The sequence below is a fragment of the Ailuropoda melanoleuca genome, chromosome 5 (assembly GCF_002007445.2).
Source record: "Ailuropoda melanoleuca isolate Jingjing chromosome 5, ASM200744v2, whole genome shotgun sequence".
In the NCBI taxonomy this organism is placed as follows: domain Eukaryota; kingdom Metazoa; phylum Chordata; class Mammalia; order Carnivora; family Ursidae; genus Ailuropoda; species Ailuropoda melanoleuca.
In genome coordinates this window covers 82154464-82298642 of record NC_048222.1, presented here as the reverse complement: position 1 = coordinate 82298642, position 144179 = coordinate 82154464, and the positions used below count along the sequence as shown (strand labels likewise).

At 46.6% G+C, this 144179-nt stretch overlaps 2 protein-coding genes and 1 long non-coding RNA gene across 6 annotated transcripts in view; 2 read left to right on the top strand and 1 right to left on the bottom strand.

The window, feature by feature from the left end:
• Nucleotides 1-43352, bottom strand: part of BLK (BLK proto-oncogene, Src family tyrosine kinase) — a 71416-nt gene extending 28064 nt beyond the window's left edge. The window contains exon 1 of one of the 2 annotated variants that reach the window (XM_034661363.1): nucleotides 42987-43352. The gene's annotated coding sequence lies outside the window, so the exon portion shown is untranslated. Of the gene's footprint in view, nucleotides 1-18114; nucleotides 18281-42986 lie in introns of those variants that run through there. The other variant, XM_034661365.1, reaches the window with a different exon arrangement.
• A 31968-nt stretch (nucleotides 43353-75320) lies between these two features.
• Nucleotides 75321-116017, top strand: FAM167A (family with sequence similarity 167 member A). Of its 3 annotated transcripts, XR_858348.3 has the most exons (5): nucleotides 75321-75769; nucleotides 81995-82080; nucleotides 92510-93307; nucleotides 112775-113736; nucleotides 115749-116017. XR_858348.3 is itself a non-coding variant. In XM_011230366.3 (4 exons), exons 3-4 carry the CDS (start codon nucleotides 92939-92941, stop codon nucleotides 113036-113038), a joined length of 633 nt encoding a protein of 210 aa, XP_011228668.2. In that variant the 5' UTR covers nucleotides 75321-75769; nucleotides 81995-82080; nucleotides 92510-92938; the 3' UTR covers nucleotides 113039-116017. The 3 variants fall into 3 exon arrangements, 2 of the variants coding, with proteins under 2 accessions (XP_011228668.2, XP_019659792.2); XM_011230366.3 differs by having other exon boundaries at nucleotides 112775-116017; XM_019804233.2 differs by lacking the exons at nucleotides 75321-75769; nucleotides 81995-82080 and adding an exon at nucleotides 92070-92182 and having other exon boundaries at nucleotides 112775-116017.
• Nucleotides 116018-118347: 2330 nt separating this feature from the next.
• On the top strand, nucleotides 118348-120969 carry LOC117802399. The gene is made up of 3 exons (XR_004625774.1): nucleotides 118348-118503; nucleotides 118916-119043; nucleotides 119390-120969. It is a non-coding gene; the product is annotated as an uncharacterized LOC117802399 (long non-coding RNA).
• The last annotated feature ends 23210 nt before the right edge of the window (nucleotides 120970-144179 follow it).

Below are 144179 nucleotides of genomic sequence, written 5' to 3'. Positions count from 1 at the left end.
GAAGGAGTCTGCCTCGTGGTAGGATGAAGAGGTGAGACATATACCCAAGTCACAACAATCCAAGGTAGGCAGAATTACATGCTGAAAAGAGGTTTTGTGAGCTCAGCAAGAAGAAATCACTTCCACTTGGAAGAAAACACTAGCTAGACCTTAAAGAACAATTCAGATGTAATTTTTTAAGATCAAAACAATTTTTAATGAAAAATTTCGAAGTATAAAAAATAAGGATTAGAATGAACACCCACATACTCATGACCCACATTCAATAATTGTACATTACTTTCTCGATAGTAAGACAAACCATTTTATAAATAAAGGATTGAAACTTCCTGAAATGAAATAAAACAAATGGCTTGAAACATGCCCTGTTACTTCCATATACTTTGCATGCGTCACTAAACTGTGGAGACATACCTCACATAACCACAATGTCGTTATCACACCTAACAAAGCTAGCAATAATTCCATGGATGTTCTAACATCTGTACTCAGATTTCCCCAACTGTCATAAAAATGGCTTCTTGCTGTTGGTTTGTCCTATTGGGGATTCAAACAAGCTTCATACATCACGTATGATGGTTCTATCTCTCCCTCTACTGGGATAGCCCACACCCCCCACTTTGGTTAGTTTCATGCCATCATTTGTAAAAACCAGGTTGGTGGTCCTATAGAATGTTCTGCGTTTTGGATTTTGCTTCCTTATGATGCTTTGTTTCTCTGTCCCCCTATTCCTGGTACATAGCGTTAACTCTCTGGGCTCCATTAGATCCAGGTTCATCTTTTTCTCGCAGGGATGCCTTATGGAAGGACCATGTGCTCCACATCACACACTATCAGGAGGCTTACACTGTCTGGCTGTACCATTTCAGTGATGCTAACATAGACCTGGGTTCAAGGGATGCTGGTCTGATCTCTCCATTGACAAGTTCCCCATCAACACTTCAACTAATGTTTCCATTAGGGGTTACTAAGTATTACTAAATACTGACACTCTAATTTCATCATTCCTTCCACACTTGTTAGTGGGGAGTTGAGAAAGTAAAGGATCGGGGGAAAAAAACAACAACAACGCCTTGTGTAATTCTACCAGGGTTGGGTAGTATTTAGGTATAAAGAAATAGTGCTTTTCTTTGCTCAGGAAACAGAGTTTTTTCCATTGGCTGGATTGTAGAGCATATAACAGAATTATTCAAGAAACCTCTGTTACCACCTTGGGCAATACTTTTAAATACTAGTAGTGTATTTGTCCAGTACTGATATAGGAATATATACATATATACGAGTTATAATTCTTGGCTGAGCACGTGGAGCCCCCGGGGCACGTACGAACCCCTGCCAGGGGGCAAGCTGGAAGTGATGACTTGCGACACGGTTGTGCTTCTTGGTCAAAGTGGCTGCCAATTTAGGGACAGTGAAGAGGAGACACACATGTGGCTATTTCAATCTTGTAGAGTGAAAATATTTCCACAGTGGAAATTACTCCCCACCATGGTAGAGTTAATAGAAAAGATTTTTGAGTGGTAAAATGTTTGAGGGTGCTGAGCAAGCTTCAGGAAGGAAGACAGCATTCTTGTGAATCTGTGTTAAGTAAAACATAGACACATGTTGACTGAGTCACCCACATGTGATTCTGCTGACATAGAGAAGCTTGAAATTTGGTAGGCATTTATAAGAAAAATGGCACTGTGTTGATATCAAAGTTCTTGTCATAATTACTAGCCTGTGGATAAAATTCATTTATTTGGAGACAGCACACAAATTTATATTTTCAAAAAACCCACAGTAGTGATAATTAAAGCATGCCACTGATACGTCAAAACATAAATACAACTACAATTATACTTCGTATTGAAGGGACTATGGACCTTAATCTACTTTTTAATTTCTAAAATTTTTGGCATTGTTTTCATTTTAAAAAATGGAACAAAAGATAAAATCATGAGTTCACTACTGCCTGATGGAGTCAATCATGCTTCCTTATCACAGTTGTTCTCAAACCTCAGTTTGCAACACAACAACCGGGAGTTTGCAAATTCCTGAGCCCCAGCCCCAGCAGTTCTGATATCTGGGCCAGGGTGGGGCTCCAGGGTCTCCATTTTTAACAAGTGTCCCCAACGATACTGATGCAGACAGGTTCACCAACCCCACTTCACAAAGGCTCTTTCATAATTTGGCTGCGCTTTTGAAGTATTGCTTGTAGAAAAGATTAAAAAGACAAGCCTGCAGACCTTGGGTATTTCTTCATATGAGCTCCTCATAAATCATGCTTGTAGTTTTCCTACTGGTGATCCTTTCGTTTTTAAATGAAATGAATTTTTTCTATCTTCCCTACATATATTCCTTATGTATTAAACTATTTTTGCAAGTTTTTAGCGTGAGGGAAATAACTTCCCTTTCTGTAATACCAGCTAGCATCCCTATGATATTGCCAGTTCGCAAAGCATTTCCACACACTGTTTCTTAGAAACCTCAAAATGACCCTATGAGCTAAACATAATCGCCATCCTCCTCTTCATCCTCTGACAGGACACTGAAGGCAGAGGGGTAAAGAAATTGAGGTACAATTCTGAGGTACAGGATTGAGGTACAGGGATTTAAGTGTCATCTCTGTCTTCAAGCCTTGTTCTCTCCTGCTGAGCTCACAGCTATCTTCCTAGGTCGGTCTGTTCACGACTTGGACTTCTTTAAAAAGACACTATCTGGGGCCTCCTGGGTGGCTTGGTCAGTTAAGTGTCTGACTTTTGATTTTGGCTCAGGTCATGAGCTCAGGGTTGTGACATCGAGCCCTGTTTTGGGCTCTGTGCTCAGCGCAGAGTCTGCTTAAGATTCTCTCCCTCTCCCTCTGCCCTGCCCACTCTCCCTCCCTATTCACAAGCATGCGTGCATACACACACACTCTCTCCCCCTAAAAAAAAAGACACTATCCATCATTCAGTCTTTTCGAACCACCTCTCCAACGTTTATTAAACACAGCCCAGAGATGGAGTTTGTAAACAGAAGGGAGGCTTGTACAGAGAAGCACTTCTATCCACCAGGTTTCAAGAGGCAGGGGGCACACACTTGAACTGGAAAAATTGGCTCTATTTTATACTTTCAGAGATGAAGCTGGAAAAGATTAAAGATAGAAAAAGAAATGAAAAAAAAAGTCTTAGGCCCCTGATATTTTTGAGTTAATTGTAATTATTGAATGGATCTAGAGACACAGATGTCCAGAGACACTGAGATTTAAAATTAATGTATAAAACTCTTTGTTGTAGGATTTGCCTATTACATGAAAATATGAATGCTAATGATTACTAGCGCAGTGCCGAGAACTCCTTCTTCCTCAAGGCAGACACTATGCTGTGTGCTTTATACATAGTATATCTAGGCCTGACAGCAGACATAGTCCCTCCCATTTTACATACAAAGAAACTGAGGTTCAATGAGGTTTAAGGACTTACTCAAGACCATACAGGGAACCATATATTTAAAAACCAATTCTACCTGGCTTTGAAGTCTGACTGATCCTACTCTGTTCTAAAGCATGGGAAGTAATGAAAATAAGACACTTGTGATGACATCTGTGAAGAATGTGAAACTGATTCGATTATGTGAGAGTGATAGACAAGTAAAGGTGGATTTTGGTAGAATTTTAGAGTAGGATGAACATCTTGGAGATTTTCAAGTTATTCATTTATTTGTAATTACTGTTGTAAGTTTCATTCTGGATGAGTTTTGTTATTCCAGGGCCAGAAAATTTGTCTGAGTGAGCCACCTTACTGAGTGGTGCTAAATAATAGATTAATCTCACATTAAGGAAGGACTATAGTGGCATGCTTCAGGGTTCTATCTTCAACCTTTTAAAGTCAATCTTTTGTCAGTAATTTGTATGCAGACTCAAAAATTTTGTTCATTAGATTATCAGAAGATACAAAATGAGAGGAAAAACTAATAGAGCCAGATTTTTAAAAATCCTCAGAAATGAGAGCCTGAAACTAACAAGTTGAATTAAAATAAGAGTAAAAGTATGCAGTTAAGGCCCCAAAAATCAACCAGTGATGCACCATAGCAGAGAGGCCTGACTCAGTAATAGCGTGTGAGGGACAACATAGCAGGTGTGATGGAGAGAACACTTCCTGACTTTGGGAGCTCATAGAAATGTGTGGAATCCTTTCTTTGCTGCTTAATAGCTGTTTGATAAGCTAGGTGATTATTTACTCTAAACCTCTGTTTTCTCATCTGCATAATGGAAATAGTATGCTTACCTTGCATAATTACTATAAGGAATAAAGAGAGTATATATAAGAGGTTGGCATGTAGATAGTGCTTCGTAAAAGCAGCAATTTTTGCCTGGAAAAGACTTGGATGTGCCAGTAGGTATTAAGTTCACAAATCTGGACACAACCACCATCATGGCCACCATGGCCAATAATAGCAACTAACATGATTATTGGTGTCAGGCACTACAGTTAGCTTTACAAACCTTGTATTGCTTTTTTAGGAAGCCAATCTCACTTCCTTCTTACTTATTTTTCACACCTTTGAAAGAGCCCACACAACTTACTCAAAATGCACAATCTGTCGTCCTATTCGGGGAAGTGGCCAATGGAGAAACAGTCTCGCACAGCTGTAGAGGAAATCTATATCAACTATCAATAACAGAAAAATGTCCTTTATGCATAAACATAAACCGTCAACCAAGTGTCAAAAGAATCGGAAGAAAATGAGCAATATTAAAGAGAGGATTAAAAATAAATGAATAGAATAATTCAGGAGAAAGCAGAGATAGAGAACAGGAAATAACTTTTTTTTTAAAGATTTTTATTTGTTTATTCAACAGAGATAGAGACAGCCAGCGAGAGAGGGAACACAAGCAGGGGGAGTGGGAGAGGAAGAAGCAGGCTCATAGCGGAGGAGCCTGATGTGGGGCTCGATCCCATAACGCCGGGATCATACCCTGAGCCGAAGGCAGACACGTAACCGCTGTGCCACCCAGGCGCCCAGGAAATAACTTTTAAGAAAACCTCTAATTAGTGTCCTCAGAGAAATTATACAGGATATTGTATAAATTTAAAAGGAATATGTTGATGTGAAAAAAGAAAAATCAGAAAAAAGGAGTNAGGAAATAACTTTTAAGAAAACCTCTAATTAGTGTCCTCAGAGAGATTATACAGGATATTGTATAAATTTAAAAGGAATATGTTGATGTGAAAAAAGAAAAATCAGAAAAAAGGAGTTCTTGTAAACTAAAAATGTGATTGGAAAATATTAAGATGGATAGAGTGGGAATTCCAGGTTAATGATCTAGAGTATAAAGTCATGCAATATCCTAGAAAATAGCATTAAAAGACTAATATGTAATATCAGGAACAGTCAAGAATGTTCACTGCCACCATTCCTATTCAATACCATACTGTAAGTCTGAGCTAAGGCAATAAGACAGAAAAGGAAATAAAAGGTTTATAGATTGGGAAGGAAGAAAGAAAAATCTTCACAGATGACATGACTGTCTATGTAGAAAATCCCAGGGAATCAACAACAAAAAACCCTCCTGAAACTAAAAAGTGATTATAGCAAAGTTGCAGGATAACGGTTAATATACAAAAGTCAATTGCTTTCTTATTTAACAGCAATAAAGCATTGAAATTTGAAATTAAAATCATAATACCATTTACCCCAAACAAATGAAAGACTAAAGTATAAATTGAGCAAGATATGAACAAGATTTATATGAGGAAAATGACAAAACTCTGATAAAAAATATCAAAGAAGACCTAAATAAATAAAGGTATGTTCCATGTACGATGACAGGAAGACACAATATTATTATCATGGCAGTTCTTTCCAATTTGACCTACAGATTTTAAGCAATCCCAATTAAAATCCCAGCAAGTTATTTTGTGAATATTTAGAAACTGATTCTGAAGTTTATAGAGAGGCATGATGTAATGAGCACTGGATATTATATAGGACTAATGAACCACTGACCTCTACCTCTGAAATGAATAATATACCATATGTTAATTAATTGAATTTAAATTTAAAAAATTTTAAAATAAAGATAAAAAAAAGTTTATTTAGAGAGGCAAAAGACCCAGGATAACAAATACAAAATTGAAGGAGAAGAAGAGTCAGAGGACTGACACTACTCAATTTTGAGACTTTCTGTAAAGATAGAGTGATCAAGATACTGTGGTATTGGTGAAAAATAGATACATAGATCAACGGAACAGAACAGAGGGCCAAAAAATAAACTGCACAAATACAGCTAACTAGTCGTTGACAAAGGAACACAGGCAATTCAATGAACAAAGTACATTCTCTTCAACAAACAGTGTTGGAACAAATGGACATCCACACGCCAGAAAAAATTATACACAAACCTTAAACCTTTCACTAAAATTAACAAAAAACGGATCATGACCTAAATATAAAACATGAAATTATAAACTCAAAGAAGATAATATAGAAGAAAATCTAGTTGACCCTGGGTTTGAGGATGACTCTTTTTTTTAGGTTCAAATTAATGATTTTATTTCTATCTTTAATGCTAGCAGAGGAGTCCAAAACAGACTGATGTACATGGATATGATTTCCAAGAATTAAAAAAAAAGCAAACCTTGAAATGATCACATCGATCCACAAGAGACTTAGTAGTGTGCCACAATGAAGCCTAACACTCTTTAAAGAAACAACAATATTCAACATTCACTAAAAAAAATCAGTGTCTGGTGTCCAATAAAAATTAGTAGGCATGCCATTTGCAACAACTTGGTTGAACCTAGAGGGTATAATGCTATGTGAAATAAGTCAGTCAGGAAAAGACAAATACCCTATGATTTCACTCATACGTGGAACTTAAGAAACAAAACAAATGAACCAAGGGAAAAAGAGGCAAAAAAAAAACCCCAAAAAACAAAAAAACAGACTTTTAAAAACAAACTGGTGGTTACGAAAGGGGAGGTGGGTGGGGGATGGGTGAAATAGGTAATGGGGATTAAGAGTACACTTCCTTCATGAGCACTAAGTAATGTATAGAATTATTGAATCATTATAGTGTACACTTGAAACTAATACAACATTATATTTAATCATACTATTAAAAAAAAGGAAAAAATTACTAGGCGTACAAAGAAACAGAAAAACATGACTTGTAATCAGGAGAAATGTGAATCAACAGCAACAGAACCAGAAATTACAGCCTGTATAATTAGTCAACAAGAACCTTAAGACAGTCAATACAAATTATATAAATAATTGAAAATCATGAAATAGAATAGGACGAGGAAAAAAAAGATGAAAAAGACCTGAATCAACCTTCTACAGATGAAAAATGTGTTCTGTAAAACAGACAAAAAAGTGCCTCTAGAAGGGAATAATAGCACATTGGACCCTGTAGAAGAAAGATCAGTGAGCTTGTGGACATAACAATAGAAACTATCCACGGTGAAGCACAGAGAGATACAAAACTGGGAAAAAGGAACAGGGCTCTAGTGAGCAATGAGATGGTATTAAGTGGTCAAAAGTAATTGGACTATCAGAAAGGGGCTGGATGAGAAAAAGAAATATTTGAAGATATGAAAGGTGGAAATTCCAAATGTGTTGAAAACCATAAACCCAAAGATTCAAGAAAGTCAATCAACCTTACATATGGAGAAAACATCAAGTTATATCATAATCAAATTGCTGAAACCCAGTCATAAAGAAAAAATCATAAAAGCTGCTAAAAAATAGATATATTATATTGCCAGAAAAAGATCATAGCAGAAAATCTTTGTGATTTTGGCTTAGGTAAAAAATCTTTTAGAATATAAAACCATACACTATAGGGATGCCTGGGTGGCTCAGTCAGTTAAGCGTCTGCCTTCGGCTCAGGTCATGATCCCAGAGTCCTGGAATAGAGTCCTGCATGGGGCTTCTTGCTCAGTGGGGAGTCTGTTTCTCCATCTGCCTACTGCTCCCCCTGCCTGTGCTCACTTTCTCACTCTCTGACAAGTAAATAAATACAATAAAACACACACACACACACAACAATACACTATAAAAGAAAAACTGATAGACTTTTCCAAAATTAAAAACTTCTGCACTTTAAAAGACACTATAATGGGGGCACCTGGGTGACTCAGTTAGTAAAACATCTGACTCTTGATTTTGGCTCAGGTCATGATCTCTGTATGGTGAGATGGAGCCCCATGTTGGGCTCTGCATTGTTTGTGGAATTTGCTTAAGATTCTCTCCCTCTCCCTGTGCCCCCCCACCCCACACCCCACTTGTGCACATGCTTTCTTTCTGAAAAAAAAATTATATATTATATGTACATATATATATATATATATATATATATAAAGAGAGAGACACTGTTATGGAAATGAATAGGTAAACCACAGACCAGGAAAAATATTTGAAAAATATATATCTGACATAAGAATATACAATTAAATTTTATAACTTCATAAAAGAAGACAAAAAACTTCATAAAAGAAGACAAAAATTCAACTGAACAAGTTCTTTTTTTTTTAAGATTTTATTTATTTACTTGACAGAGATAGAGACAGCCAGTGACAGAGGGACACAAGCAGGGGGAGTAGGAGAGGAAGAAGCAGGCTCATAGCTGAAGAGCCTGATGTGGGGCTCGATCCCATAACGCCGGGATCACGCCCTGAGCCGAAGGCAGATGCTTAACCGCTGTGCCACCCAGGCGCCCCCAATTGAACAAATTCTTGAACAGAGAAGATAGATGAGCAGCAAACAAGCACACAAAAAGGTGATCAATGTACCAAATTTTAGGGAAATGCGTTTGAAGTCACAATGAGATATCCCCCACACACCCACCAGAATGGCTAATATCAAAAGACTGACCGCATCAAGTGTTGGCAAGGCTGTGGAGACACTGCCATTTTCTTACAATGTTGATGGTAAGGTGAAACGGAATGGAAACTTTGGAAAACAGTCAGGGAGCTTCTTATCCTGTGACCCAGGATTTCATTTCTAGTTATTCTTCAAAGAGAAATGCAAGCATATGGCCTCAGAGAGACTTGGACGCATCTGGTCACAGGAGCTTTACTCATATTAGCTGCCAACTGAAAACAACTGAAACATGCATAACTGATGAATGGATTTAAACAATTATGGTTTTAACAAACAACTGATACCTATAAGAACATGGGTGAATCTCAAGAGCATTGTGCTAAGAGGAAGAAGCCAAACACACACCAAAAGGCTTTATGTTTCCATGTATGTGAAACTCTGTGTGAGACTAAACTACAGTAACAGAAAGCATATCGGTGGTTCTCAGGGGCAAGGGGATGGTGTCAGGAGATTGAACAAAAAGGGGCCTAAGGAAACTTTTGGGGGTGATGGAAATATTCCCCATTTTGATTGTGGTCTTTACCCAAGGGCATATATTTGTAAAACTTGTAATTGTACACTTAAAATGGGTGAATTTTATAAAATGTCATTTATACCTCATTAAATCTGATTTTTTAAAAAAGAGCATTTGGAAGCCATTGAAGGGTGTTGAGTTGCATATTCCGTGGCGTGTTGAGTTCTTAGCATGGTGGAAAAGATTTATTCTTGTCCCAGCATCTTAAATTAAGCCTTAATAGCAATGAAACCTCCTCTCGCATACACGCACAAGGCACACACATCCACAGGGAAAAACTAATGATGCTTTGTTATGAAATAAATGACTCCAGAAAAATTGGAGGAAAAAAAGTATTCAATAAAGAGGATGGCATGTGAGATAAAAGAAATAGTGGCAGAGGGTCGCCTGGCCGGCTCAGTTGGTAGAGCATGTGACTCTTGATCTCAGGGTCATGAGTTTGAGTCCCACATTGAGTGTAGAGATTACTAAAAAAAATTAAAAAAACATAAAAAAAAATAGAGAAATAGTGGCAACTGAGTGAGACTCCAAATGCATAAGGGAAAATAAAAGAGGCTTCATTAAACCCTGATATTTGGAAAATTCCACCTCAAATGACAAATTTTAGAAACAGGGTGTCATAGGTCCTTCCCTGTGTATCCAATTATTCTGCTTGATTTTACAGAAAATATTTATGTGACCAAATCATTATACAGCCTGTTTTTCAGTTTTAAGAATTTTGAGTATGAACCTGTCAATGAGACACAGTAAAGTTAATAAAGGCACAGAAAAGAATATAAATGTTGGGAGCCTATGTAAAAACAGTAATAGAACAAAAAGTAGGATATGAAGTTGAAAGGAGAATGCATAGGGGTAGGGGGAGGTCAGTAGATACAGTCTAAAGTTGATAAATTGAGATATAAAGATTTAAATATATTATTTTAAATCATAAAGTCAATCACAAGAAGGATGAAAAATAACTGATAAAAATGGAGGGGTGAGAGAGGAGAGGGTAGAGGTGGAAGGATGGTAAGGAGGTGCGCTTTGCATATTTCGGGGTGGAAATCAATATAATTAGCCCAGAGACGTATTTAAAAGTGTTAGTATTCTTTAAAGTTGAAAAGGAAATGAGAAAGAGATTCAGCCACAAAATCTATTCTTTTCTTTAATTACTTTTTAAAGGTTCTTTAATTATTTTTTTAAAGATTTATTCATTTATTTATTTGAGAGAGAGAGCGCGCGCGCGCACAATGGGCAGGGGCAGAGGGGGAGAGAGTCTGAAGCAGACTCCATGCTGAGCTCAGAGACCAATGTGGGGGCTCGAGCTCACGACCCTGAGATCACGACCTGAGCCAAAACCAATTCAGATGCTCAACTGACTGTGCCACCCAGGTGCCCACTGCAAAACCTGCTCTTATTGCTTATTCCTGTGGTGATGGCAGGGGAGGCAAACTTTCATTTTTCAGTTTAGACCTTTTGAGGCTCTCTCCGCATTTTGAAACACAATACTCATGGATAACTTCTATAATAATAAAACTGAATTCAGTAAATGAATGGGTAGATTAATTAGTAAAAGAATAAAAGAGATCTGACAAAGGAAAACGTCCAGAATACATTAATGTGAAGTGAAAGAGTAAATTGCCAGAGCTTTGTATAATATGATCCTTGTTGGGGTTGGGGGGGAGCGGGCAATGTAGAAATATATTTGCAAATGAAAAGAAAATGTCTGGAAGCCCTTCATGTAAATGAAACTGCTAACAGAGCCACTTCTTGAGAATGAAATTCACAAGCCAAAGGATTGAAGGACTTTACTTTTTTCTTTTCTTTTTTTTTTAAGGTTTTTTTTTAATCTATTCTAGAGAGAGAGAGAGAGAGCTCGAGCGGGAGGGGCACAGGGAGAGAAAATCTCAAGTAGACACCGCTAAGGATGGAGCCCAATGCAGGACTCAGAGGGGGCTCACTCGTAGGACCCAAAACCAAGAGTCCCGGGTTTAACCGATGGCACCACCCAGGAGCCCCAGACTTTACATTTTTGCTTTACATACCTCAGTGCAGTTTGGATTAAACACAAAGCAATATGCTTAAAAACACATTACCATCAAATATCACTTTAAAATGTAAAGTAAAAAAAAAAAAAGAAACTAGCCAATTACCTAAAAATACCTAGGGACGTGTGCCCTTGAGCAACATTGGAAAGAATGAATGAGGAGTCGGAATTCTATCCTTTCTGTGCTCCATCCAAGCTTGGAGGACTCAGCCTCCTCTTATGAATCACATCAAATATGCTTTCCTCTTTACACAAGTAATCTGCTTCTGTTACAGGAAATCCAGAAAGTAGAGAGGAAAACAAAAATTACCTACAACACCATGATCCAGAGAGATAACCACTGTTAACATTCTGGTACGCAAATTTCCATTGCCATTTTTTTTAAAAAAAGCAAAGCTGGGATCATTATCTACATCCTGTTTGGTGACCTGCTTTTAAAAGAGTGTATCATGGCCATCTGTTTCTGGCTTTACCCATTTTGCCTGTAGCATATATTGCAAGGCTGCAAAGCATCTTATCAGTATGTTGAACCATACTTTTTACCCATTCCTTTTGTACATACCCAAGCTGTTTCCATCTTTTAGTATCGGAAGGAATGCTGCAATGATGCCCTTTGCTCATGTACTTATCCTTTTTCGTGTCCCCATTAATCTTGATTGAGGTTAAAAGTCCTAGAAGTGAAATTGCTAGACGAAGACCATTACACTTTGAAGTCTTCTGATCTATTTTGCCAAATCAGCCTTCAGGCATTTCATACCACATTATATGAGTATGTATTTCCCTGTACTTTCTCTGATAAAGGTTATTATTCTGTTTATACTAAGTTAATTTATTTTTTAAAAGTTGTCTTTTATTTTTTAACCTAGTTTTCATAAGTGGGTAATACATGTTGAAAGTCAGAAAAATTCCATGCAAAGAACAAAATAAAAATCACCTGTAAATCCACCACATACAGAGAATCACTACGAACGCTTTTGTGATGAATTTCCAGAGTTTTTATAGATGTATATACACTTTGTAAAAACTGGGGCCAGGGGCACCTGGGTGGCTCTGTCAGTTAAGCATACGACTCTTGGTTTCCGCTCAGGTCATGATTTTGTGGGGTCGTGAGATGGAGCCCCCTGTGGGGCTCTGCACTCAGTGGGAAGTCTGCTTGAAGATTCCCTCTCTCTGCTCCTCCCCCTGCTTGCATGCTCTCATGCTCTCTCTTTCTTGCTCTCTCTTTAAAATAAACAAGTAGGGGCGCCTGGGTGGCACAGAGGTTAAGCGTCTGCCTTCGGCTCAGGGCGTGATCCGCCATTGTGGGATCGAGCCCCACATCAGGCTCCTCTGCTGTGAGCCTGCTTCTTCCTCTCCCACTACCCCTGCTTGTGTTCCCTCTCTCGCTGGCTGTCTCTATCTCTGTCAAATAAATAAATAAAATCTTTAAAAAAAAAATAAATAAAATAAAATAAACAAGTAAATCTTTTTAAAAAATGGGGCCAAACTGTGTATACAGTATTGTAGTTATTTCAGTAAATAATACAGTAAACTACATACAAGTAAATACAATTTTGGAGCGAAATTATTACCTGCATGCTGTTGTACAGACTCAACATTAATTTATTTAACCACTATTGGTCAAATAAGTTATTTAAAACCTTTGACCATTACAAATAAACCTGTAATAAATGTCTTTGTAAAATATATGTTTAGTTGTTGGTCCAATATTTTTGAAGCTGTTTTTCTATAAGTGGAATTACTAAGTCAAAGAAGACGCGCAGATGTAAGGATCTTTATCTCTGATGCTGGATTGATCTCTACAAAGGTAATGCGCATATACATTCTCACAGCAATGAAGGAAGCCCGTTTGTCTAGCCCTTTGTCAGTCGCTTTCATCAACATTTAAAGAAATCTTTGTCAAGCTGCTCAACTCACGGTGATAACATAGTTTTAATTTCATTTTCTAATAATATTTATCCTGTATTTATCAACCAGTTGTATTTTTCATGGGATGAATGGTGGTCCATATCCTCTCCTTATTTTTACATTGAGGTGTTTATCATATTCTTAATGATACACAGGACCCCTTTTGATGTTATATATTTATTTCATACATTAATTTGTCATATATATTGTAAATATTTTTCTCGACTTATCTTTTGCTTTTTTATTTATGGTATTTATTGTACATAAAAGGGTATTATCTTTATCTAGTCCATTTATTAATATTTCTTACCAATTTTGGCCTTTGGTATTCACACTTAGAAATGTCTTCTGAACACCAAGATGATAGAAATACACAACTACTTTAAAATTTTTTCACTATTAATTATGAATATTTTATATATATATGAAAAGCACAGACACTAATGTAATAGCACTAATATCAAACAGATACTTATGTACATTTACTTCGGTTCCCTTTTCTTCCTCCCTTCTCTTTTTATGTCACAGATAAAACTAAAACTTGATCATTATTTTTCCCTTCCTTTGTCTCCAAAAATAATTATTATTTTGAAGTTAGTGAGTGCTCTTACCATGTACAAGTTTATATGTTTGTGACATATGGATAAACAGCCACAAATAATATATACTCTTGCTTGGTATGTTTTGCAAAAATGACTTCATAATGCATGTCACCTTTTTGCAACTTGCTTTTTTTTACCCAAAATTGTGATTTTAAGATTTGTTCATTTTGCTACATAGATCTCTAGTTCTTCTATTTTTTTATCTTATTGCATTAAGTGAATAAACCTCATTTTATTTATACATTTATTCATTTTTTACTAAAGAGCTGTTGTCGCCTCTTTTTCATAATGACAAATCGCACTGTGATGAGCGTGTTCCCTTGTGCCCATCTGTGAGAACTTCTCTCAACAACGTAGTTTTAATTGACTTTGTGGATGGACTTACAGGGCAGTAAGGTGAGCTCCTTCAGCTCTACTATGAATTCCCAAAATGGTCTCCAGAGTACCAATTTGTATTCCCATCAGTAATACCTAAGAGTTCCCATTTCCTCCATATTCTCGCCAAACTTGTCATCAGGCATTACTTTTTATAATTGGATGGGTGATAAATGCAATCTTTTTGTTTTAATTTTTTTTTCCCTGATTACTTTTGAGATATTTTTTGTTCATGGGTTTTCCCTTTGTGTATGGCCTTTATATCCTTTGACCATTTAGAAAAAGCCAGATTTTTTTTCTTTGAAAGAACTCATTTCTAATAACAACTAAAAATCTGCCTAGAAATACATCTAACAAAAATGGGCAAATTTGTATGATGATATAAACTTTTTTTTTTAAAGATTTTATTTATTTATTTGACAGAGATAGAGACAGCCAGTGAGAGAGGGAACACAAGCAGGGGGAGTAGGAGAGGAAGGAAGCAGGCTCATAGCGGAGGAGCCTGATGTGGGGCTCGATCCCACAACGCCAGGATCACGCCCTGAGCTGAAGGCAGACGCTCAACCACTGTGCCACCCAGGCGCCCCTGATGATATAAACTTTATTGGAAGACATTGAAGAAGTATCCTAAAGATCAGGAGAGCTACACATTGATCATGATGAGGAAGACGCATATCTTGAAGATGTCCAGTCTTCCTGAATCATTTGAAAATTGAATGTGCTTTCAGTCAATATTCCAACTGTTGTTTTTGAGGAACTTTATAAGCTGGTTCTAAAATGTTACCCATGATCAGGGTGCCTGGGTGGCTCTGCCTTTGGCTCGGTTCATGATCCCTGCGTACTGAAGTCAATCCCCACATTGGGCTCCCTGCTCAGTGGGGAGCCTGCTTTTCCTTCCCCCCCCACTGCTCCCCCTACTTGTGTTCTCTCTCTCTCTCTCAAATAAATAAATAGAATCTTAAAATAAACAAATAAATAAAATTTTACCCATGAGCAAATGCCCAAGAACAGAAAATATATCCCTAAAGAAAAAGAATAAGATAGGAGACCCCTATGAGATAGCAATGCTTATTAAAAGCTGTAGCAATTAAGAGTGGAAGTGCACCAATAGAACAGGGAAATGGGATAGAGGGATCCAACTGAACCCTCACCCACATGGAAAATAGTCCATTCCAGAAGAGACACAGAAGATCACCAAGAAAATGATGAGCAATTCAATGCATGATGCTAGGGCAACTGGTTTTCCATATAGAAAAAACATGAAACTGTATATCCTCACCTTACAATTGCTCTCAACTGTCCAATTCAAATTGATGGAAGAATTAAATGTCAAGGGCAAAAATTAAAAATTTTTGAAAAATATATGGACTATTTCAAGAATTAAGAGAAATATTTTTGTTGACAAATGAAATATTATATGATATATTTTTTTAATACATCTTTCTCAGGGCATCTGGGTGCTCAGTATGTTAAGTGCCTGTCTCTTGGTTTTGGCTCAGGTCATGATCTCAGGGTCGTGGGATCAAGCCCCACATCAGGTTCAGTAGGCGCAGAGTCTGCTTGGGATTCTCTCTCGACCTCTCCCTCTGCACCCACCACCCTCCCTGCTCCTGCATTCTCATTCCCTCTCTCTCCAAATAAACAAACAAAATATTTTTAAAAATCCATCTTTCTCAGTGATTTGAAATGCTTGCTTGTCACATATTCAATTTCCACATATTCATGCGCCTATTTCTGAACTCTATTTCTTCCTGCAGAGAACCACACGTATTAATTATTCCAGTTTAATAATACAATTCAATTTCTTCTTTTAAGACTTTATTATTCTTTCTTGCTCACTTTTCTAATATAATTTAAGAATAATTTTGATAAGTTAAAAATGACTGTGCTAATTTTTGTTTGGTGTTACATTTAAATCCACACATTATTTTTGGAAAATGGGCTTGCTAATGTTATTATTGGAAAAAGAAAGCTTTGGTGTTTGTATATTTGAGTTATTTTATTAGTTCGGAGTTTTTCAATTACTTGTCTTAGATTTCTTAGGAAGACAAATATATCATCCTTTATGTCTTTTCCTTAAATATGTAGTTTTACTGCTCTGTCCTGTTATATTACACAGGCTAAAATTTCCAAAACAAAGTTAAATAATACCAACATTAGGCGTGTCTCATTTATCTTGAATTTGACTGTTGGCTTTCAATAGATATCTGGAAAGTTTTCCTTTCCCCTAGGTTATAAGAAGCTTTCACAGGAAAGTCACTGAATTCTGTTTAATGTCTTTCAAAATATCTCTCAGGACAATTATCAACAATTACATTTCTATTTTGACTTGCTGATGTGACAGATTAATATTTTTCTTAATGTTGAATTTTCCTTTCACGATGACATGAACTCTACTTAGTCACACTGTATTACGTATCATATTTGACTCAAATCACTTTTCTAAAAATATTTTTGCTTCTATATTGATAAGCCAAATTTATCTATAGTTTTGTGTGTGACAACCTATTTTTTAATAAAACTGAAAACTTTGTATGAAAATAATATGTACTCATTATAGCAACAAATTGAAATATAAATAAGTTCCAAAGAAGAAAATCTTCTATAATCCCAACACCCTGAGGCAACCTCTGTTAATATTTTGGTGTATTTCGTCTTAGTCTTTTTTGGGCGTGGGGGAGGGAGCTTTTCCAAAGATGAAATCAGTGTGGAGCATTGTTGAAAATGGAATCTTTGGAACGGATTTGAATCCTGACTTTATGATTTATAAACTACACCATTATCATCAATATCCTTGATCTTTTGAAATCTCATTTTCCCAGGCAGTAAAATAATAATAACAGCCTCACGGGGAGAGAGGAAAGAAGCAGGAGATAAAAAGTCAGTCCTCGGTGCCTGGCTCAAATAGCATTTAAATACATATTAGCTATGACCGGGCTGTACATATGCTTTTATATTCCTCTTATCACTGAATGCTACACCGTAGGCTTTTTTTTTTATCACTCAGACTTACAATAAACACAATTTTAAAATTTCCCCCTACTGCATGTGTGCGCACACACATACGTATACAGCTTTATCTAATATTTGTGCGTAAATTGCGGCCTACGTTTCAGATTTTTTCCCCCTTGGTTTAGGTTCTCAGAAGGAAAACTATTTTGGGTCAGTACTGTGTGGAACTGTTTCAGGATTCCTGATCCAAACTGTCAAACTGCTTTCCAGAAAGACGATGACAATGTGGGCTTCCAGCAGCTGCACGGAAGAACGAGCCCCACCTGACTGCCGCAGGGGCCTCTGGCAGCCCAGAACCATCTCATTCCTCCCTGTGAGGGCCTCATTCTGCCCCCAGCAAATACCTTTGAGCACAGACCCTGAGCCATGCTGTGGGGTGAGCGCCAGATGCGGAATGGGAACAAGACAGCCCAGGTTCCCCCTCCAGAGTTGGCTTTCTAGTCGACAGGTGGCCGGGGAAGGGGAAGCTGGAGAGCAAATAAGTAAATGGCCAATCATTTCCAAAAGAGGTAAGCGCGGGGCAGAAAGTAGAGGACAATATGACAGAATTACCGCTAGGTTATTCAGACGACGAGGAAAGACCTCTGCCAGGGCGTGACATTTTTAAATTGAAGCGGCAGCTCTGCAAAGGTCGGGAAGGGCAGTGGGAACAGCAGTGGGGAAGGCTCTGAGGAGGGCATGCCAAGGGGTGGTGGGGTCTGTGTGCTTGGAACAGGGCGAGCAGGAAGGCCAGGGAGGTGAAGGCAAAGAAGGGGGCGCAGAGGAAGAAGGAGTTGGGCTTTCTTTCAAAATGCCACATTAAAATATTTTAAGCAAAGCTGACTTACCTTTTAAGATCACTGTGGCTGCTGTGTGGAGGAGATTGTGAAGTGAGAGCCCGAAAGCAGAGTCGCTAGGTAGGAGGCCACCCAGGAGGCACGGTGACAAGCAGTGGGACAGGGGTGTTGTCAGTGGAAGTGGGGGAAGTGCATAGAAACGGTGAGGTGCTGATGAGAAGGTGAGGATGACTTTCAGATGTGGTGGGGAGGGGAGAGGAAAGAGATACCCTTCCAACCTCGTGAAGAACTAGAACCTTTTGCTGCACCCCCTGCCCCCTGCTGTGGGGCATCTGCATTCAGACGTAGAACCCAGTAACCAGCAGGGATTGGACAGGTCCATTTGTAAACACTGAATGCGCTGAATAAACACACGGGAAAGTGGTACTTGATTATGTGAAGCCGATCTAAAGCCTTAGCTGGAGCCTGAACTGGAAAGTTGGTCTACGCCTTGTGGATGAAGGGCCCCTGGTGCCTTTGCGAAGCCCTAGGGCTGCTCAGTTGGGGGCTGCCAGCTCTTCGGCAACTAGAATCAGGCTCTAGACCTGATGCAGCCTTCAAAGGGCGGTGGACCCTGCACATTCCCTTGCCCTCTCCCGGCCTCTGTTTCCTCTTCTGGGAAGTGAGCTCTGGGAGCCTGGAACCATGGCACTCACTGACCGTCAGCCATCCAAGGATGCGTGGCTCCCACATTTTTCTGATGACTCTTCCTGGGGCTCCCCCCACAACCCCCCAACCTCCACTGTGGGCACAGGGCTGGGCTGCTCTAGCTGCGGCTGCTATGGAGAAGTGGCTTTCCAAGAGTCACTCTCAGCTCTGAGAGGGGGGCCCTGACTCAGGGTCCAATTCTTGGGCCCTTGGGGAACAGAACCCCACCATCTCACAGGGCTAAGAGAGCTCTGACTGCAGAACCGGGCTGCACTGGTGACAGGCAGGGTCTCCTGGGTGGCTGGTGCGGCCAGGCAAGGAGCATGGTCTTCAGGAGCCGGGTGGCGAGCTTCCGCCCTTACAAGGTGCCACTCATTCCCACAAGCCCAAGGAAAACTCTCTTTCAAATATGCTCTGGAAGCAAGTGAGGCACAGAGGAGCAAGGTATAAGCGTGACAACAGGTTGGGCTGCAGAGGTGTCTGCAAGGTCCGGGTGTGCTTGGAGGCTGGGAGGTGCATGATTGTCATGGGTCACACAGCAATGGGAATGTACTTAGTGTCACTGAACTGCGCCCTTAAGATGATCAATTTTATATGATGTATATTTCACCGTGCGTGCGTGCACACGTGCACACACACACACACACACACAAACACCAAAGTCCTTATTACCATGTCAGACAAAGCCCGCGATCCACACCATTCCCTTCTCCCTCCTGGTCTCCTCCCGCTCTCCCTGTGCCCACACTGCTCCCAGCACACTGGCTTCCCTCCTGGGCGTTCAACAAGCCCACACACTCCCACCTTGGGGCATTTACACTCGTTCTTCCTCTGCCTGTGGCATCCTTCCCCACACATTGCTGGCTCCTTCACCTCCTTCTGATTCCGCTCAAATGTGCCCTGAGTAACAGCAGGACCGTCTCTGCTGTCTGAAGATAACACAAGCCGCATCCACTCCCACCCCAGGCACTTCATTTGGGTTTATTTTACTCCGTAGCCCCGATCGCCCCTTGACACTGTGTATTTACTAATTTGTTCAGTATCCTCTCCCCCCACCGGAAGAGGAGCCCCATGAGAGTAGGCCTTTGTTTTTGCCCATGGATGTAGCTCCATGGCCTGCATGTAGTAGCCGTGCACAGATGTTTTTGAGTCAATGAATGGACGGCCCCTCTTCTAACATGGCGCCTGTCCTAACATCTATGTTGGCAATCGCACGTGTCATCGAATGTGGTCTTTGCAGCAGCCTTGTGAGATTTTGGAGGGGAGGGTGCTGAGCTTGGAGTGACACAATGATGCATCAGGAATCCCACCCCCTCACTCTAGTCCTTGCCTTTTCTCTTCACCTCATGGCCCAGACCACTGCTGTCACTTTCCCCACCATAGCAGGAAGAGTAGGGATTATAAATCACAGTGAATACATTTCAGCCACAGCTCTGAGTCTTCTTTGCAGGTCTGCACTCTGCTCATCTGGGAGCCACTCGGAGAACTTCTGGCATCTTCTGTGTGCTACACTCTACAGACGTTATAAACCACATGCTGATGGTAGCTGCTTTGTTAAACACACACTCCACGCTTTCACTTTCAATAGGCTCCCCTCCATAATTGCTAGAGAGAGAGAATGTCTCCCTCTGGGCATGCTGGTAGGGCAGTTTTTAGCCTTTTTTCCTTCCCCAAGAGGAGACCTAGTGTCTTGAAGGCCCAGAAGCATGGAGTGCTTCTCCCTGTCTCTTTTGCAGACCACACCTGAGATTTCCGGACCTCTGTTCCCTCTTCCCCTCAGGAAGGCTTCCAATGAGTCTCTTAGCTTCCTGAGGGTACAGAGGGTTTACATAAAATCTGCAAGCCTGGGAAATCTAGACCAATCTTATCTTTATCCCCACCTGTTTCCTTCCTTCTGTGATTCCTTCTTCCTACCCTTTCTCTCTCCCTCCTCTCCTTCCCTACCTCCCTCCTTCCACAATTACTGACTGTGCTAAATACTTGTCATTTCTTTTCCCTTGCACACCCATTGAGTGTTCTGATTTTAGATCTTGGGATAAATGGAAGAAGATGAAGAATGGATAAGACCTACTAGATTATCCTTTTCTCAAAAGACATCAATAAGTGTTTCTTGAGCAGATCAGGAAGACCCTGGGAAATGACAAAAGATCACCAGCAGCCCCACTTCTGCTCTCTGCTCTCTGCTGCCCCACACAGGGAGGGGAGAGCGCCCCACACAGATGGCCAGCACCCTCCCCGCGCTCTGTGGTCTGAGGTTGTCCGCAGCAGTGCTTGTCAAAATTCTTCTCCTTTTTCACTGTGACCATCAGTGAGAAATACTGTCCATCTGTGAGCTAGGACGTACCCAGGCGCACAAAGGCACACAAACGCCCGCCACCATGAAACAAAGGTTCATGAAACCTTTCCACCCTTACTTCAAGCAATGCATTAGGATATTCTATAGTCTAGCCTACTTCCTTTTCTTTTCAAGTTTTAATTGTGGTAAAGTACACATAACATAAAATTTACCATCGTAATTTTTAAGTGTGGAGTGCAGCGATGTTAAGTAGATTCACATTGTTGTGGGACCAATTCCAGAGCTTTTTCATCTTGCAGTATCGAAACCCTATGTCCATTAAAGCACAACTCCCCATTCCCCCTCCACCAGCCCCCAGCAACCACCTCTCTACTTTGTGTCTTTATGAATTTGATTACCGTAGATACTTCATGTAAGTGGCATCATTCAGAATCTGTCCTTTCCTAACTGGCTCATTTCGTTTAGCGTAAGGTTCTCAAGGTTAATCCAGGTTGTGGCATGTATTTGAATTTCCTTCCTTTTAAGGCTGAATACTATTCCAGTGTATGAATATGCAACAATTTGCTTACCCGTTGTTTATCCCTTCAAACATGGCTACTATGAACAATGCCACTATGAAAATGAATATGTAAACATTTCTTCGAGACCCCATGTTCAATTTTTGTGGGAATATTACCTACATGTGCAATTGCTGCATCAGAGGGTCTTTCTATTTTTAATTTTTGAGGAGCTGCCGTTCTGTTCTCCAGAGTGGCTGCACCACTTTGCATTCCCACCAACAGTGCACAAGTGTTCCCCTTCTCCTCATCCTCTCCTACACGTGTTTTCTATTTTTTTTGTTAGTAGCCATCCTAAAGGGTGGGAGGTGATATCTCATTGTGCTGCTGATTTTCATTTCCCCCAATGATTAGTAATGTTGAGCATCTTTAAATGTGGTTGGACATTTGTATATCTTCTTTGGGAAAATGTCTATTTAAATCCTTTGCCCATTTTTAAATCAGGTTTTTTTTTAGTTGTTGAGTTGTAGGAGTTCGTCATATACTCTAGATATTAATCCCTTATCAGAAAGATGATTTGCAAATATTTTCTCCTATTCTCTGTTTATTTCATGTTTTAAAGGCTTGTGACAATCCACTGAATCGATTCTATGAAAAACTAAAGGGCGATGATTCCTCATTTGAAACCACTGCTCTGAAGAAAAGAGAGGTGAAGGAAGTGGCTCAGGTTGTTGATGTCCACTAGCACCCTGCCTCTTACAACACAGCTGTGTAGAGTACAAGGTAGAAAGGAGTGTCAGGGCTAAAATTGTCCTTCTAAGGAAAAATTATATTTTAAATGCATACACTACTATTAGAAAAGACAAGGATCTGCAAATGAACGAGGTAAGAAGAAAAAGAATGAAGTCAAAGAAAATGGAAGGAAGGAGAAAACAAAATGCACAGATTAGGGCAACAGGAAACAAAGAAGCAACAGAGAGGAAAGTCATGTCATGAGAAATATGCCAAGGTAAAAGGAGCGAGGGGAGAGCGCATGGGTGCCGGGGACCTACTTGTTCTGGGCACTCTGTCAGGCCCTGGGGACGTGGTGTTAAGCCACTGACAAGCTCCCTGGGTTCACATTATGTTCCAGCTTCCATTTAATCCTCACACCACACCACCCACCCCCGCCACCCCCCATAGGCAGCCACTTTACATATTAAAAAAAATGGGGATGACCCAAGGAAATTTGCCTGTGACCCCTCAGCCAGCTGTGGGGTCAGGCCGGGCTGCAGACTGGGGCTTATCCACCTTCATTCCTCTGCTCTGGCCACCTCCACTGCCAGCCCACGGATGGATCTCTTCCTTGTGGTGCCTACTGGCAAGACAGCAAAACCCTGAAGACATACGCATGAGGCCTGTGGGCGTTCGTGGGGACTGCCGGACCCATAGGCGGCAAACAGGGGAAGGAGTCCCAGAAAAGACACTTGATCCGGGAGTGGTGGGAGGATTCCAAAGGAGGCTGAGGCCATGTGTGACTGACCCTGGAATGGGAGGTGGCCAAAAACATGTGGGGCAGAGGTGAGGTCACTGGGTCCCGATCCCCGTGCAGGCAGAGCGTCCTGGCTGTTGTGTTAGGTGCCATCTGGGGCCATAACAGATTCCTGGGCTCCCCACATGATTCAGAAAGTCTGAAGTGGGGCCAAGAATCTGTATTTTTAAAGCCCTCCCACCCAGTACCCCAGCCCTGTTGTGCACACACCAGAAAAGCTGCTGGGAGACAGTGGCCTAGGGGCTACTCGAGCCCAGAAGTGGGCAGATGGGAAGGTTGTAGGGGTTAGGACGGGGGGTGGCTGAGAAGGTCCACTGGGCAGGCAGCCAGGAGTGTCTCTGCTCAGGCTTGCTCCCCCCCCCCGCACCTCCCCTCCACTCAGAGCTCAGAATTCAGGAAGGTCCCTCACTCTGCTCTTCAGACCTGCTTTTCAACTTGCAAGAACTGGGGACACCCTGAGGGAGGCCACTGCAGGTCTCTTACCTGTGGCACCTGGACACCTTTGTCCCGATATTTAGTTCTGCTTACAACTATGGCTTCAGAGTGAGACTGAGACATGAATACATCCTTCACAGAAGGACAACTGGCTTTCCTTTCTTTTTTCTTTTCTTTTCTTTTCTTTTTTTTCTTTTCTTTCTTTTCTCTTTTCTTTCTCTTCTCTTCTCCTCTTCTCTTCTCTTCTCTTCCCTTTTCTTTCTTTCTTTTTCTTTCGACAACTGGCTTTTCTCAAAGTGAACTGAGCAGTGATGGGAGAACCCCGTGGACAGACTGTGGCCCTATTATTTAATTGTGTTTTTCAGCTGACCTGGAATGACCCCTTGAGTCAGCAATTAGCAGCACACAGGGAAGGTGATAGGGACAGAGAACGTGTCCAGACCCTATTCATGGAAAGAGAGGATTTTCCTTAAAATCCCTGAGCTGCTGAAACAAAATGGTCCCTTGTACCAGATGGGAAAAGTCTAGATAGCTCAACAGACCAGCTATCGTTATAGGTTTCATCAGGTTCAATATAATAAAATGTCATAGTCATTATGACCAATAAAAAAAAAAAATCTTAAGGGCGCCTGGGTGGTGAAGTCGGTTAAGTGTCCAATTCTTGATTTTGGCTTGGGTCATGATCTCAGGGTTGTGAGATCAAGCCCCACATCCAGCTCTGTGCTCAGCAGGGAGTTTGCTTGAGATTCTCTCTCTCCCTCTGCCCCTCCCCCCACTTGCACTCTCTATGTAAATAAATACATATGTAAATACACGATTAAATTTTTTAAAAAATCCTAACTATTTCCCTCACAAAACACCAGTAGGTTAAACACCCTCGAAGGCATAGGCTTCTCTGAGACCCGGCTTGGCTGGCTGGTGGGTTGCGCTGGTTACCCAAAGTCTTGCTCTCACACGGCCTCCACATACAACATAAGATATGTGGTCTGCCAACTGACCAAGTTTAAATAACGTGGAATTTAATAAATGCTCCCAACCTGTTCCAAGCATGTCCTACCTCTTTCTGAGTATTCAGAAGCCACTTTAACACCTTATAATGCCTACAGGGCGTCCCTGGGTCATTCAGTATCCATTTAGTAGCCCATGGCGCGGTCTCCGGCCCATCACCTCCCCTCTCTGCTTCCCCCTCCTCATCCATATGATGAGGACTTTAGAAGGATGATCACCACTCAGCCCTCAGCCCTAGCGTGTGGTGGGCCCGCAATCCCACTGCAGATTTCTGGAGGTACAGAGGAACAGGGGGTTCTGGGGGGACCCCGGGCTCTGCTGAGGGCTCCTGAGAACGAGAACGAAATAAAGAGATGGCCCAGCCCCTGAATTCTCATTGCCCAAAAGAGCCCAGGGCAGTGACTCAGAGATCCCACTGGAAATGGTTCTCCTGGTTTCTCTTCCCCGCTCAACTCCCACTGCCCTCATCACAGTGTCTTCATTTCTGCCGCCCTCCAGCTTGCTACCCTGCTTTGGGCAGCTCCACTGCCCAACCTGTTGTCACTCATTCTAAGATTTGGAGTCCTGGTTCCTAAACCAGCCACACAGTGTCATCAGCAGCCTCAGCCAGGTCCAGGGTGCGGACGTCAGGGCTAGTCCAGGAGGTGGGTGTGGAGGCAAAAGATGAGGTAGGTTGTGATAAAACACGGAAAGAAATATTCTCCCGAGGGCCAAAAAATGTTGAGAGAAACTCACTTCAGCCTTCCTTGAGTAAATAAGTTTTTAGAAAGGCAATCATGTTATGTTGCCCAGAAAAACCTTGAAAGTGAATAATCTGGATTCATTTGTAAGATAAGGCAAAGGCAAAGAAAGCCAAAAATGCTTTTATGAAGGGAAGTTCCTGAATGGCTGTATATTAAATAAGATGAAATATGTAAAGTACTTAGAATAGTACTTTACCACATAGTGAGCACTAAATAAATGTCAGTTACTATTATTATTATTATAGCATGGCACAATAATAGTAGTGACTCTAAGCCAGCAAGAAATCATCATATTTATTTGTTTAGAAGTCTGTGTGATTTGGGACAAGATTTTTTTTTTTTTAAGAGAGCATGAGCAGGGGCAGGGGAGGGGCAAAGAGAGAGAGAGAGAGAATCTTTTTTTTTTAATGATTTTTTATTATATTATGTTAGTCACCATACAGTACATCCCCGGTTTCCGATGTAAAGTTCGACGATTCATTAGTTGTGTATAACACCCAGTGTACCATGCAATACGTGCCCTCCTTACTACCCATCACCGGTCTATCCCAATCCCCCACCCCCCTCTCCTCTGAGGCCCTCAGTTTGTTTCTCATAGTCCATAGTCAGAGAGAGAGAATCTTAAGCAGGCTCCATGCCCAGCACAAGCCCCATGTGGGGCAATCTCACGACCCTGAGATCATGAAATCAAGAGTCAGATGCTTAACCAAGCCAACCATGCACCCCCAGGAAGATTTTTAAATCTCTCTGAGCCTTAAAGATTGCTTTATCTATACAATGGGGCCATCTATACAATGGGGTTTCCCACTTGCCTTAAAGGATCAAATTAAATCATTAATTAATTTGTAAACCTTAAAGTACCATAGAAAAACCTCTGTTGAGACCACAGTTTCAAAGCCCAAAAGTTCAGAACCATTAGTCTTCAGACTATCCATATCGCTGTTGGATAACTGACGTGTTGGCTGGCTGACTTCAGTGCAGTGTTTAGAATGAGGATTTCGTGCGAATGATCTTGATTAGACCATGTTAAGAAACGACAATAGGTTCTGGAAAAGAGCTAAAGAACACCCAACATGATTTTCTTGGGTGTCGTTCCTTGGATCTGACAGAAGAACGAGTCTTCATTTAAGACTTAGTCCAGGCATGGCCAGCTCTGGGGAGCCTTTCTTGGCACTCTGTCCTGTCATCCCTCCCCTGTGCCCACAGCATTCCTTACAACACCCACCACAGTATATTTGGCCCTTAGTTTAATGCCCGTCTTCTAAATCAGACTCCTTGTGAGTGCCTCAAGGGAAGGGAATTTTTTTTTTCAATCTTTGTATCTTCAGGGCCATTCTTAGTATTTGAACATACAAGATATGCACTAAATGTTTCTCTTGTTTTGAATGAATAGATGAATTAATTAATTAATCAGAGAAACCCAGACATCAGAAAATGCCTTTTTATTAATCCCCCACCCAGTACTTCATTGCCATGAAGAGCAAACAGTTTAATTTACCAGGACAATGACAGAACGGTGTCATTTATTACCAAAGCCAGTGTTACTTTTAAATATCGATTATTGATCATTAACCAACACTTTGGGATCAAGAAGGCACACTGATCTAATGTTTAATGTTGTATTACATCTAAGACGCCCAAAATTAAATTATAATTTCCTTTCTTTTATTGCATAATTTTTTCCTATATTTCAGGAAGTCTCCCCGTCACTTCTTTTTTTTTAAATTGAAGTCTAGTTGACACAACAATGTTACATTAGTTTCAGGTGTACAATGTACTGATTCGACACTATGTGTTCTGTGCTCACGACAAGTGTAGCTACCGTCTGTCACCACGCAACACTTACAACATCACTGAGGAAGTCTTTCCCCTTTACGGGCTGCCAGTTTTCAGTAATAATAAGTGGCTAATCTAGCAGAGATTCCCAGAGGAAGCAAGGAGAGTGAAATGGAATTATGCCCCACCTTCTTAGCCTCCAGGTATGTACTGGAGTTTAAGGAGATTTAGCACAGGAATACTAAAAGAAAGGAAATCAAACACATTTAGGAAACCAGAGTCACTTACTGGTGCCAGATATTTTGTTGTTAATAAAAACATCTGTTTGAAAAGGGCCCAGTGATATTCAGGGAATCATGAGCCTTCTCCCACCCGTTGGGTTGAACTGTCAGATTTGGTCTCTTGAATTTCAAAGTTTCTTCGGCTCCTTAAGCCTTGAGCGGCAACATTTCAGTTTGATAAACACACCACCTCCTATGGTTAATGTTTGTAGCGGGAAAGAACAATTAACCAACCACAAATATTTCTGTATCAGCCTGACTCCCTGGAGAAAAATGCAAGGCTTTAAAAAATGCCAAAATATTTCCTTTAGTTAAGCACTGGGGATGGCCACAATCACAGCAGAATCTCTCTCTTTAATACATAGCAATTCACTTTGGTTAAAGAACTAAAAATAGAAACAATTCTCTTAACCATAAGGCACTTTAGCATAATGGGTATGCATATACAGACTTGCTTGGTGAAACAGACATGGGTTCAAATCCAAGGCTCCCCACATGCTAGCTGTATGCCCTTAGAAGTATTTCTGAGCCTCAGTTTTCTCATCCTTAAAATGGGGATAATATGTTCTCCACCACATGACTGGACCTCTGTATATAAACATAGATCTTTAGGATTCTTTCATTTTAATCCCAGCCTCCCAAAAGGAGCTGTGGGGAGCGTGTGGGGTGAGAGTGCGTGTGTGTGTGTGTGTGTGTGTGAGAGAGAGATCAGATGTCTTTTAAAACAATTTTGGGGTCACAGCCTTCTTTGAGAATCTGGTGAATACAGATTTTCCTCAGAAAATACACTTTTGTACACACATGTGCCCAGTTTCGGCACCCTTCCCTCTAAAAGCCCCCACAGCAATTCGCAGACCTCTGATTAAGAACCTTGGGACAGATGAGACCAAAGACTTGGGTTTTATTTCTTAACTTTTTAAAAGACTTATTTATTTGAGAGAGAGAGAGAGTTGGGGGGGCACAGGAAGAGGGAAAGAAGCAGACTCCCTGCTGAGCACAGAGCCCCTGAGAGGAGGCTCGATCTCACGACCTTGAGATATGACCTGATCCGAAATCAAGAGTCCAACGCTTAAGCGACTGAGCCAGCCAGGCACCCCGGTTTTGTTTCTTCATGAGTCACTTCATTTCACAGAGAGGAAACCTGTTCTCTGGCCAAAGACCACATCAGTCTCCGTGGCTGACAAATATGGTTGCCAACCACAAGGAGCTGGACGGGAGAGGACGAAGCACTCCGGCCACCATCACCAGGACATAGAATGCAGTTCAAAGTCCACCCAACTCCACCCTCAAAATGAGCGTTTCGGCTCCCTGGATAATTGGTGTTCCTTGGAGGGATTAGGAAAGAATAGCCTTCAGCTGCATCATGGGGCTCAGCATGGCTTTGCAAACTACACGTTATTTTGTATTTAATCATAGCCCTCTATAATGTGGAAGAACAAGAAGAGGCAGCAGCAGCAAACCAAATGTCCAGTTGAAATGGTGAAGCAGAGTTAACACAATGAAATGTTACGCAGCCACAAAAATGATCATCTTAAAGACAGGTTGCCACGGAAAAGATGCTTATGTTAGGATGCAAAGAAGGAAGGAAGGAAGAAAAGCAGAATCCAACCTGTTATGCTCCTTATGTTTCCAGCCATTAAAAACTGTATCACATGAACAAGATAAGTAGCTCTTGGAGAAAAATGTGAGGTTAGTAGAATTATTGAGGGTTTGTATCTATTTTCAAATATTGGGGGTATTATCTAATGTTTACAGTTGTCAAGTAAGGAGAGAAACGATAAATCTGTACAAAATCAGCCTGTTCTTCCAAATGACCGTGGCCTTGTCCTGCCTCCCAGCAGTGGCTCGTTCTGGGGCTTCCCTCCTGAGCAGGCTGAGACGGTGGGCAGGGAGGGCAGACCAGGTCAGAGCTCCCCCAGGCTCCCCCCCCCAAACACAAAACCAAGCCTGCCACTGAAAGAGCAGTGAGAGCACATTCATTGCTACCACCCTCCATCACCACCCTCCACGGTTTAGGTCCTCGGCATCTGAGCTAGCCAATGGGGAGACAGGCTCATTCAAACAGCCTGAGGACATTCGTGTCTAAACCCACGCGAGCCTCTGGTGTTCTGATTCATGCCATGCACAGGTGGGCTGACCCACAGAGTCCGAGGTAAATGACTTGTCTGATGCCTGCTCGTGCTGGAAACAGACATGGGGACCCCATGGGTGCTGGGAGGTTGGCTGCTATCACAACAGACCCGAAAAGACAATTCCGGAAAAGCTTCCTGGGGACACCTGGATGGCTCAGTGGGTTAAGCATCTGCCTTCAGCTCAGGTCATGATCCCAGGATCCTGGGATCAAGTCTTGCATCAGGTTCCCTGCTCATCATGGAGTCTTCTTCTCCCTCTGCCTCTATCCCTTCACTGCAACTCCCCTCCCCAGCTTGTGCTCTTGTTCTCTCTCTCCAATAAATAAAGAAAAGCTTTTAAAAAAGAAAAGAAAGAAAACAAAAGGAAAGAAAGAAAAGCTTCCCAAAGTGCAGCTTGCTGAAGGGGCAGCAGCTCCAGCCATCAGGAGGCCATTCGACCTTCTTAAAGGTCACGGTCAGCACACTACTCATTAATACCAAGCCTCCCAAGTAAAGGGAGCACGTGCTTTGGCTCACTGCTCCCAGGACAAGCGCCAGCTGCCTCCCTGTCCTGTAGGTGCCCGCAGCTGGGGGACGTGAGCAGTGGGAGCACTGCCCTTGCGCTGCACACCCAGCATTTCCTTCTCAAAGCCCTCAGCTGGTCTCTTGGGCCCTGAGAAACCCATCCTAAACTCCTCTATCATGGCTCTCCTGGACCATGGATCAGTGAGTGGCTCCCTCATCAGATGGCCCCAAGGCGTGTGGCAGGACCTCAGGGACAGCCTGGTCACAGACAGATTGGGGTGAGGAGGATGGTTGTACATGTCTGACTTTAGCCACTCTCACGTGTGTCCTCAGGGCCTATCCCCAAGGGCAGACGGATGTGGGGAGCAACAGAGAAAAGAATGGAGATGTCAAGGAGGTTTGAGCTGCTGGGTAGACGCAGGTGATGCTGACCCAGAGAGGGAAAAGCCAAGTTGGCAGGTGCTGACCCGGCCTACAGGATAAGACAGGCGTTCTCTGGAGGGCCATTTCTTCAGGCAAGCTGGTGCTAGATGCCTCCTCAGCCAGAGGTTTCCCGGATGCTAAGCGAGCGCCACCCTTTGCTCCTCCTTCCTTGGCTGTCCATTTCTGCTCTGTTGCTGCATGTGGTGCTGCAAGCTGCGATTTCACAGCATGTGTTTGCCTTGACACGGGGGCTAAGCCTCTCCTGTCCTTACTGTAGGCCTGGGTCAGGACTCTGCTCACAGTGGGCAGCTGAGAGACCGAATAATGAAGAGCTAAGAGCCCTGGTTTTGGAGTCACACAGACCTGAGTCTGCATCTGGGCTCTGACCTTCCAACCCCCCAGGCCTTTGGTGAGTTCCTGATGATATCACAGGGCTTTTTGCAGGAATTAAGTGAGATTGTGGTGCAAAGCATGTGACATACTTCTTATCACTCAAGTACCGGCAGCTCTTCCACGTTCAACCCATATGCATGATGTGCCAAATAGACCAGCAAAAGGTTGACTGGAAGGAATGCTCAGAGCCCACCTAGCCTACCGCCTCATTTGGCAGAGTCAGAACCTGAAGCCCAGAGAGAGGAAGTCCCCCAGCCAAGATAGCGAGACCAGTGTCTGTTGTAGAAACACAGTCTCAGGGACAGAGCTAGCTTGGTACAGGCTGGCACTCTTGGCCATGATCTTCTCATCTCTCCTGGTTTCTTCCCCTTCTTGGTCTCACGCTCTTCCTCCAGTCATAATTTGAGGTCACCCTACAGTCTTACTTAAGTCATCTGTGCCCCCCAATGCCTGGTTGAGCCCCTTGCAGCTTTATCTTCCCTTGAACCCTTGTACTCCCAAGTCTGCCCACTGGAATTCCCTGATTGGATACTTCTAGATCCCAAGTCTGCCCACTGGAATTCCCTGATTGGATACTTCTAGATCCCAAGTCCTGGCTGGCCCCCTGAACTGGATCCTTTATTTTCACTGGAGTCACCAGGCTTCTGTCCCTTTAAAGTTTCTTTAGAGTATTGATTTCCCTTCCTCCGATGGCTCCCAGTAGCCGAAACGTGGGTACTGTCTTCCCCTCCAATCAGGGCAACTTGCCCTCCTCAGAGGCAGTTACAGGCCCCACCTTAGCAGGACCCATCAGCGCTCACCTGCGTGTCAACATCCTCCTGGTGGTCTAGGCCACACTCAACAGATCTCGGATCATTCCTGGGGGCAGGGTTGTCTGCTTTCTTCTCTCTAAGTTCCTGTGTCCATTCCTCCCACAGCTGGAACTGGTTGGCTAGACATCTTTCCTCCCTCCACCGGCCTCAATTCCCTTCCCCTTGTTCTTCCCAATCCATGGGCGCTCTCACAGCTCCCAAGTTTGTAGACACAGTTTGGAAACATGGTGTCCATCTGTACTCTGTGTTGGGAAAAAAAAAATCAAAGCCACAAGTCCACCGTTCTTGCTTAGCCAAGGTTTTTGTCAGCAGGTAGAGCAGACATGTGTTTTTTGAGATGTGAATGGATTTTTTTCTTCTTCTGTTCGCTTATTTTGTTCCTCACCCATGTTGAAGCCATTGCCACAGGGAAATAAAGGAGAAACAAGAGAAGTCTCTTGGCTCAGATTGAGAGAAATGCGAGGAGTCAGTCTGGGCAGACAGGAGCCAAGGGGGTCTCAGTGAGAGTCCCTCAGGGCAGAGTGGCACGGGAGTGGTGTCATGACCCCCCGCCCCATGATGTGGCACAAAAGTCCTGGGGGAAGGCTTGACCTGGGTCAGAGGCTGGCACGAGACAACCCAGCAGCAGCCTGTGTGGATTGCTGATGAAGACCAGATGGGCTGCCCCAAAGTCCTAAACCCCATGAGCCCCACCCCAGAATTGGGACCCAACCCTGGAGAAAGGGGGAGAGCGCTGAGCTCACTGAGGTTGTTACCCAATACCCAGCATGAATCAAGATGCTCAGGCTAGACATTCTATTTTTGCACACCAAGTGTGGACCGAGATTCATATTCACCCCTCATGGATCTACTCTGTCATGACTTCCCTGAGGCTTCCAGATGTTCTTCCAGAGGCTAAGACCACCTTCATAATAAACTCCCTCAACCCACTCTTCTACCTTCTACGAAGCTGGTGTCCTTGTCAACAGTGTCAAAGATTTCCCCTTAGCCTCTTTGTTCTCACAAACAGCACATTCCTTTTTTTTTTTAATGAATGATAAATGAGCCAAATATATATTTCTTTTTTTTTTTTTAAAGATTTTATTTATTTATTTGACAGAGATAGAGACAGCCAGTGAGAGAGGGAACACAAGCAGGGGGACTGGGAGAGGAAGAAGCGGCTCATAGCGGAAGAGCCTGACGTGGGGCTCGATCCCATAACGCCAGGATCACGCCCGGAGCCGAAGGCAGACGCTTAACCGCTGTGCCACCCAGGCGCCCCCAAATATATATTTCTGAGTGTGACCTTGGGAAGGTAAAAGAAAACAAAGCCAAGGGACAAATTCAACAGTTCATTGTTTACCCTTTAGGTTTGCAAAGGGGTCATGGGGAGCTTCAAGGTGGCTTCGCAGCTGTCTTAGAGAGACACCCTATGGGTGGCCAAGTAGAGTGAGGAGCTAGATGTCTGGCCTGAGGGTCAGGTGGGTCCTGCTTATCTGTGTGACCACAGAAAAGGGAACTGGAGATACAACCGGGTGGTGCACCTGGGGAATGAGGGCAGAGAGCTGTGTTCACCTGGCACGAAGCTTGAGGCCGTTGCTATGCTAGCCCCCTGCTGGTCTCAGTGACAGAAGCAGTCAGCCATGCTTGCTGGCCCAGCCACAGGAAGGCTCCCGGAGGCTAAGACCTTGAGATTGGAACTTCAAGGATGCCCAGGAACTCTCTTTGGGGAGATGGGCATTTCAAACAGAGAAGAAGGCTCAGCACAAGCTCTGAGGTGTGATGGGCAATAGGGAGTTGTTGGGGACAAGACTACTGGGCCCCACACACCTGAAGAAGGATGACAGGAGGGGAACTGGGAGGGGAGACCAGCTGTCTGGTCCCTCGAGGCCTGGGCTTTGTTCTCAGGCACTGAGGAGTCAATGGAGATTTTTACCCTGGGGGTGATAGGGCCATATCTGAGCTTCAGACACACCTTGCCAGCCACACAGAGGACGGACTGCAGTGTGGGTCAGGGCAGGCAGAGACAGGAGCTCTAAGGATGTGGCAGTTGTCCAGTCTACAGGCAGGAAGGGCCTGAACTAAAGCGGTGGAGATCCGGGGACAAATCTGAGAAAGGAGGGGACAGATGTTACCACAGTGTTGACTTCACTCAGGGAAACTGGTAAGTGTTCTAGCTCACCCTTTGGCTTTTGCTAAGACTCCCACTTTCCCCACACTTTAGGTTTCTTCCGTGGGGAACAAAGCCTCCTCCTTGAGATGCCAGGGGACTTAGTCACCCCAGCAGGGCAGTGAAAGACCAGGCAGGGATCCTGAGGCTTTCAGATCCTGCATCCTCAGTGTGGAGTCAGGCAAGGAAGGCCACCCCCAGGGAAAGAGCCAGACCTGGAGCCTTCTTCATCTCCTTCCTCTACTGCTCTGTGGCCCGTCCTGTAACACCAACCCCCCACGACCCTGTGGCTCTGTGGAACTGCCGGCCACCGATACACCAGTCTGGGCTCTGAGGTGAGGGGAGTAGGAAGGGGATGCTCCTTCCCTTCTCAGGATCTGCTCAGACATTTCTTGCGATTTGGCAGGAGAAAACTTTGTATGATGAAAAGAATGAGCGAGAACTTAAGGGAAGATGGTACTTGAGCAACTGAATTTCTACTAAATGGATGAAACTTGGGAATCTCTTTATGGGGCAGACTTTATTCCTTCACTTTGTTGCAATGGCATTTGTGATGGTACTTTTGTGGTGTTTTGTTGTTGGTGGTAGGTATGTGCACGTTGCCTCTGTGTGTGTATGCCTGCACGTGTCTGTGCATGTGTGCGAGTCTGTGTGTGTCTGTGTTCACATGTGTGCATGGGCCTGGGTATCTGTGTGTGTCTCTGTGTGTGAGAGACAGAGAACATATCCTGCGTCAATAACCTCCTTCCCTGAAGAGATTTTCTTTTTGCCTTTCTATTTATAAAATCCTTAAAACAGGGTCCAAAATGGACAGTTCCCCCAAACACCATATACCAGAAAGCTCCAGGATATCTGCTAAAACCACAAGCACTCCCTTCTCAGGCTGAATCTCACAGGAGTGGGAAATGCAGGACACCCTCAGTCACTCAGGCTGACCTCCAGTGGCAAACCACCGCATTGGAGACATTTCCGCAGCAAGGAGCTGAAAGTATGTAACCATGAAGATTCAAAGAAAATCTTAAATATCAAACGAATGACATCATTATATATGGACAAAACCAGCTCCCAAGGGCCCATAGTTCTTCCCTACTCTGTTCATGCCTTTTCTTCATTCAGTTGTCAAGGGGCTTCCTGATCAACAGGAAAAGAAGGACCTAACACGGAGGCGTCAATTTGCTTACGTGCGGGCTGTCTCCCTGTGGCAGGTTGGACAACACACAAATGAGTCAGAGGAGGGGAATGAATGGGGAGGAGGGTGGAGTGCACACCCTAAGAAGGACTTTCTGTGCAGGCAGCAATTAGAGGAACCTGATTTGAAAGCAGAAGGCTCCAAGCCCACCGGGATGAATGTCAAGTGTCATTTGGCAGGAATGGAGTGAATGTGGCATTGCACTCACTGCATGCCACGTTCGCCCTCACCCTCACCCTCACCGAGGGGCCTCCTGAGGAAGCTTTTCAACCCTTTTCCTATGCCACAAAGGAGTGTGACCTTTCTGTGAGGAAACTATCATTCGAGCCAATAAGATCTTTCTAAAGGCCAGGGTCTTGGCAAGACATCAGTACAGGGCCTGTCCCCTGTGATGTCTGAGGCAGAAGCCCCTCTGGGGTGTTATTTTCCCTTCCCATTTGCTGGTTCTCAGAGGGCCACTTGTCTTGGTTGACAGGGTGGAGCTAAGGAACCTGGGAAGCTTTATTTGACCAGGAAGACAGGATGAGAGCTGGCTCTTTCCTCTGACAGCCCAGGAGGCAAGCAGCTTCAGCTGAGATAAGGCTCTGGCAGAAACATGGGTACAAGGGGCACCCCACTTTACCTCCTCACACCTGGGACAGAGCCACCAGGCCTGGTTGTCAAGACAGATGGGAGCAGGAGTCACCCTGTCCATCTCAGCCTCGACGGTTGCCAACAACGAACACTCCGTACTTCACTGAGACCTGGTTCCCTTGAGGAAACATCTCAGCTTTGTACATCTAGCTGACACTGGTGGCAAAGGCCTCCCAGGAGTGATTCTTAGAGCAGGAAGAGAATCCCATGGTGATCCATGTTCCCATGACATGGGAAAGCCATGTTCACCCCTTGGCAGTTAATCCTTTCCGTGCCAGCAGTCCCAACCCCTCCTGAATGTTGAAATCTGATGAAAGCCAGAAACGATCTTTGCAGCTGGTTGTCCATGTCCTCCACAAAAGCTTGCATGCAAGATTTTTTTTTTAAAGATTTTATTTATTTACTTGAGAGTACAAGTGAGCACAAGCAGGGAGAGTGGCAGAGGGAGAAGCAAATTCCCTGCTAAGATGGGAGCCCTATGTGGGGCTCAATCCTAGGACCTTGGGATCATGACCTGAGCCGAAGGAAGATGCTTAACCGACTGAGCCACTCAGGTGCCCTGCTCGCGTGCAAGTTTAAGAAGGTCATAAACTCCAGGAAACTCATCAGGGGTCTGTGGTCTCCAAAAGTTAGGTCACCCGCAGCAGGAAATGGTGCAGTGGCATGACCCTTGTAGGGAGAGGGTCTCTACCGAGGACCACGCACACCCCTCCTGCCACCAAGCACACAGCAGGATCCCCTGGGTGCCTAGGGCTCCTTTGCAAGGCTCAGGACTGAGGAAATCCCAGAAGGCAGGCTGTTCTCCACTTGACCCTGCTTTGCAAAGCCAGATGCAGACAGGATGCTGATCTGTGGTTTGAAACTGAGATATTCTGCTTCTCATCAGCAGTGTGCCGGGGCCAGCTTGTACAGGCTTGTAGGGGTCCACTGTTAAATTTGGGAGAATTTTGGGAGCCATTTGTTAAGCACATCACTATTCAAAATTAATCCATACAAAATTAAAATTTTATAAAATCAAAATTAAATTATATAAAATACAATTAAGTGAATTCTATTAAAAATGAAGGTAATAAGCACTCAAATGCCATCATTCCCTAGTTACTTCACTACATTTCACTGTTATCTCTGCTCTTGAGGTTGTTTGCATCAGTCGTATCTGGCGGTGGAAATGCTATCTCATGGTGCGTTACTGCGTGTCTCTTCCCAGCCCCGTGTGCAGCCAGGCCACGTGGACAGCGTGAAGTTGGCTACTAGGAGTGTTTACACCACAGGAATAGGCAAGGGCTTCAAACCTGGGGCCAATTTGCCTTGTTGTTCGTTTTTGGGACTTAATACAGTGATGGAGAAAATGTTAATAATGTAAGTTCAACTTTAAAATGTGTCCTATTTATAGCTGTGAATAGCTCAAAAAAATGAAAAAAGTTTTTTTGAGTAATTAAAAACTATTAGCCAATTTAGCAAAGAAGCCAGTGACATCACTGCCTACAGAGCATAGTGTGATACGTCTTTGTCACTCTGGTCTTCTTAACATAAATGAAGATATCAACGATGTCCATGTCACCCCTATACTTGTGTGTCAATTGCAACTATAGCTTGACCATGGACACAAGAATCTGGCAGAAGTCAACAAAAGCACTCTGTGGAGAATCTATGCCTCCATGGTATGTATCTATAATAAAGAATATTGCATATTTTGTTATTATTTGTAAATTATGTGTTACATATTCTTTATACCAGTACAATTTGTAATAAACTTAAATGTTTATATATGTGACATTTGTTTTCTGGAAAGCTGGTTATTAAACATTTACCAACATTACCAGAATACCACTGCTTTCAGTCTAGAAGGTACCTATCTTAACTTAACCTCCCCCCCACCCCCACTTCACTGACAACTGCCAGGGAGTCCATCAGACAGACAGACGGATACCACAACATGGAAATTATTCCTTTCCACATAAATGCATAGGGGAAAGAAATGTGAGCCTTTCCCATAAAGCCACCCAAACAAAATCATGAAATGGATTATTACTTTTGATCCCATCTCCAAACACAATACTTAAAGAAAAATAATAAATTTCCTTGGGGGCACCTGGGTGGCTCAGTTGGTTAAGCAACCGACTCTTGACTTCGACTCAGGTCATGATCTCGGGGTTGTGAGATCAAGCCCTGCGTCAGCCCCACATTGCACACGGAGGCTCCTTAAGATTCTCTCTCCCTCCTCTTCTGCCCCTTCCCCACCCCAACCCTCCCCAACTCGTGAGCACGCTCTCTAAATAAATAAATAAGTTTCTTTTAAAAAATCCGATTCTACTATAGAAATGGCAAGAATAAAGGGAAACTTAACATGAAATAGCTACACATAATCTTTGTAACAACGCAAGGTGGAATATCTAAAAAGAAGCAGTGAACAAGCTGTTTACGTGCCTATAATAGACTCACAGCTGAGCATTTCACCATAGGCTGGCCCCCTTGGTAAAACTAACAAACAAGGAATTAGTCTATGTTTTGTACACAGAAAGGGAATGAATTCTTACCAAGCCCCCACACCACGCACCGAGCTCTTTCAAAAATGCTGTTCTGTTTTTGTTTATTTATTTGTTTATTTATTCATTTTCTGGGACTTCCAAAAAGATTTGAAGCCACTTACAAAAGCAAACATGAAACAAATAGGAGAGAATGAAGACGTGAAGAAAAGATGAAGAAATCAAGACCAAAGGGTAAATTAGGGCAGAGAAACCAATTTGAGGGTAAAAGCCGGTTACACAGAAATACAGACCAGGGGATGGGGCTACCCAATTGCTAGTGGTTAGATGCAAATTAGACTAAGTGTCCTGGCATCCAAAGCACAGAGTGGGAAATTATCGGTTTGAAGAGTCAGTGTCTTTAGGACATCCGTTGCTCCAGAACAGCACAGATATCTCAGGTCTGGAGCCTGACAGGAATTCTCCTGCCACTTAGGGTGGTCCTGAGTGGAACGGCGGACAGCGGTCCAGTGGCATCATAGTAACGATGACACAGTGAGTTTCCTATGTTATTTCTTACAGCAGCCTTCAGCTCAAGCCTAGGATGACATGCCTTCACCAGGAAAGGGTGCCCGAGCCTGATTCTGGAATGCAATCCTTTGAACACCCCAAGCATCGAGATCCAGGCACACAGCGAGCAGACCAACTAGCTGGATGGTGGGGAGGGACAGGGAGGGTGGCACACCCAAAATATCTGGACTCATTTTTTCCAGTCCTATTAAAAGCATTTCCTCTTTGAGAAACATAACAAAACCATGGTCTCCCTTTTGAGACCTCAAAATAAATACTGTACATAAAAACAAATTTAAAAAGTTACAATGTGAAATGTGCCTTTTGCAAATTACAGGGACTCCTCTGATGATTCTCAGGTGGAGAACTGAATAGAATCTAGGTGGAAGTGTTGTATACTTTTCAGTTTCAACTCACCTAAGAATTAGGGCTTTGGGGTTTAATTCTTATAACCCTGTGATGTGCTGTTACCAAGAAATAAAGAAGTAAGACTCCGGGGTAAAAGTAACCTACCTGAGTCATGTCAGAATAGAGTGAGGTCAAACTACTGTTATTTCACAAGGACATTTGGTGAGTTGCTCAAGGTCACCCAGTCAGGAAGCAGCAGGGCTACACCTTGAACTCAAGCCTTCTGGTCCAAAGGCCAGCTATCCAACCTCTATGCTAGAGAACTTCTAAGCCACAGTTGCTTTGTAGTACTCCTATGCCCACGTTCTTTCTAATTCCTGGGATCCACAACACACTGAGAGATAAAGTTAAATTATCATTACTGAATATTGGACTTGGTGATTCCAGACATTTAGGTTTGTGGATCCTTTTGGGAATGTGATAGAAGCATGCATGTGCACATAAGCTTGCAGACAAGTTCAGAGAGCTCCTAGACCCATGAAACTCGTCAAAGGTCTGCGGTTTCGGAGGTCAGAACTCCCAACTTCATACATTAAGCGCAGACCACCTCATATCCTTGTAGACACTACAGAAACATGTGCAAACATTTCCTGTCCCGGAGCAACCCTGAGAGTGAGGGCCTCCCTAAACTCTGCACCCCAGGAGACTTGCTCACCTCACCCTGGTCCTAGCCCAGTAGCTCAGGTATCAAGGTATTCGAAGAAACCAGCAGAAGGGGGTAAAGGACAAGGCACCCAAGAGAACCTCCTTCTACAACAGGGTTTTGGAAATATCAGCCCTCTGGTGAGAAAGCACACAGTGGCCTGTGGTGAGTGGGGGTCCTACAGGGTCAGCAGGGACCATGACAGAGCCTCTTCCGAGCCTCAGGCTCCGGCTCCAAAATTCCTGCTCAATCTAGTTCTCCTGTCTGGCTTGAAGCTGGGTGCATCTGCTCCCCTCATACAGAGCTCTAGGTCCTTTGCTCACACTCGCCCAGCTGGAAGTGGCAGAAACAGGTCCTAGAGCAGAACTGGCTGGCCCCAAGGCCCAGCATCTTCCCCTGGGTGATACCACACCTTGCAGCAAGCAGAACACACCAGAGACCTAGTGAAAGCCACCTTCTTCCACAAGGGCCCCCATTAAAACCCAGGGCGTGGCGATGGCCCTGAAGCTCGCTGGGGCTAAGGGTGGTCATTAAATCTTACGTGCATTTCTGCCTTCAAGCTTTCTTCCTACCATCTTAATCTTTACTGGCATTCCAGAACCTGCCCTTGTTCCTTTCCCTCAAGAACCATTTCACAGGGCACCCACCCCAATCCAGACACTGTCCTGAGTGCTGGGACCCAGAGGAGGATGAAAGGGGGGGGGGCAGCTCCCTGTCCCAGGGGAGCTCAGGTCCCAAACTTCTGCCAATAAGGAGCCCTCAGCATTTGTTGGAGGCTCACGGGGACACAGGGATGGATTTGGGCACTGGCGACCAAAGAGAAGGCAGTGGCACTGGTCCCAGGAGCTAGAACAGGTGGGACTTGCCCAGATGAGAAGGTGGGGAGGGGGTCCCAAGCTGAGGGAGCAGCAGCAGCAGGAGCACAGCCTGGAGCGCTCCGCAGCAGTGCAGAGCTGGCTTAGTCAAAGCAGAGGGGCTGGCAGTGGAGGGAGCAGGAGCTGTGACAGGAAAAGGACTCGAGGCCCAGCAGTAATCGTTGCTCTCGCTTCTGATCTTCATCTAACTGTTGTGATTTTCATCTAAGTGCTGTCTTCCTACAGCTTCATGATTCTTTCTTCTTTCTCTAATCTGGCTGGGACATCACCCTCCAACCAGGGCACACCTGCTCTGCTGGGCCTGGGGAGGGGGTGAGGCATGTGGGGGTTGGGGGGGTCAGGTCTCTCCGGCTCCCCTGCTACCTCCCCACACACCTGACCCTTACAAGCAAGGACACTGGCCCCTGGTGGCTCTGTCTGGCTGCTGCAGACTCAAAGGCTGCATAGTGGGCTCTCAGGCCAGGTTGTCACTCAAGCAGGAGCTGGCTCCCACATTCCTCAGGCCACACTGGGGCTCCCAGGTAATTGTTTCCCAGCACAGTTCACAGCTGCTTGGCTGGCCACAGATTCTGTGGGGATGGTTGGGCCCACAGAGAATGGCAGATTCCATCCTGGCATTTCACGCAGGGTCAGGGCCCACACTAGCCTCCATTCTGGACTTCTGCTTCCGCACCAGGAGAGGGTCAGGTTTGGGACTCGAGGCATGCTCTTGGAGGCCTGGGAGCCTGAAGCAGCACAGTGAGCATTGCTGGGCAGACAGAGGGTGGGGTACTTAGCCCTAAAGCCCCTGACACAGAGCTCAAAAAATGTGCGCTGAAAAAAGAATAAATGAATGATGAGAAATGCCACAAAGAGAGAGAAACATCGGGGCACCTGGGTGGCTCAGTCAGCTAAGCCTCTGCCTTCAACTCAGGTCATGATCCTGGGGTCCTGAGATTGAACGCCACGATGGGCTCTCTGCTCAGTGGGGAGTCTGCTTCTCCCTCTCCCTCTGTGTTCTCTCTCTCTCTCTCTCACAAATAAATAAATAAAATATTAAATAGAGAGAGAGAGAGAGAAATACAGAACTTTTCAGAACTGAGGTGCAGGTTGGGGGAGACAATGATAAAAAATGCAAAAGGCCTGTTACATTCCAGAAAGTTCAAAGAGAGGGCAGGGACCACTGTGCCATGGATTCCAGTTTTCCCAAGCAGGCTCACCTTTTGACCATGTCTGCTTTAAGGTAGGATGAATATAATCTTTTTTGGCTTTTTATTTTGGAATAATTTTAGGTTTACAGAAAAGTTACAAAGATAGTCTAGAGACTTCACGTATACCGGGCACTCAGCTCCCCCTAATATTACCATCTTACCTAACCATGGTACATTTGCCAGAACAAAGAAATCTGCATTGGCACAATGTTATTAAATAAACTCCAGACAGATTTCACCTATTTTTCATTAATGACTTTTTCCCCCTAGGACCCACTTCAATCCTGGATGTGAGTTCCGAGTTTAGTTGTCTTGTCACCTTACTCTCCTCTGATGTGTAACAGTTTTCCCATCTTTCCTTGTTTTCCATGACCTTGACAATTGCAAAGGTCAAGTATTCTGCAGATTGTCCCTCACTTTGGGTTTGTCTGATGTTTTCTCATGATGAGACTGGGGTTAAGAGTTTGGGGGAAGAACAGTACAGAGGGGAAGTACTTTTCTCTTTATACCGTAACCGAAGTTATATAATACAACATGACTTACCCCTTGAGACATTAACCTTGATTCACCTGCTTAAGGTGGTGTCTGGCAGCATTCTCCACTGTGGAGTTACTGTTCTTCCCTTTCCATACTTCATTCCAAATCCCTTCTGCACTGAAGGTGAGGGGAACCAAGCTCCATCCAGGATGGAGAAGTATCTACATATGTCATGCACAATTTTTCTCTCTAACTATGGCAGCACGATGATAACAATTCTTTAGTTCCTTGGTAATGCAGATGGTTGAGAGTGAAAGCAGTGGCCAATTAGCAAATGACTGGGACAGTTGTCAAAACCCTAGAATTTTAAAACTCCTCTCAAAATATGTTATCAACAGTTCATTCCTTTTCAGAAACCGATCGCTTAGCCCAAAAAGTCATCATTAAACCTATTCCATCACCCTACCCCCCCAATGTCTGAAAAATGGAAAAGCTTATTTAAAAACAAACAGAATTTCAAAAGGGCAACAACCAATCATTTGCTTTGAGCGAGACACTCCCCATACATCACGTTGGCCTTTGCCATGTCTGCCTCGTAGGGTCCATGACCCTTGTTCATAGAGAGGCTGAGCAACTTGCCTGGAGCCCCACAGCCAGCATATGTGTGCCCACCCCTATTCCCACCCCACTGTTTTCTCCTGTCTTTCCTCTGCGGCATGTTCACTGGCTTTTACAGCTTAGAAAGCCCTTGATGGATGAGCTTTTATAAATCAAAAACAAAGCAAAACAAAAATGCAGAGTCTTACCTTGATAATGATCAGTAGCTTGTCACCATAGCTTTTTCAACCCCAGAGCCCTTGTGATGCAGCTGCCTTCTAGCGATAACCAGCAACACCAGATACAATCCCAAAGAAAAAGCCCATCCTGGTTGTCTCAATCGGTTCTGTAGCTCGTAGCTTCCTGCTGACGGCAAGCACCACGCAGAGGTGGCAGGCTCCCCCGTCTGTGGTCAGAACTTCAGCAGCTTCCCCCAAGGAACCCCGCCCCTCCCACAGAGCACTTTGAAGGCTTCTGTGGGTTCACTGGGTCCAGTGGGCACAGCTGACCCAGAAAAGCCTGAGTGGAAGGACCACAAGCAGCTGGTCTTTCTCAGGCCCCGGGCCACATTGGTTCCAATGACTCTCTGCCACCAGAAAGTTTCCTCATGGGGTTTTGGTTTAATAACATGGGTGGTGTTTTCCTGTACAAAACTTGGCAGAGTTAGTAAACCTCCAAGCTAACTCTACAAGGTATTCGCTTTGCTTTGCAGCATTTATCTGCAAGACAAGAAGGAGCTTGGTCTCTGATGCCTTGTGCCATCTGTGTGAGCCTGGGAAACTCTTCTCTCAGCCTTGTTGGTTTTGTCTGGTCTTCCAAATAGTGCCGATAATACCTGGCCCAGAGATAGTATGGGCACAAATGATAGAATAGGTGTGAGCGACAGGCACAGAATTGGCTCTCAATAAATGCTAATTCTCATTAAAAACAAAACAAAACAGGGGCGCCTGGGTGGCACAGCGGTTACGCGACTGCCTTCGGCTCAGGGCGTGATCCCGGCGTTCCGGGATCGAGTCCCACATCGGGCTCCTCGGCTGGGAGCCTGCTTCTTCCTCTCCCTCTCCCCTGCTGTGTTCCCTCTCTCGCTGGCTGTCTCTCTGTCACATAAATAAATAGAAATCTTTAAAAAAATATATTAAAAAAAAAATAAACTCACTCTAGCCAGTCATTGATTCTGATCGCAGGGCCTCTCCCATTGTCCTACTGCACGTGGCTCTGAAAACTCAGGGGCACAGAGAATGATAGAAGTGATGGGGAAAGGACCCTATCATCTGGAGTGGTGAGGTGCTGTCCTGGACTACACCAGCTGAGGGACCAACGGACCAAGAAGATTGCTGAGACAAGCTCAGGAGACTGCTGGTGCAGACAGACATGGTAAGCCATTGGTCACCTGCTTTCTGATCCAGGGACCAAAGGGAGCCCATGGGCACGCTCCTCTCCTGCCTTTATATCTGTGAACCTTGACAGGGATGGAGTTCAGACAGGCTTGCTTCTACTCCTGGCCTGGAGCCACAGTCCAGAATCTCAGTTTCCTCATGGATTTTAGGACTAAGACAATAATTTGCTGTGAGTGTTTCATAAGAAAGAGGCTTCACAGATATTCATAGCAATAGCAGCAGCAACATGGAATTTTTCGGTTCTAAGACTACTTGAAAACAATCTGCCTGATTTCCCCAAAAGGTTTTTGTGACAGTAAATGGATTAATGCATAAAAATATGTATGACCACGTTTAGTACGTAATAAACTCCAAATAACAGGTAGCTGGCACGAATGTGCCTAATCTAAGTCCCAAACCTAATCCCTAGCACTGCTTTGTTTTCTTTTATCCTTGGTAGTGAAGAGCCCAGAACAGTGTCCCAGACCAGTTGTGCTCAGTGAATCATAGCTCTTATTAATTTGTTATTATATTCATCTCCTGACACCTGAGAGTTGGATCTAAGCATTAAATACAGGTTGAAAGAATCCCAAATCCTTAAACTTATGATTTAAAGACTTGTTGACTTGAGATGAGATTATTTAGCCTTGTTATTTCAATTCAATTAACACAACAAACTTTTGTGAATGTTTGCTCTGTGGTAAGCACACGCCAGAGGCTCGGGGTAGAGGTATAAATAAGCATTTATTTGAGGGAGTCAGCCTAGGGAGCCTGGGAAAGGTGTCTGGTAGACAGCCAGGGGTGTGGGAAATGTGGCCATAGAAGCCCAACAATACACAGTATTAGAACAGAAGCAGGAGCAATAGGAATATCAGGGATTATTGGAGGAAGTTACCAAGCAGATGGCTTTGAACATGATTTGTGACTAAGAATCCTTCAAATTCTCAGAGGCAGATACCTAGGTTGAATCTTCTACTTAACAAGCATCCAAATGATGCTGCCTGAGTTATGTCCCATTGTGTCTAATTAAATAAATGACTAAATAAGTGACTTTTGGACAAATTTTATATACTTGCACCTGAGGATATTGGGAGTGTAATACCTTCCTAAGGAGAAAATCTATTTTCCTCTGACTCTGGCTCATCTGTTCAAAATTGGAGCTCAAGGGGAGGTGAATGTTTGCAGGAAGGAGAGGGTAAGCTGGCCTTTATGTGGTCTGGAAAAAAAAGTCACCTTTCTATCCGCCTCCAATAGACAGGGGTCGGAAAAAAACAAAAATGGATTCTAGCAGCCTCTCAGAAAAGAACAAGGAAATGACCTTGCTCTTGGGTTTCACTTGTCGGAGCAGAAGTGAAAGTTAATTTCAGCCATTTTCACCCTCACAGAGTCATGGAATCCATGAGAAAGGCAGAGGGGAGTTGGGGGCAGGACCCAGGGGAGAAGATAAGAAGCAGTGAAATGTGTTAGTGAAGCTAGGATTACCCTTTTTAGACATATTTGTTAGAGAATCTCAGAGAGAGCTCTTATGGCTGCACTGAGACTGGACTCTGAAACCGCCAGTTTAGTGTTCAGCCTCATTGGCTCCCCCATTTATTTTTGCACTTTTGAGGTGACTTATGCAAAATTTGGAGCTCTCCTTCCATGTATCTACACCAACCTTCTGACACCAGTACATTTCTGATCAAAATCAAAACCTGTGGGCAATAAAATATTTGAGTAGAAGAAACATTAAAATAATCCAGTCAAAGGGTGCCTGAGTGGCTTTGTCAGTCGGGCGTCTGCCTTTGGCTTGGGTCGTGATCCTGGGGTCCTGGGATCGAGCCCCACGTCGGGGTCCCTGCTTGGCGGGGAGCCTGCTCCTCCCTCTCTTCCCAGCTGTGCTTTCTTTCTCTATCTCTGTCTCTCTCTCTCAAATAAATAAAAATATTTAAAAATAAATTAATAAATAAAATAAAATAAAATAATCTAGTCAAAAATTTACTGCAGGAATGGTGGTGTGAGGAGCTTGGCAATCTCCCTTTGAAGAAAACAAGCAAAAAACTAGACAAAGATGTCAAAACCAACCATTTCGGGCACTAGAAAATGACCAAAGGCGAACAACAAACTAAGAAGTGTTTAATCTTGAAAAACTGCTACTGCATTAGAATGGCCATGAGTTTGTGGTCTTCTTGCTTACAAGTTCTGCCTCCCCGCCCCCCATCCCTTAGCTTGAGTGGTGAGAATCACAGCTTTTCAAAGGGCTTGTTTTGAGAGCTGTTAATTAGTGAAAACCAGTAGATTTACCAGCTAGTGGTGACAGATATGGTCTGTGATGGGGAGATGAAAATCTGCAGTTTTATGGGTTAAAGATCATGGAATCAGTTCTAGATAGGAAGTGAAAATCTGCAGCTTTACTTGCTTGAGGCTATAGCCTCTCTTCAGGGTGGGCAGAAAATCACCCAGAAAAGTAATGGGGGAAATCCTGGAAGTAAGAGGCTGAGCTAATAAACACCCATGCCTCTTTGACTGCTATAATAGGCATGAGTTGGGGAGAACTGAGAGAGCGAAGAACAAAGTGAATAGCAAGGGAAACCTAAGGGCTTACTGTAGATTTGAATTTGTTCCTCCAACCACACAAAGCTGGGGCAGGAGAAGGTGGAGGGTTTACTTATTCAAGGTGTCTGAGCATAACTTCTGCCCAAATAATTGCCTGATCATTAAACAGTGCAGAAACAGAGGTTACCTTAGAAAGCCAGACTAAAATAAAAAAGTGAATACTAAAAGATAAAAACTGCACAGTGATATCAGTGTCTGTACACCATGGAGGAAAACAACTTCTCAATCTAGGTGCAGATAAATTAGTAAAACAAAAAAATCAACAACTTTCAGAAAAATAAAAACAGAATCCAGATTCACTACAATGTGAATTTTTCAACTAAAAATTATCATACATGCAAAGAAACAAGAAACTGTGACCAGAAAAAAAGAGTCACTAGATTCTGATTCCAAATGGGCCAACATGTTGGATTTAGAGGACAGACTTCAAAGCAAACATTACAGTTATGTTCAAGGAGTTAAAGGACAATATGTTCAAAGAATGAAAGGAATTTACATTAATGAGCTAACAAGAACAGAATCTCAACAGAGAAATGGAGATTCTAAAAAAGAATGGATTTTCTAGAGCTGAAAACAAAACTAACATTGAATATTCACTAAATAGGTTCAACACCAGATCTGAGATGGCAGAAGAAAGAAGCTATGAATTTGAAGATAGAGCAATAAATAGTAAACCAATCCAAAGGATAACAACAACAACAACAAAAGTTAAGAAAAATGAACAGAGCTTTAGAGATCTGCCAGACAATGTAAAGTGTTCAAATATAAATGTAATAGGAGCCCCAAAGGAGAGGAAAAAGAAAAGCACAGAAAAATAATTTGAAGAAAACATAGTTGAAAATTCTCCACTGGTAGTAAATAATATTAGCTTGAAGAGTCAATGCTATCATCTGAGTGTTTGTATCTCCCCAAAATTCATATGATGAAACCTAATGCCCAGAGTGATAGTATTAAGAGGTGGGGCCTTTGGAAGGTGATTAGGACATGAGAGTGGAGCCCATGGAAGTTGGATAGAATCAAATTCTCTCAGTAGTATTTACCTGGAAAAGAATGAAAATTAGTGCCCAAGAATAAAACAGGCCCAAGAAAGCCCCCTTCTTCCTTCCACCACGTGAGGTTACAGTGAAAACATAACCACCTATGAAATGGGCCCTCACTAGACACTAAATCGCTGGCACCTTGATCTTGGACTTCGTAGTCCCTAGAACAGTGGGAAATAAATTTATGTTGTTATAAGCCACCTAGTCTATGGTAACATAAATACAAAGAGAACCACACCTACACATCATGGTCGAAATACAGAAAACCAAAGAAAAGAGATAATCTTGCATGCAGCAAGAAGAAAAATAATGCATCTCATATGTGGCAACAAAAATAAAACTCAAGATTGACTTCTTATTGGGAACAATGGAGGCTGGAGGGCAGTGGAATGCATATTTAAGCTTCTAAAAGAAAAAAAATCTGAAGAATTGTCACCTAAGAATTTACTATCCAATAAAACTATCTTTAAAAATGGAGGTGAGGGGCGCCTGGGTGGCACAGCGGTTAAGCGTCTGCCTTCGGCTCAGGGCGTGATCCCGGCGTTATGGGATCGAGCCCCACATCAGGCTCCTCCGCTATGAGCCTGCTTCTTCCTTTCCCACTCCCCCTGCTTGTGTTCCCTCTCTCGCTGGCTGTCTCTGTCTCTGTCCAATAAATAAATAAAATCTTTAAAAAAAAAATGGAGGTGAAATGAATCCTTTTCCAGATAAGGAAACTGAGAGAATTTGGTTTTATCTGACTTAAACTACAAAAAAAGAAAGAAAGAAAGAAAGAAAGAAAGAAAGAAAGAAAGAAAAGAAAAGAAAAACAAACAAACAAATTAATTCTTCTAGCTGAAAGAAAATGGCACCATATTGTAACCGGTTCACAAAAGGGAATGAAAATCACTGGGAATGGCAACCATGAAGGTAAATAAAAAAATACATATACAATAATATAAATATATATTATCTTTTCTTCTCTTAACTTTTTAAAAACACATAGGATTGTTCAAAGCAAGAATTATAACATCACACTGGGGGTTTATAACACATATAAATGTATGACAATAATAAAACAGGGGGGATGAGAAATGGAGCTATACTAGTGCAAAGTTTCTTTTTTCACCAAAAAAAAATCAGTTTTAATTTGATTGAAATTGAAAATGCACAATTGATAAATTGAAAATGCACAATTGTAATCCCCAAGGCAGCAACTAAAGAAAAAAAATCAGAGGAATGTAGGTTTTTAAAATTTATGTATTTATTTATTTAAGACAGAGAGAGAGAGAGAGAGAGAGAGAGAGAGAGAGCAAGCACATGCACATGGCGCGGAGGGGCAGGCAGAGGCAGAGGGAGAAGCAGGCTCCTCACTGAGCAGGGAGTCTTATGTGGGGCTTCATCCCAGGACCCTGGGATCATGATCTGAGCTGAAGGCAGATGCTTAACTGACTGAGCCAACCAGGCATCCCTCAAAGGAACTTAGTTAAAAAATAAATATAAGAAGTGATCATAGCAAGTTAGCAGACTCGGAGGTACTAGTGCTTGTCCCTCCCATTAAAAAAAAGGTAATGAATAAAGAACTATGAACAAATGAAAATAACACTGAGAGAGCTCTGGAATATAATGAAGAACTTGCAGCAACTCAATAGAGCACAAAACCAAGAATGGCTGCATAGAAAAGCATAGAAAGTATCTTATCTAAATCAGCCTATGCTCCAGTCTGATATAACTTGGTACCAAGAGAAAGTCTTTCAGCATGACCTCCCCACCTGGAGAAAAGGGAGATCAAGAGCATTCCAGCAGCCCTTACCACTCCTGCAGACACCCAAAAGCTTTCACCACCAAAGAGCACCACAGTATTTACTGGTGCTGACTTTAGATGATGAAGCTTCCTGGAGTTGATGCTGCTGTGCCCCTACCCAAAGAAGAAGCCACTGCTATGCCCTCCTCCTGCCCCAAGACCACTGCCATGCTCCCTGCCCTGAGAAAGAGCTTCTCCAACAACCCCCAGAGCTGGAGCAGCCCTGACCCCCCACTCCCCCTGCCCAACAACTGCACACATGTCTCATACCCTAGCTCAGCAGCTGTTCTGTGTAAGTCATGCCTCAGACAATGGCATGACCACCAAAACAAGTGCACCTGTGTTGTTGATTACAGAGCCATGGTCACTTGACATTTGCCTACATCTTTGATGCCAGTGCTCCTGCTGCACCAAGCATGTCTGCACCCCAGACTCTGGAGCTGCAGTTACCCTACACATGCTCCTGCACGAGACCTGGCACTACAACCACTTCACTGTGCTCAGACACTTGTGCTACCACTATAGTGAGCATGAATGCATGCCAAACCCAGCACCAAGAAAGAACTTCTTGACCACAACATTCCCCTATGGGGAATAAAGAGAATAGGAAGATCCCAACAACCTCTGTCAACAGGGACCCCAATACATAAGGACCCACCAAAATCACTGGGGACACCTGCAGCCTTGGCTGCTAAGAATCTCCACAGTCTTTGCTGATGCTGACCTCAGCTGCTGGAGCTGCACAGAGAATATACTACTGTGCTTTGCCCAGATCTAGAGATAAAGCTATGTCCCCCAAAGCTGGAGCCACAGACCCTCACTCAGCCAGTGGCCTAGAACCCCCCCACAGGTGAAGCTCTTTCCCCACCAAAGCTAGTTTGTAAAGTCTGGAAGAGGTTGCAGCTTCCTTAAATGTGCAGATATCAACACAAGGCTATAAGGAAAATGAACTATCAAGGAAACATGACATTATGAAAGGAACACAAAAATTTCTCAGTAACTGACCTCAAAGAAATGGAAATCTATGAATCTATGATAATGAAATATTGTTTTGAGGAAGCTTTGCAAGCCATAAGAGAATACAGATAGATAACTCAGTAAAATCAGGAAAACAACACATAAATAAAATGAGAAGTTTAACAAAGAGAGAGAAATCATTAAAAAGAACTGAACAGCTGAAGAATATAATTAATAAAATGAAAAATGCAATAGACAACTTCAACAGCAGACTTGACCAAGCAGAATAATTTGCAAACTCAAAGACTCAACAATTTGAAATGATCTACTTAGAGAAGAAAAGGAATGAGAAGAGGGAAGAAAGATTACAAGATTTATGGGAAACTAGCAAATGAATCAATTTAAGCATTATGGGATTTCTGGAAGGAGGAGAGACAGAACTTATTTTTAAAAATAATGGCTGAAAAATTCTCAAATCTTGGGAGGAAAAGGACATCTAGATTCATGAAGCTCAAAAGTTCCTAAATAGGGTTAGCCTAAAAAGGACTACATCAAAACATAGTATAATCAAATTGTCAAAAGTCAAGGACAAAGAGAACTTTGAAAGCATCAAGGGAAAAGAGGCTTATCACATGTAAGGAAATCCCCATAAGACTATCAGTGGATTTCTCAGCAGAAACCTTGCATTCCCATAACTCTGGAGTAGTCTCTCTCTACTCCAGAGAGGCTGGAATAATATAGTTAAAGTACTGATAGAAAAATTTGCCAACCAAGAATACTATAACCAGCAAAATTTTCCATTAAAAGTGAAGGATAGTTAAAGTTTTCCCCAGACAAACAAAAACTGAGAGTTCATCACCACTAGACATGACTTACAGGAATGCTCCAACTCTTCAGAATGACAGAAAACATGCTAAATAGGATGGCATCAAATGAAAAAAGCTTCTGCACAGCAAAGGACAAAATCAGTGAAATGAAAAGGCAACCTATGGAATGGATGAAAATATTCACAAACTGTGTCTGATAAGGGAGTAATATCCAAAGTATTTAAGGAACTCATGCAACTCAATAACAAAACAAAACAAGAAAACAAAAAACAAATGGGCAAAAGATGTGAATAGATATTTCTCTAAAGAAGACATACAAATGGCCAACAGGTACAAGAAAAGGTGCTCAACTTCACTAGTCGTCAGGAAAATGCAAATCAAAACCATAATGAAGTATTACTTCACATCTGTTAAAATCATTATTATCAGAGAGACTAAAGATACCAAGTTGGCAACAATGTGGTGAAAAAGGAATCTTTTTTTTTAAGATTTTTTTTTTAAAGAGAGAGAGAGTGACTGGGGGGCAGAGGGACAGGGAGAATGGGAATCCTCAAGCAGACTCACCAGTGAGCATAGAGCCAACTCAGTGCTCAATCCCAGGACTCTGAGATCATGACCTGAGCCAAAATCCAGAGTTGGGCACTCAACTGACTGAACCACCCAGGTGCCCCCCAAAAAGGAATCTTTGTACACTGTTGGTGAGACAGTAAATTGGTATAGGCATTATGTAAAACAGTGTGGAGGTTCCTCAAAGAATAAAAAAATGAAATTACATTATGATCCTGCTTTTGGGCATATATCTACACTATCAGTATCTCAAAGAGATCTTCTCTTCAGTGTTGACTTCAGCATTATTCACAATAGCCAGGATATGGGATTAGATAGATAGATAGATATAGATATATATAAAAATATATATCTATATCTATAAAATATATGTGCTAACGATAACTGTAACTGTAGTGTCTATGTTAATATCAGACAAAACAGACTTTAAAATGAGCTATCACTGAGAAAAGTGGATTATTTAATAGTAATGAAGGGTCAATAAAGCTAGAAGATGTAAAAAAATATAAATGTGTATGTGCTAAAACAACAACAAAACCCCTGAAGCATATGAAGTAAAAACTGACAAAATAAAAAAGGTAGTTTAGGGGCACCTGGGTAACTCAGTTGGTTAAGCAGCTGACTCTTAATTTCTGCTCAGGTCATGATCTCAGGGTCCTGGGATAGAGCCCTGTGTCAGGCTCCGTGCTCAGTGGGGAGTCTGCATGACAATTCTCTCTCTCCCTCTCCCCCTGCCCCTTCCCTCACTCATATGCCCTCTCTCTCTTGCTGTCTCTCAAATAAATAAATCTTTTAAAAAAGTGTACTTTATAGTTCAAAAATTATAGTTCAGGATTTTGGTGGTCTTCTTTCAAGAACTGATAGAAAAAGTAGAAAGAAAATCAGGAAGTTTAAAGATCTGAGAAATGCTATCAACTAACTCAATTTAAAACACTCCACCCAGCAACATCAGAATACCCATTCTTTTCAAGCCTGCATGTGACATGTACCAGGATAGACCCTATGCTAGGCCTTAAAAGAAGCCCCAATGGCTGTGAAAAGAATGAAATTATACAAGTACATTCTCTAACCACAAGGGATATTGCATTAGAAATCAATAATAGAAATAAATCTGGTAACTCTCCAAATATGTGGAAATTGAACAACGCATTTCTAAATAACCTTAGGAGGGAAATGGGGAAGTATCTTGACCTGAATCAAAATTTTAAAAAAGCAAATCAAATTTTATGGCAGCAGCAAAAGTAGTACTTAGAGTGTAATTTATAGTTTAAAATGTTAACATAAGAAAAGAACAAAAGAAATACCTAAAATCAATGAAAAAGAAGAGCAAATCAAATCTGATGTAAGTAGAAGAAAGGAAATAATAAAGATCAGAATAAGAATTGAAGAAATAGAAGGCAAACAAACTAACAAAAAGAGAAAATCAATGAAACCAAAAGATAGTTTTGATAAACCTTTAGCTAGACCAATCAATAAAGAAAAGAGAAGACCCCATTTTCAACACAGAATCTCCAGAAGATTCAGGAATTTAAAGTGAGGGTAAAAAGGATGCTAAAAACAGAATAATTGATGAAAGTTTACTTAAAAAGCAGTTAGACTCCACCCCCTTGCTTTTTGTCTCCTACTCAGCACACCTTGGCATTTGCCCCTCCTCATCCCAGCAGAAGCCTGGAGGTTTATTCTCGGTCGAGTTTACAATGGAGGGACTCTGTACTGGGAGACTCCAGGCACAACTGAAGACACAGCTGTATACTAATCTCAGAGGGAGTAAGTGAATATTCATTTAAAGATTGAGATTGAGAACTGCCAACCTCAGCTTTCTTTCCAACTCTGCATCCAAAGCACAGGCATCCAGGCCTGAACTTCCAATCTGGAGAGTAGAAAGGTCTTCTTTGGGCACTCTGACTAGCCAGAGTCTAAAGATGCTAGCATGAGAGTTTCCATGGAAACAGTTCATGTGGTATCACTCGCTAAGGAGAACAGTTGACAGTCCCCACCCAGAGGCTCAGAGTTTCCAAAAAGATTTTTAAGTACACCACTCTGAAATATGAGCAACCAGTCAAGAATAAATATTTGAGGGAAAAAAAGCCTCTACTACATCAGAGACAAAGCAAACAGCGGGGTGGGGAACAACTCAGAGGAAACAGAACCTATACAGGAAAGGACAACTTCAGAAAGACTATTACTGATATTCTTAGAGAGTCAGCCAATAATATTGAACCATGAAACAAGAAAAACAGGATGTTTTAAAAAGAAGAAACAGACTTTAAAAATAAAAAGTGTCTTAGGGATCAGCAAAGAAATGGAAGGGCTGAAAAATAAAGCTGAAGCAATCTCAAAGAAATAGAGAAAAAGAGAAAGGAGATAGAGAAAAGGATGAAAATCAACCATCAAGAAGGTCCAACCTTTAAATAACAACAAGAACAAAAACCTCACAGAGATAGAAAAATAAAACAGAAAAGAGGAAATTATCTAAGAACTAGTTAAAGAAAATGTCTGAGTTGAAAGACATAAGTTTCCAAATTGAAAAGGCCCATTGAATGGTCAGCACAATGGATAAAGATAAACCTACACCAAGGCACTGCAGCATAAAATCTCAGAACAATGAAGTTAAAGGAATATCCACACATTTCCAGAAAGAAAGGCAGTGAACGGAGGACCAATGGCCAAAATAGCTTTAGACTCCTCAAAGGAATGCTAGAAGCTAGAAAGTAATGTAATAATGTGTTCAAAATTCTAAGGGAAACTTATTTTCAACTTAGAATTCTGTCTTAAGCCAAACTATGAATTAGGGTAAGAGTAGAATTAAGATATTTTGTGGACATGCAACATCTTAAACTATTGATTCTCAGGAAAGGTGCAGCTGTGAAGCATGCTTAGGAAGCAACCCAGGTCAAAGCCTCTGGGATTCTTCAGTAAGGTGATATTACCACATTGCTTGTTGTATCCGAATGTGTTGAGAAGAGATTTACCCTACTAGGGACAACTAGATATTACCACATTGCTTGTTGTATCTGACTGTGTTGAGAAGAGATTTACCCTACTAGGGACAACTAGATTTGGGGGGGGGGTTGTTGAATTAGTGATAAACACATAGATAATTAAGTAAATGAAAAATGAAGCCAATTATAACCAGGGAAACTCAATTTGTGTTTGAAAAAATAAACACTGTAATATATCTTTCAATTGTAGTAGATTTTATAATCATAATACAAACAATGAACATTTATCTAATAAAAATTATTATATAGTTATATGGGAAAGATAAGTAGGGTGTTTCAGTGAGACTGAAAAAGAGCTAAATTTATTTTATAGTAAGAAGTAAAAAGATCTTGTCTAAAACTGAAAAATCAAGAAGTAGCAATCTAAGCGTGTTATTTGGCGAAGTGGAGGTAAATGTCACACATATCAGTTGGAAATGCTAAGGCTCCAGGAAGCAGAAAAGGGCAGGCAATTGTCAGAGGGAAAAGAAAGCCCTTTGTTTTCATAGCAAGGCTCTCTGAGTCTTTAAACCACATACACATATGACCTTGATAGACCCTAAAACTAGATCTTCTTAAAAGAAGAAGAATCGAGAGAGAGAACAGGATGACCCAGGATGTGGGGAGGAAATGTTTTCTGCCCACAGGTGGAATAGTGCCCAGATACAAAGGGAGATTCTGGGACTGCGGCTCTGAGAAAAATCTCAGAATGCTGGATGGAAGAGGTAGCAAGAAAAGGTGGTTTATTTGTTTGTTTGTTGTAAGATTTATTTATTTGAGATACTGTGCTCATGTGCTCGCATGAGTTAGAGGAGGCACAGAGGGAGAACGAGAGAAATCCTCAAGCAGACTTCCCACCCTTCTGAGCAGGGAGCCCAATGCGGGGCTTGATTCCACGACCCTGAGATCATGACCAGAGCAGAAATCAAGAGTCCGCAGCTCAATCGACTGAGCCACCCAGGCACCCCCAAAAATGTGTTTTTTAGCAGCCATCCCAAAGTTGACCAAATTGGCAGTCTTGTCCCTAATCCTTGGGAACTCCAACAGAAAATGGACTTCTTATTTCAGAAATAGCTCAGTTCAAACCTGGAAAGGGTACAGGGTATCATAAATATCATAACCCCCTGGACCCTATAGGAGGTGCCTGCAAACAATGGGTTAGGAGAGCACAGAGCAGTGGCTTCCAATTTTGTGTGTGTGTGTGTGTGTGTGTGTGTGGGTGTGTGTGACCCAGAGTTTACATTACAGCTCAGTATATAAATGTGAATAAGGAAATGCAAAGTTTCACAAAAAATACTTCTCCTTACTTCTTATATTTTCTATTCTTTTATCCTATTGTATTCTATTTTTATCTCTTCTCCTTTCTTCTGTGTGCTTTTTTCTTTTTCTGTTCTATATCAGTTTTTTATTTTTATTTTTTTTAAGATTTTTACTTATTTGACAGAGAGAGAGAGAGAGCACAAGCAGGAGGAGTGGCAGGCTCCCCTCTAAGCAAGGAGCCCGACGTGGGACTTGATCCCAGGACCCTGGGATCATGGCCTGAGCTGAAGGCAGACTCTTAACCAACTGAGCCACCCAGGTGCACCTATTTCAGTTTTTTAAATGCTGGTTTTGATAAACTAAATTGATTTTCACTACCATTCAGTCATCAAGCCCCACAGAGCCAAAAACACTGGCATAAAGCCCCTCGAAGGGACTTTTGGGAGCCTAGGAAGCAACTGGATCCAGAGTGAAGAGCACGGGCTTTACCACTGCACAGCTTGGAGATGAAATCCCAGTTTTATAAACTCACTGGCTGTGGGAATCTATTGTGTCACCTAACTGCTGCCGGCATCAACTTTGCTGTCTCTAAAACTAAAATGACAAAACCCCACACTGAGGGTTCTTGAGCAGCAGATATACAAAGTGCCTAGCCCTCAAAAATGCACTCAGAAAATGTTCATTATTTCTTCTTTTTAAATTGAAGGCACAATGCCCCAAGAATGTGGGTCCTTACAAATGAGTCTCACGGATCCCTAAAATAGCTTAGTGGTTAAGACCTTGGAGTCTGGAGCAAGACTACCTGGGTCAAACCCCCTCCATAGATACTTAACAGCCCTGAGAACTTGGGAAGTGTCTAACCTAGCTGGGGTTAGTTTCTTTACCTTAAAATGCCTTAGGGTCTCTTAGGGATTTGTGAGGATTCAATGAGCTGATAGTACAAAGCATTTAGAATGATTCCTGACATATGAATGCCGTGTAGACATTGACCATCATCGCTGTAATGACACAGGAATATTGTGTGGACACTTATCATCGCCATGGTAACAACACTTGAAGGCTGTGTAGAAGTTTACCACCATCACTGTTATTGTGTTGGCTGGACTCATGAAACAAGTGACATTGAGAGCGGATCCAAGTTTCTCCAAGGAAGGCAGGGAGCACTAAGCATTTGGCATGTCCATATTGGCACAGATGCACTGATGGTTTGCAGCCAAACTCTATATTGACTTGTCGGTGTTAAATCTTTTAAAAGCACTGTACTTTTAACTATTTGCTCAGAATGGCCTCTTAACACCCTCAGACTGCCCCTCCCTGCCACGGAAGAGAGAGCTGAACATGAAGTAGAATCCAACTTGGAGTAATATGCGCAAACAAGGCCGGGCAGAGCCTTGATGTGGTTGTTTAGGATTTTTGAAGCACTCAGAATGTCCTAGGATCTGAACTATAGTATGGATTTGGGCAGTTGGCCCAATCACACATCAGAACCAGGCAAGAAATGAGTGGCAGGTGTAGAGTAGTTATAAGACATTCATCAAAGAAGTCTGCTAGGGAGAACTTAGAAGGGCTTGGAGCACAGTTTGCCCTTGTATGTTTCTCATACCCAAAAGACAGTGGTGAGGACTTCCATCATTGCCTGACTACTGGGAGTGGGTGGCTGAGAGAGTTGGAAAATATCATAAGATCTGTGGCTGCCTAGCTAATATCCACTCCCCTTCCTCCTTTTCATAAAACTCAGATTTTTATTTAGGGATCCTCTCCTCTCCCTTTCAAGTCCAAGTGATTTGAGGAAATCTGGCCCCAAACTACCCAGGTCCTGGTCAGTATATCCCATCCCTGAGACCATAGACATTGGTCAAATGGCGGAAACTGTTCTAAGTGGTTCCAACCAAGGTGAATAAGAGAACTCTCATCTGGAATTATAAGATAGGAGAGCTTGATTTGAACTTCCTACTTTCTCTAATTACGCCTCTTTCTGCGATATGGTCTGGGAGCTTATGGGAGCTACCCGAGGATCATAGAGGAGCAGGATTAAGGCAAAGCCAACATTGCAGCTGGAAGAGCGTAAAAGTGTAAAGGAACCAGTCCTTTGCAATGTTGTTGGCTTGCTGGATTAAACAAAGCCTGAAGTCTGTCCTACTTTTAGACTTTCCAGTGTTGTGAGATTGTAAATTTCCTCCAGTTGAGTTTTCGGTTATTTGCAACAGAAAGTCTTAATTGAAAAATAAAACAAGCCTAACAGGGGTTGTTGGGGAGTCAGGGGTGGACGCAGGATAAAGATGGTTGGCAAAAGTTCAACTCTTCATGTGATATTGTGAAATATGTATTTGGTCTTCATCCCAGTTTCTGGCACTCAGGGCTCCTAAAATCCTTAGAATTTCTTAAGTGGTGCGATGACAAAGGTGTCTTTTGTTATGTTAATAATGTGGGTTTTGGAAAGTCCCTACATAGCACAAGAATGGGGGCTGGTTGCCCGGGAAACCAACCACATGATTACAGCATTGAAACTTTCAGTCCCACCACCCAAACTCTGGAGTACGGAGAGGGGCTGAAGATTGAGTTCAATCACCAATGGCCAATGATTTAATCAATCATGCCTATGTATGGATGCCTCCGTTAAAAAACAAAAGGACGTGCTTCTGAGTGCTTCTTAGTAAATGAACATGTGGAGATTTGGGGAGAGTATTGCATCAGGAGAGGCATGGAAGCTCCAACCCCTTTCACCATACTCTTCCCTATGCTTCTCTTCCATTTGGCTGTTCCTGAGCTCCTGCTGGTGATTTCTGAAAACTTCCTAAAGTCTGGGTATTCTGTATATCTCAGAATTTTGTGGATGTAGTTAGTTCTGGGCTGAATTGGGCCCCCCTCTAAATTCATATGTTGAAGCCCTAATATCCAGCATCTCAGAATGTGACTGCATTTGGAGATGAGGCCTTTAAAGAGGTGATTAAGTTAAGACGAGGCCATTGAGGGAGGCCCTAATCCAATCTGACTAGCATCCCTATAACAAATGGAAATTGAACACACAGGGGCACTGGGTGGCTCATTTGGTTGGGCGTCTGACCGTTGATTTTGGCTCAGATCATGATCTCAGGGTCCTGGGATCGAGCCCCTGTTGGGCTCCATGTTCAACCAGGAGTCTGCTGGAGATTCTCTCTCTCCCTCTCCTTCTGCCCCTCCTCCTGCTTGTGTGCATGCGTGCTCTCTCTCTCTCTCTCTCAAATTAATAAATCTTAAAAAAAAAAGAAATTTGGACACACAATAGAAACAAAAGACATGCAAATGAACAAAGGCAAGGTCATACAAAGACATGGGGTGAAGGTGGCCATCTTCAAGCCAAGGAGAGAGGCCTTGGAACCAAAACCAGCTAACACCTTAATCTTGGACTTCCAGCCTCCAGAACTGTGAGATAAATGTCTGTTGTGTAAATCATCCAGTTTGTGGTATTTTGTTATGGCAGCCGTAGCAAACCAATACAGAGTTCCATGACATTGAACTTCAGATGGACAGCCACAGGCTAAGTGCTACTGAAGTATCCATTTAAGTTGACTACTGTTCTCTAAGAGAGTAGACAAAACAGTTTGGTGCAATCTGTGGAAGATTGTAGAAGTTGTTGTTTTTAATTGTGTTTTGATATTTGTTTTGTTCTGTTGGCTTTTTCTATCTGCCTGTCAAAATTTCCCATCTCTCTATTTCTGGTCACAGAGGAGGGCAACAACTCAGGGCCTGACCAGCCATAATACCCTACTTCTCTGACAATAGGGATTGGTCTTAGACCCCAGCACGGCCAACAAGAGCCCCTTGATTGCTGTAGTGATAGTAATGACAGCTAACTTTGATTGCACCTTACTGTATCCACCTCCTTTTTTAAGCCCTTTATGGGAATCATCTCCTTTAGTTCTCAAATAACTCTATAGGATGGTTTCTTTCACTATTCCCTGAAAGGTTAAGTGACTTACCCAAAGTCACAAGATTAGCAAAAGGCTGAGCTGAATAGATACCCAGAGAATCTGGCTCTAGTATCCATGCTGTCTGTGGAGGACACCAAGCTAGAGACACTGGATGGGTGTTTTCCCCACTAGGCAGAGGACAAAAAAGCTAGGTCATTCAGTGTGATATTACCCACAGGGTGAGGCAGCAGAAGCTCTGTATTTGAAAATCACCCTCCATGAGATAACATTGGCATCCTCTACTCTCCACTGGCCTCCTTTGGCTGCACTGAAATGGGGCTGGCCCCTGAGTCCCATCTTGGTCCCTGAGCACGAACTGTTCTCTGCTGGACCCTTGGGCAGGTCAGAGCTCACCTGCCTTCTTGCAAAGATCCCAGGCCTTGTCCTGTGGATGAGGTAAAGATTCCAACTTGGCCAACAGCCCCCTGGTCTCTTTCTAATTGGCCATCCTGCCCCTCAATTGCAAATGGAGATGTCAATACCTACTGAACACAGATTGTGGGGTTTAAAGTGAACTGACAGGGAAAAGAATCTCATATTGAGCAAGGAGCAGATGCTCATTGGGGAACCCTATCCCTGTAGTACAACCTGGAGATAATGGAGCTTATTATCTGTAGAGTTGCTAAGATGTTTCTTTATCCCAGAGTTCACTGGTCTTAGCTGTATCACTGGAACCCAAACCTAAAATTTCCATGCCTAATGCAAGGATGAGAGCTGCCACATGGGGTCTTTGGGGCACCCCTTTACCAGGAGCCAACAGCCTTTATGTCTTCTAAAGTTCTCTCAGGGAAAGGGGCCTACCCCTGCCCCAGAAAGCTCCTCACATGGAGATTCTAAGGCCTCAGAGGATACTGAACTGCTCAAAGTCAGGCCTCAACCTAAAACATCCCAACAACTTCATCAATACTGTGTTTGGATTGGGACATTGTTCCTGTGACTCTTCATGAACCCTCTCCCTGCCATCCCAAAAAGAGAGGGAAAAAATACCCTACCAGAGAAAAAGATGCCCAATGTCACCGGTAGTGAAAGGTAGTCTGTGGCTGTTTTCCTACTTGTCAGCTAACTGGGCCCATGGGTCCAGGATGGAACAGGTATGGATTCTGTGCCGAGAAGTGAGAATGGCCCCAGAGCCACCTACAGAGGAAGTTTGGGGCCAGCACTGGGATGCTCGAGGCACTGGGAGAGGGGGCCAGTGAGAGGACATTTGAAAGGGGATGGAATGGGTGGGACATGTGTAAAGAGGCCTAGAAAACTGTACCCACACTTCTGCTAGCCCTTCACCATGTGCGAGCCCTTTGAATCTGCTCTGCATCTCTATACCACTCTCTAAAGTAGGGTGCCCGACTGCCTTCATCTTATCCCCACTTGGGTGTCGACTTAGGATCTCAGACTTAACATGTCCATGACCAATCTCTCAATTTTCTCTCCCAGACCCACTTCTCCCATTCAATGCATCAATACCATCATTGACTCTGTTACTCAATCTAAAATGCCTACTAGTTGTGGTGCCTGGGTGGCTGAGTCATTAAGCGTCTGCCTTCAGCTCAGGGCATGATTCTGGGATTGAGCCCCACATCAGGCTCCTCCACTGGAAGCCTGCTTCTTCCTCTCCCACTCCCCCTGCTTGTGTTCCCTCTTGCTGGCTGTCTCTATCTCTGTCAAATAAATAAATAAAATCTTAAAAAAAAAACACCTACTAGTCATTCTCTTGATCCCAACCAGCAAATCCTATGGACACTATCTCCAGTGTGATCTAGAATCTGCCCATTTATCTCCACTCCCATGGCTATCACCCCAGTACAAGCCGTTAGTGGCCTTCTCTGGCACTTTTAACTCCCCTCTCCCAAGGATTCTCTTTTGAGCCACCATTTTATTTTCTTGATCGTACTTATCAACGGCTTAATTTGCTTTGTTTATTGGTTTATTTGGTTGCTACTGCCTGTCTTCACTCACTAGAGTATATGTAAACCCCACAAGAAGGATTCATTGCTGTATCCATAGCCCTTTGAACAGTCCTTAGCACATTGAAGGTGCTTGGTCATGGTCATGGTTATTGAATAATTGAAGGAATCATCATCTGGGTCTTACCGTACCCATTTTACAAGGTTAAGAGAAGGAAAGAGACCTGCTCAAGGCTGCAAGCTGGCAAGCAGTAACACCAGGACTGGATTCCAGGTCTCCTGACCCACAGTCCAGTCTTCTTTTCTCTCCAACACTTGGCTGCTTAGAAAACTCTTCCCAGATTTCCATTCCACAATCCCACTAATGACCGGTTTGAGTTGAGAGCAGATGTTCCAGGAGCTTCAAACCCTGAAGGCTGAGCTGCCACAAATCAGACTTTCTCAGTAGTTTAAAGACAGGTCAGCAACATCTGCAGCTTGGCAACTCTAGGCCCTCCCCAAACCACCACTCCCCTCCACCAGGGGCCCCCAGGACTGCTGGGGGCCTGCTGCTGGTGAGTCATGGCTGAGTCACTGGAAGCTGTTTCAGGGATGAGTGCGTGCCCAGGAGTGTCCTGGCCTCTCACAGAGCAGTAGCAGAAGCTGAGACAGAGACGGGCAACTCAAGCCTTAGACAGACCAGCTCCGGGGCTGAGGCTGGGAAGACTCAGTGGCTGCAGGGGTTGGAATCTGGAGAATTCTGCAGAAGTGGAAGAGGTCCCCACACAACTTTGGAAACTTCTAACTCACTGGGATCAGATCTCAAACGGCTCCCACCATTATCTGAAATATTTTAACTTCTCATTTATAGGTCGCCTTACCACTTTGTTCCAGAAGGGCTTGCCATCTCACTAAAAAGATGCACTTCAACAACGCACTAAAATAAAACATTTTAAAAGTAGGTGGGGGAAGAATGAGTCAAAGGAGAGAATGAGTAGAAAAGTAAGATGGAGCCAGGACTGAGGACAATAGGCCCAAAACCCGCTATGAAGTCCTCACCACTTGCTAAGGAGGGCCACACACTTGGCTTTGAGTTTTCTAGAACCCAGAGTGAACAACACAGCACCACAGCTCAAGAAGCACAGTGTCTGAGAGAGAAAACCAAACCAGCTGCTCAAAGAAGCTCAGTTCTTCTGAGGCTGAGGTCACAAAAAAGTTCATACAATGCTCTGGAGTTGTCTGAGTTGTCTGGTGGGTCCTCTTGGGGGGGGAGGTGAGGGTGGGGAACACTGCATAATGTAGGACATAACTCCTCAGTGCTCCTCACAGAAGCTCAGGGATGGGGCTGTTTTCTGTTGTGCACCACCGTCAGTTCAGGTCACACCAAAGGGTGGCAAGGCCTGAGGAAAACAAAACAGGCAGAGGAATCACTAGAACCCCATTTGAAGCCCATGTCAGCCTTGGGTACTGGATGAGACAGACCATGGACAAATCATGTTAACTCTCTGGGCTTCAATTGCTCATCTGTACAAAGAGAAAAATAATGACCCCTAACAGAATTTCTACAAGGATTAGCAAACTAATATTGACACTGTTATGGACTGAATGTTTGTGTCTCCCACCCCCACACCCAAATTCATAATTTGAAATCCTAACCAACAATGTGACAGTATTAGGAGATGCAGCCTTTGGGAGGGGCTTAGGCATGAGGGTGGAGTCCTCATGAATGGGATCAGTTCCCTTATAAGAAGAAATATGAAAGAGATTATTTCTCTCTCTTTCATGTAAGGACACCACGAGAAAGTGGTCATCTGCAAACCTGGAAGAGGGCTCTCAATAGACCCCAGATCCACTGTTCTTTGTCCTGGGACTTCCCAGCCTCTAGAACTGTGAGAAATAAATGTTTATTGTTAAACCATCCAATCTATGGTATTCTGTTATAGCAGCCTGGAGTGACCGAGACAGATACTGATATATAACAAAGTTATACTTAAAACAGTGTGACATTGACTGAGTCGGGAATAGACAACTCGATCAGTAGAACTGACTAGAATGATCTGTATATATGAACATAAAATATATTAAAATGTTGACATTTGAAACCAGTGGGAAAAGAATAAATGATTCAATAAATGGTGTTAGAGTATTTGGGCATTCAGGTAGGGAAAAAAAATTATATGTGCAACCTCAGTGGTAAACAGAGAAAGAGAACTAATAGCAAGATCTCATTCTCTCACATCACACACAAAAATGTCAGACCATACCAGGAGCTGGCTTGGTTAACGGATAAATGGGTCCTAGAAGTTGGTCTGTAAGTGGGTACATCTCTATATGGAAGGGAATCTGTCCGTCTCTAGCAAAATGGGAAAGGCCTAGTCACCCACAATGTCACGCCCAGGGACCTACATTGGAGCAGCACGGGTAGGTAAGGATGACACTGTGCTCTTGTGACAGGGAGCAATGGAAATATTCATTAGGAAGGGAGTGGATCCAAGTGGCTCAGATCCATGTGTATTATCACCAAACCCTAATAGGGAGGCAAAAGGCAAATTGCCGAGCAATACATGTAGGATTATGCCACTGGGAAAAAAAACCAAAATGAAACTGTGTGTGTGTGTGTGTGCTTTGTATACATATGCGTATGAAAGTAAAACCATGACTAAGGAAAATGTGGTTATTTCTGAGAGGAAGGGAGAGAAATAGTTCTGGGGAGGGGCAAGTGGCAGAGGCTGGTCGAAAGGGACTTAGCCTTACCTTAATGTTCTAATTTTTTAAAAGAAATAATCGATCTACTTTCAACTAATATACTTGTTAAGATAACACATACTATGGAAAAATATAGAAGCAAATACGCTGAAATATTGATAATAATTATGAGTGGCGGAAATACATATAATTGTTCTTTTCTTCTTGAAACTTTTGATTTCCTTATTTCTAAAATTTCCCTTATCTGCAAAGAAATGGGGTCACAACTGAAGCTAAGGCCCCAAAACCTCTGTCCCCCAGGAACAGGGTTCTCTGTGGTGACCCCAGCAGGTTGGGGTCCGGCAGGGCTGGGCCAGAAGTCAGCAGCGAGAAGACTCAGGCTGCCTTGGCCTTTGGGTCTCACTTCTTCTCCCCTCAGGCTTCTCAAGAAGTGGATTGCCACTGCTTTGCCCTCATTGCACCCTCCAACCTAGCCTGTCTCTTTCCCATTGACTCTGGCCTGGCCTCAGCCCTGGCCCCCACAACCCAGCCCAAAATAGTTTCCCAAACACTAAGGAGAGTTTCCGGGCTACACAGGGCCTAAAGCCCCAAGGGGCCTAAATTCGCACTCCCTGGCTCAAGCCATCAGGAGGGACAACCATCACAGGAATAAATTTGAGGCCTGAAACACACTGGGGCCGCTTTTCCTCGCTCTGCCCCCGCTTAGCACAGGAACGTTCAGATACCCAGGTGCGAATACCTCAGCTGCCTAGGCCTGGGGGGAAGGTGGGGCAAGCCGTGGAATTTTCCCAGGAGGTGACTCCTGAATGGAAAACAATTGTGGGGCGCCTTGCTCGTGAGCTCAAGGCTGGAGGGGAAGGAAGTCCCAGACTAGCTGCAGGACTAGAGAAGGGCCAGCTTCCCTTCACTTTGGGAAGTGACCTCTCTAGCCTCAGCCTTTCCATCTACAGAAAGGACAAGGCAAAGTTTGCCTCTTGCTGATTTCCTGGAAAAGGAAATGAAGTAATCTACTACCCCCTTGTAGCTCCTTAGGAAAAGAGGGCAGCCACACAGGTCCATTAATAACAGGGAAGAGACCCCTCCCTGTCTTTCCCTAAGTCAGAGTGGGTGAGGCCGATGGTGGCCAGACCACATCTGAGGTGAGCTAAGGGAGTCCCAGCAAGCTCCTTCCTAGGGAAGAGAGGACAAATGGCCTAGCCCTCAAACCACCCACCCCATCACCAGCTGCCCAATTAGAACATTCTTGGCATCCCTGATTTCCTTCACATTCCTCCTTTAGGAGAAGAGACTAAGCACAAGACTTTGTAAGAGTGCACGCTCATGCATTTGTTCATTTACACAAGCATTACTGATTGCGTGCCCACCAAGTGCCAGCCCCGTCCCAGGCACTGGGAACAGAAGTAAGACACCATCCTTCATGTCACAAGGCCTGGGATCCATAGGAGACATGGACAGGAGACCCATGACCTCAGGGTGAAATGTTAGAGTAGCTGTCTGCCTCAGGTGACAGGGAAGCATAGATGAGGGGCACCAATTGCAGTTAGAGGAACGGATATTAGGGGAAGGGAAGAGAGAAACAGATTAATACATTTAGGGAGAGATTGGAGAATCTATATATTCTAGGATCTGCAAATAGGTACGCCCGACCAGATTTATTAAACACACATCTCTATTCCCTTTTAACACTTAAGGTAGATCACACAAGTGTAAATGGCCTAGAACCTCGTGTTTTGCAGGTACGGGATATGTTTGTGTGGGCACGTTTGTGTGTGAGCGGATTTCAAAAAGCAAATGGTTCTTCTGATGGCAAGAAGTCTTTTGTAAAGACATAGTTCAGAAGGACGATGATGTTTATAGTTTGGGTCTTATTTTAAACTTGGCCTCTGACTACTTCCTCTGGGGCTCCATCTGATTTCTTTTAGCCTCTGAGATTGCACAGGCCTGGGTCTTTTGCACAGCTGGACTTCAGGGTAAGAAGGACCAGTGGGGAAGGGAGGGGTGGGGGAGTTGAGAGGATTTTGTGTAGTCGCTCTAAGCAGCTCTTCTCTCCCTACTGCCAACAGGTCATCCCCTCATTGGTAAAATTCTAAGAGAACCCAACCTCTTCAGCACCATGAGCCCTGACTTGCAAGGATGCAGAAATGCCCATGTGGGCAATTAGCTCTTGAAATGGAGGTCAGGTTCAAGGAGAACAGAGTGGGTCCTACAGACAGAAGGCATGGTGAGGCTGTCTTGAGGTGGGGGTATACTGTGGCTAAGGCTTAGCTGCACAACTCTTAGCCCCCAGCTGACGCAGCCCTTCCTACAACAGTCGGATCACCCAGGCCTACATGGAACAAGACCTTCATCAGAGGGGCAGGGGAGAGAATCAGGAGGAAGAGTCAGGTTATTAGTTCATTCTGGCTGTGTCGTGTTCATACAGAGGCTCCTGACTCCAGGAGACCAGGCCGCTGAGGAAGAATGTATCCCACTGTCTTAGTGTTTGGGCTGCTCTAACATAATACCACAAAGTGGGTGGCTTGTAAACAACAGACATGCATTTCTCCCAGTTCTGGAGGCTGGAGTCCAAGGTCAAGGCAGCGGTAGATGGGGTGTCTGGTGGGAGACCACTTCCTGCTTCACAGCTGACTGTCTTCTCACTGTTCCCTCACAGGACAGACAAGGAGAGGGAGCTTTCTGGGGTCTCTTTATAAGGGCACTAATCCCATTCATGAGGGCTCCACTCTTATGACCTTATTACCTCCCAAGGCCCCACCTCCTAATACCATTACATTGTGGGTCAGGTTTCAACATATGAATTTTGCAGGGACACTGGCAGACCATAGAGCCATTCTAAACATCTTCCTTTTCTTCCTCTCTCCTTCTCCTTCTCCCCCTGCCCCTTTCCCTCCCTTTCTCTCTCTCCCTCTCTCCCCTCCCTCCCTCCATCCCCTCTCCCTGCTTCTTTCTCTGGGTCTCTCTCACTCTCCTTCCTTCTTAGAGGCTTATGACATCATCGCAAACAACCGTTTTCAAGGAGGGCTGATTCTGTTTGCTAAACATTTTGAGCCAATCATGAAACATTAGCCTGAAAGTGATTTATCCAGGGGCGTCCTGCAGAAGTGATTTCTCTGTGTTCATCAACTGTCATTTGTACCTTGGGTTCTCCCATCCTGGAGGGCGGTAAGGAAGCCCTTCTCTGTGTGCCTGCATCTGTTCTCTCTCTCTCTGTTTCCTCGCATCCCGCCCCCGTTCTCTCTCTGTGAACCAGGAGCAGTCCTAGTCATGAGACACTAGCCAGGAGAATGGTCGCCGACCCTGCTGAAGTGGCTTGCTACATTCCCCACCACGATGTGCTCTGGGTCTGTGCCTGAAAACTGTGGCCCAACCAGGTGCATGTTTATCTGCCTGGAGCTTCGTGCTGTTTCCTTGATGTCAGATTCCAAACAAACAGAGCTACCTCATGTTCAAAGCAGACAAACAAGGCCACTAAGATATTTGGGAGGACTGCCAGCTTGATTGTTTCACCTTTGCTCAGGCTGTGCATTAGACTAGAGAGAGCAACAGGCACGCCTCACTTCAGATGGTACACGATCGAAGCATCAGTTGGCGCACAGACAACGGAAGAGACATCATTTCTTGGATGCGTACTCCATGCCAAACACTACGTCAGGCATTTTATAGCTATGAACTCCAATCTTTGCAAAATCCCACTGTGGAAGATACTGTTACCCCCAATGTGTAGGTGAGAAACTGAGGCTCGGAAGGGCTAAATATTGGCCCCAAGCAGCCCAACAGCAAGTGACAGAGCCAGGACGTCCCTGAAGCCTGAACTGCGCAACACAATACACTTCCTTCCAACCGTGACCATCAGGATGGGGCGGGAGAGGAAGTGTGTATCCCACGGGCTTTCACACCTATGGGGGCAGTCGGTTTGAGCTGATGTTTAGAAAGCAGTTACATATAACTGGGGGTTTCTGTCCCCAGGTAGGGACTTCTGTCCTTTGGCTAGAATTCCTGGAAAAGGGCTGACTATGAAGATTCATGGGCCAGCTTCCCCTAGAATCCCACCCCAGTGCTCTGTGACCGATGACCAACACTCGCTTACCTTCTGTGAGCTGGTCTGGATCTGTCTAGGTTTTCTTTGTGACAGAATGATAAAGCCTGACTTCATGTCTGTGTGCACCATGTCTTCTCCTGACACTCACCCCTGGCCTCTGATATCATCAGACACTGGCTGGTGGAAATGAGAAGCATGAACTCATTAGCAATAGCTGTTGGCTTGGCTGCTAGGTGCACGTTCAGTTTGTGAAGCAACAGGCATCCCCGTGCTCTCTTCCTGAAGGGACAGAGTTCTATTACAGGCCCTAGGCTTCTTCATTCTGCCTGCGGCTCTGTGACCACCTCATCACCCACCCAGGCCCCCAGCCAGTTTCCAGCAGGGCAGAGAACAGGCAGGCTCTCCTCCAGGATATGGGGGCATGTCTGTTTGTGTGTGCCTCACCTTTTGGCTCTCATCCTGGCCTCTGTCTAGCTGGCTGGGACCCCTTGCTGGCGCAGACATGTGGTATCTCCCAGACCCTCCCGCTTTGCAGTCTCTGGCCCTGCCCCCTGCCACTGCCCAGCATGACAGATGGGTGGGGAGTATCATGGAATCGTGGGTCAGAAGATGCCAGAACTTGAACCCCTCATTTTGGTGAGAAGGAAACCATCCAAGGCAGGGGTGGGGGTGGGTAGTAATTTGACAAAGGTCTACCTGGTTACAGATCGAGGACTGGAGTCTGGATCTCCTGGTTCCTATCCAGAGCTCTTTCCATTATTCAAAGGAACCAGGCTCCTTGGCTGAGATAATGCTTAGAAGAATCTAGAAGGCTCTCCCCTGCCCATCAGGGCTGCTTCACTGCCATCATTAGTGGAATAATTTCTGGTTTCCTTCAAATGTTGTACATGCCCTGGAAGATCTCATTCAGGTGGTCAGTAGGATGTGCAGGTGCTGGGCCTGGAAATACTCTCGGCAACATCTTCTAGATCGTGATTCTTATGAGTGACCACAAGACAAAAGGACAAACTCCGTAGGAGATACTCTGATTCCATGATGGGGAGTACAGTGATCCAGAGAGCAGTAGCTCATGATTGCCCGCAGCAGGCAGTGTGCTTGGCATCTCAAACAAGCAAGGCCAGCCTGTAATCGCCCCCCCCACCCCAACATTAGAGAGGTCCAAGGCAAATGGGTAAATGGAGGCCTACATGCCATGTGTCTAAATATTTGAGAGTTATAAATCAGGCTAACAAACTGTCGGACAATATTTGTTCTTTCCTCTTGCCTTGACAAATATATCTTTACAATAATCTCAAAGGCGGGTTCTAATTCTGTGCCCTTGGATTCCTGGAACAAGGAGTAAGGCCTTAGCCCCACCCATGGCCCTCCCTCCTTCTTTTCCTACATGAGTTCCCTTATGCATAAGCAGGGGGATGCCCCAACCCTCCCCCACATTCCATAGACCAGGAAAGAGGACTGCACAGGCCCAAGTGTGGGCAGGAAATTCCTGGGTCCTGCATACTTACAGCCTGGAGTAGAAGGGAAGGTGTGGACCTTAAGTGGGCCTGTTCCCTGGCCCCATGGCCAACTTACCTGAAGGAGACCCAGAGCAGGGCTCTCTAAAGGGTGGGATCTGGGGTGTCTGGGTGGCTCAGTCGGTTAAGCGTCTACCTTGGGCTCAGGTCATGATCCTGGAGTCCTGGAATCAAGACCCATGTCAGGTTCCCTGCTCAGCGGGAGTCTGCTTCTCCCTCTCCCTCTGCTCCTCCCCCACTTGTTCATGCTCGCTCACTCACTCTCTCTCTCTCAAATAAATAAATAAATAAAATCCTTAAAAAAATAAAGTGTGGGATCCAAGGCAGGCCCTCTTGCCCATTATAAGGACAGTACTGTTAAAATTATTTCCATTTTACAGATGAAGTAACTGCAGCTCAGAAAACTCAAGTGACTTTTTACAGGCATACACCAGCAACCAGAAGGGCCCGGACTTGAACCTGAATCTGCCCGCCTCCAGACACCCGCTGTTTCCCTTTACCATGCTACTTCCCCCAACACGCATCCTCACCTGGGAAATGCAGTGAGCCCCTCCCTGCCATGGCTCTAGACTTTTATCGCCTTTCACCCCCAGTAAAATGGAAACAATCTCTTTATTGGTCACCTTGCTTCCTGTCTTGTCCCCACATCCACTTGGCCTCTCTGAGATACAAAAGCCATGACATGCTCCCTTCTTAACCCCTTGCTTCGGGATTGTGTCCAGAGGCCTTATCTGGGCCCATCATGCCCTCTTGTAGCCTGCTCAAGTGCATTTCTGTCCTGCACACGCTGTTCCCTCTCTAGCTGCACTCCACCTCAGGTCTCCCCAAAACCTCTCCTAGCCAGCTCCTACTCATCCTTCTCATCTGGGCTTAAAGGGCATCCGTCACCTCCTTGACTCCGGTTCTAAGGTCAATGCATTGTTAATTATCTCCCTACACTCATCAGCTGCAGGCACTGTGCCCCAATGCCTAGCACCCGGTGACACATCACTGAACTAATGAGTTCCCCACATGATGGATGTTGCCCGCCCCACCCTCCCCCCATCTCCCTTCTGTGCTTCAGCTTGAATTAACCCCTTTGGAGAGATAAGGGCAGAAAAGAGCCATTACTGTTGCTAGCGTCAATGCCAAATGACCAACACTTCCTGGATCCTCTTGACACACTGGGCCCCTGGATGGAAAAGTCTCTCCTAAAGGCAGATGGTGGAAACTAGTGGACTCTGGCCCAGGCCTGCAAGTCCTAATTGCTCTCTGGGGCAGGAGAGGGTGTCACCCTACAATCGGGTGAAACCTCAAGCAGAAACGTCTTCCTTTCTTCTTGCATTCAATGAATGGGGACCAAATCTGAATCACCGTGAGGGATACTCAGGAGCCTTAGACAATGGAGTTTGCCCTTGAGTAGCTTCAAAATGCCAGTGGGCACAGATGCCACGAATTTAGACAAAGTCTTGCCATGCAGAGGGGTCAAGGAAGCAGAGACCCAACCCAGTGGTGCATTTTGTGCATTGCCTTGGGAGGAAGGCTAGGCCTCACCACGGTCGGCCAGGTCTGCAGGATCTGCCCCAGTACCTCCACTGCGTCCCCTCCCTGGTGTCATCTACCCACAGCTCTTGTCACCCTCCCCCGTCACGGCACTCCGGCATGAAGCCCCCTCACTCTTTCCTGATTATATCAGACACATTTGCTCACGAGGCACCTTTGCCCTGGCTGTTCCCTCTGCCACTTCTCCCAGGAATCTCCTGACCAATGCCCTCGTCTCCTTCAAATCTTTGTTCTAAAGTTACCTTATTAATGAGGTCATCCCTGCCTGTCGTGCATGGATCGAGCACATGGCGGTCACTGCGGCTGCCTTGCCCGTTGCTCGCCAGGACTGTAGGATCCATGGGCAGTGACAGGCCATGCCCTAGACTCAGGGTCCAACAGTGGGCACAGGTGAGACGAATTTAGATAAATTCTAAATGGGAGCCCTGCCACTACCAGCTGTGTGACTCTGAGTAAGTCCCCTAACCTCTCCAAGTGTGGCACCCTCATAGCTAAGAGGGAGAATATTTCTTGACTCCCCTATTTCACAGGATTTCTGTAGGAACAAGAGGGACATTGTCCCACTCCTCTCGGGACTGCTAGAAAGGAGACCGCTCCGTAAGCTGTAAAGGGCTGGGCTAATGTCGGTGAGGCTGCTGCAGGCCAGCACATATGCTCAGTAAGGTGCTCCAGACACCTGGGCTGCCCGCCTCAGACATTTCATCTTGCCCCTGGAAAGTCAAATTGGATAACTGGACCAACCCAAAAGGCAGCCCTGGAACCAGTGTACTGTCCTGACTCATTCTCGTAGACTTGGCCCAGGGTTCTCTGGTCCACGCGGCCAACTGTGGGGGAAGACCCCCTAGATGGCCTTGCCGCTCTGGGCTGTGGGGATCCCCCTCCCTCTCCGGGCTCCAGCCTAGCCTCATAGCACCCCACATAAAAGGCATAAAAGGCCGTAGAAAAAAGGAGACATCAGGTACCCCAACCCCAGGGCCATTTTCAGTTTGTAGTGGTATTTCCTGATGTAGCTAATCACAAAAACTATTCATTGTAGAAAACACAGAAAATTAATGCAAGTTTGCAGAAGAAATTTTAAACCTTATTATTGTGCCACCCAGAGATAACCACAGCTCCTATATGCATATACCCTCCTAATCTTTTTTCTCCACGTATAAAAAAATTAGACATTAGATATTAGAATTAAAGCTTTCATAATGTCTTATTTACCTAGACATTTCGTATTCCTGCTTTATTTACTTAGCATGAAATCAGTAGCATTTTCCTACGTCATCAATATTTTTTGAAAATATTTGTATGGCTACATGCTACCCTATGCTAGATCTCTAAACATAACTCATTTGACCACTGAATATGGTTAGATACTAGGGTTGAGACTGTGCCAACGGACACCTGGTTCCTTCTCCTGCTCCTCCTCTCCACCCTCCTCGCTGACTCTCCCGGTCTTCATCACTGACTACCCTCCTGCCCAGGCATATGCCAGGCTGAATGGGAGGCACAGGGTAAGATCCCATCCCTGCCCCGGACAGGCTGTCTGTGTATGTGAAGACAGAAGACAGTGCACTCTTAAAAAAGCAGAAAGGGAGCCCCACACAGAATGAGGGGTTAGGAGGGTGAAGGTGGTAGAAAGCATTTCCAGATGGGGTGGGATGGCCCCACCAACAAGACACTGGAGCACTTACCACACGCTGGGGCCAGAATACAATGGACAACATGGGGCAAATGCTCAGTAGTCAGCACAGGCCAGTGTGGCCAGGTACACCCAGTCCGAGAGAAGGCTGAGCCCCTGAGTCTGGACCAAGCCCTCTGCCTGCAAACATGGCTCCTGTCCCGCTCAGCAGACAGCCTCGGAGGGAGACAGATATTCATCAAAAACTTCACAAATAAAGACAAAAATTACAACTGGTCCCTGAAGGAAAGATAGGTAGGGCTATGAGGACATATAACCTGGGGTTCCTTCAGGAGGCAGAAGTGTGGCCAGCCCCATGTGGAAGGAGCAGGTGTGGAGAAGGACCCAGAAGAATGTCTGTCTGGAAAGCAGAGCAGCAGTGCAAGATGGAATCCAAGGGGTGGGCAGAGCCAGACCATGCAGGCCTGATGGGCCATGCTGGATTTTAATCCTGGGAGGAACAGAAGCTTTTGCAAGGCTTTAAGCAGGGAGAAGCCAGAACTAGATTTCCATTTTGAAGAGTGTGCTCTGACTGTGGACAGATTACTGGCTCAGGAGTGGGGGCAAGAGTGGTGCAGAATGGCCAGTAAGAGGCTGTGCTGGAGCTGGGGCAGGCTGATGGCAACTCGGGGCAGGGCAGTGGCAAAGGGGATGGGAAGAAGTGGAAGGCTTGGTCGATATTTCTAGAATCAAGGTTGGGTCAATGATGTGACTTTTCAAAAAATCCCCGTTCAAGTACACTTGTGAGCTAGAAACATGAACTTGTTAGCATGAAGGGGTGCTCACAGTAGCAGGATGTCTCCTTAGACAAAGTCCCTTGGCAGACCTCCTAGTGAAGGCAGAAAGGAAGGAAGTGGGACAGGGCCCAGACAGGGAGTTGCGGGGAGGGAGGGGGCACCAGGGGGCAGCACAAGGGGCTCAGCCTCTGAGTTGCCACAACCAGCCCAGTCCATGGAACCTGCAGCCAGTCACTCTGCAGCCCCACACCTCGGTGTGTACGTCTGTTCCTGGGGAACACAATGCCAGGCCTGCAGCCTCCCACCCCACCCGAGTAGTTGTAAGGACGGCAGGTTAGATCATTTTGAAGGATCCTGCCAACCTCAAGCGTCTTAGGAAAGGAACTTGGCCATGTCCCAGGCCGCCCTAAGAATGAAGCCAACTTCCAGTAATCAGCCCTGGGGTCAGAGGTTCCAGGAGGACGTGGAGCCCTTAAGCTCTGGAACGGAGCCCTGGGTCTCCAGGCAGGACTGACCCTAAAGGCCAGGATGGGGCAGCCCTGGCCGTGTCCCATATGGGTTGTAGGTGCCTGAAGCTGTAGGCTCTGGTGAAGCAGGGACTGGACCTTCGAATATAACTATCGCTAGTGGTTGACACAGCACAGAGAAGTCCATGCTGTAAGGCACCCCGTGGTTTGTGGGGAAAACACGTGCTCTGGGGCAGGCCCCTCTGGGCTACTCCCAGATGGTCTGGGAGACAGATCTGTAAGAACGTCTGTTTCTACTTAACTTCTGGTTTCTACAGAGCCTCTCTGAGCCTCAGTTTCCTCATCCGTAAGCTGGAAATGCCCACACCTACCCTGCCGCGTCGCTGGGACGGTGTGGCATGTATTAGGCACTCAGTAATGGGCCATGCTGCCGGGAGTTTGAACTCAAGCCGCCTGTGGATGGGGTGTAGGCTCTGAGCTTGCTCACGTGCGCTGCAAGGTCGTTCTCTTGCCCCCTCCACGCAGGCAAACTGCTGACAGTGGCAAAGCCACGTTGCCATGCTTGGGGGGAAGACTGCCTTGGTTTCGGGTTTAATAAAAAAAAAAAAAAAAAAAAAAAAAAAGGATATTTGGGTTTGGTTTCGTCTAGGGTTTGGCAAACACGCGTGTGGTTTGCTTCTCCTTGCGGCTGGGCGGCGGCTCGGGTTCAGGTCCTGGTGGAAGGGAGCAACTAGCGGGGCTTTAGGACCCGGCTGCGCGTCTGCGGGCCCCCGCGGGTCCCGGGTCCCGGGAGCGGCGGGCGGAGAGGCTTGAATGAGAGGCTGGCGGGGAACGGACTGAAACCGATCGCGGTGGAATAGCTCCGCCGTCGCCAGGCAACCGCCCTGACGCAACGCAAAAAAAAAAAAAAAAAAAAAAAAAAAAAAGTCCCTTAGAAAAAGAATAGTGCTGAGAATTCACGGGAGCAGAGAAAAAGGGAGGCAGAAGCCGGCTCAGCCCCCGAGGCCGGGGCCAGAGGCTTTGGCGGGCGCCGGAGCCCGCGTCCGGAGGAGGCGGGGAGCTCGGTGACACCCTTGGAGAGGGCCTTGGAGCGCCTCGGAAGGTAGGTTTGCAACAGGGGCGGGGATGTTCCCAGGACTGGGGTCGGGGCTGGGCGCCCCGCTGCGGGTGGTGCGGCTGTGGCCCGCGGCGCGCCCGCGGCCCGTGGCGCCCGCAGGGGAGGGGGCTCGGGGCCGCAGGTCCCTAGAGCAGGCACTGGCAGAGGCAGCCTGGCCCAGGGCTGGGGAGCACCGGTCCCAAAGCACCCCGGAGTGGACACCCCGCAACCCGCCCGCAGGACAGCGGGTCCTCACCGTCCCTGGGGCTTCACTTGTCTCATGGGGAGTGGGACAGCCTGCTGGTCTCCATCTCCCACCTCCTTGATGGACCGTTCCATGGCTAAGATCCAGAAGCAGATTTGGGGTACAGGATCTGAGAGGCAGGAGCCCCCACTCAGTCTCTCCAGGTCTACTCCCAGACTGCTTGTCATCTCTAAGGCCACCCTGTCCCCTCTAGCCTACTTCAGGCACAGTGACATCAAGTTACTGCCCCAAGGAAGCAATCCCTAACTCAGAAGAAGTGACCCAGGGCACTTGGGCCCTGGGTGTTCTGAAGGGCTGAGGCCAGTGAGTTTAGAGGGAACTGCACAGCCCAAAGGGCCCCAGGGGAAGGAGCAGATCAGCCTTGAGACTGGGCTCCCCCCTCCGGGCATTGTCATTAAGAGAAGGCAGGAAGTTCTATGGTCCTTGGGTAGAGCACAGGTGTCTCCCTCCACCAAGTCAGGTTGGATGTTCTGCTTTTAAAATAATCCCTTATTGTCTGTATCTGGTTTTCATTCTCTGTGGCGTGTGGTTCCTCCTGAGAAGGTCTGGAAGGGAGGCTGATTCTTGGTTGGTGGGCCACAACCTCCTCTTAAACCCACAGGCATGTTCTCCCAGATTAAGTTCCCATCCACTCCCAGCCATTCCTGGTGAATCCCAGGTGGGAGCAGCCCAGGTTCCCATCACCAGGGGAATCCCCTAAGTGCCCAAGGGAGCCAGGCTCCAAAGCAGCTTCCCTTCTGATGACCAAGAGATGGCCCTGCTGCCCACCAGGCAAGGGACGGAGAGGGGAGAGTGCTGGGCAAAGTCCTGGAGGACCAAGGTGGCCATGGCGCCTCTAGCCCAACTGCGTCCGCTCGTTTCTGCTAGTATGTTTTTAAGAGGTTTGGCAAAGCAGCCATGAGCTGTGCTTGGAGTGGATAAAGATGACAGCTTTTTTCTGAGTACATTTACCGAGCAGGCACTGCTTGAGGACCCTTCACATCCATTGGTCATTTTATTCTCACAATGGCCCCTGGCGGGGACACTGTATCCCCGTTTTGCCGATGGGACTCCAAGAGACTCAGCAACTCTGTAGGGCTCAGGTGGCTGCTGAGGCTGCCTCACGTGCCTGACTCCTCAGACAGTGCTCTCAAAGGAAGGCTGCTTTAGGAGATCTGAGGGCGGAGACCCAGAGAGGGGGAAGCAACCAGTTGCTCCCAGAGAAAATGAGAGCGCTGTGGCAGGGCTGATCCTGTGTCCGGGAACTGTCCCTTACCATCCTGAGGGATCCTGTGGAGCCAGGAAATCCATTTCTTGCATCAGGAGCCTGAAAGCCTCTTCAGTCCAGCCTGGCTCACTTCACCTGCGCTTGCCTGAAGTGGAGACAAGGCTTCTCCCTCACCCCCTTCTCCTCCCTGTCCACCCGAAGTCCCCCAACTTTTCATGCACTTATTCCTGTCTTGTCCTCCCAAATACATGCAAGGATTTCCACAAGATAAATCATCCCGTTTCCGTATCTACCAGCTTGGCCTCCCTCCAAAAAGAGACTTTGGTGGGGAAGTAAATTAAGGCAATGCCTAACTGTTTGCTCAGAGTGACCTACGGAGCCCCAGGCCGAGGGGGAAGAAATGGCTTGTTAGGCTCCTCACACACTCGGGTGGTTTTCTCTAAGTAAATTTTGCTAGTGGAAAACTCCCATGGCCCCACACAAGCATCTGGAATTTTCAGACCCCTCCTCGAGCTCTGCTCTAACTGGCCAAGGCTCTTTGCTTGACTGGGATGCTGGGCTACTTGCAAAGCTGGAAGATGAATGATAAGCTGCACGGTTTGTTCCCTGGTTTATAGACTTGGGTTGAGGGAGTTCGTACTAATTGGAAATCTCCTAGGATTAGCCTGGATGGCTCTCAATACACAAATGCACCCTGGGATTTGGATTGGGGTGAGGAGGAAGGAAGGAAAAGGCAAATTCTGAAGCGGTCCTCAGGCCAACCTCGAAGGCACAGGGAGGGGCTGCAAAGAGGGTGGGAGCAGGGAGGATGAGGCGGGAGATGGGAAAGGGGTTTAGCGGGGAACTTGGCAATCAGCCTGTAGAGTTTGGGCTGCCCTAGAGGGTTGAGTTGCCAGCATGAGTTTGGAAGGCTGTAAATGTCAGCTTTTCCATGGTCAGAACAGTCGCCCTGATGTGTAAAAGCCCAGAGCTTCCCCCTTACTCCCCTACCCCCATTTCTTTCTGGACAAGTATGGGAGAGAAAGGAAAGAAAAGGGGAAAGAAGGTGGGCAAGAGGAGAGGTTAGAAGCTTGCACTCCCCACACCATCTGCTTTCCTCCTGAATGCTCCCTGACCCTGCAACAGCAGTCACCCAGGAAAAGCCTTTAGAGAAGGCAGTGCACAGCCCATCTCCCTGTGGGCACTGCCCATCAAGGAAGGGCGCTCATCTCTAGGGGTGGAACAGTAGCAAGCACTCCAGCCTCAGGGGCCCCTTCACCTCAGGACGCCTGCCCAGCAGCCTTTGCAGAGCCCCAGGAAGGGGCCAGCGTTCAGCTTATCCAGGGGTACAGCCAGGGATACAGCCTGAGCTCCATTTCTTCAAGACAATCTCTCCAGTATAGCCAGAAATCCCCCCCACACATACAGCCACCCCCAGAATCTGATCTAATTGTGGAAACTAGTAATGGGTCCCAAAAGACTTCCTCATAGGGCTTGCCCCTTGAGACCTCAAAGGGAAGGCCCAGCTCAGAGCCGGTTTTCTGGGTACACAATGGGCCCTGACAGTGACCTCCACTGTGGCCACAGTGTCGGGGCTTACTGAAGGCCGAGCAGCATTTCCTCATACCAGGAAGCCAGCAGAGCTTCTGAGTATGAGCCGGGCACTTCAGCCCCGGAGGCCAGCTGGGGATCTCTTAGGGCGATGAGTACGCAGTATGCGATGAGATCCTTGCCTGGAAGGCCTTTCAGGGCCCCGACTACCCCCCTACCCCCACGCCCATAAAGTGAAAAGTGACAGTACTTCCTCAGTCCTGTGAGCATTGACATATGCTGTGCCCTGGGGACCCTGAGACACTATGAAGTGACTTACGCCCATTCGGTCATAACTCCAGGGTTCGGCTGGGTGGGTGGTTGCTTATTTGCTGGACGGCAACTGCTGCAAACTTGGAGGAAGGGAAGGCGAACCTCATTAGCGGGTTGGATGAAAACAAGCCCTCAGACCACATTCTGCCATCTATGTAGACATTTTTTTAAAGATTTTATTTATTCATTTGAGAGAGAGAGACAGAGCACAAGCAGGGGGAGAGGCAGAGGGAGAGGGAGAAGCAGACTCCCCACTGAGCAGGGAGCCTGATGTGGGGCTCCATCCCAGGACCCGGGATCATGACCTGAGCCAGAGGCAGACGCTTAACCATCTGAGCCACCCAGGCGCCCCTATGTAGACATTTTTTGAACAACTATTTGCATTCAGGCCCAGCAGAATTCATTCAGCTTGTTCTGTGGACTCAGTGAGGTCGCAGCCATCTGTCTCTCTAGGTGTCCTAACCACACCTCCCCTGAGAGCTCACTAGACTCTTTAGTCCTGCCTTTCCAGGTCAAGAACGTCTCAAGTAATTTTGGCCAACCCACATATCCTGAATACCTCTGTTTTCACCAAGGAGAATGTGTTTCTAACACTTACTCTGTTAATTATCAAATGCCCGGTGTTGAGCAGAGAGAAAACCGCCAAAGCCCCTGTCACAGCCCCCTCTGGGGCACAGACCCTCTGCCTGAGGCTGCTGGCCAGGACTGGGGAGTCCCGATTTGAATGCACCCTTGTTGTAGCTAGCCTAATGAAACCACACAGAACATCTCACGATGTCTGTGAAGGGTTTTAAGATCAATAATAGGCATTGTATCACAGATAAGACAATGGTCTTGCCCTCAAGGAGTGTGAAGTCTGATCCAGGTTGTAGGTTAGAAAGACTATTTGAGCAGCCCAGAGTACTGAGCTGACAGGAAAGTGATGCTTTGAGCATTCTGGAGCACACAGACATACAGGAGCTAACTTGAATGGTCTGGCAGCCGTTCCGTCCTTTGGTAAGTCAAGGAGAGGCCCAGCCAAGTGTTGTCATGGACCGGAGGGGACAGTCCTATTAGAGGCCTGACTAAGAATTCACATACACTCTATCGCATTGGGACCTCCCAGAGCTTTGAGGTAGGTTCCATTATGAACACCATTCCATGGATGGGGAACTTGAGGCCTAGAGGGTTAAAACAATTACGCAAGGTGGCAGAATTGGTGAAGTGTTGGGCCTGGGCTATCAAGCTCTGTCCCCCAGCACGCAGCCCTGGCCCATCCCTAACCTGCTCTATCTCTTTCTCCTGCTACCAGTCCCTGCCCTCTGTGAGGTATGAACTCAGGCAGCTCTGCAGCCCAGCTACATGCAGCTCAAACTGACACAAGTGGGGAGCAAGGTCACACATCCCACCTTCTGTTCTTCCTGAGCCATCTGTTCCCTCCAAACCCCAGGGTGGGCACAGTCCTGCCCCTCAGGTTAGCTGCAGGCAGCGCTGGACATTGCTAGGCGGCCGAGGACGGGCCCTGCCCAAATACAGGGAAACTCTAAGGGCCCTTCAATCCCTGGAGAGGTCAGCACGCCCAGACAGAGTATGAAAGTGAAGTGACTTCAAGAACAGAGCACACCATGAAAACTTCTTAGGAAGCCCTTGCTAAACCATTAGGTTTTGGAACTTGTAATGCAGAGTAAACTAGAAAGCCCATCATCAAAACAAATTCCCATTTGAGCTGGACTTTGTTGATTCTGCTTATTTGAAGTGGAAGCCAATTATCCTGTGGATTTGGATAGTCCTAAATCTGCCTTGTGTAGGGGCTGAGACGCATCCCCGTCGGGACACACTTTGGTGGGCTGCACCCCACAGGGGGACGACGTACACCCCAGCACCCTTAGCTGTGAAGTGGCACCCTGAGCTCCAGTCAGCTGTGAAATGTTCCCTACTTTTATAGCCAGAACACCGGCTTGAACTGCCTTCTACTTTGATCTCTGCCAGTTGCTGTAAAGGCCACTCTGCGTCAGCTTTCTACCCCTTAATCCCCAATGCCATGGCCTTTGGCCAGAAAAGTGCTGTGGTCACATGAGGCTGTGGGCCTGGTTGGCAACAGGCTGCCTCAGCCCCCTCCTGGGCAGCTCTGCCTCATCAGGCTCTCCCTGGAGGAGGGCCCCTGATTCAGACTCCACATTTCCCATGGCTCCTTACCCCCCCTTCCTCCTGCTTCCCCTCCCCCCGCCCCTCCCCCTCATGGGACTTGAGGATTCTCAGACACCTTTCTTCCTGCCTGTCAGAGCAAAGCAGCCCTTTCCCAGGGCCTCACAGCTTTGGAGGGGACACTATGGCGTTGACTCCGGGTGGCCTAGCAGCCCCCTCCCTGCAGCAGCCCTGCGCTTTCTCCTCTCCTTTCAGTGAGGCAGTAAATTAGATCTGGGGGCGGGGGCGCTGTCCCTGCAGCAACAGGGAAGCACAACTCTTTCTTGGTGATTTTCTGGGCAACTTTTTTCACTGGGCAAAACGATAGGAAAGGTCTCCTGTTCCCAGCCTTGCGTGTGGCAGGAGGCCTGTGCGTCTGCTCTGAGAGGCGGGAGCAGAGCCCATCAATTATTCAGCATGGGCTGAGCACTCAGAATGTGCAAAGGTCTGAACAAATGTTTTTTTTATAGAATCTTGCCTCACAATATCCCAGAGAGATGAAGCAAGGTTTCCAGGTATTCTAGACAGTAAAAGCTCAATTGGGAGTCAGAAGAGGAGCCCAAGCCCAGACAACCCCACTAACAGAGCTGTGTGACCCCAGGCGAGTCTCAAGACGTCTCTGGTCTGCGGTTTGTCTGTGGTTGAACTCTGAGGAAGGCCTCTCCAGCCCAGACTATCGTGTGTGGGGAAGAACTTGTGAACTTTCGTGTTCGGGGTGATTTCAAAATCAGTGTGATCGTTCTTGTTATTCCAGGTAAGGAAATCGGAGCTTTGAATGATACGTGGAGGTACAACTTTTAGCACCGGACACCGGAGACCGAGCTTCCCAGGGGAGTGTGGGTAAGTGGGTTCCTCTGCCCCCCTACCCTCACGGGTGCAGCTCGGGGACGTGGTGACCACCCAGCGGCTGCTGTGGTGTAGACTCTGTGCATGTCAGGGTGGAAGGAAGTGCAGAGGCCGCTGCACCCACACTGCCCATGTTGCAGGGGAAAAGCAGAAGCCCTGAGAAGGGAAGTGAGCTGCTGCGGTCACTCGGGATGGGACAGGGTCCCTGGAGCTGACTCTCAGGCTGGGGGCTCTTTTCTCTCCCACCCTAGGTAACTAATGCGATCCAAGGAGAGAAATGGCAAATACCTAGACTAGTTGGTGCAGAAAAGTACTTAAAAGATTTTGACAGTGAAGAAGCGATCGGTTCTGCCCAGAAAGAACATAGAAGGCAGTAGAATGAGGTGGTGTTTGAAGTAGCCTCAAAGACTTGGCCACATTCAAACATGAGGTTACGGGGGAAGGATAAAACCTCAAGGTGAGGCCAGCCCCCCAAGCCACCCCGCTTCCCCATCGGACTCTTTCTGACCCTGAAAGTCGTACCTGTGAACTTGCAGGGGGTCTCCTGCTGGGCAGATTTGGAGGCAGAATGACTCCAACTGGCCTGTGTTCACTAATTCACAGCCCCGCCCGCCTCAGCATTTATTGAGCACCTACTGTTTGTAGATCCTTGTGTTCGGGACGCAAAAGAGGAAGTGATGCTCTTCCTATTGAGAAGCTAGACATCTGGTCAGGGAGGCGGGACACTCGCACGGCTCAAGGTTAAACAGGCTCATGAGCTGTGAGCATCATGGAGGCCAGTGCCGGGGGGATTCAAAGAACGACCTGGTGGGTGAGGTACCCGTGAGGACTTTTGAGTGGAAGCAACCCCTTGGCTGAGCTGGAAAGCAGAGCTTTAGTCTTTGCGAGGAGCAGGGAGGCCCCAGACAGGCTAGTCATTCATTCCTTCAACAAAGTTACCGACACCTACTGTGTTGGGAGCGCTAGGGTCACAGTAGTGAGCAAGAGAACGTCACCGCCCTCGTGGAGCTTACGTTCTAGTGGGTGAAATGCACAGTAAACAAATCCACATATACCATCATCGTTGTATGATGGGTGACAACAGCTAGGGATTGAAACGAAGAAGGATATTTCGGTACGATGGTCAGAGCCGGTGTCTATGTGGAAGGGCATGTGAGCGGACATGTGTGAACTGGGCGCATGCGATCAGACGGAGGCCAGCTGACCGAGCCGAGGCTTGAGGGCAGGCAGCCAAGCCTCGGACTCTCAGATGAAATGGCTGGATTCTCACAGTGACTTGCTGCCAGGAGCGGTCATCCAGGCAGCAAAGAGATGACTTCCAGGCAGCGGGACATGAAGGGTTCTTCTGGGTGGGCAGCTGTCCCCTGAGGTCTGTAGATCGTGGGGGGCATTTGAGGAAGATCCCACCGACAGGCACAACCTGGTACCATCCCCCTTCCCTTACTGTCATCCCCCACCACACACCCAGAGCACACATGCGACCGTGTAACCCCCCCCACACACACACTCAGTGTCCCAGCACAGTTCACCCCCACCAGGGTCCAGTCTCTGCAAGATGTCATTCCCATCTCAGGAGCTCCCTCCTGACAGCGGCTCAGACCAAGACATGGAATAAAGATGAGCTATGGAGGGCCAGACCAGCGGGTGTCCCCTCCTGCTTCGGTCACCATGGCAACCTCTGACAGGAGAGAAAACCCGCTTTCTGGCAGCTCCTCGAAGCTCCCTGGCTCCTTTGGGCAGCTCTGTAGGGCACAGGGCTGTATCCCCTGACCCCTCAGCCCAGGTCATGAGCACTCCTGCCAGTGTGCGGAGCACACACTAGAAGTTCACAGCCACCATGGGCCACCACCGGAGGTCAGGCCTGAGTCGGCCTCCCCTCCCCCCACTCCTCCATTTAAGATAAGCATTGTGGGTTTATGATTAAACCTGGCTGGAAAAGCCTGCCTTGTCAAAGCTCCGCCTCCACACCCCAGACCTATTGACCCCTCACCCACCTGGGGAAAAAAATTAGCTGCTTTAGAAAAGGAAAGAAAAAAAATCCAGGTGTGAGTTGTGGCCTGAGCTGCCCTGAATTTAAGTTTCTAAGATGCATAACAGTCCACCAAGTCCTTCTCATCCTCGCTATAGCTCTGCAGGGGGAACACTGCAACAATCCCACTTTCAAAACGGGGCCCTGTAATTCTCAGCTGGAGGGGGCCCCACCGCCTCTCAGGGAGGGGAGAGTTTTTTAGTTGGCATGCTGTTTTAGGACACTGCTGAGCCCTCAGGGATGGNGACACTGCAACAATCCCACTTTCAAAACGGGGCCCTGTAATTCTCAGCTGGAGGGGGCCCCACCCGCCTCTCAGGGAGGGGAGAGTTTTTTAGTTGGCATGCTGTTTTAGGACACTGCTGAGCCCTCAGGGATGGATTCTGTCTCCCCAAATGAATTATACATCCCCCTCTCCTTTCAGTCAGGGCTCTCGGTCTAAGCACCAGAAAGCAGTCTTGCTGCAAGGAGTTCACAGAAATGGCGGAAGGTAGAGACCCAAGGGAGAAAACAGGCAGAGCCAAGGCAGCTCCAGAAAACAAGAATGGGAGGCAAGGCCCTGTGAATTAAATGGTTTGTCTGACACCGACTCCATGGGGTTTTAGGTTTTTACTCACACATACCCCCAAAACACTTCTGATACCAGATGTGTGATTTTTCCACACCAAACAACCCTCCAGTTCTCTGCAGGCAGCAGCTGGTGTCCTATGATCTCCCTCAATGTTGACACCATCTAGCTGAAGTCAGTGTCAGAACCCGCAGGTGAATGGTTCAGTCCCGCAGACTGCTCCTGGCTTTGCACGCCAACTACAAGTCCCAGATTGTCACCCGAACTTCTGACCTGCTGACTATACATTGGGAATTACCCACAACACCCTCCTCTGATTCACTAGTTTGCTAGAATGGCTCACAAAACTCAGGGAAGCATTTCCTTGCATTCACCTGCCAATAAAGGGGTACACAGGGCAAGGTGTGAGGAAGGGGTGCAGAACTCACATGCCCTCTCCAGGTACGCCACCCCCCCACACAGAATTTCCATGCGTGCACCAATCCAGAAGCTCTCTGAACCCCTTCGGGTAGGGCTTTTATGGAGGCTCATTACATAGGCATGATTGATTAAATCATTAGCTATTTGTGATTGACTCAATCTCCAGCCCCTCCGCCCCACCTCCCAGGGCAGAGGCGGGGCTGAAAGTTCCAATCTTCTCATCACAGAGTGGGCTTTCTGTGAGTCCCCGCATTAACATAAACTCCCGTGAGGTTGAAAGGGGCTTGTTATGAATAGTAAGACACTCCTTTCACCTCTCTGGCTCTAGAGCTATTTCAAGAACTAAGGACAAAACCCAGACATTACAACAAGAAATATTCTTAATTGCTCTTATCACTTAAGGACATTCCAAGGGTTTCAGGAGCTCTGTATCAGAAATTGGGGATGGAAACCAAATATATATTTCTTATTATATATCACATCCTGCAACTGTCCTTTAGCAGGGATGGTCTGGCTAAGATAATGCCATTTCCCCTGCACTTCACATCTGCCTCCAAGGTTCATATGGCCACAAATGAATCCTAACCATTTCTCCTTCTGGGCCTCAGGCATGCCACGTTCTTTTTTTTTTTTTTTTAAGATTTTATTTATTTATTAGAGAGAAAGAGAGAGATCACAAGAAGGGGGAGCAGCAGGCAGAAGGAGAGGGAGAAGCAGGGGCTCGATCCCAGGACCCTGGCATCATGACCTGAGCCGGAGGCAGACGCTTAACTGACTGAGCCACCCAGGCGCCCCACATCCCCCATTCTGAGGCCTGGGCCTGAGCATCTGATTGGCCAAGCTCAAGTCGCCTACTCTCAGCTAGGTGTCAGGGCATGGGACAGGAAGGAGGGAGGAGCTGATCCTCTCTGCTCAGAGGACAGGTACCCCGCCTGCCTACTGTCTGGCACAACATGGAGAGCCCCTTGGTAAACAAGCAAGACAAATACCAACAAATATCTACAGTGTTATTTTATATTCTTTGTCCAACACATGCTTATGTTCGTGATAAATGTCAGAAACACAGTTTCTCCCTGTGGTGACCAAGATGGCCCCCAGCAATCCCAGGTCAGCACGGACCATGGCTGGTTTCTGGATAGTTCTGGTAAGGAAACCTAGGAAGACTCTGATTGGCCCAGCTGGGGTCATGTGACCACCTACTCATGCCAGAGAATGCATGCACATCCTGAAAGGGTTTCAGGGTCCTTGTCTCACTGAGTGGAAAAATGAATCTCACAGACACAAAAGGGTGAAGTGAAGGGGAAGTTTATTCAGTGAAGGTGAGAACAGAAAGGAAAAGAAAAAAATCTCCCTAGAATGAGAGGGCTCCTGAATAGGAACCCCTGAGGGCTTTTATGGTCTGTCTTTTGTAGAAAACTGACCAGGGAACTTGAATCCTCTTGATGTCACCCCTGATAGCACCATGATTACTTCTCCTTTGACTGTCTCGTCTCTGCTGTTTAAGACAAACGAGGTGGTGTGGTTCTGTTCCCTTATCTCTGGTTGTTGCGTCTCAGCATTTCTGGGATTTTTGGTGGGCCCAATCACCTAGCCCCCTACCTTTCTCTCCCTACCTAACCCCACCTGTCCCTTACTCGACAGGAAGCACACAGAGAAATGCTCTTTCCAGAAGAGAGAAAGGACCCAGGGTAGAAATTACCTCGCAAGGCTGTACGCAGAGGAAGTCCTCCAGCTACACCTGTGATGCTGGATTGGCTCACGTGCCAGCTCCCTGTCCTGGCACTTGAAGCAGGACGAGGCTATTCCTGTCTTCCTAGGGCCTGACAGCCAGTGTCTGAGACTCTGAGGTCAGGGCAGGGCTCATGAGGACAGGTGGTGAGGGGACCAGGTCCCCTCTGCTTCTGTGAGCCTGCCCAGACTGGCTCAGACTTGAGTGAGCACAGGCCACAGTGCACGGAGTGGGGGCACAGGGGGCTAACTGTTCTATTTGCTCATTCATTCCACAGATGTTTAGAGAGAGCAGCATGGTGGCAAGTGCTGTGTGTTCCAGGATGCAAAACCTGGTTCTTACCCTCATGAAGCTCAGAGTCTTATGAAGGAACCACCAGGAAAGTTCCTTGTAGCAGTGCTATGGTTTGAAAGGGCCAGTAAGCCCAGTGGTTGATGAGCCAGCCTGGAGCTGGACTGCAGAGGTGAAATCTCCACTTTCCCATTCATTAGCTCTGCTACTCAGCCTGTGTCTCTCAGTCTCCTCATGTGTGTAATGGAGACAACAATACTACTTGCCTTGTGGGATTGTTGTGAGGATTCCTGTGTTTGTACATGTAACGCTCCTAGAACAATGCCTGGCATGGTCCGCTCTGAGTAAGCATTAGGTAATATTGTTGTGATGACATAATTGTTTCTCTGATGTGCTCTCCTTGCATCCCAGGCACAAGCAGCTGGGGCAAGTCAAGGAACACTTCCCGAAAAAAGAAAACCCCTGAGAAATGATGGGTAGAGGAAGGGAAGGGTGGTCCAGGCCGAGAGAACAGCTTGTGCAAAGCCCCAAGGGGGTGAGAGAGCGAGCTACTCCATGGGACAGGAGCACTGGGGAAATTGCATACCGTGGAGAAGAAACGAAACAGTTCTAGGGAAGAACCCCAGACAGGGGGGAGCAGGCACGAGCCTGGGGATCCAAACAGGGCGAGGGTGGCTTTTGAGTGCCTTAGACCATGGAGCAACAGGGAGTGAGCACAGCCAGGCAACGGGCTCCTCCTACCTTCGCCCCTGAGAGAGACAGAGACAGGGAGCGATAGAGAGAATGGGTTAGCAGCCCCTGCGCCCTTCCCTGCCCATGGAGTCCATCTAGGAAGTGGGTTTGAAAGTTGTCCAAATGAACAGATTAGGTCATAATGACACAAGGGCATAATTGGCTGATGACGGAGCTGCACCCACCTGGCTCCCCCAGCAGCCCGAGAATTAGCTCATGGCTGGCGCAGCCTCCCTCGCAGCAGCCACTGTGGGCGGGAGTGAGCCAGGAGCGTGTTCTAGCAGCAGTCCTCCTGGGCAGTGTAGGTCCTGGGGCGCTGGCTTCTTGCTACTACAAAAAGTTGGATGCACCCCTGAGGCTTGTCTTCTGTTGCAGGAAATTTCGCGTTCCCCCAGCAGCGGGGTGGCCCGCCTGGCAGGGCACGCCTGGGCCTGGTGGGATTAGGGCCTGACCTTGTTTTTCTGGGCTCCTGGTTCTGCCAGTATCCTTTGGCTTTCCTCTCCAGGCTGTCTGCCTTTGCAAGGCTCAGAGTGAGAGAAAATGTGTTCCCCAGCGGCAGGAAGGACTTAGGTTAGATATAAAGCAAGCCCCTTTGCCCAGGTGTTGGAGGGCTCTTCCTCCCAGGGCCGGCACTCCCACATCCCTGGTTTGTCCAGGGGAAAGGGAAGTCCCTACTGCCCTTTCAGACCAGGGAGCCCTCCAGGGCTGGCGTCGGCTCCCCTGCACCCAGCTGAGTGCCCACATCCCTGCAGTGACCTGAGTTGGTGACATTCCAGCTCAGCTCCCAGCAGCCTAGCTGGAGAGGGAGGGAACAACTCCACAGGGGCTCTCAGACACCAGGGCATCCAGAGGGGCAGCGATCCCTGGGACACCATCTGAGGACCAGGAAGATGGAGAGCGGGTCCTGTTTCAACAAATCTTCACCACATGCATATGCTGGGGGCCATGGGAAACAGTCTAGGGCTCCGTCCCTGCCTGCTACGGGTGACCACACCCCTCAAGCGGCAAGTCCCTGACTCAGGCCTCTCCACACCCCGCACATGCCTTGATGCCAGTAATAATCCTCAGGTGGGTACAGCTCTTCAAAGGTGGCAGCAAGCTTTCATGTACCAGATTTCAGTGGATGCTCACAGCATCCTTACGAGGCGGGTTGGGGTAGGAAGCCCCCTTGTACAGAGGAGGAAACGGAGGCTGAGAGGAGAGAGCTGAGCTCCAGCACTGGGTTTCTGGGGAGCAGATCTGGGGCCAGAGCTGAGGCATTCAGCACCCCTGCCCTTGCTCTTACCATATGGATAACACACTGTCAAAGCTGGTCGCTCTGGGGCACCCGAGCCGAGGGCAGGGGTGTTTAGAATAGGAGCAGGGAGGGAAGGGAGTGAGGATAGAGAGTGGTGTTTCCTAAGCTGAGCTTTTTTCCTCTTTCCTGTGGCAGACCTGCTAGTCACCGCTGAGGGATGAGACTCTAAAGGGGAGACCTGAACATCTGGGAAGAGGTGGAGCCCATCGACTTCATCTCAGTCAGCCTCCAGGGAAGGATGCAGGATGCATGGAGTGGCCCAGGCCACCCAGCATGTCCGGGCTGAAGGGGGTGACTGCTCAGTGCAGTGCACAGTAGTTTATCTGGTCACATGACTGATGTAACACTGATAGGTTTCATCATTTTAGGAATAAGTTTTAAAGTACAACGTTGTCTAGGGTTCACCATAGATCAGGCAACGTGTGAAGGGCTCGATTATTTGTTACTTCAATCCTTGAAATGGCCCATGAAGCTGATATTATTAGCACCAGGGCCGGCTTCATGAGCAAGGGACCCAGGCAGGCCCACTGGGCCCCGTGCTTGAGGAAATGCTCTGCGCTGCCGTCTTGAAATTCTTCATACTTTTCCACAAGGAGCTCTGCATTTTCATTTTGTGCTGAGCCCAGCAAATTACATAGACGATCCTGGTTATCCCCACATCTTAGAAGAGGACGCAGAGGCACAGAGTGGTCGAGAAGCACCCATGGGCGTCTAACCCCAAGGCCCATGCCCTCTGGAGTCAACAGAAGCCGGCCAGCGTCCGAAGACTGTATGCAAGTCTGGCGACCGGCACCTGTCTGTGGTCGGGGCTGACTCACTTCACTCCTCCCAACCTCGATTTTCTCCTTTGTGAAATGGGGTGATCCCACCTGCTCCTCGGGGCCACTGGGCGGCTTGAGCGAGGGGATGCGTACCTGGGTTCTTCCACACACTCCCTAAGCTCCGCCGATCAAAGGATCATCATTAGCTGACTCACAGCGCATTGGTGCTCCTGTTAATGCCTCCAAGTCCTTCTGACCCCGTCTTCACAGGCCTTCTCTGGATTGCTTTAGAAACCACCAATTAAAATAAACTCCCCTACCCTTGGAGGCAGCCTCATAAAGTCAGGGAGTCATAGCTCTTTCCCACTCCAAAGGGAAGACCCTCCCCTAACAGGTTCTCTCTCCAGCCACAGCTGCCCCTGCCTTCTGCAGTGAACTCTGCAGCTCAGGGAGAGCAGGGGGGACTTCCAGTCCGTGTCCTCTGCTCACGCAACTGTGGTGTGGAGAGAGCACTGCTTACGGTTTGTCTGCGATTAGATCCTCTCCAAAAAGCTTCACTGGAAACCATCAGAGCTCCCCTGTCTGGTGCAAAGAAGTCCTGTAAGGTAGAGCCGCCCCGAGGCACACTCACAGCACGTTCTGGCATCTCAGAAAAGAGGCAGCTGGCGCCTGGGAGGGGCTGCTAATAGGTCTTTAGATTTGGAGAGATTCTAAAGAAGCCTGTGTGACCTTGAGACTGCACAGAAAGCCCCTCCTGAAAACACCCTGCATTTGCAAAGCATGCTAAACCTGCAGAAAGTGCGTATAAACCTCAGTTCTGCCAATCCCCCAAACCTAGGAGATTGATAGTATCACCCCCATTTTATAGGCAAGAAAACTGAGGCCAGCAAGCCTGACAGCACCTACAGCGTGGCCATCTGATCCCTGGTCTAGTGTTTCTGGCTCAAGTCCAGTGGTTCCCGGCCCTGGCTGCTCACTCACATTCCCTGGGGAGCCTTAAAAACATGCTGATGGCCGAGTCCCACCCCAGATTAATTGAATCAGAACCCCTGGGAGTGGAGCCTGGAAATTCATTATCATGGAAGTTCCTCTGGGGAGTCCCATCTGGGTGGCTGGAGGTGAGAACTAGCTTTCTCTGCCATTAGTTGGGGTAGAATATTCCCACTCATTCCTCAGGGATGCCCCCAGATGGGCCAGGCTCAGAGCTTGGGGAGGACAGCCAGACTTCTCTGGTCAGATGGAGTTTCAGGCGGGGATCATAGATTGTAGCAAGCTTGGTTCTTCTTGAATGTCTCCCCCGCCAAGTGGGAGAGAAGCCCCAGAGCCTCCCTGGGGGGCCGAGTACATGTTTTTATTTTGCTCCCCTCCAATTCTCTGTCTCTTCCTATGCCTGTCCACCAACACCCCGTGCCCAGTTCCCATCACCCAAACAAGTAATCAGAACTCGTAGTTTTAGTTTTTCTCCTCGCAGAGATCTTTTAGGCACATAGAAGTCAATAAGAATCTGCCCCTGCTCCTCCTTTCCCACACCAACAATGTACTCTCCAGACTATGAATGTTTTGGTTTTTTTCATGTTGGCTTTATCTTGGACATCATACCATACAAATTCATTCTTTTTCTGCATGCCCTCAGCACACGTTTTTAAAGATAACCCTGAGAACCAAGGATTTCTCTCGTCCGTCCAAGTGTCCAAGTCAAATGTGCCCTACTCTGATGTACCCATCTCCACTTGCCTGGACCCTGTGGGCACAGGAATGTGGCTGGGAGGCTGGGGTCTCACTCAGACTCAGAGTTACTTCTCTACCCTGAGCTCAGACCACCTCCCCAGAGATGGGAAGACCAAATCAGATCAGAGAGCCTCAGCCCTTGTCCATGAGGTGCTGCAGTGTGGGCATTTTAGGTAAATGAGAGAACCATCTTTCTAGAACCATGAGTCACAATCCTCGCTCGGTTTAACAATCCTCCTTGAGTGAGGTCGGCTCTTCCCTCAGCCGTTGCAGGTTTATTTGCTTCCTCCTCGGAAGAGGTGAGGTAAGGTGTTGTTCTTGGAGGACGGAGCTGAGAGTGTGTCAAAAGAGCTGGAAGAGCGAGCGCCTGAGGACAAGGGCTGTGGTGGGCGGGGTGGGGCGGGGTCAGCGGTCCAGGGACCCCAAGGCACAACTGTGTCTGCCTGGGGACCCACAGTTTCGCTGTCGCTCAGAGGAGAGACCTGATCCTTCAGAATCAGACAACCCAGCCTTGTCCTTGCTCATCGCCAGGAGCTCTCTGGTGAGTCATTCAAATTCTCAGAGCCTCAGGTTTCTTGCGCGTAAAATGGGGACAGAAAGAAGTAACTACAGACTTGCCTTGAGGACTGAATGAGATAATGGAGGTGGAATCATTTCGTAAATAGTGAACACTGTGTGTGCAGAGCATTGATTTATTGTTAACTTCCCTGTGTTGAGTGAAGGCTTGAAATTGCCTCTCTCGTCCTGTGCGAGCAATGTCACCTAACCTCTTGGAGCCTCAGTTTCCCCTCCTGAGGAGCTCAGGAATGTGGCGGGCCTCCTGCCAGGGGAGGGATTAGTACTGACATCATTTGCGTCCTTCCTGCAGGGCCTCCAACCAGCCGGCAGCTCCTCAACGCCTGCCCTTGCCCATGAGGAGGGAGCTCAGTCCTGCTTCCCCGCCAGTCTCTGATCTGCCTGCACCTCAGCACTGATAGATCTTCTTGGCAAATCTGCCCCCAAAGATTCCTGCTGACGCTTGTCTGTTCCTGCCTTTTGTGAAACATGGCACCCACAGGACTCCGGGAAGAATCTTAAATCCTGAGCCTCCACAGCAGCTCTGGAGAGGGCACTCGGTGTGGCTCAACCACGGTCCCTGTCAGCTCCGGGAGCTGCTCACCTCCCAGCAATGCCCTCAGGAGTCCTGACCCCAGCTGGATGAGACCCTTCCTGAGTGGGACCCAACCTTGCCACCCACTAAGATTCCCACACCGCCCCCCACCACTTCCCGTGACTGGCCGCCCCAGCAGGCTCTAGAATGTCTGTGCCTCAGATCCAAGTAGAGGAAGTGGTAGGTGGGGAAGAAGAGACGGCAGGAGCAGCCCTGCCTCCCGACGACCACCTCCGGAGCCTGAAGGCCCTCACCGAGAAACTGAGGCTGGAGACCCGAAGGCCCTCCTACTTGGAATGGCAGGCCCGGCTGGAAGAGCAGACATGGCCCTTCCCGAGGCCAGCTGCTGAGCAGGGGGAGTGTGGGGAGGAGGAGCCCTCATGCCCCAGGAGAGAGCCCAGGCAGCATCCCCCACCTAACGGGAGCGCCAGCCAGGACGCTGGGCCCCAGCCCACCGGCAAGCTGGAAGGCTTTGAAAATATCGACGAAGCTATAGCCTGGCTCAGGAAGGAACTGGTAAGTGGCTGCCTCTCCAAGAATCCCCAGAAAAGATGCCCCTCTCTCTCTCTCCCTGTCTGTCTCTCTCCTCTGTCTGTGTCTCTCTTTATCTCTGTGTCTCTCCCCCCATCTCTATCCCTCCCAACTGCATGGCTGTCATTTTCCTAGTAAATCAAGGTAGACCTCATTACTGTGCGGTTACGTGAGATCCACATGCCAATCCTAGTCACAAGTACTTACGGAGGAGCTGTGTTTAAGGGGCTGCCCAGAGGGCTGGGTCTCGGAGGCGGAGACGGAATGGGAGTCTGTCCAGAAGTCAGGACCTGGGGCGGGGGGGTGGGGGCATCCGAGGAAATGAGCATGAGCAACAGGTATGCTTGGGGAGAGGGGGGCAGCAGCTTGACCTTTTCTCTGCCCAGGGGCACAGCAGGCTCCCATCAGGGGCATCTCTCAGCAGGTGGGAAAGGGAATAGGTGTTCAGACCTTTGTGCTCATAGCCCAGGGGAGGACCGCTGGTTCCAGGCAAAGCTGGGCACGATGCTAATGCTCCCATGATCTCAGCTCCGGCCCCTCCTCATCACCTGTGGCCCAGGTCACACCTGCCCAGTCAGGCCACTCTAGCCACAGGTGAGCCAGCAGCCAATGGCCAACTGCCTTCGAGAGCCACTCATAACTCCTGTGTCAGCAGGGTAGGCAGGGGCCTGCCTGGTTTGTTCTGCAAAAGCCTGAAAAATAAATCCCCTTTGGTGTCTGGAATTCCTCATGGGTTGAAATAAATCATTGGGGCTGGGGGAGGGGAGGCTCAGGGACTCAGGTGTCTGATCCATTGGAAATCTTTTTTGGTTTTAATGTTTTACCTTGAATGTTGAAAGCCTTCCCAAAACACACCATTCCACTATGTCTGTCTTTAGTAACTGGAGGGTCAGTTGGCTTGCATAGCAAATGGGGTACCTGTGGATTCACAGTGCATCTCTGGGCACTCCGCTGCCACTGGGTGCTCCTGGGGGTGTTTAAGAGGTGAGTTAAGAGGGACATGGCAGTGGGCCCTGCTCTCTAAAGCTACTCTTTAAACTCCTGAGGCTGAACTGCTTTATTTGGTTTTCACAAGGAGAGCAAAAATATCCCCATCAATCAAGGATTCAAGTATTTGGCTCTGGGTCCATTTAATGTTTTATTGCTTCTGGGAGTGGAGGCGTTTGCTTTTGAAATAAATTAGCATTCCTTGTGGGCCCCTCTTTGGGGTAGAGATTAGGGAAGGTATTCCTTGCATATAAACCAGGAGGGAGTTCCTCCTCTTCCTCTAGATAAGAGAGGTGTCTCTCAACCCCAGCTGCATAGTAGAGTCACCTGGGAAGCCCTAAAGCATCCCAGAACCTAGACACACCTCAGATCAATCAAATGAATGTCAGTGGGTGGGACCCAGGCATCGGTAGATTTTTAAAGTCCCCCCCCACCCCGCCCCGTGCTTCCAAATGCAGCTTCGGTTGAAAAGCATCGCTGTAGGTCTCCAGGCTGTGCCCCTTTTTCTCGCCCAGCCATTGCAAGCCAAGCCGCATGAGTGCCCTGGCCAGACTCTATGCTTAGAGAAAGCAGGTGGGGCCAGGTCAAGGACACCTGTGGGTAATGTAGAGCGCAACGCTCTGCAGGCAGAGGGAGAAGGGCTAATTGTCAGGACTAACTTGGCTGCCAAAGGCTGTCTGAAATAAGCACAGGGAATACCAGCATTAAAAATGCTTTATATTTGTATGATATTTTCTTTTTTTTCATATATGGTGTAGTAGTTTTTTCTAGGTTTTTATTTAAATTCCGGTTAGTTAACATACAATGTAATATTAGTTTCAGGGGTCCAATATAGTGATTCAACATTTCCATGCATCATCCCCTGGTGCCCATCACAAGTGCCCTCCTTAATCCCTGTTACCTATTTCCCCCACCCCTCACCCCCTCCCCGCTGGTAACCATCCATGTATTCTCTGTAGTTGAGAGTCTGTTTCTTGGTTTGCCTCTCTCTCCTTTTTTCCCTTAGCTGGTTTGTTTTGTTTCTTAAATTCCACACATGAGTGAAATCATATGGCATTTGTCTTTCTCTGATTTATTTCACTTAGTAGTATACTTTCTAGCTCCATTCATATCATCGCAAATGGCAAGATTTCATTTTTTAACGGCTGAATAATATTCCATTGTGTATATATACCACATCTTGTTTATCCATTTGTCAGTCAGTGAACACTTGGGCTGCTTTCGTAAGGTGGCTATTGTACATAGTGCTGCTATAAACTTTGGGGTGCATGTATCCCTTAGAATTAATGTTTTTGTATTCTTTGGGCAGATATCTAGTAGTGCAATTGCTGGATCATAGGGTAGTTCTATTTTTAACTTTTTTTTTAAAGATTTTATTTATTTAAGAGAGAGAGCCAGGGATGGAGGGGAGTAGGGGGAGAGGGACCAGCAGACTCTGCGCTGAGCTTGGAGCCCAATGTGGGGCTCAATCTCCCGACCCTGAGATCGTGACCTGAGCCATCACTAAGAGTCAGATGCTTTAACCGACTGAGCCACTCAGGAGCCCCTCTATTTTTACCTTTTTGAGGAAACTCCATACTGTTTTCCAGAGTGGCTATGCCAGTTTAAGCTGTGCCCCCTTCCCACCATTTCTCTGTGCTACAGGGGATAGGTAATAATAGTAATAATAATAATACTGAGATTTGTCACTGATCGTGTTTGTTGTGTGCCTCACACTTCACATGCGTTACTTACCTCTTTTGATTGTCACATCACTTTCCTGTCAAACCCATTTTATAGAGGAAAAAACCGAGGCTCAGAGAGGAATGTAGCAATACACGAGAGAGTCGAAATTTGAACTCTGGCCCATTTGGTTGCATTGCCCATGCTCTTCTTAGCCTCCGTACTACATAGTATCTTCCAAAGTCAATGGATTTTGCTGGGTGATTCCTAAAAATGTACATTCACAAAGAAGCCAGCAGTCAACAGAATGCATGGGAGTGGGGGCCAAGGGAGAAATGAGACTGAGTGAGAATCCCAGTCCTCACGCCATTATTTCTTTTTCTTACATTAGACCTGTGTGATTCCTGTAATTGTCTCCATTTTACAGATGAATAAAATGAGGCTCATAGAAGTCAGACGCCCTGCCTAGGATTGTATGACTAGTAAGTGCCAGAGCCAGAACTTGAACCCAGCCTTCACCATTGAAGGTAGAGAGCTATGGGGAGAGAAGCGGGAGAGCTGGCCCTCCCACAAAGGGCCCAGTTGGGCATGCTGAATGAGCAATGACAGGGGCAGATTTGTGCTCTAGGAGTCCCTCAGGAGCACTTCTTAGAGCAGTGACTCCCAAACTAATGTGCATACAGATCACCTGGCTCTCCTGTTAACATGAAGATTCTGATCCTGTTGGTCTGGGATGGGGTCTATGATTCCAAATTTCCAACAAGCTCTGAGGTAATGCTAGACTGCGGGTCCATGGACCACACTTTGAGAAGCAAGGACTGAGAGGCAGGCATGACTAGAGCCAGAGGACCAAGAAGGAACCTCAGAGGGAAGCCCCAGGGATCCCCAGGCCTGCACCCTGAGCTGAGCCACTGCCATAGCTGCCCTTTTGGCTCTAGGCTCAGTCAGTCAATGGTCTCTGGGAAGGAAGTCCCAGCATCCCACACTGAGTTGTCCAAGAACCAGATTCCATCAGAGAGTGTATGTCTGAGGTCAGAAGCAGCTCAGAGGCAGACTGGCAGGCAGGCCAACTTGAATGTGCAGTTCTGTCCACTTCGCTTCGGGGATTAAATAGTAACAAAGGCAACTCGTAAAATCCTTGGATTGGGTGGAAAACACGGAGTCCAACATCTGCACAGCAAATGCATTCTCACATTTTTAGAATTTCAGTCAAAACATTCAACTTCATGTCATTTGTTTTCCTAATTTGTCATCTGTCAACTCACTGGAGATGTCATTAAAAATTAACCTGTTTTTTGGGGGGCGCCTGGGTGGCTCAGTCGTTAAGTGTCTGCCTTCGGCTCAGGTCATGATCCCAGAATCCCGGGTTCAGAGCCCACCCCCCGCACAGCAGGGAGCCTGCTTCTCCCTCTCCCTCGGCCCCTCCCTCCCACTCGTGCTCTCTCTCTCGCTCTCTCTCAAATAAATAAAATCTTTAAAAAAATTTAACCTGTTTTTTGAACCCAGTGAAAGTAGTTTCAAATAACCTTTGTTTTATTTTAAGCCCAGAGTTAAGTTTTCTCCACAGCTGGGCAGGCTCACTCCACCAGTTTGTCAGGCTCATATGCAAATTTGTCTTTTCTCCTCAGGTGGCTAAGGTAGCAGATTAAAAATCTGTAATTCAGACAATCAGGTGGCTGTTTTCCCTCCAGGATGCCAAACCCTCAATTCCTGGGCAGTTTTGGCTCCGGAGTGGGTTGTGCCCATAGAGGGCAGGCCCCCAAACAGCTCTGTGATTACCGCAGGGCTGTCCCAGGAGCCACTAACAAGACCAGGGAGACGTTTGTTGTCATTGTTGACCCTTCCAGCGGCAGGCCATGTTGGGTCTGGACAGACGGGCTAGTCTACCCCGTCTCCTACGAGGCCAACTCAGAGGCAGAGAGTGACTGCCTGAATCTTATTTCCAAGGCAAGAAAGGATCCTAAGAGCTGCCTCGGTGGGTTCACTCTCCCTCTCTGCTCTCACCATGTTCCAGGGACCTGTAAGTAGGGCAGAGTTTTCCTCCAGTCTCATGTGTTGGAGGATACAAGGAAGGTGGAGATCCTCAAACCCTGTTGGCATTACTCCTCCAAGAGAGGAAGGCCTGACCTTTGGCTTCCCCAAGTATCCCAGGCCCCTGTTGCCATCTGGCTATGGCAGGCAGGGCTACCACCTCTGTGTGCAGGGGACAGACCTGGAGCCCGGCCCAGGGGCCGTGCTGTATCTCTGCTTGCTCCGGACTGCTTATGTTGGCAGAGAGTCCCAGCCTCCAGCTCCTTGCCTTTGGGGCGGCCTCACTAGGTGGCCAAGGGCTGGGGGCAGTCCTTTAGGAAAGAGTGAGCTAGAAAGGGCATGCCCCAGATCCTGTGGGACTCAGCTCTCTAGAACATGTCACTAACCTCTGCACTTGGTCCCAGAGCTTGCAGCACCAGGGGAAAGGGATGCTCACTTGTTTCCTTTCTTCGACCAGGCTAAAATATTCCCCTTGCAACATTTTCCTCCGAAAGATAAAGAAAAGGGAAAAATCTTCCACTTGGCCTGCCGGGTGCCGAAACTAAAAACGAAACAAGTCCAGCTTCCTAAGGGGTTGTCTTTGTGGCAAGAATCCTTGGGTGTGAGCAGATGTATTTCTTTTAGTTTCATGCAGGTGTTTGATACCCACAGAAAGCCCCTCAAAAGGTGTTTATGGTTGTTAGAAAAAGGGAAGAGGAACCTGACACGTTTTAATAATTCTAGGGCCTGCGTGGCAAGAGGTCATGGACCTGAACTCGGCTGGCCCCTCTGTGTCCACAGCTTGATTTCAACCTCTCCTGATTAAGCCTGTCTTGCTTGTGCTGCCTGCTTGGCAAGCACATGACTGGTGTGTCCCAGGCACGGCCAACAAGGCCAGCGTTATCCATTTCTGCTAAATGACAGAGCTGAACGGCGGCAGTTCAAATGCACTGAGCCTCATCTGATGACAGCTGCAGTAATGCCTCCCATCTAGGGAGCATGGTATGGTCCCCAAGGAGTTTTAACATTCAGTGTCCTGGGAGAAGGCTTGGAGGTACTTGCTATTCCCATTTTACAGAGGGGAAGACTGAGGCTCAGAAAGATGCTAAGCCTGGGATCAGAGAGGTTAAGTGATTTACCCAAGGTCATATGCAAGGATATGGCCAAACCAAGACATAGACTCACATCTCCTGGCTCCGGATCCAGATCACTTACCTTCATACTAGGCATAGGTACTGACACTCAGTGTTCTGTCAGTGGGGCCAGGAGTTGTAAAAAAGCCTGTATTTAAAACCCAGCTGGGCACCTGGGTGGCTCAATTGGTGGGGCATCTGCCTTCGGCTCAGGTCCTGAGGTCCTGGGATCCTGGGGTCCTGGGATCAGGTCCTGCATCAGGCTCCCTGCTCAGTGGGGAGGCTGCTTCTCCCTCTGCCTCTGCCTGTACCCCTGCTCATGTCTGCTTGCCCTCTCTCTCTGTCAAACAAATAAATAACATCTTTAAAGGAAATAAATAAATGAATAAAACCCTGCTGATTAGAGAACAGCACACACATAAAGGGTGAGCAATGCCTTATAACGACCCTGTCGCAGAGCTAGGACAGCTGTGGCCGTTTTATGATAAGGGTATGCTCAGAGCCGTCCAGGGAGCTGCCAGCTGAGCCGGGATTAGAGTCCCCAGACTTTCTAGTCCAGCTGTTCCTTTGCCCGACTGTGAATCTGCTCAGGGTAGCCGGGAGCTCTCAGCCTGCCCGGCACAAGCAACCTGCAGGCTGAAGACTCTGTTCTAGTGATCTAGCCACTCACTTTAGTAACCCTTCGGTCATTACTAAGGTGTGTGTAAACAGAGGCACCAGCAAAGGCAATAGGATGAAACACCAATGACCTTCATTTCCGAGTGCCAATATGATTCCTTGGATTTTTCTGTAGCTTCTGAGGTTTCTAAAATAGGAATACATTATGTATCATTAGGAAAAAAAAAAGATTTAAAAATCAAAGGCAAAAGAAAGAAAGCTCCAAGTTCCTCTCTGTCTCGACAATGTAATTGGTACACATTCCTCACCTTGTAATCTACAGATTTTAAAAAAGGTATAGACTCTCCTAGACTGAGATAAGAAAATTGAGGCCTGGGGCCCCAGAAATTCCCCACTCACGGTGAGAGCTGACAAGGTGGGGACCATTGGCCAGTGAGATGAAGCTGACTCCAAGAATAGGTCCTGCCTCTTTTCTTCCCTTGACTGTCTTGCAGTTGAAAAGAGAGGAAGGTGGGAGACAGGAGCAGAGGCCTGATAGGGGCACCCACCCAGAATAGCAGCAGAAGGCAGTCCTGGGGCTGTAAGAGACAGGCGGGCGGGCAGTGGGGGGATCCTGTGATCCAATCCTCCATTCATCCAGTATAGCCAGAGTTCACGGGGGGTCTGAGCTTAGGAGTTGGGTGCAGGTGGGAGCCAGGGTGAATGGGATAGAGTTCCTGCCTTTGTGGGGTTCCCCTTTTTGTGGAGGAGACAGACACAAAACACAATGACACAGTGTGACAAGCGCTATACTAGAGGTATAATAAGTACAGTTCCAAAATGCTTTGGGGAGCTGAGGTGCACGCCAGGAGTCACTGTGCACCAGGCACAGCAGACAATGAAATTAACCAAAGGGAAATACACAAATCCCGACCTTCTTCAGCAACCAAATCCGTGTCTTTAAGTGTGATTGACATTAGGCTGCTCCTTATTTCCCAATCACATTTTTCCTACAATAAGGAAAGCCTGATTCCTCTGAGGCACACCCTCCCAGTTATAATATCTACACAATATGTTAGTGTGTAGTAACTGTTGCAAGAGGCACCCAGGGCATTTGTTAAAAATACAGATCCTGCCCAACCCCCTGTGGAAATTCAGATTGCATAAATCCGGGGTGGTGTCAGGAATTTAACAAATGCCTGTGGGTGACTATAGTGCAGCTGGGTCACTAACCAGTCACAGGTGAAGTGGGAAAAGCATCAACTTTGTAACTAAACTAGACTTCCCGTCAGGTTCTACTATATCCTAGCTGTGCGATTTTAGGAAAACCGATGAACCGAGCCAGGTTTTGTCATTGTAAAACGGATCTAATAAATACCTACCTGGCAGAGTGTACGTAATAAATACCTACCGAGCTAGCCAGGTATTCTGTACGAAATGTTCTGTGCACAAGTCTGTTCATCACATCATTTAATACAGAGCTCTTTTAAGGTAGGCGCCATCCCCATCTTGCAGGTGGGAAAACTGAGGTAAAGTAACTTGGCCAACATCAACCTTCAGAGCAGGGGTTTGAACCCAGAGCTGCCCAACCTCAGAACCCCTGTGCTTTGAACGGCTGCTACACAATCAGTTGCTCCTGGGATCGAATGAGCATGAATCCACTTTGTATTTCACTTAGTTTTAGGCTCGTTCAACACATCCTCTCAACTCCTGGAACTCTAGGCAGTTATTCTCCAAAGTTCACTTGATTTTGCCCTTTTTCCAAGAACTCCCCTGTCTCTCTGAGAAGTCTTCATTATTCTAATACAAAGGCCAGGTCTGGTGGCACAGAGGTTCAGAAGGGACTGTTCAAGCCTGAGTCATCCCCCTGGGCTGAACATCCCCCTTTGGAGGGATGAATATTATTTTATAAGCTTCAGGACCCAACCCTGTCCTCAAGCTGCCACCAGCCTCCCCCCGTCCCCCACCAAAAACCAGAACAAAACTCGAGCACTGCCCAAAAGCTGTTGTTGGTCATGTTCCTGGGCACAGGCCTGAGCCAGACACAGCCAGTGAGCAGGCAAAAGCCAGGGATGGTGACAGAGAGGCTCACTCAAGGTGGCTGAGCCCTCGACAGGGGAAACGGTTTCCAGGTCTGTGCCAAGGGCCTGGCACTCAGGAGCCCAGGGAGAAGGAGAGTCCCAAGCCAGCGGGAAATCCTGGCTTCTCTGCCTCCCGCACCCTCCCCCGCAGGGCAGGCACGCCCACCAGCCCCAGCCCCGGTGGAGGACCCCCTCTGATAGAGCTAGCTCTAACAGGGCTAGCTAGAAGGATGCACAGAGCGGCCAAACGCGAGAGCAGGAAGGAGCCAAAGGGCTGATCACCCTCATTTTTCAAGGAGGGCAAGAGTTATGCCCAGAGATCCTGTGAGTGCCCATCAGTCCGCTGTCACGGGCTTGGCCCAGCCCTCTCCATCCTACCACCCCCTCCCCGCCAAGCTCACACTCTGCCAGCAGCCCCCAGGGCCACCGCTGGCCGGCAGCATTCCACAGCACTCACCAGTTGGTGACCTTACCCAGCACCTGGGGCTTGTGGGGGAGGGGAGCAGCCCTGACTCGTGCCCTACCACTGGACTGTGAGGGGGGAGCTGGGTCACAGCCGCTTCCCAGGCACAGCAAATACTCTCCTGAGGTGGGCTTTGCATTCACCCCAGTGCCCTAAGCTGCTTCGGGTTACCTCAGGCAGATGAAGCCCAAACCATCTGTTCTTTCTAAGGAGGCAGGCTCCAGGTTAATGGAGTGTGAAATGACTTTGGAGAGCAAAATGGCCTCAATCATGCCTGGAAGGTGGGGCAGAGAATAGATTAGCTTCACTTCCTCTTGAAGGCACCTGAGAATCTATATATAGAAACTACAGATGCACAGGAGCCTTGATTACTCATACGAGCCCCAGCTCCACAGAGCTCTTGTCCCACCAGCAGCAGTCCCTCACTCGTGGTCAGTCAGTGTTTCTGGCTGGTTCGTGGGCTTGTTCAGTGTCCCGTGTGAAACTCCCACTCTGTCCATTTCCAAGCTGGGGAGCCCAGAACCCAGAAGTCTAGAAGCGCCAGCACAGGTTCTCTAGGGGTCTTCTCGGACTCTCCACAGAAGTCAGGGTGCCTCAGCATCCTTCCTTCCATTGACAGCTGCCCTGGCCACAGCTGATTGATCTCCAGAAAATGTCTCAAGGAAGCACAGCCCCCACCCAGGACCGTGAGTGTTCCCTGTAGGTACAATGTGAGGGCAGTTGGAGGAGCTCGTGGGGGAGCAGGAACACGGTCCCCGCGGGAGGGTCTCCCCTCTGGCAGCTCTCTCGCCCAGAGACACCCCAGCAGGGCCTCTTGTTCAGAGAGGCCAGGAAGCCAGCCCTCCCTGCAGCCTGGCTCGAGGCCTTGCTCCAGCAGCCTGCTTTGAGAGGCACAGCTCTAGGCCTGGCTGTCGGCCCCACGAGGCCCCCACTGGCTGTCCAGGGCAGTGGCCGGGAGGTTGGGGAAGGCCCCACATTGGCCAAACTGAGGACACCCTGCCCGGCAGGGTCCCCTGCCTCCATTTCAAATCCTGAAGGGCTTTGCACTACCAGCTCCGAGAACCCAGCTAGGCCACGTGATAAAGGGGATTCTAACACCACCCTGCCAAGTCCACGGGGCTGTGCCAAAGTATGAGGAGCAACACAGGTGTCAGGTGTGAGTAATCATCTGCGAAGTGTGTGGGAAGCGTGATTTGGCAACTAGCTCTGCTCCCCGCCCTGTTGGTGACCAAAGAAAAATCCTACGGGGCCTCAGCACTCAAGGGCTCCTGTTAACTTAGTAGGAGATATAAGAGTGTCATACGGGAAATACTAAATGCTTAGCTCTGCGGTTCTGGGGGATAAAGTGGAACTAATACTTATGGAACCTCGTGTCCTATACAGAGTGTCTTATATATGTGTTATTCATATCATTCTCGAGAGCAGATATTATGATTATGCCCATTTCACAGATAAGGAAATTGAGGCTCAGACGGCTTGAGCAACTTGCCCAGAGTTGCCAGTGAGTGGTAAATGAAGGTTTTGAACCCATAAGCCAGTGCTCTGTTCATTCTACTCACTGCCTATCCACAGGCCTGGAGGGCAGCCTGGGTGAGAAAGTCAGGAAAGGTCCCCTAGGATTGTCCCAACTGGGGAAAATCAAAACCTGGCTCTGGGGAGGTATCGTCCATTGATTGACTTCATTCATTCATTCATTCATTCATTCATTCATTCATTCATTCAACAAATGGCTTTTGAGCACCAGAGCTATGCACCAGGCACTGGGATGGGCCTGGTGAATACATGGTAGTCATTTCTCCTTGGAGTTTTGCCACCTGGTCAGGGGACAGATGAGTCAATGAAGGCCTTGTGTAAGTGCTATGGTAGGAGGTACCCATGGTGGGGATTGTCACCCAACCTGCAGGGTTTGGAGACAAGGGCTGGGCCTGAAGGATGATGGAATGGGAAAGAGTGGTTCTAGGGGAGGGAATAAGGACCCAGTGAGACTGCCATAGAGGGTAAGAGGTTCGGAATGGGAGAGCTGAGGCTGGAGAGAACAAGGGAGCCAGGAGGGCTGGTGGTACCTTTGAAAGATTTGAAGAAGGGGGAGACCTACCCATCAGCCTTTTGAGTGTAGGGCCCAGTGCAGACAGTGGGAGGGGAGGCAGGAAGGAACCCACAGTGTGGAGTGTGGGGTGCGGGGTGGCTGTAGGCATGCTGATCTGGGCTTGTCCTTCCCACCCCGGCCATAGCGCCCGTCTCGTCTGCTCCTACTCAATCAAAGCATACAGGATTTCTTTCTTGGGTGTTCAGCTTCCAGGCCCACCTCATGCCCAGGATGCAGTCTTATCAGGGAGGGGAAGGTGGTCACATGCCCTTTCCATAAAGGGGTCCCATCACTTCCCAGAGCCACTCATCTCACTAGGGGCTGATCTAGGATTGGGTCTCTAGGTGCTACTGCAACAGAATACCCCAGCCTGGGTAGCTTCTCAACCACAGACACCTAATTCTCACAGCAGGAGTCTGCAAGGCCAGGATCAGGGGACCAGCACGGTCAGGAGAGGGCCCTCTTCTGGGTCACAGACTTCTCGCTGAGTCCTCACATGGGGGAAGAAGAGGTGAGGGATCTCTCTGGAGTTTCTTATAAGAGTGTTAATTCCCATTCATGACTTAAGCGCATCCCAAAAGCCCCACCTCCAAATACCATCACATTGGGCATTAGGGTTTCAACATGTGAATTTTGGGGTCACACAAACATTCAGACCAAAGCAAACTGGAACCCAGAGTCTCTTGGGACGGATCTGGGGGCTATTTGGGTTGCAGTTTGTCCTTGAGGCCAGCCTGGCAGGTGAAAAGGCAGTGTGGCCTGGGACCTTTCACGTCTGAGACCTGATCATATACGTAGAGCTTGACTCTTGCCACAGGGGACAGACAGTCCCTGGCAGGGTCTGAAGGGTGTCCTGCTCTCTTCCCTGGCTCTGGGCTCTGATCAGACTTTCCCTCCCAGCAGACAATGGCTCTAGGGGGAGCACGAGAGCCCCTAGGGGGAGCTGAGACAGATGAGTCATCTTCTGCCCAGGGGATGGGAGCCGTGGTGCCCTTCTGTCCACCCACACCCCGGGCCAGGGACAGCCTGGTGCCTGCCCGAGGCCAGGGGCTGCAGAGTGGCAGCCGTGAGCGCAACCTCTACTTTGCCAGCAAGCATGGTCTGCTGCCACCAGACTGGACGCCTTTGGAAAGCGTGTTCCAGCCTTCACTCAAGTCAACAGCTTTGCTGGAAAACCAGTCCACCAACAGTTTGGTTTCTAGGGGTGTTTGAAAAAAAATTTTTTTTAAATTTTTCCCAGACCCTAAAGTGGCCTCTAGCAGCACATTTCAATGACCCCACTTGCTTTCTTTCCTAACAGCATTATTTTGGCTTTTTCTCAGAGGCCAAACCCAAGATCAAATAATGAATATTTTCTCCAGGTTTCTAAGTGTGTTCCTACACAGCACTGATGAAAACAATAAGCTGGACCTTTCAGTTAAGTTCTATAAATCACCAGACAGCTTACAAAAACTATTTCTAAGGTTCAAGAATGAAGTCTCGTGGAGAATACAGTGTATTCTGTCCTTTCATGCATTGCTGAGAAAATGGCCTGGATTTTCATACTCAGTCTCTCTTCAACATCAGTCAGAGCCTAATGGTGACTGCGGGGCTGGGGTAGCTTAGATCCAAGCCTCAGAAACCGGGATTAAACGAAATGCCTTGATCACCTCGAGATTTTTCTGTCTTTCTGGATCTGTGCTAATCCCAGTGCACCTCAATCCAGCTCATTCATGTTTGCCCTGGGCCTAGGGCCTTTTCTGGGGTGAGCTTTAGAGATAGACTTGCAAACCTCTGGCCCAAATGTGCTGGCTGGGGTACACAGGGCCGAGTCTCAAGCCATGGTTCCCGTCCTGTTGTTCTCCAAATTAAGAGAACAGAAGCTTTCTGGGGCAAAGGCGCAGGATCGTCCAGAAAGCGAAGGACTGGAGACTGGCAATGAAGCAGATCAGACACAGGGCTGCAGGGAGGCCCAGTGCTGGAGAGAGGAGGGTGTGTCCCACAGGCCACGCACTAGCACTCGCTGCGGGAAGCAGGAGCTGCGGGGGGGCAAAGGCGGCATGTTCAGAAGAATTGCTTCTTGCGCTCAGTTACATGTCTTTTGTATTTTTTCAAACTCCTTAAATCCTCAGGGCATTTACCTGCAGAGAGCAGACACAACAAAGTGTCTAGCGTATCCCACTGACCAGGAATAAAGGTGTTAGCCAGAACCTTGCTCTTTTAAGACTTTATTCATCAAGAAACAGACATGCTGGCTTCCCTGGAACACCAAGACATCATTCAGGGTTTGAGACTGAGCAGGTGAACACAGGGGACGTGGGCAAGGAATGCTGAGGAGGGAAGCAAACCATCCAGATTGCCACAAATTCCCGCCTCTCCCAAATGCTGCAGGGGCCGTTGCCAAAGAACGAAACTCTCTCTTCCCCTTGCCCGTTGGTATGAGCCCCTCCTTCTGTGGTCACTGCTCCTCCGACCTACTGAGAGAAGCCTTCAACCTCCCAGACCACTCCACCTCCTTCAGGGTCTGGTGGGTTCCCAGTGCCACCCACGTTAAAGACTGTGTCCCACAAACTGGACTGGCCGGCCAAGACGGGTCCTCCTTGCCAACTCCCGCAACGTCCACATGTGCCTCAGGGAGGGTGTTTGCTCGGGACTGGGGAAGGCTTTTAGGACACGGGACTTGGGGGTGGGAGCTAAAAACAGGAAGGTTCTGGGCAAACCAGGTCGGAGTGATCACCCCAAATGTATAGCTTTTGTTGTTTCTTTAATGGGGGTAAAATATGACTATTACATAAAATTACCATTTTAACCATTTCTAAGTGTACAATTCGTTAGGTACATTCACAGTGTTGTGTTGTAATCATCACCACCTTCTATCTCCAGGCGTGCTTTCTTCGTCCCCAGCTGAAACTTTGTCCCCGGTAAACACTCACTCCCCATTCTCCTATCTCCCCAGCCCCTGGCAACCCCCACTCTATTTTCTGTCTCTATGAGTTTGACTACTAAGTTATGTCATGTAAGTGCAATTGTAAAGTACTTGGGCCTTTTGTGGCTGGCTTGTCTCTTATATATCGTCCTCGAGGTCCCCCATGCCGTGGCATAGGTCGGGATGGCGGAATGATATGCCATTGTACAGACAGACCATAGTTTATCTGTACCTCCATCGATGGACACATGGGCAGCTCCGACCTTTTGCCTCTTGTAAATAATGCTGCTCAGACACGACTATGCAAGTTAATGTTCAAGCCCCTGCTTTTAATTCTTGCAGGGCTATACCCACGAGAGGCATTGCTGGATCATGTGGCAATCCTATGTTTCATTTTTTGAGGAACTGCCGCATGGTTCTCCACATCAGTTTATTGCAATGTTGGTTTCGATTCCACCCCTCCCAGAGGCAGGAATCAGCCTGTCTTCTAACTCCTCCTGAGACTTGGCTGCAGAGACCTCCCAGCAGTGCGCTGTCCCATGAGGTTCTTCCGTGAATTTCCTCGTCTGGCCATCCTACCCTCGTTGGCTACAGCCAAGTACCGCTATTGCCGCGAGGCCACCGATCAGCCGCCTTCTCCTTCATGGGCGTCCTCGCCCAGTAGGAACATGCCTCTCATGCAATGTGCTGACAGCCGCCACACACTGACATTTCTCCCCCTTTCACGGAGCACTGTGCCCTAATTACAGGATTACTGTGATTGCAGGCGCTCCTTCGAGACTGCAGCAAGCGTCTTTATTCTGCAGAAACGACAGTCTACCCTGGGCAGGGGGATTAGAAATCAGCACGTCCTACAGTGGAGTCTTTGCCAGGGAGAACATTAACCCACACTGATCGTTGAGTCACCAAGACTGGGTTTTAGGGCCAGCGTCTCAGTTGCTTTAATAAAGTCTTGAAAGTGGGAGGATCTGACTGGTTCCCACGTTCTGCACCTTGGCCCGGAGAGAAAGAGCTTGAACGGTGAACCTCTTACCTTTGTTTGACTGGCAGCGTTCAGCTCACTTGGATACCACTTATTATCTACTATGCTTCTCTCGTAGCCCTTTGGAATAGACAGTATCCCTTCTCTCTAGATGAAGACAGACGTTCAGACAGCGTTAGTGACTCACCCAAAGCCACACAGCTAGTGATGACAGGGGGTCCACTGGAACCCAGAGTCTAACCCCAGAGCAATGGATTTCCCACGTCTACTGCCTCTGGGACCCAGCCCACCTCCAGGTAAGCAGAAGCCATGGACAGGCCCCCAGCTCTGGGTTCTGATGGGCCCCGCGGTGATCCAAGTGTCCCATGCCCCTGTTGGCCGATCCTGGACAGTCCCTTAAACTTCTCTGAGTTGGTTTCCTCATCTGGAACACAGATCGAAATAGCTCTCATCTAGAGCTGTGAGCAGATGCAGTGAAGTAATGCGTGTCAACTGCACCTAACGGAGTGTGGCAGAAGATGGCGTGTGAGGTCACTGCTGCCGGAGCACTTCCTTGGCAGAGAAGAAAGGAGAAGGCAGGACGGCCTCGATCCCCAGTGCAGACCCCGTCACAGCTCTCCCACCTTCCTCCGGAGCTGCCATTCTTCCAACTCACTGCAAACAGGAGCAGTGAAGACATATGTTCACTGAACATTTCTGAAAAGGTTAAAATCTGAAAAGCTTCTTAGCTGTATGAACCTTGTGGACGTGAGGCTGAGGGCAATAAGCAGTCACAAAAGGACAAATTTTATATGAGTCCACTTACAGAAGGAACATGGAGCAGTCACGTTCAGAGAGACAGAGAGTGAAATGGTGGTGGTTGCGGGGGTGGGGGGAGCTGTTTAATGGCGACGGAGTTTCAGTTTGACAAGATGGGAGGCCTGGAGCTGGACGGTGGAAATCGTTGCATATCACTGAGAACGTGTTTAATGCCACTGAACTGTCATCTAAACGTGATGAAGATGGTAAAAATATTACGTTCTGTGTGTTTTACCACAATGAAAAAATGAAAAAAAAATTCTGGGAGGGGGATGCTGGGGGGCATCTGCATATTTTGCTTAGGTTTTTTTGGTTTTGGTTTTTTGGTTTTTTAGTTTTAGTTTTTGGGTGTTTTTTAGCTGTGGGAGCTCATTTCTGTATGGATCTGCTCTGATCACAGCAGAGTTACTCTTGGGGGAGGGCTCAAATTAATGTTCAAGGCACAGAGTCACCCTGTGATATTGGAACAAACACTGTTTCTCTGAGCATCAGATGCAGCAGCTGATTTACATTCAGGGATCACAACAAAATATATAATCTCAGTGACTTCTAGGACAGGTGCTCACACTGAGGTGCCCGCAGAACAAGGGCCTCTGGGAAAACAGCAGCTTCCCAGTCCCTCGTGGTCCTTTGGGGCACCAACAAGTACAATGGCCAGAATCTTCAGCCCTGTTCAAAGTGTGGTCTAATTCCTCTTCTTTCCCTTATGCAGAGTTGAATGAATCCAGGCTGAATGAGTGTGTGAAATGGCTCTACCAAGGTGGGCTTTGTCCAAAAAGAACTGGTCACCTGCCTTACTATCACCCTTCTTTCCAGCTAACTCTGATGGGATTTCAACCCTTAATTGTTCTCTGACCTCTGACTGGATCTAAGAGCCACAGAAAAAGAGACCTTTTCCTCCACCAGGCACCCCTGCGGGCCACATCTCACAGATTCTCCCAGATACCTGCTCAAATCCAAAATTCTCCAACTTTCAAGGATTTTTTCAGACCTAAGATCCAATTCTTAGGGCCAAAATTCAAACCTAAACCATGAAGTTCCTATCTTTTCAAAGAGCTCTACCTTCAAATTATAAAATACTCCCAGATAAATGGTTCAATCAAGACTCCTCAAAGAGCATATTAGATGAAGCAATGGGTGTGAGCTGGCACTGTCTTTCAGACAAATTTGACCAGCATCTCCTTCAGAAGGGTTTTAGACAACAGTTAGCCCACTTCTGGGCATGACTAAGGGCTCTGTAATGAATGAATGACCAACTGCCTTGTGATGAGCACGCCATCATTAATTTGGTGCTATTCTAAATCAATAGAATATTTTAAAAGATTTATTTATTTTAGAGAGAAAGAGAGCAGGGGTGGGAGCAAAAGGAGAGGGAGAGAATCTCAAGCAGACTCCCCACTGAGTGGATCCCAGGACCCCAAGACCATGACCTGAGCTGAAATCAAGATCAGATGCTTAACTCACTGAGCCACCCAGGCTCCCCAATAGAATTTCTGATTGGCAATAATTTGGGTTTCTATGCCCAAGGATTGAGAATAAACTAATAAACTGGGGGCTATGAATGTTAATTCCAATTTTGCCATTAAATACTTTGCTGATCCACATGCAAGACTTTTTATCATGATCATTCTCATCTACAAAATGGAAAGAAAAGGGACCTGTAGAAATACATTTAAAAATAAAAGAGAAAAAAAAAGAACAATGAAATGCTTACTGATAAAGTTGTTTTCTACCAGGCAATGCACTGGATTCCAAACCTTAACAGGTTAAAGTGAGACCGTTTGTGTTCACTTGCATAACGAAGGGGAGGGTCCCTCTGGGATCTCATGGTTGGTTTCTCCACATCAGTTTGGTTCCAAGCACCAGGTGAAGGACATGGCTGAGCTTGAAGACACAAAACTGCGAAAACAATAACCCCTTGCAATGACAGAGTGAACAGTGAGAAGGAATCAAACATCATGTCAAGTAGGAGCAGCTGAGGACCTGTCTTAGGGATGAAGTGTTGTTAATGGAAAGTGCTCTGTGCTGGGAGCCTGAGGAGATCCTGTGACCTCCAAACCCTATCACTGTCATGGCACAACTGTGAAATGGAGAACTCACTGACACTCTTCCAGACTTGTAAACTACTCAGCCAAGCTGTCCCGCTAATCCTTCAGGGCTGGCTGTACAGTACTAACAAAGTTGGCACACAGATGAATTTTGGAAACTGTCAAGATGTTAAAACAGGTGTGGGGTTATTATCACTTCCCTTCTTCAATAGAAAAAAACACTGAGTCCCCAAAAAGATCATAAGCCTTTTGTTAGTTCACTGAGCCCAGGACTAGCTCCATACCCGCCCTACTCAACAGTACCTGAAGAGGCGGGGCTTCCTTGTCAGTGGCTTGGGCTCTGGAGTCTGATTGTCTGGGTTTCTCATCTCAACTTGCCATTTATGCCCTTTGTGACTTGACACAGTGACTGATTTCATTAGTTTCTGCCTCTTCATCTCTAACTTGTGGATGATGATGGTGATATTACTTAACAGAGTTGTAGTGAAGAGTAACTGTAGCATGTCGATATACCCATTATAGACTGAATTTTTGTGCCCCCCCTCCAAATTCATATGTTGAAGCCCTTACCCCCAGTGTGATGGTATTTGGAGGTGGGTCTTTAGGAGGTAATTAGATTTTGAGGTCATTAGAGTGGGCCCCCCATCATGAAATTAATGTCCTTATGAAAAGAAAGAAAGCTGAGCTTTCTCTTTCCAACATGTGGATATACAGCAAGAAGGTGGCCATTTGCAAGCCAGGAAAAGTCCTTAGTAAGAAGAGAATCAGCCCACCCCTTGATCTTGGACTTCTTGACCATGAGAACTATGAAAAATAAATGTCTATTGGTTAAGCTTCCCAGTCTGTGATGTTTTATATGGCAGCCTGAGCAGACTAATACATACCTGAAAAGCTTAGAACAGTGCCTGGTTCACAGTAAAACATTCAGTAAATATTAGCATATATTTACATATTTGTTTGGCTTTTTTGAACCTTTATTAAGAAATATTACAGGCAGTGGTGCCTGGGTGGCTCAATGGGTTGAGCATCCAACTCTTGGCTTAGGCTCAAATCATGATCTCATGCTCATGAGCTCCGAGGTGGGCTTAGTGGGGAGTCTGATTGAGGATTCTCTCTCTCTCTCTCTCCCTTTGCCCCTCCCCCTGCTTGCACTCCCTCTCTCAAATAAACAAAATCTTTTAAAAAAATATTGCAGGTATTCTAAAATGTTTGAAGTTTTAAAGAATAATCTAACGGTATACCCACCACTCAACATAAGGTATAAAACATTACCAATACAACTGAAGCCCCCATATACTTTCCCCAACCACCTTCTTTCCTTCCCACCCAGAGGTAATCATGCTCCTGAATTTGGTACTTATCACTCCTGTATACTCTTTCTCTGTCTGTACGTATCTATTAACAGTGAGACTGGACCTTTAAGCCAGAACTGAGATGTGCCTCTTCCAGAAGGATTTAGACATAGTATCTAGCGTAGCACAAAGTATTGTTTGGAAAACCCATCTGTCCCCATTCGTCATCTTGCTTTGTGTGTCTTTTCACCTTCCTGAGCAGGGAATGTGCCAATATCTCCAGGTGGACCCACTGATGATGCAAGCCATTAATTAGGTCTCCTATCAGCAGGTCTTTGTTTGTCAGAGACTCTGGAGAGGCAAGCCCCAGCCTAGCTCTTTGCTGATGCCTCCCCTCCTCCCTTCCAGATGGAGATGCGGCTGCAGGACCAGCAGCTGGCCAGACAGCTTATGCGCCTGCGCAGTGACATCAACAAGCTGAAGATCGAGCAGACCTGTGACCTGCACCGGAGGATGCTCAACGATGCCACCTACGAGCTAGAGGAACGGGACGAGCTGTCTGATCTCTTCTGTGACTCCCCGCTTGCCTCCTCCTTCAGTCTCTCCACCCCACTCAAGCTCATTGGCGTCACCAAGATGAACATCAACTCCCGGAGGTTCTCTCTGTGCTGAGAAGCCCTGGAAGGGTGTGGAGGAGCCAGAGCTGAGTGTTCGGGAGGCAGAGGGGGGGGATCGTGGGAAGGGCGTTGAGGCTGAGTTACCCTGAGTGGGTCTCCCAGGGGCTTTCCTGCTGCTGGTGAACCGTGGGCCCTCAGACCCACGGCAGGTGCTTTCTCAGGGGCCCCGGCTGTGGAGCCCCGCAACCCCTTGACTATCCATGACCCAAAGTGTTCTGCAGAAGGGCTGCCCCATACAGATGTTCAAGGAGACATGGCTTCCAGCATGACACGTCTCCATCCTCCCCTTGCTGACCCCCATTCCTGTTTCCCGGAATCACTGGTGCTATGATCTGGGAGCCCAAAGGGGGGCCCCCAAATGCTGTGATTCTTGCAGAAAGCTTCCCCAAGGGCACTGAGCATCCAGGGAGGAGGTGATCAGGTGTGCCAGATGAGCCTGTCTCCTGTTGCTGTCCTCTAAGTACAGGCTCAAATTCATCCTAGACGGGTGACTCAGCAGCCCTGACAGGGATCCACCAGGAGAGGAAAACCAGAAGGAATGACAAAGTGGAGCTCGGGAACATGGGCCCCACACCTGCCACCAGCACCTCTGCTGAGCGGCTGGTCGAGGCTGCCGTCAGTCTTAGACCTTGGCGCTACCAGTGCTGGGTCGGTCGATCATTTCCAGCACGTGCCAGGACACACCAGAACAACGTGAGTGGAGCAAACACAGATGTCCTCTCTGTTGCCTCCCCTGGCCGCACACACCAATCCCAATCCCTTTGCCTCCACCCTGCACCTCCAGGGGAGTGCCTGAGTGAACTAGGCAAGTCTGTCTGTGGATTTCCCATCACCGACTTCTCCTGGTGGCGTCACCTTTGTCCCCTTCTTGCCCTCCCCAGAAAGCCTCAAGGGAGCTCACGAGCTCACCCTGAGCATCCTCTGGCATTCTGTGCCTGATTTAAACCACTAATTTTAATTGAATCAGACTGTTACTAATCTGTTGCTAACTTGTTCACAACTGTTCGATTTTTGTCCAAATGGTGATGCCAGTTGGGTCGGTCAAGTGCAGTAGTTCGATTTGAAAATGTTCTCCCTAATAAAAAGCATGAGGATCAGCAAGGTGAGGACTGAGACGTCAACAGGGAGGAAAGTTAGCCTCATAGATTGCCACATGGCGCAGGGTCTCCCACCAGCTGGGGGAGAGGGGTGGCTTTTGACATCATCTTCTTCAAGCCTTCTTGTTCATAAAGGAGTACAATGAAGCCCGGGAAAGAGGATGACTTCCCTCAGATTCCATGGCTCCTTAGTGGCTGTAGACTATCAACAGTTTAAATCATTATTAAGAATGCCTAGATAGATCATATATCAATGAACTTGAACCCCAAAGATGGTCCTAATGCTTTGCCAAGCCCACAAACTGCCAAGCCCTCTACTCTCCACCTCACGCAGCCCCCGCGTGCACCTCTCACTTTGCAATTCAGAATATTTGGGTCCAATTCAGAGCAATGCCTGGAAAGTGGACCCACAGAACATGTATCACTGATCACATTTCCATCGTCAAAGTAAGGTGTCCTGATGTTTTTTCATGTTTCATCTTCCTATGTAGTCTCACTGGGGTCCATGCACACTTCACACACACACACACACACACACACACACACACACACACACACCTTGACCCACATTGGGAAGGTTGTTTTTCTTTTGTGGCCTGGCAGGGGGAGGAGGTGAATGAATAATGGTCCCTAGTTATAAAAGAACCTGGTCTCTTTCTTGTGATTTCGAAGAGCCAGAGGCTTTAAGCTTCCTTCGAAAAAGGTATAGCAACATAGCTGTGTTTTCTGCCTGACTCTGAGCAGTGATTGAAGTCTGAGGCCCAGAGGACTGGTCCACCTGGGTGGAATGCCAGACCCTTTAGAGCTGTTCCCCCTCAGGCAGGAAAGGAGGGGGATTTTCTGGACCCCACCCTGTCTCTCCTCAGAGATTATGTACAAGCACTGCCAAGTCCCCCGGAGGCCTTCCTGCCAGGCTGCTCTGAGATGCGTCCTTGAGATGGCAGGGCAGCAGGCTGGCCTACACACGCCCCTTGCTCTGGAGGGGCACACAGGTACACACACCCACACAGGAAAGCCCATTCCATATGCTGAAAGTAATGCCAAACTGGGTTGTTTTTTTTTTTCTTTCTAGAAATCAGTCATTTACAAGAATTGAAAAACTGGATTCAACTGAAGCCGATTTAGTTGATTTTGTTGATCCAGTTGAATTGGAGTCAACTGGGCAATTTAGTTGTTCAGCTCACCTAACATCCCCTTCCTTTCTTTTTACCTGAGAGGAAACTGAGATCAAGGCACACTTCTTGGAACAGGTTCAACGTCTCAGCTCTTTTGCTTAGTTAACCCTAAGAGAATTTAATTTGGGAATGAGGACGGAGGAGAAAGGGAAGGGGACCAGAGATGAGAGTGGAGGGGATAGACGGAGTGCGTCTCCTTACTCAGTATCCAGCTTCTGTTAGTTCCCTTATTCCCACAGGGAACTCAAATAACTCACCAAATTAGTTCAGTGTTGTAAAGTCCCTACCTTGTGGGGGCCAAGCAATGGTTGCGGGTCACCTGTGACCTGACCTGTGTTGCCAGCATCCTGGGGCCACCTTCTGGCCTACCACATGTACACAATACTGTTTGCAGCTTAACTCATCATCTACCCATCTCTGTGTCATCCCCAAGGACCCTGGGTGTAAGCCACGAGGTCTCCACTGACATCGCCACGCACGGCAGTGTGTGATGCCTTCACGGACTCAGCAGAGATCACAGAGGCCCGGAGAGCCTGGGGAGGCTTGAGAGGGCCTGGTCCAGCCCCGGGCCTCCTTTTTGTAGCAATACCAAGTGCTATTACATAATCGATGGACAATTTATGATCTTATTTTTTATGATTCTTTGTTTCTATATTGCTGTTAGAAGAAGTGAAATAAAAATATTTCAAAAGAAGATACTGTATAGGGGGAGACATTTGTTTTCTTTTGCCTTGTTCCTACTATAGCATGCAGAGAAGAAAAGAGAAAGAGAGAAGGAGAAGGGAGGGAGGGAAGGAGGAAGAGGGAGGAAAGGAAGGAAGGAAGGAAGGAAGGAAGGAAGGAAGGAAAGAGGGAGGGAGGATGGGTTTGGGATTTACTTTGGGACATGCTTTGGGACATACTTTGGAGGTAAAGCCAACAAGACACACTGACAGCTTGGCTGTGGAGTGTGAAGGAAACGGAGGAATGAAGAACCACCCTGTGGCCGGCAGCTGGATGGAGGGGTGCCATTTACCGAGCTGAAGATGCTCTGAGGGGAGCACGATTGGGGCAGAGGGACAACACCAGTAGTTGGGTTTCGAGCGTAGCACACTTAAATGTGTATCAGGCATCCTAGTGGGGAGTGAGTAAGTGGCTGGATATAGGAACCTGGACTTCAGGAACAGGCCAGTGTTGGAGAGATAAATTTGGGATTCTGGATTTGGGTATTTGGACAATATTAAAAACACCATGCCTGTATAAATTCCTCAAGGAAGAGAGAGAGGACATAAGAGAAAGGCACTAAATACTGCACCCTGAGACTCTGACATTAGAGGTCTGGAGACCAAATGGAAGGTGGGGGAGCAGAAGTGACCTTTCAGGGCTGGTGCAGCTCCTGCATTCAGGGACACAGCCTGATGCTACCCTAGCTGCCCACTGGCCCCAACTAAGGGTATCCTCCGGGACTGGCGACATCGGTCACCAGTCACCTCAGTGGCTTCCAGAGCCTCCTGCAGATCTTATCTAACTTATTTAGAAAGCGAGTTTTGAACTCTGTTGACAACATTCCTTTTGGCTTCTCAGCAGGAGCAGAAGCCTGCCTCCCCTTGCTGACTCTCCATGGCAAAGGCGGGAGTCCTTGACCAGGGTGGCTGGGGGAGGAAGGCCTGGGCGGGCACTCAGGGGGAGGAGGGCGGTGTGGCTGATGGGGGCCCTGCCACCAGCACAGACAGGCCTGTCACAACCGCAGGCCCTCTCTGTGGGGAACCTCTCAGGCACAATGCAAGGTTTCAGACCGGGCTTTTTTTAAATACCCTGTTCACAGGCTCAAAGCCAACAGTGACAGAGACGGCAAGGAGGTGAAGGAATTTGCTTCAGGAAAGGAAACTGCAAACGTTTGACGGCTCTGACAAACAGGGGTTCCCCCCCCCACACTGCGAGGTGCCAAGTTCACTGTGAACATTTCCCCGACCAGCAGGGATGGGCACCCGCAGCATGGACAAACTCCCCAGGCCAGGTTCACGGCCCCTAGCGTGTTCTCTAGACCATTTCACCACACAGATGGGTGGCGCCCCCACTGCTCCCCTGCCTCCCTGCTTCTCCACGCAGCAATGGCTGAAGCGCTAAGAAAGGATGACCTGCCTGAGAGCATCCAGGGTCCCAAACCTGCGTACCTGCGTGAGTGAATGACAAGCCAGCCTCCTCACCTCCACAACGCGCCCCCCGCCGCCAGCCCGGACTCGCTTCCCCAGGCTGCTGGCCCAGGCACGGGGAAGGGGTGCCATGGTTGGGGGGCACGGGCCGGGACTGAACAAACACTGTCCACCCTGTTCCACCTGTACCAGTCACGGTTGGGGCGGAAAGTGAAAGTGGCCCCCAGCATTCCAAGAGGAGAAGGACCTGACACGGTGACTAGGGGGTTACAGAATCATCGGAAGGGTCTGGGAAGTGGCAGCTAGGAGAGGTCGTCCTGAAAGTGCGCTGGGTTTCAGCAGGCTCCTCAGGCACCCTCCGCTGGGAAATAATGGCCTCACTCGCGGTCATGGGCTGGGCTCTGTCCCCTCAAAATTCAAATGTTGAAGTCCCAGTGCCCCATCACTCAGAATATGACTGTATTTAGAGATAGGGCCTTGAAAGAGGTTATTTAGGTAAAGTGAGGTCACGAGCCGGACTGAATCCAAAAGGACTGGTGTCCTTGCAGGAAGAGGACTTCGGGACACAGACACACACAGAGGGAAGACCATGTGAAGACACAGGGAGAAGGCAGCCGTCTGCAAACCGAGGAGATGAGACCTCAGCAGAACATGCTCCTGTGGTCACCTTGGTCCCAGACTTGCCCCCTCCAGCCCCGTGAGACAGCACATGGCTCTTACTGAGGCCACAAGTCTGGGGGGACTCGGTATGGCTCGAGCAGACTGAGACACTCACTGTTCCTCTTTATCTCCCTCTTCCTCTAGCCCTGGCTCTTACAGCTTGCACCGGAAGTGATTCAGACCACTTCTGCTCATATGTCTTTGGCCAGAACAAGTCACATGGCCCTACCAATCCTCGCGTGGAGGAGGAAGCACAAGCTTACAGGAGCACTGGTATGTTCGAGACCAGGACATGAATGACCACGCCCCCAGTTCTTCCCCATCTCACCCTGAGCCACCTGCAAAACCCCATCAGCCTGTAGCCCTAAGGACACCTTGGCCAGCAGACTCAAAGAGGTGAGACAGCCCCCTGGGACTGTGCAAGACGGTGCAGTGGGGGCGAGAAGAAAAAATGAGACCTTGTAGGAACATTTTTATTTATTTTTTATTTTTTTAAAAAGATTTTATTTGTTTATTTGAGAGAGAGACAGCCAGTGAGAGAGGGAACACAAGCAGGGGTCGTGGGAGAGGAAGAAGCAGGCTCCCAGTGGAGGAGCCTGATGTGGGGCTCGATCCCATAATGCCGGGATCACGCCCTGAGCCGAAGGCAGATGCTTAACGACTGAGGCACCCAGGCGCCCCTGTATAAACATTTTTAATCTCTTTCTATCTTCAGTATGTTTTAAATGTTCATAATTCATTGGCACAGTAATACATTTTGTGAAGCGTGACTCTGCCAGGGGGACACTCACAAAACTTTTTACCAAAGGGGCACAGCATCGAGCACGTGGGCCTTAGCCTGCAGAGACTGGTCCTGGATTTCACCCTGCTGACTGACACTAGGCTGGGCCACACGGGACTCAGGGATCAACGCTCTTCTCCTGAGACGTCACACAGGTATGTCCTGTTACATATGTGCTTCTGTGGACACCAGCAGCTGGTCCCTGCACTGGAGTCCTGTGGTAAAGGGTACAGCATTCCTTCCAGTTAGCTCTGGGCTCTGCGCCCCTTGGCCACAGAGCAGAAAACAGAGGGTGGGAGAGGAAGGAGAGGGAGGAAGGGAGAGAGGAAAGGAGGAGAAGGCCAAGAAAGAAGGTACACACACACACACACACAAAAAGCAAAAGAGTGTAGAATTTTCTAAAGCATAGAGTTGGCACCAAGTCAGACAACATGAAATAACCTCCCATTCCTGTGCTGAATCCCCCACCTTTCTAATAATAAGGTCCTGGTCGATTTTTAGAACAAGGCCCAGAAATCACAGTTTCCGAGATTGAGTCCCGGGGGGCAGGCGTGGATCCAAGACCCAGCAGCCAGAGGAATTGCCAGGCACCCCACAGCCTGTTGGAGCCCACACCCCAGATGGAGCAAAGTGACTGATCTCAGTGCCTGCTCTTCTTGTCTGCCAGGCCTGTGACAGGGCCGCCTCCTGCACAGCTCCCCCAGGGCCCTGCTCAAATGACCAGAGCTCAGCCCACAGAGGGAGGGGCACCTGGAAACTCCGGGGAGACTGGGGGCTGGCCACAGGAAGGGAGGAGGTCCCCACGGCTGCTTCAGGCAGGAGACAGAGGACCACAAAATGTCATCTGCTGAAACCCCCCCCCCAGCCTGAAGTTGCGGTGAGCTCTGCTCACTGGAAGGACAGACAAGACTGAATGAACCATCATAAAGATGCCGCAGGGCACCCCAGGAGGTGGGACTAGATTTTCTAAGAGCAAGTTTCTAAGAGCCACTTCTATTTCTAGCAGAGGAGACAGTGAGTCTCCCTGAGAAAAAGCTCCTGAGCGGTCCCTTCCAGGAAGTAGATGAAAGGCAAGTCAGCAAGCACTCCCCTCTGGATGGTGAGCCAGGACTCTGACCATCCTTCCCAGAGGGACTGGGAAGGAGTGGACAAACTGTGTCAGGGTCTAGAAGCCTTCCAAAGAAAGGGCTCTCGATGCCTTTACAGATTCTAAAATATTGAAGCATCTCTAAAGCGCCTCTAATGCCGAATGTCTGACTCCTCCGGGGGGGGAAGGCTGGATGTCATCAATCACAGCCATGCAGAACGGCAAGACATCTGTGAGCCTCAACACGGGGGCTGGAACGCTGGGAGCCCAGACCCTAGAGGAGATGACAGTCTCCACTTCAAGGCCAAGCAGAGAGCCAGGAGCAGCCTCGGGGAGGGATGAGTCCTACGAAAGAATGGAGACGAGAGACATGGACTTGCCATGATGAAATGGGGCTCAGGATGACATCTTACAAAATATAAAAGGTGCAGTGGCCTTATACGGACCCCAGGCTGCTGAGGTGGGATACATCACATGGGTCAGGTCAGAGGGCCTTAGCGATCAGAGCATGATCTTTTCCTAGTACAAAGAAGCAGGTCCAGGAGCTGAAGTGGCTGGCCAAGGTCACTGCCCAGCTGGTACAGAGCTGGAAATGCATCCTGAGCCTGGCTCTTCCCAACACCCTCTCTTCCCTGCAGCCTTTCCACCTCCATTGCCTTGCCAGAACCTCGCAGAAGTCTGAGAAAACAAATCCATGAAGTTCTTTCTTCTGTAAACAAACGATTTTTTTCGTGTTTTTGTCACAGAGACCCATTGTGTTACAGAAACCCTAAAGTGCCCTCTGCTGGAGACACCGAGGAATCTTGTCACGTGTGGATTCTTCTTCCCCAGAGTTTCAGCAACACCAGTCACTTACACCTTGATATTTGCTGATTTTCTTGGCGTGTGCGACTGTCATCACTTTACATGTTTGCTAAAATAATTCAAAGTTCAGACAGTATTTCCGCCACTCAAAACCCCAAATCTCTAGTTGGAGCACTCTGTCACCATGCAATCAATCTGCTACNTGGAGCACTCTGTCACCATGCAATCAATCTGCTACTATTTTTTAATATCTAGTTTGTGCCAAGCGCTGCGCCAATTCCAGGACACAAACACTGTGGTTTCTTTCACACTATCTAAAGTGAAACTAGGGATGCCTGGGTGGCTCAGCCGGTTAAGGGTCTGCCTCTGGCTCAGTCATGATCCCAGGGTCCTGGGATCGAGTCCCATATTGGGCTCCTTGCTCATCAGGGAGTCTCCTTCTCCCTCTGCCTGTTGCTCCACCTGCTTGTGAGTTCTCTCTCTCTCTCTCTGACAAATAAATACATAAAATCTTTAAAAATAAATAAAGTGAAACTCATGTTTTATCTCTGTTCTAGAATGCAATCCTTCATAAAGAAAATCAGCTAGCCACTAACCTGAAAACTGTATGTGAAGTTTTTAAATCTATTGTTTCGTTTAGTGCTTTCCTTCTCACCTTTCCAAGCTACAGTTCCTAAATATCGGGGCCATTTTCCCGATTACAGGTGAGAAGGAAGAAAGCTTTCCATCTTTCTGTGACTTGTTCTCTCAAAACGCATGAGCTACTCCGGGTTTTTCCCCTCACTGCCTTCATTCAGTTTCAAAGCTCTAGCAGTCGTCCTCCGCCGCATCTACCCTTGTCCCCGTCTTTCTTCCCATGAGTTAGAAATTAAATGATCACATTCACAAGCCTTTTCCCTTTCTTATTGTGTGTTTCCTCGTGACTAATTGGATGTGTCTTGATTCATTTTGATTTTATGGTCTTGCTTGCTTTCTTCTGTTTTTTTAACCTTTAGGAGAAGATGCCTCTCAGATTTGTACTCCTCGCTCCAGATGGCCACCTGCCTTTCCAACAAACAGCATATTTTCACCTTAATTGGCCCTGGCAACCGACCAAAATCTAAATTAGCACCACAGCAAAGTCCACATGATACATTACTTACAGAGTTCGTGAAAACAAACAAAAAAAGTGTGGGGGAGGGGCTTTCTGGAACTTACTCTTAAGCCGAGTTCAAGAGATAATGCAATTTATACCTATCATTTTTTTCTCAAAACCTGAGTGCAAAAATGATTGAAGGGAAGGTTCAAACAACCCAGACCATCCAAACAACCTTTATAATGTCAGGCACTGGACCTGTGATTGTCTCTTTCTAGACCAGCCCAAATTCCAAATTGACATTTGTCACCAAATGTTAAATTGTTAAGTGTGAACACCTTCACTTTAAGCAACAAAACCATACAGTAACTCTTAACATCAGACTATCTCTGACCTACTCTCTAGATCGGTGATGAATGTATATTAATATGTGCGTGTGTGATATTACGTCTGCCCCTTTGCACATTTGAGCCCTTTTCCTGTGTTATCCTGACTCCAGAATAAGACTGAAGTTTCCTCTTTAAATGCCTAGTGCCTAACTCAGTACCCAGAACCATCAGGGCCCTGAATAAATGTGAGGAAAATGAATAGGCTCAGAATTATTTTATGAGTCTCATCTACCTCAAGTGTTTGCAGAACGTGGCTATCTGGATCCTGAGAACAGACAGCATTGTCCAATGGTTATGACTGATATAAGCCAGAAGCAGGGGTGCAGTCACCTCCCCTGGCCTGAGTCTTGGGCCCCCTCTACTGGTACTCCTTCCAACTGTCCACGAATAAGGCAAATCAAGACCGCCTTCCAGGCATGGCCAACCTCAAAGCATCCTTGGTATGAACTCATCACACCTGGTTCTCAGGAAAAATCAGGCTTAGAAAACATTAAACAGAAAATATTATTTTAGAACACATTAGAGAGAACTGATAAAAAGAAAAATCTTAAGCATGCCATGTCCTAGAGAAGCCAGAAGGCATGGGAGGTAAACCAAAAGAACCTGTGCAAATTTGTCCTTCCATAGACCTGTCCACTTGAAAAATCCCCAAATAATTGTAAAATGAAGCAACATACTACTGAATAGCCCATGAGTCAAAGAAGAGAGCAAAGACGAAATTAGAAAATATTTTAAGCCAAAAAAGAGAAAGAAAATATTTTAAGCCAAGTGAAATGGATACATGATATCAAAATTCATGATACTCCAGTTAGTACAATCATTAGAGGGAAATTTGCTTTAACCATTTTTATTGGAAAGAAATAAAATTCCTAAATAAATTTTCTAATTGTCTGCATTGAGAACTTAGAAAAAAGAGCAAATTAAAACTGCTATAAGCAGGAAGAAAACAATAAATATTAACACAAAAATAGATTAAATAGAAACAGAAAAACAATAGAGAAAATCAAAGATGTTGAAAGTAAGATAATTGAAAAGATCAATAAAATTGATAAACTTCTAGCTAAACTGATCAACTAAAAAAGAAAGGGAGAATACACACAAATTACCAATAGCAGAAGTGAACAGAAACAGTACCATAGATTCTTATGGACATGATAATAAGGAGACATCATGTAAAACCTTCTACCTAAATTTGACAACTTATATGAATGGAAAAACACCTTGAAACACACAGATTATTGAAACTAACTAAAGAAAAAACAGAAAATCTAAGTAACTCCATAGTCACTACAGAAATTGACTTCTTAATTAAAATCTATCCCACAGGGGTACCTGGGTGGCACAGCGGTTAAGCGTCTGCCTTCAGCTCAGGGCGTGATCCCGGTGTTATGGGATCGAGCCCCACATCAGGCTCCTCCACTATGAGCCTGCTTCTTCCTCTCCCACTCCCCCTGCTTGTGTTCCCTCTCTCGCTGGCTGTCTCTATCTCTGTCAAATAAGTAAATAAAATCTTTAAAAAAAAAAAAAAGCCATCCCACAGAGAAAACTCTAGGCCTAACTGGTCTCATCAGTGAAAGCTGTCAAATGTTTAGAAAGAAAAAGAAGACCATCCCTTGGAAACTCTTTCAGAAAATAAAGGAGAGCACACTTTCCATCTCATTTTATGAGATCTTCATTATTCTGATATCAAAACCGGACAAAGACATTACAAAGAAAGAAAGAAAAGCACAGGTTAATATCTCTCATGAAAAAAAAAAATACTAGCAAATTCAATGTAGCCATACACAGAAAATGAGATTTATCCCAGCTATTTAAAGTTGGTTAAGATTCAAAAATCACATTTCACCATAACAGTATAAATTTTGCTTTAAAGATTATCTTCATAGTTGTAGGGGGAAAAATTGAAAAGATTCTATTTTCATTGATCTTAGAAACTCTTAGCAAATTAAGAATAGAAGACTTCAAATGGATAAAGAAATATGAAAAACCTAGAGCTAACATTATACTTAATAGCAAAAGACTGAAGTGGTTTTCATCCTCGATTTGGGAACAGGCAAAAAATTCTTGCTCTCATGGCTTCTCTTCATCAAACTGGGAATTCTAGCCTATGTAATCAGGCAAGAAAAATTAATAAAAAGCAGAAAGAGTGGAAAGCAGAAAGTAAAATTGTCTTTTGCGTACACTCCACAGTCATGTATACAGAGAACCCTAACAAACCTACAAAAAAAACTACTAGAACTAGTAAATGAGATTAATAATGTCTCAAGTTACAAAGTCAATATACAAAAATCAATTGTATTTCTATACATTAGCAACTAGAACTTGCACCTTTTTAAATTAGCATCCCAAAACATGAATAATTAGGGATAAATTTAACAAAATATGGCTAAGACTTATAACTGAGACATATAAAACATTGTTGAGAGAAACCAAAGAGGCCCAAAATAAATGGAGATATATACCATTTCAATGGATTAGAAAACTCGACCTCCCTAACTAATCTGTAGATGTGATACAACTCCAAACAAAATTCCAGCAAGGCTTTCTAGTGGAAATCGACAAGTTGATTCTAAAATTTACGTGGAAATGCAAAGGACCTACAAGCACCAACATAAACTTGGAAAGAAGTACAAAGTTAGAGGCCCTCGCTGTCTGATTTCAAGACACTGTGCAGTGACACTAATTAAGACTGTGTGGATCGGTGTGAGGATAGACACATAGATCAATGGATGGGAGACAGAGTATAGAAATAGACCCCCACATATATGATTAATTGATTCTCAACAACTTACCAAGGCAATTCAGTGGGGGGAAATATAACCTTTTCAATAAATTGTACTGGAACAACTGAACTGGACACTCACATTATTCATACAGAAAAAACAGTGAACGCTAACCTTCACAACATACATAAAAATGAGATAAAAGATAGCCTCTTTATTCATAATAGTAAAAAAAAAAAAGCAGAAACAAACAAAAATGTCCTTTAGTAAATGAATGGATAAAAAATTGTGGTGGGCACCTGGATGGCTCAGTCAGTTAAACATCCAGCTCTTGCAGCTCAGCTCATGATCTCAGGGTCGTGAGATTAAGTCCTGTGTGGAGCTGGGCATGGAGCCGGCGTGGGATTCTCTCCCCCTCTACCTCTGCCCCTCCACCCTCCGCTCCAGCTTGCACTGTCTCTCAAAAAAAAAAAAAGTGGTATACAATAGAATACTACTTAGCAATCAAAGGAATAAACTACTGATAGGGTAACACAGATGAATCTCAAAAACATTATGCTGAGCAAGAGAAGTGAAATGCAAAAGAGTACATGGTGTATAATTCCATTTACAAAAGACAAATTCCATTTACGGTGACAGAAAGCAAATCAGTGGTTACCCGGGGCAGAGGCAGGGACACACGGTATTGGGGGGGGGCGGTAATAGGAATAACCTGATCTTGGAAGTGTTTGTATGAAGGTATAAATGTGTTCAACCTCATCGAAATGGCGTGTGGACACACAGTAAGTTATACCTCTGTAAATTATAGCTCAATAAAGTTAATTNGTGTTTGTATGAAGGTATAAATGTGTTCAACCTCATCGAAATGGCGTGTGGACACACAGTAAGTTATACCTCGGTAAATTATAGCTCAATAAAGTTAATTAAAAAAAAAAACCCTAAGTAATCGGGGAGAAAAGGAGGTTTAAAAAACACAAATAAATAACATATGAAAAGGAAAACCACAACTTTATGGAGTCCTAGAGGCAGAGGCCAGAAGAAAGGAGATGTAAATAGGTGGAAATGCCTGCGAAATGCCTTTCCCCTCCTTTGGCTTCAGGTGTCACTGAGGGCACAAGAGACAGGATCCTATCCCGGTCACCTGTAGGTTCTTCCGACTTTTTCTCTGCCAGCAAAGCCGACACACAGTTACAATCACCATCACGGGGAACCTCCCCCAGCCATGTTGGCTCTGCTGGTCTGTGGCCAGACGTCTCCCCATCCACTTCTTACTCGACCCTCACATCCACTCTTGACTCAGCTACCACAGTGTCATCTCCGTTACTACAGGGAAGGAGACGGAGGCTCAGAGAACTGAGCGACTTTCCCAAGATCACACAAAAAACAACAGACCCCGGATTTAAGTCCAAGGGCCAAGGAACTTTGCTTTTCGTATTTTCTCACGCCCCCTATCCTGCGTCCCTGGGAAAAGCAACTCGGTTGTCACGTAATTAGACTCAGCAGCGGCAATAACATCGCAATCACAGACTGATAACAGATCTAAAATGTACAGCGGTGATAGAGCATTCGATTTCTTGCTCACGCCATCCCACATGTATTTGTCAAAGAAGGGAGTGCCTATCACTCTGCTTGCTGTGTTTAACTAGGCTTTACTTAGTAGTTCAATTCAACTAATAGTCTGCGGGTGAGGCATCGTTAGAAGCCAGGCTTTTGGCAGGGAACAAGATACAGTGTTTGTCTTCCAGGAACTCAACAGTCGGTACTAGACACTTCTGACCTGCTTAGGCCTGTCTTCTCCTGTGCGTGGGCCTAACCCCAACTATTACTTCCTACTGAAACCCCATGAGCTCACTCCCAGCAACTCACAGAATGGGGGCGATAAGCGTCCGTGTCCAAATTTTCTGTTTTCCAGGAAGTAGCATGGTGTTTTCCAAATCCAAAAGGAGGCAGGTCTGACAAGTACAAGAGTACTGGTGGCCACAAAGGGAAAGAGTGATTTAAATCAGACAGAGTGTGCAGAATCCAGAACAGAGTGCTGTTCTGTACGGGGCTGTAAGCCTCGAGCCCGACATCCTCAAGCTACTTGAGTATTGCTAATCTTGTTACGTTTGGGATTGTCTGTCAACATAACTGCCAAATCCGATAAGTCAAGGAAACAGTCCACGGGTCTCCTTATGTCTCCCCCTATAAATTTTAAAACGCCTCTTTTACATATGATCACATATACCTCGAATCATAAATACTTCTCTAGGAAAGGAGGTGGTATAGAGAGAGACACTTTTGTGATAAGCACCATTTCTTTTATTTCTGCCCAGGCTTTTAAAGGCAGGGGAAGGAAAGCAGAGGTTGTTACTCTGTTTTCAGGATGAGAAGCTCAGACACCAAGAGGGTAGTAACATGAGGACAGAATGGACAGCCCTTGGTTTCATGGGTCTCAATCTTTTTTAAAGTTTTGACATATTCGTCTTTCTTTCTCTCATGCTATGTCACACACATTTATTTGAAAAATTAAAGTGAATTATGCCTAGCTTTTATTACCTCACAACATGTAAAACAGGGACTTCTGGGGGGCTCAGTCAGTTAAGTGTCTGCCTTCAGCTCAGGTCGTGATTCCGGGGTCCTGGGATGGAGTCCCACATCGGGCTCCTTGTTCAGTGGGGAGCCTGCATCTCCCTCTGCCTGCTGCTCCCCCTGCTTGTGCTCTCTCTCTCTCTGACAAATAAGTAAAATCTTTTAAAAATCATAATAACATGTAAAATTAGTAACTTTAGGTGCGTTTTCTTTATGTGAAACACATATGGAGCAGAAAGCATGACACAAACCTGATTTCTGGCTTCCTCAGACACACATGGTTCCTACACAAGCGGCCCCTTGCTCATGATACACAAAATAACCTTTGCCTGTCTTCTCACAACCAAGCTCAGCAGGCGCCAGCCCAATTAAATCCTTTCTCCAGTTGCGTTTGCCCAGTCAACGCTGGGGTGCCCCCTGGTGGCAGAGGCTTTTATAACTTTTAAACACCAAAACTTCAATTTTTAAAAAGTCACTCCATATTTGATTATGTTCTTCTGCCTTGATGTAAGGTCCGTGAGGACAGATTCTTTATCTTTTCAGCTCCCTGAAGTATCTCTCACAGTTAAAACAGCATCTGGCACACAGCAGGTGTCCTGTAAGTATTTGTTTAATGACTGAAACAATTAGTAAGCGCTCCTGCCCACATTTGGCTGTCCAGTGAGCCTGCTGTATCAGGCTCTTTTGAGTGTTTTTGCTGGTATTCATGTGCAACGTGTAGCTGAAGCCCCTCTCCCAACTTATCCATTGAAACTTAGCCCCAGCCTCTCCTCAATGAAATGAGCTTCCCGTGCAGCTGCAGTCTGAAAATATTTAACAGCAAGAATAATCATGTAAATCATATGCAAATCAAATCAGTGAATACACTATTCTATTTGATATCCAAATAAACTGAATTTTATGGATTCCACAAGCCACAATGGCTTATCAAGAGATATAAATTATTATGAAAATAAGTCATCAAATCATTCTAGTAGTTTCCAAATCATGTTTTCATTTTTAGAAGTTTTTACGGTAATTTCTTTTTTTTTTATGGCTACCTGTCAGATGATAGCCTTGCTTGAGCCATAATTCAACTTAGGGAATCATATGAAACTCTTTCAATAATTTCCACATTAGGGGCACCTGGGTGGCTCCTTAAGCGTTTGCCTTCGGCTCAGGGCGTGATCCCGGCGTTCTGGGATCCAGTCCCGCATCGGGCTCCTCTGTTGGGAGCCTGCTTCTTCCTCTCCCACTCCCCCTGCTTGTGTTCCCTCTCTCGCTGGTTGTCTCTCTCTCTGTCAAATAAATAAATAAAATGTTTAAGAAAAAAAAAAGAATTTCCACATTAGGTTGATACTTGGTGGTGGCTTTTTGTCTTAATCAGTCCATTTCTCTTAGCATCAACAATTTAGTTTTTGGTGCTATCTTCTCTTGGCTTCTGAACTAATGGGAATTTCACCAAAGAGCTTTTTAGCCCTTATCATACTGTTTGATATTCCTACTTATTCAGTATTTCTATTATCAACTAGGCCATATAAGTATTTAGTGAAAAGTCATATTCAAGAACTGGTTTAAGTATATCAACTTAGGTTCATTGGCAGTTCACAGAGCTTTGGGAACATCAGTCAGGCACATTGAAAGGGCTTAAAATTCATTATGACTTTTGTCATCAAAAAATGCATTTACATAGGGGCGCCTGGGTGGCTCAGTCGTTGAGCATCTAACTTTGGCTGGGGTCGTGATCCCAGGTCATGATCCCAGTGTCCTGGCATGGAGCCCTGCATTGGGCTCCCTGCTCAGTGGGGAGGCTGCTTCTCCCTCTCCCTCTTCCTGCTGCTCCCCTACTTGTGCTCTCTCTCTGTCAAATAAATAAATAAAATCTTTAAAAGAAATGCATTTACAAATAATTTATTTAAAGATTAATAACCTTTCTCTTATAATTGATATTTTCTTTTATTTTAACATGACATTTCTTCACTATTTCCTCATTTATTATATCTTCTGCTTCTCTTTCTTATTTTCTCTGTTGAGATTGACAGTTGTGATTTTATCTGTCATCAAAATAATCTATCAGCTTTGATATTAGAAATATGTTTCTTATACAGCTAAACAAAGTTTTAAGGTTTGTTAGAATATTATTTACTTAAGCCAAATCACTGATTTAAAAAGTTTTTTCCAAATCTGCAACCACTCCTATTTCACAATTTCTATGTAAGTGACTATATTTACATCTTTTTTTTTTTTTAGAACGATGAGAGAGGGCAGAGGGAGTCTCAAGCAGGCTCCACGTCCAGTGTGGAACCAATGCAGGGCTTGATCTCACAACCCTGAGAGCCAAAATCAAGAGTCAGATGCTTAACCAACTCAGCCACCCACACACCCCAACTATTTGTCATCTTAATGTGATTTCCAACCTGCTTTGCAACACTAGCAATTCAGGTTATCACTTAAGGTTATTGAACATTTCAAACATCTCCTCCACTTGTTTGGAAATCTAAGCACATTATCTGTAGAATCCACTCATTGGAAAAGTTTTCCGCTTTTTAGGAACTATGTAAGTTTCACATTTGGACCTAGAGTCCTCAACTATTTAAGCCAAAGGACCCTCTATAAATTGTCTGATCACCAAGTAATACTCAAAAACATGGGGCCAGGCCACCTGTACCCATTGGCCTTGCATACACAGTGATAATGGGCCAATGCTAAGTACCCTGTGCCTGAATGTACCAGTCCTGGGCCTGGCTGCACTCAGAGTCATTCCTCACCCTTGCCCTGCTCTGCTGTATATTAAAGGGGCATCCTGCAGCCTGCAAGCCCCCATCAGCTAGATTTAGCCCAATGGGAGGCTGATGCCTCCCACGGCTTGAGTCTGCCTGCTTGCATTTCTTTCCAACTCTGCTTTCAGCAACATCCTGTTTGTGGTGAAAATCACCCACGAAGGGAGCATTGACACCATGGAAATCTGCAAACACTATACACCAGGCCCACCCTGCCCACCCCTCCCACTCCACCAAGAGCCAGTTGTTGACCATTTACCAGCACACCACTAGTGGAGCTCTGGATGTGTAGCACAGCGGACACGTGGCCCTTTAACTAGGGACGGGGCTTCCCTGTGGAGGTCGGTTTTCAGCTTGCCCCATCTAGTCTTTACAGAGAACTGGTCCAGTATGAAGACAACTGTACCACCCTAGGGAGCCATGACTAACACACTGTCTCTGCAGCACTACGGTGAGATGAGGCAGGAATTTGCCTCCAGCACAAAATTTTAGGAGGCATCCAAAAACCCAGTAACCAAAATGACTGGTATTTTAACACAATATTCTCAAAGGTCAAAATTAATGCCCCCAAGCCCATGATAAACACAACATCAAATTTTTAAGTAAAAACAGGATTGGGCTAGGCTGAGATTTTGCTGAGGTGAGTAAGCTGAGCCATGCAAGTCCAGGTAGGATCCTGTGTCAGTTAGAATTTGATAATTTGTTCATATGGGGGTTTTTGCATTAATTCGGGATTTTTTTTGTTGCATTTGGCAATGATTTCTTGGCTATGACCCCAAAAACACAGTCAACAAATGAAAAATAGATAAATCAGAGCTCATCAAAATTAAAAACTTTTGTGCATCCAAGTACACTATTAATGGGATTAAAAACACACACAGAATAGGAGAGAATATCTGCAAATTACATACCTGATAAGGAATTAATATCCATAATATTTAAAGAGCTCCTAAAACTCAAAAACAAACTACCCAATTAAAAAAAAAAGAGCAAAAGACTTGCATAGACTTTTCTCCAAAGAAGCTATTAAAATGGCCAAATAAACACATGAAAAGATACTCAGCATCACTAATCATTAGAGAAATGTGAATCAAAATGACAATGAGATACCACCTCACACCCATTGATTGGGTTGACTATTATTAATAAAGAAATTTTAAAAAACAGAAAAAAACAAGTTTTGGAGGAGTGGAGAAATTGGAACTCGTGCTGATGGGAATGCAACGTGGTGAAGCTCTTGTGGAAAATAGTATGGAGGTTCCTCAAAAAATTAAAAATAGGGGCGCCTGGGTGGCTCAGTTGGTTAAGCATCCGACTCTTAATTTCAGCTCAGGTCATGATCTCAGGGTCGTGAGTCAAGCCCCTCATCAGGTGCTGTGCTGAGCACGGAGCCTACTTTAGATTCTTATTCTCCCTCTGCCCCTCACTCCCTGCACTCACACTCTCTCTCTCTAAAAAAAAATAATAATAATAATAAAAAAATAAAGATAGAACTATTTGATTCTACTTCTGGGTCTATAGCCAAAAGAATTGAAAGCAGGGACTCAAACAGATATTTGTACACCCATGTTCATAGGGTTCAGCATTATTCACAATAGCATAAGGTGGAAGCAACCCGAGTATCCCCTGATGGATGTAGAGATACACAAAGTATGGTCTATCTATGCAATGGCATTTTATTCAGCCTTAAATAGAAAGACATTTTGACACAGGCTCCGACATGGATGAACCTTGAGGACATCACACTAAGTTAAATAAGCCAGTCACAAAAAGACAAGCACTGTTTGATTCCACTTATATAATGTTCCTAGAACAGTTAAATTCATAAAGACATAAATTAGAATGGTGGTTGCCAGGGGTGGGGGGAAGAGGAAGTGGGGTGTTAGTGTTTAATGGGGACGGGGTTTCAGTTTGGCAAGATGAAAATGTTCTGCAGATGGGTGCTAGTGATGGCTGCACAGCACTGTGAAATGTACTTAAAGCCCCTGAACTGTACATTTAAAGTTGGTTAAAATGGTAAATTTTACATTATATTTATTTTACCACAATTTCTTAAATTCTGCCTTAAAATATTATTTGTCTTGATTACTGAGGTCTTTTTGGCTGCTCCTTAAATTGTGCACCTGTGAAGAGTACCTCATTTGCCTCACCCTAGTCCCAGGCCTGCTCTGGAACACTTGTCAGGCAAATGTCAACAGTTCTCTGGTTTTCTTATTAGTAGAATGATGCTTCTCCCCGACATGAGCATGGCCCATGGTTGCTGGTAAACTTCCACTCCCGAATCTGGCAGCTGAGGACTTGTTTTGGGGTAAGGGTGGGGAGGCAGAGTGTGGCTGACGGTGGATTTGGAATGATGAGTGATGGACCAGCTAAGGAGAAGCCTTTGAGACAGGATATAAGGTGCCAAGGAGAGAGTGGGCCTATGGGAAGTGGCCTATTACAAATGGCTGCAGGAAAGAGGTCTTCAAAGAGCAAGCATGCTTGCCACACAGTGTGGTCAGGACTTGCTCTCAACTGCAACCCCCTCCAATGGGCTGGGAAGGGTGCTGAAGAGCACGTCGGATTGAAGGAAGGGCTCAGGAACAGGGCCTCGAGGGCAGGAGACGTCTTAGAGCTTCCAGGCCTGCACCTCTGCACCCATCTCTTACCTCTGTCTACTTGGCTCAGTTCTGAAGACAGCTTCTCTTCCCACATCTGGGAAAGAGACTTCCAACACCCCAATTCACATTCCTGCAGCTTAGCAAGTCAGGCAAACAAGGAATATCTTCCTTCCATGGTCCACTTGCCAACCCAAGAAAGGAATTATTAGTTTGCTCAGGCTGCCTTTAAAAAGCACTACAGACCAAGGGCCTTAACTAACTGAAGTGTGTTGTCCCACAGCTCTGCAGGCCAGAAGTCCAAGATCAAGGTTGCTTTTTCCTGAGGGCTGTGCGGGAAGGGTCTCTTTCAGGCCCCTCTCCTTGGCTTGTAGATGGCCATCTTCTCCCTTTGTCTTCACACTGTCTTCCTTCTATATATGTCTGTCTCTGTCCAATTCTCCCCTTCTTATAAGGATATCACTCATATTGGATTAGGGCCCACCTTTATGATTGTGTTTTAATTTGATTATCTAAAGTCTCCATCTCCAAATAAGGTCACATTCTGAGGCGCTGTGCATTAGGACTTCAACATATAAATGTTCACAGGGGACACAATTCAACTCATAACAGAAATCACTAGACACCACTGTTGCCAAGGAGACTGGATGCTATGACTGACAACACAGCATCCCTGTGGCAGGGTGTGAGGTGCTATAGGGATGCTCCCTCTTTCCCCCAAAGAAAGAACTTTGTGAAGATAATAAAAACACTGACCAATACATTCTACAGTAAAACTTACTGTTATGCTTTGCTGTCTATGGTACAATGTGAAATAAAATGCACATAAATGACAAGGCAGTCCTTCAGTCCTTGTTCAGTCCATCACGTGTGAATTCATGGCCACTTTCTCCCAGCTCACTGTTGGGAGCAAAAGGGAGTACAGCCCTAAGTGGAAACCACTTTTCAAATTTCCTCATTTTCACTTATTCACAGAATGGTTACTTTTAGGCCCTGAGCTTGTGAACTAGTATTAATTTTAGCACAAATTAAAGAATGCCTGGAAAAGGTAGTATACTAGAAAAAAAACTGGTATGAGGGTAAGAGGCCTGTCTGGAGGACCAGCTCCAGTGTCAACATTTCTTTCTCCAGGACCCAGATTTTTCATGTATAACATGAGTCTTATGCTGGTCGGGAAGTATCTTTAAGATACTCTTGGGTAAAAAAAAAGCAAGGTGCGGGGGCACCTGGGTGGCTCAGTTGGTTAAGCCTCCGACTCTTGATTTCAGCTCAGGTCCTGATCTCAGGGTCATGAGATGGAGCCCCAGGGTGGGATTTAGGGGGCTGGCTTTGGGCTCAGCAAGGAGTCAGCTTGAGATTTTCTCTCTCCCTCTGCCCCTCCCCCGCATGCTCACACACTCTCTCTCCCCCAAATAAATAAATAAATAAATCTTAAAAAAAAAAAAAAAAAAAANTTAAAAAAAAAAAAAAAAAAAAAGCAAGGTGCATATGTACCAAAAGAATTGAAAGCAGGGACTCAGACAGATATCTGTACTCCCCATGTTCCCAGCAGCATTATTTACGGTAGCCAAAAGGTGGAAGCAGCCCGAGCACCTATCAGAGATGAATGAATAAACATGATACATACAAATGACTATTATTCAGCCTTAAAGAGGAAGGAATTGCTGACACTTGCTACGTGTGGTGTGGGTGAACCCTGAGGACGTTACGCTAAGCCACGTAAGCTAGTCAGAAAAGGACAAATGTTTGATTCCACTTTTATGAGGTGCGTAGACAAATTCAGAGACGGAAAGTAGAAGGGAGTGGGGCGGGGAGGGGATGTGCCAATGGCTGATAGGGAGGCAACAATGGGGAGCTATAGTTTAGCGGATGGAGCCTCAGTTTCACAAGATGGAAAGAGCTAGGAAATGGATGGCGACGATGGTTGCAAACCATACAAATGGACCTCACACCACTGAACCATACGTACCTAAAAACCCGATTATGAAAACTAAGGAAAGCTCATTTGAAGTGAGCTCGGAAGCCTGACGGGGGCGCTGTCCTGCCCGCACCACTCCTGCAGCCTGCATTGTCCTCAGAAAGGAGGAAGAGAGCTATCTTGACTAGGGAAGACATCCTTCCATAGGAATTTTATCTCCTGCTTCAAAGCGGCAGGGAGCGGGGTGGGGGGGGGGAAGGGAAATACCCCACCACCCTGCTCCAGCAACGAAGCACTAAGTAAGCACCGCTCGCAGTCAATGAGAAACTGCCAGAACCTCGACCTCTTGTTTTTCTCCTAGGAATTTGTGATTAAAACAGCCTTCCCCAATTTCCTCCTGAAACCTCATAAAAGCTGACCTTCCCTTTGTCTCTTCAGGCCCGCCTACAGTTTGCTTGCCCCAAACTATAGTTCTTCCGCTATTCCTAAATAAGATCATTTTGCTGGTAAAATAACTGGCTGCTTTTAAGATTGACATAGTTAAGATGGTGAATTTTATGTTATGTGTATTTTACCAAATTTTTTTTTAATTGCCATTTTTTTAAAATTGAGGAATAAGAGAAAGGGGCAAACCAGTCTATGTTAATAGGTTACTTTTATGTTTGAAAACAAGGTGTGCGGGGGTGGTGGCTAAGAATCTAGTATTTGATTTGCTTAGATTTGCGTTTTTCAAGCTCTGGAAAAATAGAATCAAGTCTGGGGGTGGGCGGTGGGAACGGGGCAGCTGGAGAGCGAGAGTGGATATGACACTTGTCACAGTATCCTTTATAAGAAGTTCTAACTGTATTTAAATAGGTGTCAGAAATTACCAGCTGCTTATGGAAAAACAGAAATATCCCAATTGGAGGGTTACATAATGGTCACAAGACCTCAGAATGATAACCCTTTCTGTCAGGGGTTTACCTTGACCTGCCCTTGACCGCTGCCTTGTTTTCTGTCTTATCTCATTTGAAACCTAGAATGAGCCCTCAGGCCAACCCAGCAGAGCACTTTCTCTGGAAAGAGTCCCACTCCCTTGAGAGCAGTGGGTCCAGGGGGCAATGTGCCAGCTCAGCTGGGAACCTTCCCTTCGCGGGTATTTCCATCTTTCTCCTTGACTTTCCATCATCTCCATGGACATTCTTGCATTCGTGCACTGGCCAGTTCCCAGACCTGCTTGCCAAGCTCCCCTTTATCTACTAGGAGAATTCAAGAGTCTCCTGTCTCAAGTTTTACTGAAGGTTGACCACACCTGGCGCTGTCAGGGAGCAATGAGAAGGTGAGGACGGACACTCCCAGAGCGTGCTCCCTCTTTGCTCCAAAGTAACTGCTCTTTACCTTTCCCCTCATCCTTCCCTGACCGGGGGAGAGAACCCAAGGCCCGGAGTCCTATCCCACCCTGCCCAGGGCATGGCCCTCCAGTTCTGCCCTGCTCCCTCCCACCCTCACCCCACTTCCCACACTTGAGCCCTGCCGGGTTAGCACCATCCTGCAGTCAGACCCACACAGGTGGGTTTGAATTCTGGCTGGGATCCCTCCCAGCTGTGTGTGATGCTGGGGGAGGTATTAACCTACCTGAGCCTGGGATTGCCCCCTTTAAATCCTCATCAAGTAGCATATGTAGGTGCAATCTCCTGCAAGGGAGCCCGTGCTCCACGCTTGTTTCTGGGTCCCCGCATGGCTCTGCTTCTTGAGCTACTTGATGGCTACGCAGGACTTGTCTTTACAATCATTAAACTACAATTTTTGTTTTATGCGCTTATCTATATGTGTGTTATACAGTTTCTTCAAGAAAGTAATTTTTAAAAAGGCAAACCAGTAGAGGCCGCTTTTAAGCAACAGTCTTGAGGGATGGAATGTAGAAAGGGCCAGAGCCACCACCTGGCTGAATACAGATCAAACACCATTGCAGGTGTTTGGGTCTCTAAGTGACACGAGGGCATCTGCCCTTGCATCAGAATTACCTGGGTGCTTTTAAAGACACCCATTCCTCAGCCCCTCTAGTGAAGAAACTGCAAAGAAGGAGACTCCAGAAAATTCTCATCCACCAGGGACCTACTATGTACCAGGTGCTTCCCTCCACCAGCCTATTTAATTCTTCCCCCAGTCCCATGAAGTTGGTGCCATGATTGTCCTCATTCTGCAGGGGAGAAAACGAGGCTCAGAGAAGATGAGTAACATGGGCAAGAACAGTGGAGTCAGGATTTGGAACCATGATGGTGTGGCTCCCTTGGGCCATAACTTTCTCCCTGGAGACCATGCTTTTCCATATCACTAATTTAATATCTGGTAGAGCAGTGTTTCTCAAAAACATTCACATGCACTCAGATCACCTGGGAACATGCTAATTCTGACTTGGCAGGTGTGGGGTGAGGCCTGAGAGTCTGCATCTCTAATGAGCTTTCAGGCGATCGTGTTCGGTACACCTTGCTGGGAGCAGCAACGCAGGAAAGGAGGCAGAAGTGCACATCACTGGGGGCGCCTGGGTGGCTCAATCGTTAAGTGTCTGCCTTCAGCTCAGGTCATGATCCCAGGGTCCTGGGATCGAGCCCCACGTCAGGCTCCTCCTCTGGGAGCCTGCTTCTTTCTCTCCCACTCCCCCTGCTTGTGTTCCCTTTCTCACTGGCTGTCTCTCTCTGTCAAATAAATAAATAAAATCTTTAAAAAAAAGGGTGCACATCACTGGAGTTTCCGTTTTAAGGATGGATAAACTTAAGGTGCTAGAGACTGAATATGTCCCCCCAAAATGCATCTGTTGAAAACCTAACCCACAATGTGACAGTATGAGGAGATGGGGCGTCTGGGAGGCAATTAGGTCGGGAGGGTAGAGCCTCGTGAATGGGATTAGTGCCCTTATAAAGAGACCCCAGGGAGCTCCCTCTCCCCAACTGCCACATGAGAGCACAGCAAGATGGCCGTCTGTGAACCAGAAAGAGGGCTCTCACCAGATACGGAATTTGCCAGCGCCTTGATCTTGGACGTCCAGCCCCTAGAACCATGAGAAATAAATTTAAGCCACCCATTCTAACTAGATGATCCCCCTCAGCCTGGGGGTGCCCTTGCCACGCTGCCTCTGTTCTTCCGGCATCAATCCCACACAAAGCCCAGCTCTTTGCCCACTCTACACGAGGACTTGAGGCCTTGGAAACTTCACTACAGATGTGAGGGGTGACAGGGAGCAAGCTCATCTCAGGCCACATGCCAACGTCTCCTTAGCTCTGCTGTCATCCCAGAAGGCCACGCTTGAGACACATGGTCCCCTGGGAGGTGTGGTCAAGTCCCTGCTCCAGAAGTTTCTCTCTCAGGGAGCACCTGCCCCCATGAGGTCTCTGGTGTCCTGGGGAATAAATGCTCTTCATCATATTATCTCTTCCTCAAAGAAAAATATTGACCGCCCTTTGGCCCTTTGCAAATGCTTGTTCTTTTCCTTGTTTGTCATGTAAATTCTCTCCCTACTTGCCAGGCACCAAAGGCAGTATTTACTTGTCATTCCCAGGCTTTCTCCAACTATTGTCCAACTCCTAAGGATTTGGGTAGGGTTCTTCTTTGAAGCACTTTTGGGGTGTGGCTTCCCAGCTCAGCCTGGGATCAGTGTCTCCCCACTCTTTCCACCTTGTGGCACACCAGGAAGTCCAGAACACATATGCTGTGCTGGAGCCCAGGAGGCAGTGCGGCAGCCGAGACAGCATGCTGGCCCCAAGGGTCGCCGAGTGTCCCCAAGGGTCCCTGGGAGTCCCCCAAGGTCCCCAGGGGCCAATGGTATCCGTATCTCTGCACATTTGTGTTGCATTCACAGGACCTCAGTTGAAAAGCCCTGGATGGAGATTCTTACCCTGCCTTTGAGGGCAATTGTCTCCCACACATTCTACTGATGCCATCTGTCCTTGTAGTTGGCTACAGCTCACACTGTGAGGGCTTTAAGGTGACCTGGAGGTGTATCTGAGTTCCAAGCTCTCTCCTCAGAGCTCAATCCTGCCCTGTGTCACTGAGAGGGTGCCCTGCCTGCTCTTGTACCCCCTCTAGGGTCATGGCCTCTGACAGGGAATGGTAAGCTCTCTCTCTCTTTGCCTCTCTCTCCCTCTCTCTCTGCACCTTTCCCAACCAGAATTCTTCATCACTCTGTCCCCTCCCCTGGCCCCTGACCTGACGCCCTGGAGAATGTTCTCTGCCCCTGCTCTGAGATGTCACACAGCAATGAGCGGGAGTGTCTTCCTCTGAATCATGTCAGTCCCTGTTTCCAACCCCGCCCCACATGGTCCAGTGCCTGCCCACGGCCACAGGGTGAATCTGCTCACAGGCATTGTTGTGGGCACAATCGTCCACAAAAGCAGCAGACTGGCTCAGGGCTCAGGTTGCCTTCAGACCAGAGGTAGGGATCTCCCGGTCCCCACTCCCTCCACCTGACCCCAGCAAGCTGAGTGCCATCCCTTGTACCTGCCCCCATCCAGTCTAAGCCAGTGCCCCCCCCAACCTGGTTGTTTGGCCTCATTTCCCAACAAGAACCAGTGTAGCCTCCCTCTCTCCCTCTTATGAACTTTGTTTCGCAACAAAGGAGAAGTCAGGGCCCTCTCAGCTAAGTTCTGGAGCTATGATTTTGCCGCAAGTCACTCCCGTGATAACCTGCCCATCCAGCCTGATGTGCTTTCCAGGATGCATAGTCTACATTGCTTCCAGATGCCTTTCTAGTCACAACTTGCTTCTTTCTTCTGGCAGCACGGGGCAGGAGCTCCGGCAGGGAATCCTTGTGACTCTCCGGAGTGCCCCAGGTACCTGCACCCAGCTGAAGGCCTCTGTGACGCTGGCCCCACCAAGCACCCCCGAGCCCGCAGCCCGCAAATGCTCAGCTCATTGCCATCTCTCCTGCACCTGCGGCCTGCACTCAACTGCAGGTTAAAAGCGCCTGCCTGGACGCCCAGGCTGCACCCGTGCACGTGGCTTGGGTGTCGCAAGCACAGGGCTCACCAGCGTTCCCACCGGTAAGGAGAAGTGCCTCTGGGGCCAAGAAGCAAATAACAGTGGATTTTACTTGACGACAGATCCAGGAGAGCCCTAGGGAGGAAAGAGTTGCTGCCCTTGGGTCCACTATAGGGCCTGGGCAGAGAAAAAATGAGGAGAGAAGCCAAAGGACCTGTCAAGACAAAGGCCAAGCACACCTGCCACCTTAACCACACAGCGGCCTTCAACCCCCTCCCTAGAGCTGCCAGCAGCTTCCCGGGCCCCCTCGGTGTTGACTCTGGCAATAGGGGAGGGTATTATCAGCGCACAAGGTCTGAGGCTACAGGCAAGGGCAGAGTGGCTGATAAGCTAAGTGGGGTTTGGGAACTGCTCCAGGCAGAGGCACATGCCCCACCACCTGCCTTCTCTCCAGCTGGCAGCTGGGGCTATGGGGGATTGCCCAGCTCAGGCCTGAGCCCCTGCACAGAGGGTGGGTGAAGACAGCCAGCCCTGCCCCCAAACATGAGCTGTCTGAATTTTCTTCCAAATGTGCCAGTGAGGATCCCCTAATGCCATGGTTCCTCACCTTCTGGGGTAGAAGGGGACTTTTGAGAAGCTGATCAAAGCCAACACCTTCTGCCTGAAAAGGGTTGCATCTGATGGGCAGCTGAGTTTGGTTTTCAGCCCCTCTGAGACCTGGTTGATACACAGACAGGGTCAGAGGATGAGAAGCCTACTTGGAGGGTGGGGCGAGAAGTGGGCGAAGGTCTCTGAGGGCCTGGAGACGGGGGGAGCAGAACTAGAAGCAGTGTTAACTAAGGTTAAACCCTGAGGTAAGGGGAAAGATGATGTTAAAGATCAGAGTGAATTTAAAGATCTGGTTGGCTTTATTCAACCATTCCTCAAGCGGGCAGCATCCCACCCAACAAACAGATGTGTGCTCAGAGGAGTTCAAAATGGAAGCCTCGTATAGGCAGAAAGGAGGAAGATAAGCAAGTTAAGAAGCAAAAGGAAAGAAAGCATTGCTTCAAGCAGGTCGCCTTCCTTTAGGGGGAAGGACAGAGGGTCTTATTAAGCAGATGACCTCACTCGTGCTGATCTGGAAATTCTGGACTATTGGGTTTAAAATTCCACTCCTGGGAGAGGCTAAAACTGCAGTTAGGTAAGAAATGAAGTCTTTCTTTTTAACAATGGGAAACACTCTCTCTCTCAGGGAATAAAGAAAGGATGCCATATCCTAACCTGGTGGGGTTAGGTGTTACGAAGCATTTTCAGATGGTCCTGACCTCATCACCCGGTCAGGGAAGAATCCAGCAGGAGACCAAGAAGAACATAATTCACGGAAGGCTTTGGGAGTAACATGGTCCTCCCTTCCTTTTCTCTTTGGGTCTTAGTAAATAATTTAACACAGTCATGTTGAATTCTTTGTGTGGCTTTCAGGTTGCCAGACAACTTTCAAACTCTGCCATTGTAATGAACAAACTATAAGGTGGCCCCCACAGTCCGTGCCTCCTGGGGGGAACCCTCTCCCCTTGGACATAAGCAAGACCTTACCTCTAACTAATAGAAAGCCAGCAAAGGTGATAGAATGTCACTTCCTTAATTAGGTCACATTATATACTACTACAGCTTGCTAGCCAATTAACTCTAGAGACTGTCCTTGCTGGCTGGATTATTTCATCCATGTTGGGAAAGCCTATAATGGCAAGAAACTTCCAGAAGCCTCTAGGAGCTGGGAGTAGCTTCTGGGAGCTGAGGGTGACCTCTGGCAATAGTGCACAAAAAGCCAGGGAGGGCCCTTGGTGATTTAATCTCAAGGAAATCTGCCAGTGACCCGAGTGAGCTTAGAAGCAGATCCGTTCCCAATCAGGCTTCCAGATGAGAACCCAGCCCTGGACAACACTTTGTTTGCAGCCTTGTGTGACCTAAAGCAGAGAACTACTTAGCACCTCTAAAGACTTCTACCTGGACTCCTGATCCACAGAAACTATAGGATAATAACTATGCATTGTTTTAATCCACTAGGTTTGTTACACAGCCATAGATAACTAGTAGGGACATGGACCGAGAAAGTAGCTAAATGGCTTCCTGTCCCAGGGTGGTGGTGGCTAGAAGTGTCCATACTGGTGGACAAAAGCAGAGAGGTTCCTGGACATGGATAAATGGTCTCTCATTGTGTCTCATGCGTCCCCGTGTTCACTTTGAGTTTAGCATTTATCAAGTCCTGGGCATTATGCTGGAAGAGAATTCCTTTTATTCTATGAATCCATTCTATACCTAAACGTTATCCCTGAACACTGTCACTGTGAGCCACCATCTAGACTTCAAGGACCTGGATTTGCAGGGGTGCCTGGGTGGCTCAGTCAGTTTAGCATCTGCCTTTGGCTCAGGTCATGATCCCAGGGTCCTGGGATCAAGCCCCACATCTCCCTCTCCCTCTGCCGCTCCCTCTGTTTGTGCTCTCTTTCACTCTCTCTGACAAATAAATAAAATCTTAAAAAAAAAAAAAGGACCTGAATTTGCTTCATCCACAAAAGAACCCAAGATAGAGATAAGAGATGTGCAGTTGTTACTGATGGTTTCAAAAGCACAGCAGGCAAAACCCGTCCAGACTTCAGTGACATCTGAGCTGCCTAAAATTGAGTAACCCTACTCACCTAGAGAGTGTTTATATAACTTTGGATTACTTGTGTCAACCTGAATTCTGGTTGCCAAATCTTTCTCTGATTTGGCCGGTTTCCACTTAACTTTTGATTCATGTCATTAATTGTGACATAATGCTAACATTTGTGTAATACCCAGTGATATATTTTTCTCTCTTCTACTCAGCTAGCATTTGTTGGGTGCCAGCTATCATGTCAAGGACCATGAGGGTTGATAGATGATGAAAAGCGGCCCAGGTTGCTTATGTGACTTGCTCACTCACATAGGTCACAAGTGATGGGTCTGAGGCTGGAATCCAGTCTTCTGGCTGAATGTTTGGGTCATAAGGTGATATTGCAGGAATATCCCCAACCCCTTTCTTTCAAGGCTGCCATTAATCTTTCAAATAACATCCCTTCTTGCTCTTATTCAGTTCTACCCAGTAGACAATCATTGAAACACCTACCATCACAGTCTCAGAGACAAATCCTGGGCTGAAAGGACCACCTAAGGAAACTCTCAAGTCTGAAGATCAAGGCTTTCGAGAGACTCCGAAGATGGCAAATGGGGGCTTGTGTCCCTACACATTCCCTGTCTGGCTTTCAGGGCTATGTGTAGGGATGGAAGACCCCATCTTTGGATGCCCTCAAGCTCTGTTGATCAAGATCAAATCTTCCATGACAAGTACCTGAGCAAACACCCTGTGGTTGACATGGTTTATACAAGAGCCAGCCAAGGAGAACTAGGACTCTGTGCTGGGCATCGGGGGAGGACAGTATGATATTGTGATATGACAAATCTATATTTCAGCCTTCATCCCCAGCACCTGGCCATAGCTCCTAAAACCCTTATAATTTCCCAAGTGATAGGGGGATAGGAGCATCTTTTTGGTTATAATATTTGATTTTTGTCCCTAGCTCCTGAGACAGCTCTAGACTGATAAAGATGAAAGGCACAACTTTTTTGGTTTGTAACACGCCCCTTTCAACACCACCAGACTTTATGTGCATGAGTTGACTTTTGGAAAGCCCCTCAAGATGGGCCTGGTGGCCAAGGGAACCAGCCTGCATTTAGGGGGTTGGAACTTCAGCCCCACCCTAACTTCCGAGAAGGGGACAGGGGCTGGAGCTTGAATTAATCATTGGTATTCAATGATTTAATCTATCCTGCCTGCCTAATGAAGCTTCCATTAAAAAAACCCTACCTGGAGGAGTTCGGAGAGCTTCCTGGTTGGTGAGCACATGGAGGTTCCGGGAGGGTGGTGTGGCCGGAAAGGGCGCGGAAACTCTGTGCCCCTTCCCCATACTTTGCCCCATGCAGCTCTTCCATTTGGCTGTTTGTAATAAACCAGTGATAGTCAGTAAAGTGCTTTCTTGAGTTTTGTGAGCTATTCTAGCAAATTCTCAAATCCAAAGATGAGGTTGGGCGAAACCCTTGAGGCCTGGACTTGCACTTGACTTCTAAAGCGAGGGCAGGACTCTGGGAGTGGGCCCTTAACCTGTAGGGTCTGCCCTAACTCTGGATAGTGTCAGAATTGCATTAGATAATAGATACCCAGTTGGTGTCCACAGAGAACTGCAGAAGTGTTTGGTGTCAGAAGTGTTGAGAGTAGAGGAAACAATGTTTTTCCCTTGTTGGAAGTTTTTTCTTTGAGGCAGACATTCCTCCATCATCGCTACCCCAGCCAAGCTCAGCTTGCTCTCCTAGAGCTCAGTCCCTGGGGAAATCCATCCACAACAGTGTCAGGGGAC

Excerpts from the sequence above, each read along its gene's own strand:
- FAM167A (XM_011230366.3), top strand. The coding sequence starts at position 92,939 with ATGTCTGTGCCTCAGATCCAAGTAGAGGAAGTGGTAGGTGGGGAAGAA. Across the intron at positions 93,308-112,774 it reads CCTGGCTCAGGAAGGAACTG|ATGGAGATGCGGCTGCAGGA; the intron begins GTAAGTGGCTGC and ends CCTCCCTTCCAG.